We start from the raw sequence: 108202 nt of genomic DNA on the forward strand, positions 1-108202 counted from the left end.
CTTTCTCGGCGAGTACTTGAAAAAAAGACAATGAGTTACATATGTCTATAGCCTACACATTGCTTTACAAGGGTAGCATATACGAAAATAATTCAGGCATGATTGCTACACTAGTTTAATGCTGTTTTACCAACGGCTGCGATTTTTTGTGAAATGATCGACCGAAGACTTGCTCATGCAGTAAACCAGTTCCGACGCAGTGGCATATTTCTTGCTCGCTATGCTTGAAATATTGACGATACGGCCTGAAAAATTTGCAGAACGCACTTTTTGAAGAGCTCAATTTAAATATATGAAGTCAGTTTGGTATAAAAGGTAAGTTAGTGAGCGATGAACTTGTTCCTACCTTTTGTTTTTTCCAGATGTGGTAAAACAAATGGATTGAAGAAAAGGGGATCCCTTACATTTACGTTGTCGGTATCGTCAAAATCGTTAAAGGCAGCCTAACACATGGTTGATAAAGTAAAAAGAATGCATGCAGAAATTCGTATTAACTTAACTTTAGACTAAATACACGACCTTTATATTTGCAGTACAGTATCCTGCTCTACCGTTGCCGTAGCTTACAGTAAAGAGAAACCCACTGTACTACAACGCCATACTTGCTTCAGGTTACTGCCTGTTTGTAAATCAGTGTTGTTAAACAAGAATGTGAAAGTGTGAAAATGTGAATGTGCTGTTCTGATCCAACACTTTCACATTCTGTCACAATCTTTGCAAGACTCTGTTCGTCACGGTCCATACAAGTAGATACAAGACCACTCGCTGCACCTGTGTGATGCAAACTGGGCAGTGAATTACAAGTGAAATGCGAACTATTTCAGGTATTTCGAGTACTTCATATAAATTAATCATCTCACAGTCAAATTCGGCTTAATTGAATGCTTCTGATGCTCATTTTTATACACAGTGTAGTCGAAGTTATTGCAATACAATTTTAGTTCTGTACTGCGGTTTCAGTAACCGACTATACTGTAAGCTAACCTATCAATGTTTAAGGAGATAGAACCAACTATGCATGTATTTGCATTTGCCACGAAATTATTCCTATATTTAAGCAACTTTCACAATTTAAATTACTTGACTCGCAATGATTTCAAAAAAGTTTAACTTTCATTCTTTGAAAGCAAAACTTTCTTTGAAAAAGAATAAAAATTCGATAGTGAAGTTTGTTCGTTTTTATCCCTCTTCATATAAGAATTAGCTCACTCTTAAACCAAAACTTTTTAAACTTGATTTTCACTCGAGTAAGATCAAAAATAGGAGAAGTCCAATTTCTGCCCGATAGAAACCGTTGCTATATTTATTCTGTTTCATTAAAGGACTTATTAGTTAGTTATTCGATCGTTTATACATTTCTTTATACAAATCATATCTGTAAACGAACATTACTGCTATAACAATTATAGTCAAAATACGTGGACTGAAATGAGAACACGGCTACTTAAAATGATCAAGGCGCATTGTTACTTAGCTAAATTAAATACTTATGTAACCAAGATTTTCCTTGGGCCAGGAAACCTCCCGCTTTTACGGCTAGTCGGTTAGCCGGTTTCTGCTCTCCTATCTTATATCAGCATTCGTTTAATAAAAACAAACATCCTTTCTGTATTAAAAGCAAATTTAGATTGATTCAACCTTCGCCCAGCACTTCCTAGCCGAGCGCAACACACCACCAACACAGACTCCACCGTTGTCAGGCACTGAGAAAATAAACGCGGGACGCTAAATACCAATTAGGCCCTAGGGGTAGCGATGTAAGACGACACTAAAAGATGTGCACATAAGAATAGTTAAAATACGGCAGCACGTGAGCTAACATAAGAAAACCTGACGAGCATGCATACGAATGAGGCAATGCACAACGCGAATAAAAACAGAAGTTGACCAACACATTGGACTAAATTAACCTACAAGATTGGAGCGAACAAACCGTGTACAATGTGAACAATTGACTCCCTACTTGGGTAATTAAAATGCAGTCTATCTAAAACTGGTAACAACTCAAACTGTAAACAATTGAATTACAAATTAGGTGACGCGATATTAAAATATGTTGGTTCTAAAACGGGTGCGTAAAAATAATCCCGTGATACTTCTACACATAATGATTTTTCTCAATGCTCCTGAAAGTGGTCGATGTCACTCTTGCTTGCTTAAGACGAATGTTTGCGCATAATGTTTGCTTGAAACGACGAGCGTGTATGAAACGTTTACCATCTCATAGAGTAAAAGCGCTATTTCATTGCGGAAAGTTTCAAACAACAGTTATAATGGCGGAAAAACTTGACGATTATCTGTGGAACAAGGAGTTGAGTTTAGCAAAGGATTTAAGGAAATGTTGTGACGAGAAAGGTGCAGAAAAAGATATAAAAGAATCAGCTGAAATTCTTCATAAAGTAGGTTTAGTTTACAAAGAAAGAAGTGAGGAATATGAATGGAGGTTTACCTTCGCTATGGCTGTGTTAACTCTGATAGGAAAAGCGCCGTCACGAATCACTACCCTCATACGTAACGCGCTTCCAGCAATACTAACCAGCATACGATTCGCGCTTATTCGAAGCGCTGCTCTCATGAATGCGGCGATTGTGAGGAAACCTTCAAATGTTGACGTAACCAAAATTGATCTTGATAAAGTTCATCGTTATGTGCTTAAACTTGCTAAAGTACAACGTGATCACTTTGATATCGATGCTTATGTCGATGAAGTTGTTCATAAGAAAATTAAATCGATGAGAGAAGAAACTAAGTTGGCTCTGGATAAACTTAATCATATTCCGGATGATGTTTCATCAGAGAGAGCACATGAGTTAGAAATGGACAAAATAAACCGAGTTAAGACACTCCAAGATAATATCGCAGCAAAATACACTGATATCATGAAGTCTATATCAGATAAGTGTATCGAAGTAATGGGAGAGCCCCCGTGTCGATACTGTGTAGCCGGAATGGGATCTTTAGCTCGTACAGAAATTACTCCATATTCAGATTTCGAACACGTTATTTTGCTCGATGATGAATTGTTGCAGAATCACGATGAAAACAGCGATCAATATCAATCCGCGTTGGAATACTTTCGATGGTTTTCGATTTTATTTCACGTAATTATATTAAGATTGGGAGAAACAATTATACCAGCAGTGTCTGTTCCATCCTTAAATAACAATCAAATCAAAGAACACAACTGGTTTTATGACGCGCATACACCGAGCGGTATCTCATTTGATGGAATGGTTTTGCATGCTTGTAAGTTTCCACTTGGTCGACAGGAAAAGACCAAGAACAAACCATGGAAAACTGAACTTATTCAACCTGTTACGAAGATGGTGAAATATTTGGATGCAGATGTTGATTTAAAGAACGGATATCACTTGGGAGACATTTTAACTAAAACAAGTTTTGTTTCTGGTTTCAAGTCAATTTATGATATATTTTCACGACGAGTAACCGACCAAATACAATCCTTGTCGATGCCCAGACAACATGAGTTGATATTAAAACAACTTGAAGAAGATCTTAATAATTTTGATGTGGGCAAACTATTGGTGCAGTTTAATGTCGCGATGTCATTCAACATCAAACGTGTTGTTTATCGAAGTTCAACTTTATTCATTGCTGCTCTCGGTCGATTGAACTCGATTTATCAGTCGCCATGTTCATGTTATGACGTCATAGACAAGTTGACAGAAAAACAAAAATTTGATTCGGAAATTGCTCATAAATTGGCCTATTCAATATCCATTGCATGTGAAGTTCGACTCAAAATTTATTGTTTGAAGAGAAAACAAGACGACATATCCCATAAACCGTTGTATTATAACATCACAGACAGCTTTCTACCTGACCTTGTTGCAGCTGTTGGAGAGAAATCTATCATCGATTATTTCAAAATAACTTGGAGTTTACAAACAATGATTCGTCGAAACAATTACAACCTTATGGAGAAAGATACTGATACCAACATAATGATTTTATTCCAGATGGGAATGTTTGAAAAAGTAGTTGAGGAATGGAACGATAATAAAGATGTTAGTACCGTTTGTAAATTGATTGTTGTTGATGCTTTAAGAATAATCTCCAGACTTGATGCTGCAATATCACTTGGAAAATCTCTTTTAACTCAACCACTTCCCGTAAATGTAACAATTCATGTTTTATTCGATATAACTATTAGTTTGGTAGAATTAGGTCGCAGAGATGATGGCGTTTGCAAAAGACTGAAAAATATTTTAGACAGTTTATCACCAAATGATTTGAATGATGTAGATGGATGGCTTGGTAAAGAAGCTTATGGTCGTTACTTACTTTTTGTTGAAAATGATCATGAAAAAGCTTTGGGCGTATTCATCAAGCTCCATGGCTCGTTGTTAAAAAGCAGGCAGGAAATTGATGGCGATGACATGGAGAAAGAAATCTGCATAAAAAGTTTTCGTTCCAAAAACTTCCATCAGATTGCATTTTGTTTGCATTTCAATGGAAACAATAAACAAGCAATTAAAAAATTAAAGGAAGCTTGGAAGCTTGAATCCGTGGAAATTGGATTAGTTCAAGAAGCAAATTTACTTTTAGGAGTTTGTTATTACGCTGACCAACTGTATAAGAAGGCAATGAAGGAGTTCGAGAGAGCATTATTACTTCATAAACGATATCCTTGCCAATGGATGGAACAGAGATTACCAAAAGTCAACATGGCAGTGGAGTGTTGTAAGGCAAAATTAAATGAACAAGATGCACTTTTATTATTTTCTACTAATGCTGAATATAGACAATTTGCTGCAACTTTATGTAATTGTCGTATTTTCTTCTAATTTGCTTTTATAATGGCTTAGAAAATATTTTCGAAATTAGAAGGTAAATTGAATTTTGTTGTGATACAAAGTATATAATTGTTCATAACAAGCAAAAGGTAAACTACAGTTCACAAATGGCTGAAGCAAACGTACGCTACTATAATGCAAAGTTTGTAAATTATTTTTAAATGCACCCAGAATTGTGCCATCTAACAGGAATGAAATTTTTTTGCATTGGTCCATATTTATCGTATTTGTGATGTAATATCCAGAACGGAATAATATGAGAAATGGTAAAATGATGTTACTTGTTATGGATTACAAGTGTCTTGTGTGCGTATGTCATTTTTGTTGATGCTTTCATTCTCTATCTATACAGAATGTCAGCGCTCACATTATTCCCCATTTTGCTGCATCATTTGTATTCTCAATGATTCTGGGAACCGGTATATATCTAAACAAATTGAATCAATTTTTAACACATTTTATTTTTTAACAAATCTTTTTCTGTTTATATACTTCATCCTTAAAAAGCAAACATTTCTAAATTAAAGAAACTACAATTTAATTTGTATAACTTGCTGTTGAAAAATGTGGCAAGAACGTTATAAATGCTGGTTTCTCTTATTTTGTTACTGGAGCAGAAAAGATAGGAAGGAGCATTAGTGAAGCTATTGCAAAATCAATCGCGCAACTAAAACTATATGTTGGTAATATAAGTCGACTTTATATTCATTAAACAAAATACTGCATATAAAGAGTTTAAGGTGGGGTAATGGGAATGCTATGAAGGTTTTCAAAAGTCCTTCAAAATGAATCACTTTTATTATAGTTTACAATATCACAACTACTTCACATCTAACTGGCTCTTTAGTACAGGCATAATCGAGCAGCACGCTATCCGATTTTTTCGCGGTAATAGCCGAGAAAAGGGATAACAATCAACGCAGTCGCGTAGGTAGCCAACCATTTTTCGCTCTCTCATCCAGGTGACAAATTCAACCAACTTTATATTCCTTACAACCCAGCGTTTATGAAGACGAATATATTCCGACGTTGGTTGGACGGCTGCATAAAAGTCGATGACGTGGCGGAGCGACGAGCAAAACTTGTTCCCCTGGACAAGAAGAACGTCATGGTTGATGATGTCATAGACGTAATCATGTTTTTGGCATCGGATAGTGCGAAAATGATCACGAGAACATGTTTATTCGTTGATGGTGCGGGACACTTGACAGGAGTCTGAATTCGTGGCTTGACCAATTATTTTTGTGTCTGTTGTCGCACGCCTAAAGTGCACACACCGAACAAACTCTCTGAAGTCACAGAATCATGGTGAATTTAATACAGTAGTGAATTATAATAATATTATGATTGGCGTATAAATTAAGCGATTGTGTGTTTCTTGCTACAAAAAGTGTCATTTCACATATGCGCATTATATGACGTATTTCGTGGCTATAAGATAATTTATCCAGCTCAACTATGACAGGTGTAGTGAAGTAGCCTACGTTTCAAGTGATTGTGATACTCTATCCAAACCGGATGCGCGACATTACTATTTTAACTAGGTGTGGCCGACACTGCACACACATTTTGAATCGTTAATTACTCGAAAACTATAGGTCGTAAACTGATCGGATTTTTACAGGTTGGTAGCAAAAACATCTGGCTTCCTGTATACATCATAATTTTAAAACTAAAGAAAGTGCATTTAGTGTAAATTAAGTACTTCTACAAGTGATACATTTCTAGAAGTATTTCTTGTTACGCCGCGGCCCCGCTGTGCAGAAAACCAGCTGACTGCGAGAAGAGAACACCAGAGAATAAATAGTTAGTTGAGTTAGTGGTGCGTGAATGAGTAAACGAAAACGATTCGCTTTAATGCGGAGAGCGAGCAAAATTATGAAAACATGACAATATTTCAAAAATTACAAAATCAAACTCTATAAAACAAGCATGGACAGATAGCTGAACAGTTTTTAGGAAAAGTCACCAAATTTCAAATTTCTACAGCAAACAGTGCAACTGTACGCCACGTTTTGCTGTGACTGTGTGCAGGGGAGGCCACACTTAGTGTAAATAGGGTTAAGTAGCATTTCTACCACAAATTTTAATGACGACTACGTTCGCTTCTTTACTTTTCTCTGTTGACGTAATCATGCCGTCAAAATTTCATTGGTTGGAAACAATGTCTTTCTATGACGCATCGCATTCGTGTCGATTTGTAATTGGTTATGACACATATAAAGTACGTCTTAACGACTGAAGTGGAAAAAATACTTTCTGTTTTGGAAGAAATTCGTGATTTGCTGTTTGTTTGGAAAACATCTAGAATTGATTTGGAATGAAATTCTTGTACTACGTAATCAAATTGTGGCTACATTAGGAATATACACATTTGGACTTTTATGAATGCTGGCTAGAAGAAACAAATAAGCGAAAGTATAAACAACGGAGTCAAAAAGTTAAATAAACAAAAGGAGTTCTCAAGGACAAATATAATCATTGGCTTTAGACAATTCCAATACATTTATATAACCCCCATCGCTATGGCATCCTTGAAGGAGAAATTAATTATTTCTTTAATATGTTTCTTTGAGCGGCATTTAAAATTGTTCTATTATGTTTCGTAAAACTTTATTTCATTTCTTTTGGTTTTCACCGGAATTCTTCGGACGAGGTATTCGCAGTGACGCAAGGATAGTGAAGCCCTAAAACGCAATCAAAAGTTAACAGTATTACTATATAACTATTATAGATATAACTATATCGATTATATAACTCATAAGCTATAACATCACAGTTAAAAGGAAAAATGTTTTCAGGAAATTTACCGTGGCTGTGACTTCCTGCAAATCCACCAGAGTGTTTGGACCGTTAGCTTTTTTGATCTGGCCTTTCTCGGACTCAGTCGATTTAATTTGATCGTCAGACTCGACTGTCATAGAATCATCGTCCTGTAGTGTATCTAGCAAGGCATCTATGATCGCTTCTTTCCTACTGGGATCTTTTTCCTTGAAAATTTGGATGTATTTGACTTCTTTATCAGTCTAATATCACAGCAAACACCAAAAAATACCGTTTAAGTAATAAAGCGCCAGACACCGCAGGTGAGTTGTAACTCAATGAAAATCTTTTAAACTCGCGACCAGTCTTTTACCGGCGCTTTGTTCGGAGTAAGTGATTGTCTGGTCTTATATCCACGGAAATTTGCTTGTATCAAGGTCGCGGCTTTCGCTGCGTCACAGTCGCCTGGAACAACGTCATAATGAGACAACGTGATAATGTTTGTGTTGTTGGAACGTTGGTGATGTTTGATGCTTGCCAAGCTTTGTGTTCTCCATATGAAAAATCTTTCAACGAATAAAAGCAGACGATTAATTATTCACATATCGTTACAAAGTTACTTTCCGCTCCTTGCTAAAAAGCGCGCATTTTCTGATGGATTTGATACTTCCATTTTGGGATTTATACAAACTTCCAAAAACTTGTGAACACAAAGGATTATTTGTAGCTGTAGATAGTTACTGTACTGCCTTATACCCATTAATGCCAGCTTTCGGGTTTGCATTATATACGCACAAACATGAACTTTCGTATATGGTTGGCTCATTATTACGTCATTTATATAAATTAATGCGTAGCAAATAACCGTAGTTTAGTTTATGTGTTTAAAGATCTTCTCTTTGAAAACAATCATCGTGCTTAGGGATCTTTATAGGAAATTCATTACAGTAAAAACACATCCATGACGATGTTTTAAACTTAAGTTTCGATCTTTCAACGCAAGCTCTGTTTATGCCCCTTCTTGTTCGGAATGACCTTAAGTCTTTTTATAGTGGGTAAAAAAAGTACAACAACAAGCACAGTCAGATTCTTAATTTTGTTTCGGTTAAAGTTATGCGGTTTCAGTAAAGTTTTTAACTGCGCCTATTCATAACAATCAAAATACACGATGCCGCAATAGGAATTTTTAACAGGTCAGCTCAAAATTTAGTTTTTCGCAAAGGCAATCAGTAACGGTACCAAAGTCCACTGTTCGGTGAAATCGCGATATTTGTGGATGTTGGACTGGAAAATATAATACGAGTGAGAAGGTGAGTCACAAAACATAAAATGTGAAAGAAAATTGATTAGTGAAGACAAAAACACAACAAACATAATTTTGTTAAAAATGAACTATATCGCTTCGTTGTGATGAATTACCTGGGTTAATAAAATCGAATTGTTGCAGTAATTTGTTAAATACCAACGTAAGCTACATTAAAGGCTTCTGTAACAAACTGCTACATGACATGCACACTGCTGGACAACAAACTGCTGTTTGGTTTAACGACTGCTGCAGTATTTTATTTCCTGGTTAATCATTTTCAACATTGTGTTTACTTATGATGAATAAACGCAACCAGAGCGCATATCTGAACAAGTTAACGCCATTTCGTATAAATGTTTCCAAATGAGAACAGTCATGTCAAATATCATGAAAGATTTTCTCTGGAACAAGGAATTGAGTTTAGCAAAAGATTTAAGGAAATGTTGCGACGAGAAAGGTAAAGAAAAAGATATAAAGGAATCGGCTAAAATTCTTCATCAACTAGGTTTAGTTTACAAAGAAAGAAGTGAGGAATTGCAATGGAGGTTTACTTTCGCCATGGCTGTGTTAACTCTGATAGGAAACTCGCCATCACGAATCACTGATCTCATACGTAACGCGCTTCCAGCAATACTAACCAGCATACGATTCGCGCTTATTCGAAGCGCTGCTCTCATGAATGCGGCGATTGTGAGGAAACCTTCAAATGCTGACGAAATCAAAAACAATCTTGATAAACTTCATCGTTATTTGCTTAAACTTGCTAAAGTACAACGTGATCACTTTAATGTTGATGCCTATGTCAATGAAGTCGTTCGTGAGAAAATTAAATTGATGAGAGAAGAAACTAAGTTGGCTCTGGATAAACTTAAACATATTCCGGATGATGTTTCATCAGAGAGAGCACATGAGTTAGAAATGGACAAAATAAACCGAATTAAGACACTCCAAGATAATATCGCAGCAAAATATACTGATATCATGAAGTCTGTATCAGATAAGTGTATAGAAATCATGGGAAAGCCCCCCTGTCGATACTGTGTAGCCGGAATGGGATCTTTAGCACGTAAAGAAATTACTCCATATTCAGATTTCGAACACGTTATTTTGCTCGATGATGAATTGTTGCAGAATCACGATGAAAACAGCGATCAATATCAATCTGCGTTGGAATACTTTCGATGGTTTTCCATTTTATTTCACGTAATTATATTAAGATTAGGTGAAACAATTATTCCAAGAGTGTCTGTTCCATCCTTAAATAACAATCAAATGAAGGAACACAACTGGTTTTATGACGCTCATACACCGAGTGGTATATCGTTTGATGGAATGGTTTTGCATGCTTGTAAGTTTCCAATTGGTCGACAGGAAAAGACCAAAAACAAACCGTGGACAACTGAACTTATTCAACCTGTTACGAAGATGGTGGAATATTTGGATGCAGATGTTGATTTAAAGAACGGATATCACTTGGGAGATATTTTAACTAAAACAAGTTTTGTTTCTGGTTTCCAGTCAATTTATGATAAATTTTCACAGCAAGTAAATGATCGAATACAATCCTTGTCGATGCCCACACAGCATGAGTTGATATTAAAACAACTTGAAGAAGATCTTAATAACTTTGATGTGGGTAAACTATTGGCGCATTTTATTCCCGCGATGTCATTCAACATCAAACGTGTTGTTTATCGAAGTTCAACTTTGTTCATTGCTGCTCTCGGTCGATTGAACTCGGTTCATCAGTCGCCTTGTTCATGTTATGACGTCATAGATAAGTTGACAGAGAAACAAAAATTTGATTCAGAAACTGCTCATAAATTGGCCTATTCAATATCCATTGCATGCGAAGTGCGACTCAAAATTTATTGTTTGAAGGGGAAACAAGACGACATGTCCCAGGAACCGTTGTATTTTGACATCACAGCTGACAGCTTACTACCTGACCTTGTTGCAGCTGTTGGTAAGAAATCTGTCGTCGATTATTTCAAAACAACTTGGAGTTTACAAAAAATGATTCTTCAAAAAAATTACAACCTTGTGGAGAGAAATACTGATACCAACATAATGATTTTATACCAGATGGGAATGTTTGAAAAAGTAGTTGAGGAATGGAACGATAATAAAGATGTTAGTATCGATTGTAAAGTGGTTGTTGTTGATGCTTTAAGATTCACCTCAAGTCATGAAGCTGCAATATCACTTGGCAAATCTCTTTTAATTCAACCACTTCCCGTAAATGTAACAATTTATTTATTATTCTATATAACTAATGGTTTGGTAGCATTAGGTCGCAGAGATGATGGAGTTTGCAAAAGACTAAAAAATATTTTAGACAGTTTATCACCAAATGGTTTGAATGATATGGATAGATGGCTTGGTCAAGAAACTTATGGCCTTTACTTACTTAGTGTTGATAATGATCATGAAAAAGCTTTGGGTCAATTCATCAAGCTCCATGGCTCGTTGTTAAAATGCACGCAGACCATTGATGGCGATGACATGAAGAAAAAAATTGGCTCAAAATACTTTTTTTTCAGAAACTTACATCACATTGCTATTTGTTTGCATTTCAATGGAAACAATAAAGAAGCAATTAAGAAATTAAAGGAAGCTTTCAAATCATTCAATCAACTTGGATCCGTGGAAATTGGATTAGTTCAAGAAGCAAATTTGCTTTTAGGAGTTTGTTATTACGCTGAGAAACTGTATAGGAAGGCAATAAAGGTAATTGAGAGAGCATTATTACTTCATAAACGATATCCTTGCCAATGGATGGAACAGAGATTACCATACGTCAACATGGCAGTGAAGTGTTGTAAGGCAAAGTTAAATGAACAAGATGCACTTTTATTGTTTTCTACTAATGCTGGATACAGACAGTTTGCTGCAGCTTTATGTGATTATCGTATTTTCTTCTAATTTGCTTTTATAATGGTTTAGAAAATATTTTCGAAATTAGAAGGTGCCGTTATTCTTAGCTTTATTTAACGTAAATCATTCATCTGAAATAATAGAATAATAGTAAAGCAATAATAAGAGAAAAGCAACAAAACCTCACAGCTCGAAAGATGTTCGTTTGACACAATACCAACAGTGAAGTAGTCGTGTCTACCAGTAAGAACTGCCCGAAACAGAAGCGAAACACACGAAGTAATTAAGATAAAACGGGGCGAATTAACTAAGGAATTTTCATTACAGAAGGTAAATTGAATTTTGTTGTGATACAAAGTATATAATTGTTCATAACAAGCAAAAGGTAAACTACAGTTTACAAATGGCTGAAGCAAACGTAAGCTATTATAATGCCATGTTTGTAAATTATTTTTAAATGTAATCAGAATTGTGTCATTATGTCATCGTATGTCATTTTTGTTGATGCTTTCATTCTCTATCTATACAGAATGTCAGTGCTCACATTATTTCCCATTTTGCTGCATCATTTGTATTCTCAATGATTCTGGGAACCGGTATATATCTAAACAAATTGAATCAATTTTTAACACATTTTATTTTTTAACAAATCTTTTTCTGTTTATATACTTCATCCTTAAAAAGCAAACATTTCTAAATTAAAGAAACTACAATTTAATTTGTATAACTTGCTGTTGAAAAATGTGGCAAGAACGTTATAAATGCTGGTTTCTGTTATTTTATTACTGGAGCAGAAAAGATAGGAAGGAGCATTAGTGAAGTAATCGGAAAAGCTATTGAAAAATTATTATTGAAGCTATTAGTGAAGCTATTGAAAAATCAATCGCGCAACTAAAACTATATGTTGGTAATATAAGTCGACTTTATATTCATTAAACAAAAAACTGCATATAAAGAGCTTAAGGTGGGGTAATGGGAATGCTATAAAGGTTTTCAAAAGTCCTTCAAAATGAATGACTTTTATTATAGTTTACAATATCACAACTACTTCACATCTAACTGGCTCTTTAGTACAGGCTTAATCGAGCAACACGCTATCCCATTTTTTTGCAGTAATAGCCGAGAAAGGGATAAGAATAAACGCAGTCACGTAGGTAGCCAACAGTTTTCGCTGTCTCATCCAGGCAAAAAATTCAACCAGCTTTATATTCCTTACAACCCAGCGTTAATGGAGACGAACATATTACAACGTTGGTTGGACGGCTGCATAAAAGTCGATGACGTGGCGGAGCGACGAGCAAAAGTTGTTCCCCTGGACAGGAAGAACGTCATGGTTGATGATGTCATAGACGCAATCATGTTTTTGGCATCGGATAGTGCGAAAATGATCACGAGAACATGTTTATTCGTTGATGGTGCGGGACACTTGACAGGAGTCTGAATTCGTGGCTTGACCAATTATTTTTGTGTCTGTTGTCGCACGCCTAAAGTGCACACACCGCACAAACTCTCTGAAGTCACAGAATCATGGTGAATTCAATACAGTAGTGAATTATAATAATATTATGATTGGCGTATAAATTAAGCGATTGTGTGTTTCTGGCTACAAAAAATGTCATTTAACATATGCGCATTATGACGTATTTCGTGGCTATTATAAGATAGTTTGTCCATCTCAGCAATGACGGGTGTAGTGAAGTAGCCTACGTTTCAAGTGATTGTGGTACCCTATCCAAACCGGGTGCGCGACATTACTATTTTAGCTAGGTGTGGCCGACATTGCACACACATTTTTAATCGTTAATTACTCGAAAACTATACGTCGTAAACCGATCAGATATTTACAGGTTAGTAGCAAAAACATCTGGCTTCCTGTATACATCATAATTGTGAAACTAAAGAAAGTGCATACTAGTGTACATTAAGTATTTCTACAAGTGATACAGTTCTTGTTACGCCGCGCCCCGCTGTGCGGAAAACCAGCTGACTGCGAGAAGAGAACACAAGAGAATAGTTAGTCGAGTTATTGGTGCGTGAATGAGCAAACGAAAACGACATACTTTCAAAATTTCGAAAATATGACAATACTTCAAAAATTATAAACTCCAACTTTATAAAACAAACATGGACAGATACCTGAACATTTTCAAGGAAAAGTCATCAAATTTCAAATTTCTACAGCAAATAATGCAACTGCACGCCACGTTTTGCTGTGACTGTGTGCAGGGGAGGCCACAACTAGTGTAAATAGGGTTAAGTAGCATTTCTACCACAAATAGTAATGATGACCACGTTTGCTTGTTTACTTTTCTCTGCTGACGTAATCTTGCCGTCAAAATTTCATTGGTTGGAAATAATATCTTCCTATGACGCATTGTATTCGTGTCGATTTGTAATTGGTTATGACTAGGGCCATTTTTATTTTGACCTAAAAAAAAAATTTTTTGACTTTATTTTTATCAAATTTTAACTTTATTTTGACCTAACGAAATTGCTTATTTGTAGAGGCCACAGTTCTTCCTCCAGTTACCCAAACATAATATTTTGTCGATTTCAGACCCAAACGTAATATTTTGTCGAAAAGTCAAGGTGTTATATTGATTATAAAAAGTGCGTCGTGTTCTTTGGCGATAGATTTAGGTACCTTGTTTTATTTTGTCCTTGTGAAAAGGGCACTTTGCCTCGATTTTCTCCGCATGGTAAATTCTAATAAACAGCAAATTAAACAGGGAATGCTTGTTGTTACTTCAATCCAGCTTGATGGTGTTTACTTTTCCTGTGGCCTTCAACAAAATACTTTTTATCGCACTTCACTATAACCTCGCAAAAATTGCACCTTAAATCACCCCCGGGAGTTGCAATTCATCAGAAAAATCTCGACAAATCTGTCTAACTTTTGCTGAAGACGATTTAGCTTGCTTAGGCATTTTTGTATTACAGAATGTCAGTAGGCTATTCCTAAAATTCAAACTGTTAATCTTCGAAAAGACCACGTTTATGAAGAGGAAGTGTTTTGTAAGAGTTATTTAAATACGTAACAATGAATAAACAATGGACAATTTGCGATAAAAGTTACTGCTGATCCAAGTGGGCATCGTGACTTATTTCCTGCTTTTATGGGTTAATATGGTTTAATTGTGTCGCAGTTCCTAATTTACAATGCTTCCACGAGGATTTTTACAAGAATTACTCTCAAGAAACACAAAAACTTTGTAAAAAGCCATATTTTGACAAATTTTGACTTTATTGAAAATTTTGACTTTATTGTAAATTTTGACTTTATTTTGACCTATTAACTTCTCAGAAACAATCCCCTAGGTGCTGAAAACAACTTTATTCTATGATTCGTGGTCAGACGAGGTCCTTAAAAATTTTTGACTTTATTGACTTTTGCGGGCCCTAGTTATGACACATATAAAATACGTCTTAATGACTGAAGTGCAAGAAATACTTTCTTCTTTGGAAGAAATTCGTGATTTGCTGTTAGTTTGGGAAAACATCTAGAATTGATTTGGAATGAAATTCTTGTACTACGTAATGAAATTGTGGCTAAATTAGGAATATAAGAATTTGGACTTTTATGAATGCTGGCTAGAAGAAACAAATAAGCGAAAGTATAAATAACGGATTCAAAAAGTTTAATAGACAAAAAGAGTTCTCAAGGACAAATATAACCACTGGCTATAGATAATACCGATACATTAATATAACCCGTCATCGCTATAGCATTGTTGAAGGGGAAATTATTTCTTTAACATGTTTCTTTGAGCGGCATTTAAAATTGTTCTATTATGTTTCGAAAAACTTTATTTCATTTCTTTTGGTTTTCACTGGAATTCTTCGGACGAGGTATTCGCAGTGACGCAAGGATAGTGAAGCCCTAAAACGCAATCAAAAGTTAACGGTATTACAGTCGATTTTAAAACTCATCCGTTATAACATCGTATGTAAATGGAAAAGTGTTTTCAGGGTATTTACCGTGGCTGTGACTTCCTGCAAATCCACCAGAGTGTTTGGACCGTTAGCTTTTTTGATCTGGCCTTTCTCGGACTCAGTCGATTTAATTTGATCGTCAGACTCGACGGTCATAGAATCATCGTCTTGTAGTGTATCTAGCAAGGCATCTATGATCGCTTCTTTCCTACTGGGATCTTTTTCCTTGAAAATTTGGATGTATTTGACTTCTTTATCAGTTTAATATCACAGCAAACACCGCAAAATACCGTTTAAGTGATAAAGCGCCAGACACCGCAGGTGAGTTGTAATTCATAGAAAATCTTTTAAACTCGCGACCAGTATTTTACCGGCGCTTTGTTCGGAGTAAGTGATTGTCTCGTCTTGTATCCACGGTAATTTGCTTGTATTAAGGTCGCGGCTTTCGCTGCGTCACGGTCGCCTGGATAAACGTCATAATGAGACAACGTGATAATGTTTGTGTTGTTGGAACGTTGGTGATGTTTTATGCTTGCCAAGCTTTGTGGTCTCCATATGAAAAATCTTTCAACGAATAAAAGCAGACGATTAATTATTCACATATCGTTACAGAATTACGTTCCGGTCCTTGCTAAAAAGCGTGCATTTTCTGATGGATTTGATATTTCAATTTTGGGATTTATACAAACTTCCAAAAACTTGTGAACACAAAGGATTATTTGTAGCTGTAGATAGTTACTGTACTGCCTTATACCCATTGCTGCTAGCTTTCGGGTTTGCATAAAATACACACAAACATGAACTTTCGTATATGGTTGGCTCATTCTTCCGTCATTTATATATATTAATGCGTAGCAAATAACCGTAGTTTAGTTTATGTGTTTAAAGATCTTCTCTTTAAAAACAATCATCGTGCTTAGGGATCTTTATAGGAAATTAATTACAGTAAAAACACATCCATGACGATGTTTTAAACTTCAACGTCTCGATTTTTCAACGCAAGCTCTGTTTATGCCCCTTCTTGTTCGGAATCACGTTAAGTCTTTTTATAGTGAGTAAAAAAAGCTCTAAATTAAATCAAAGTAGACTACAACAACAAGCACAGTCAGATTCTTAATTTTGTTTCTGTTAAAGTTATGCGCTTTCAGTAAAGTTTTTAACTGCGCCTATTCATAACAATCAAAATACACGATGACACAATAGGAATTTTTAACAGGTCCGCTCAACATTTAGTTCTGCGCAATTGCAATCAGTAACGGTACCAAAGTCCACTGTTCGGTGAAATCGCGATATTTGTGGATGTTGGATTAGCAAATATAATACGAGTAAGAAGGTAAGTCACGAAACATAAAATGTGAAAGAAAATTGGTTAGTGAAGATAAAAACACAACAAACATAATTTTGTTAAAAATGAACTAAATTGCTTCGTTGTGATGAATAACCTGGGTTAATAAAATCGATTCCTTGCAGTAATCTCTTAAATACCAACGTAAGCTACATTAAAGGCTTATGTAACAAACTGCTACATGACATGCACACGGCTTGACAACAAACTGCTGCGTGAATTAACGACTGCTGCAGCAATTTATTTCCTGGTTAATCATTTTTAACATTGTGTTTACTTATGCTAAATAAACGCAACCCGAGCGCATATCTGAACAAGTTAACGCCATTTCGTATCAAAGTTTCTTAATGACAACAGTCATGTCAAATATCATGAAAGATTTTCTCTGGAACAAGGAATTGAGTTTAGCAAAAGAAAATGTTGCAACGAGAAAGGTAAAGAAAATGATATAAAAGTATCAGCTAAAATTCTTCATCAACTAGGTTTAGTTTACAAAGAAAGAAGTGAGGAATTTCATTGGAGGTTTACTTTCGCCATGGCTGTGTTAACTCTGATAGGAAACGAGCCATTTCGAATCACTGATCTTATACGTAACGAGCTTCCCGCAATACTAACCAGCATACGATTCGCGCTTATTCGAAGCGCTGCTCTCATGAATGCGGCGATTGTGAGGAAACCTTCAAATCTTGATAAAATCAAAAACGATCTTTATAAACTTCATCGTTATGTGCTTAAACTTGCCCAAGTACAATGTGATCATTTTGATGTTGATGCTTATGTCAATGAAGTTGTTCGTGAGAAAATTAAGTCGGTGAGAGAAGAAACAAAGTTGGCTCTGGATAAACTTAATCATATTCCGGATGATGCTTCATCAGAGAGAGCACATGAGTTAGAAATGGACAAAATAAACCGAGTTAAGACACTCCAAGATAATATTGCAGCAAAATACACTGATATCATGAAGTCTGTATCAGACAAGTGTATGGAAATCATGGGAAAGCCCCCTTGTGGATACTGTGTAGCTGGAATGGGATCTTTAGCTCGTAAAGAAATTACTCCATATTCAGATTTCGAACACGTCATTTTGCTCGATGATGAATTGTTGCAGAATCACGATGAAAGCAGTGATCAATATCAATCTGCGTTGGAATACTTTCGATGGTTTTCGGTTTTTTTCACATAATTTTATTAAGATTAGGAGAAACAATTATTCCAGCAGTGTCTGTTCCATCTTTAAATAACAATCAAATTAAGGAACACAACTGGTTTTATGACGCTCATACACCGAGTGGTATTTCGTTAGATGGAATGGTTTTGCATGCTTGTAAGTTTCCAATTGGTCGACAGGAAAAGACCAAGAACAAACCATGGACAACTGAACTTATTAAACCTGTGACGAAGATGGTGGAATATTTGGATGCAGATGTTGATTTAAAGAACGGATATCACTTGGGAGACATTTTAACAAAAACAAGTTTTGTTTCTGGTTTCAAGTCAGTTTATGATAAGTTTTCACGACGAGTAAAGAAACAAATCCAATCCTTGTCGATGCCCAGACAATATCAATTGATATTAAAACAACTTGAAGAAGATCTTAATAATTTTGATGTGGGAAAACTATTGGTGCAGTTTAATCCCATAAAAACATTCAACATCAAACGTGTTGTTTATCGAAGTTCAACTTTATTCATTGCTGCTCTCGGTCGATTGAACTCGATTTATAAGTCGCCTTGTTCATGTTATGACATCATAGATAAGTTGACAGAAAAACAAAAATTTGATTCAGAAACTGCTCATAAATTGGCCTATTCAATATCCATTGCATGTGAAGTTCGTCTCAAAATTTATTGTTTGAAGGGGAAACAAGACGACATGACCCAGAAACCGTTGTATTTTAATATCACAGCCATCTTACTACCTGATCTTGTTGCAGCTGTTGGAGAGAAATCTGTCGTCGATTATTTCAAAACAACTTGGAGTTTACAAAAAATGATTCGTCAAAACAATTACAACCTTGTGGAGAGAAATACTGATACCAACATAATGATTTTATACCAGATGGGAATGTTTGAAAAAGTAGTTGAGGAATGGAACCATAATAAAGATGTTAGTATCGTTTGCAAAGTGTTTGTTGTTGATGCTTTAAGATTCACCTCCAGACTTGATGCTGCAATATCACTCGGCAAATCTCTTTTAATTCAACCAATTCCCGTAAATGTAACAATTCATGTTTTATTCGATATAACTATTACTTTGGTAGAATTAGGTCGCAGAGATGATGGAGTTTGCAAAACACCAAAGAATATTTTAGACAGTTTATCACCAAATGATTTGAATGATGTAGATGGATGGCTTGGTCAAGAAGCTTATGGCCGTTACTTACTTAATGTTGATAATAATCATGAAAAAGCTTTGGGCGTATTCATCAAGCTCCATGGCTCGTTGTTAAAAAGCACGCAAACCACTGATGGCGATGACATGGAGAAAGAACTCTTTACAAATTATTTGTTTTCCAAAAACTTACTTAACATTGCATTTTGTTTGCATTTCAATGGAAACAATAAACAAGCAATTAAAAAATTAAGGGAAGCTTGGAAGCTTGAATCCGTGGAAATTGGATCAGTTCAAGAAGCAAATTTACTTTTAGGAGTTTGTTATTACGCTGAGCAACTGTATAGGAAGGCAATGAAGGAGTTCGGGAGAGCATTATTACGTCATCAACGATATCCTTGCCAATGGATGGAACAGAGTACACCAAAAGTCAACATGGCAGTGAAGTGTTGTAAGGCAAAATTAAATGAACAAGATGCACTTTTATTATTTTCTACTGATGCTGGATACAGACAGTTTGCTGCAACTTTATGTAATTATCGTTTTTTCTTCTAATTTGCTTTTATAATGGCTTAGAAAATATTTTCGAAATTAGAAGGTAAATTGAATTTTGTTGTGATACAAAGTATATAATTGTTCATAACAAGCAAACGGTAAACTATAGTTTACAAATGGCTGAAGCAAACGTACGCTACTATAATGCTATGTTTGTAAATTATTTTTAAATGCAACCAGAATTGTGCCATCTAACAGGAATGAAATTTTTTTGCATTGGTCCATATTTATCTTATTTGTGATGTAATATCCAGAACGGAATAATATGAGAAATGGTAAAATGATGTTACTTGTTATGGATTACAAGTGTCTTGTGTGCGTATGTCATTTTTGTTGATGTTTTCATTCTCTATCTATACAGAATGTCAGTGCTCACATTATTTCCCATTTTGCTGCATCATTTGTATTCTCAATGATTCTGGGAACCGGTATAATTTATATCTAAACAAATTGAATCAATTTTTAACACATTTTATTTTTTAACAAATCTTTTTCTGTTTATATACTTCATCCTTAAAAAGCAACCATTTCTAAATTAAAGAAACTACAATTTAATTTGTATAACTTGCTGTTGAAAAATGTTGCAAGAACGTTATAAATGCTGGTTTCTCTTATTTTATTATTGGAGCAGAAAAGATATTAAGGAGCATTGGTGAAGCTATTGAAAAATCAATCGCGCAATTAAAACTATATGTTCGTAATATAAGTCGACTTTACATTCATTAAACAAAATACTGCATATAAAGAGCTTAAGCTTAAGGTAATGGGAATACTATAAAGCAGGGGTTCTTAAACTTTTTGGCACACGCCCCCCTTGACGGTACCTAAAAATTTCGCGCCCCCCTCATTGCAAAATAAAAAAGCATTAAACAAAACAACAATTTATTTTCAATTAACTTTCATTAATGAGAAGGATGTAGTTGTTTTTGGGAAACCAAACGATTAATTTGAGGCTTTGTGGAAGATAATGCACATCTTAGGTCGGCTGCACAGTCAAGTTTGTTCCAAGGTTTTGTCTTTATGTTCATGAAGATGACGCTGCAAACGATGGTTCCACGACAATTAAACGTGTGAAATTGACCGCGAACAAACTCACCGGGGACAACTGACCGTGACGTAAATTTACCTACAACCAACTGACCTCAAATCATATTATCACTTAAATCATATAATTTGAATAAAAAACAATGCTAATTTCTGTAAAAAATAAAAATAAAATGCGTAGCGGTTGATTTGTGTCGCCGGCCAATTTGTTGCCGGTCAGTTGACCACGACCAATTAATTATCGCCGGTGAATTTGTTCACGGTCCATTGACGTGATCCCAGTATTTTTATTATGTGTGGTCGGCTTCTTGTATACATCATAATTGTAAAACTAAAGAAAATGCATTTAATGTAAATTAAGTATTTCTACGAGTGATACATTTGTAAAAGTTTTTCTTGTTACCCCGCCCCCCGTTGTGAGAAAAACAGGTCACCGCAAAAAGAGAAGACAAGAGAACAGTTAGTCGAGCTAGGTGTGCATGATTGAGTAAACGAAAACGATACGCTTCAATGTGGAGAAACAGCAAATATTTTGACGTAACAATTGACGTATTTCGGAATCCAAATTTCAAAAATACAATTGCCATCGTGACACACTTTAAAATTTTAGTAAAAATGACCTTATAGTGAAAGTCAAGAAAGCATGTTTAGACATAGCTCATATACAGCTTGTCATCTCTCGCGCCCCCCTTACGAATGTTACACTCCCCCCAGTTTAAGAACCACTGCTATAAAGGTTTTCAAAAGTCCTTCAAAATGAATCAGTTTTATTATAGTTTACAATATCACAACTACTTCACATCTAACTGGCTCTTTAGTACAGGTTTAATCGAGCAACACGCTATCCCATTTTTTTGCAGTAATAGCCGAGAAAGGGATAAGAATAAACGCAGTCACGTAGGTAGCCAACAGTTTTCGCTGTCTCATCCAGGCGACAAATTCAACCAACTTTACATTTCTTACAACCCAGCGTTTATGGAGACGAACATATTACAACGTTGGTTGGACGGCTGCATAAAAGTCGATGACGTGGCGGAGCGACGAGCAAAAGTTGTTCCCTTGGACAGGAAGAACGCCTAAAATGCACACACCGAACAAACTCTCTGAAGTCACAGAATCATGGTGAATTTAATACAGTAGTGATTTATAATAATATTATGATTGGCGTATAAATTAAGCGATTGTGTGTTTCTGGCTACAAAAAGTGTCATTTAACATATGCACATTATATGACGTATTTCGTGGCTATAAAATAATTTATCCAGCTCAACTATGACAGGTGTAGTGAAGTAGCCTACGTTTCAAGTGATTGTGATACTCTATCCAAACCGGATGCGCGACATTACTATTTTAACTAGGTGTGGCCGACATTGCACACACATTTTTAATCGTTAATTACTCGAAAAACTATAGGTCGTAAACTGATCAGATTTTTAAATGTTAGTAGAAAAAACATCTGGCTTCCTGTATACATTATAATTGTAAAACTAAAGAAAATGCATTTAGTGTATATTAAGTATTTCTACAAGTGATACATTTCTTGAAGTTTTTCTTGTTACGCCGCGCCCCCGTTGTGGGGAAAACCAGTTGACTGCGAGAAGGGAACACAAGAGAATAAATAGTTAGTTGAGTTAGTAGTGCGTGAATGAGTAAACGAAAACGAATCGCTTCAATGCGGAGAGAGAGCATAATTATGAAAACATGACAATATTTCAAAAATTACAAAATCAAACTCTATAAAACAAACATGGACAGATAGCTCAACAGTTTTTAGGAAAAGTCACCAAATTTCAAATTTCTACAGCAAACAGTGCAACTGTACGCCACGTTTTGCTGTGACTGTGTGTAGTGGAGGCCACAACTAGTGTAAATAGGGTTAAGTAGCATTTTTACCACAAATAGTAATGATGACCACGTTTGCTTGTTTACTTTTCTCTACTGACGTAATCATGCCGTCAAAATTTAATTGGTTGGAAACAATATCTTCCTATGACGCATTGTATTCGTGTCGATTTGTAATTGGTTATGACACATATAAAGTACGTCTTAACACTGAAGTGGCAAAAATACTTTCTGTCTTGGAAGAAAATGGTGATTTCCTGTTAGTTTGGGAAAACATTTAGAAATGATTTGGAATGAAATTCTTGTACTACGTAATGAAATTGTGGTTACATTAGCAATATAAGAATTTGGACTTTCATGAATGCTGGCTAAAAGAAACAAATAAACGAAAGTATAAACAACGGAGTCAAAAAGTTTAATAGACAAAAAGAGTTCTCAAGGACAAATATAACCACTGGCTATAGATAATTCCGATACATTTATATAACCCGCCATCGCTATAGCATTGTTGAAGTGGAGATTATTTCTTTAACATGTTTCTTTGAGCGGCATTTAAAAATGTTCTATTATGTTTCGAAAAACTTTATTTCATTTCTTTTGGTTTTCACCGGAATTCTTCGGACGAGGTATTCGCAGTGACGCAAGGATAGTGAAGCCCTAAAACGCAATCAAAAGTTAACAGTAGTACAGTCGATTTTAAAACTCATCCGTTATAACGTCGTATGTAAATGGAAAAGTGTTTTCAAGGTATTTACCGTGGCTGTGACTTCCTGCAAATCCACCAGAGTGTTTGGACCGTTAGCTTTTTTGATCTGGCCTTTGTCGTACTTAGTCGATTTAATTTGATCGTCAGACTCGACTGTCATAGAATCATCGTCCTGTAGTGTATCTAGCAAGGCATCTATGATCGCTTCTTTCCTACTGGGATCGTTTTCCTTGAAAATTTGGATGTGTTTGACTTCTTTATCAGTCTAATATCACAGCAAACACCACAAAAGACAGTTTAAGTGATAAAGCGCCAGACACCGCAGGCGAGTTGTAACTCAAAGAAAATCTTTTAAACTCGCGACCAGTCTTTTACCGGCGCTTTGTTCGGAGTAAGTGATTGTCTCGTCTTGGATCCACGGAAATTTGCTTGTATTAAGGTCGCGGCTTTCGCTGCGTCACGGTCGCCTAATTTTGTTACCAATCGTGTTCCATTGATTTATTTTCAGAATGAGTGAGGGAATGGGTTTGTTGTCCTCCATCCAAGCGTTGCTCTCTCTTCCCGTTGTCTCCGGACACAAAATCCTCTTCCGATCGTGCAACAGTTTTCTGGAGGAGCTCATGAGCCAAAAGTCTGGAATCCTTCACCTCATGTCCAACTTGGACTCAATGATCCACTGCATCCACCATCTGATGAAATCTTCTCCGAGTCTCAATGTCGAGGATCCAGGAAGCGCAGGACATCTGGGAGTGAAGCTGGCGTTTCATATCCAGGCGATGCAGTCCATTGACCACATCTGCAGCCACTTGGAGTCCGATGCAGATGAAGAGGACATCGAGGAGGAATTGAGCCACTCTTTCAAGATGATCAACTCCCTCACATATCCAAGCTTTGGAAAAAATTTTGTATTTAGAATATTTGCCATGGAAGACAATCTCAGACCCATTTTAAGATGTCTCTGGTTTCCTCGAAAGCTCTCCGATCCAGATCCAGTTATTGAAGAAGAAAAAAATGAAGATAAAAAGCAGTCCATTGATCTTGATAAAGAAGATCCTGATGGTAACTAGAACTTTGTTTCATTGTTGTTTTTTTACTTTGTGAAACTTTGTACAATTATATTGTGTTGTGGACTGAGTATTGTGGGCTGTAGTTGTATACATGAAATTATTTTATGTTAGTGGTTGATGCCATAAGCGTATAAAATACTTTAATTGTTTTTCATGATAACTGCAATGTCAATGTATATTTACCTACTTAGGCATTCAGTTCAATGCTCGGTTTATTTTGCATAATGAAATAATTTTTCTCAGGATCAGATAGCAAGGAGGAAATAAAACCAGAGGCAATCCAGCATCGAACCGCTTTAAATAGCTACGCTGCGTCTGTACTTCAACTGGTACTAGAAAGATCTTCAGACGTTGGCTTTATCTACCGCTATAAAGCAGACATCTTTCGTTCTTGCATGTCCAAACTCCATGTTAATGCCAAATCCGACTTCATGAAGCTCTATCTCAAGCCTTTGGAGAAGGAGCTCACTGGAGAAAAGTCCGATATTGAGAAGCTGGTGAATCTAATCAGGGAGGAAGCAGCTCTTTTGGACTGGACAGCATTGGCTTTTCAGGGTCCGGGAATATGCACTTCACTTAAACTTCTAAGTCATTTATGTTTAAAAGGTAACTTGCAAATTGATTTTATTTTTCTAATATTGTCATACAACGACAGATTTGTTTTTTTCTGTAACCATTTCACAGCTTTTTCAAAATATGTCCTTTTAAATCTGCAGCCACTGTTAGCAATTGCATTTGTGAACTGAGCTTCCAAAGTTATAAAACAGCAGCATGTTCCATCAAGTTAACATATTTCCATTTTCATCCAGTTTTTTTGTTCTAGGTGGGTTGAAAGGAGCTGGAAAGGATCCTAATTCTCGTCTTGCAGTTATCGAACTCTTCTCTGTAGATGCTCTCAACATCTTGCTTTCACTCGCTGATCAGCTACATAAAGCTATTCATAACCACTGCCACGGCATTAGACCAATGGCCGCTTTTCTAACGCAATCGACTCACACGTTGGTGGTGTCTATTTCGCAAAACATTGCCGACTCGGTGCATAAAATGCTCTTGCAGCTTTTAGACTCATCTGTAGAAAGTAAAAATGTTAACGGAACTCAGGTTGTTAAATCGATGGTCGCTCTTTATTCAGATCTGTTCATCTTACTTCAACCGCTTGATGCTCCCATGTTGCACGAGCTCACGGAAAAATTTGTATCAATCATTTCACTCTTTTTTGCGCACGCGTCCTGCTCCGACCAAACAAATTCAATCGTTTCTGAGATAATACAGCTCGCCGAGAGTCAGTGCGATAAATTTGCTGCTACACTAACACTCCTTTCTCAATTACTGCCGATGCCATTACCATTTGTGTCCCCAAGGGAGCCACCCGATAGTGTCCGAGCCGCGGCTCTTGCTTCGTGTAAGTTGTGGTCTACGGCCATGACTCCCCACGTGGATCGACTCTGTTTCCTTATCTTCCCGTTGTCTTCATCGACCTGTCGCCCACTCATCAAAGTTTTAGTGGTTGTGATGCAACATGTGTTCGACCTTTCACCCTCGTTTGCATCGACTCTCTGCAGCAAATACATGGAGGAAATTTCTCCTTTGCTTGTGAGCACGGTTATTGGTAACGAGGACGACATGGAAATTATTCCTGATGATGACTCGGGAGAAAAAGAGCTGATGTTGTCGCCTGAACAGGTCACAATGATTCAGACATTCTCAGAGATCATGAGTCTTCCAGCTGCAAGAACTGCAGTTATCTGTCAAATGGTGACTGAAGAAGATGGTTTGCTGGATCTGTGGAATTACGCGTCTAATGCAGATACTCCTAAAGAGGACATCGCAGCGGTTTTGATCTTCACAACAATTCTTCTTGATACTGAATATGCTCTTCTACCAGTTGGTGAGGATCTACAGAGCCTGACAAATTGTTTGCCACCTTTGGAGTACATCAAATCTATCATATCATTCGCACTTGGTCATATGGCGAGCCCATTTCCTGTTGTGCAAAATCTAGTTTTTGTGGTTTTGGGATTGTTGCTTAAAATCAGGTTTGTAAACAAGTTCAATTACTAAGATATCTGTTTGGTCATAAAAGTTAACCTTGACCTATTTTGTTTCAGATATACTTTCCCCTACGTTCGTAACGCTTTGGTGAAAGGAGATGCCAAGTTATTGAACAGCTGCAAGCAAATGTTGGACAAATTTAATTCATCCGATAACCACTGCATCAATGCTGTGCTTAGTATGTTAGAATTTCTTGAAATCATTATTGATCCAGCTTGTCAGCAAGATGATGATAAATTTTGCCTCAACAAAGACGAGTTGTCTTGGTTCCTTGATTGGGATAAAGACAACACCCAACATCCTTTGCGTTTACTTGAGTCCAAACTTGCAATACTTTACCAGAAAGACGTTGATTTTTGTGACGAAGACATTGACTATGCTCTGGATAACCTAACAGCACTACGTCAAAGCTTGGATTGCTGCAACAAGATGGACGCCAAACCTCCACCCATTTTAAAGGAGACGGGACTCCCCAAGCCGCTCTCACTCGCGGACCAATTCTCTGAGAGACCAGTTTTTGTAATTGGTCAAGAAGACACTATGCTGTACACTTGGATGTCTTTAACCAATGTTTGTGCACCGTCTAGCTATCCAGATGCTGATGACGACCAACGCGTGGTGCAGTGCGACCTTATTGCGACTGCAGAGAAGTTCTGTCCCGGATATGACCTTCCAGAAGAACTAAACAAACTCGCCAATGCTGTCGAAGTCCAGCAAAGCACCGAATCAGCGGAAGCGATTGCGAAACGGAGACAAAAGATGGAGACCTATTCGGCACGTTTAGGGAAGTCGCTGACCTTCATGAAGAGATCTCACGGACTCCTGATGACGCAGCAGAAGGTCGGAAGAAGACGTGGCCGCGGACGTGGCAGCGCCACCAACCGGCCGTATGACTTATTCCGTCATCGAAAGCAAAACACGAGTCCTCCCCCGTCGATGCATGTTGATGACTTCGTAGCGGCTGACGAGGAGCAAGAAAAGGTTGAAGATGATCCTTCGATCTTCAAACCTCCTTCTATACCTGCTCCTGCTCAGGTCAATCGACGTCCTCAACTTCCATCATTCAAACAACGCGAGTTTACTCCGAGGGGACGAGGTGGGAGGGGTGGCAGAGGGGGCAGTTACAGACCTCGCGGTGGCTTTAACCATCAAGGTACCGGAGCCAACAACACTCCTTTAAACCGTTTTCGAGGAAAAATGTCCGGAAATGGAGGAAGAGGTCGTAACCAGGATCGCTACCAAGGAACATCCAGAATGACAAGTAGGCTCAGCTACTCACCCAGAGACGGATTTAAAACAAACAAGTCGGAGCAGGGCGGCTGGAGTGGCGGCTTCAATCGTGAATATCAAAGCGGGGGAAGCCCCTCGTTTCGTGGCCGTGGCGCGAAGGTTTCCAAAGGACGCGGGGGTTATTACTTCACATCTCCGGGCACCAAACAATGGACCCCGAACTCGTCGTTCCAAAGGAGGGGCAGGGGCTACAACAAGCAAAGAGGCAAACATATCCGGTCGTTCACCAGATGAAGCATATAAATGAACTAATCATGGTTGATAAAATTAAATTGATTTTGTAGCTGAAATGTGGTTGTGTTTTTAAAAAGTTTGACGCAATCAGGTTAAAGTCCCGCTAAACATGCAAGCGTTTTAAAAGAAGAAATATTTTACCCAACAAATAATTCATTTTATCAAAAATCGATGTTTTTAGACGATACCACACGACAAATCATGCTCATGGATACGATGCAGTTGTGACTAGAATGCTATATCATGGTAACTTTGTTCAGAAGTTTTGAAGCAATTGAACTGCTTTTCAGCAATTATTAGAACCCTTTGATTTATAAAATGCAGAAATACGCATAGTTGTACGAAGCTCTCCAAAATTACGTCATTATCTGCTTCATGCTTTATATTTGGGTCACCATTCAGTTCATCTAAGTTACTTGTTGGAGGCAAGCAAATAAGTTACGTTTATAAATCAAGCAAACACTTCCTCATTCCAGGATTACTGCTGACTTGCTATAGGATCGGGATAAAACGTCAAGGATCAGGAATGATCCACATCTGTTTCCAATCGCGCTTTCAGCTAAAGGCCTTAATTTGTTGTTAGACATTTCATGAAATAATAGTTTCAGTGATTGCATTGTACGAAAGGTAAGAGGTTATACAAGAAACAAAGCTCGCAGCCTCGCACCAATATCAGTAAACCACTGTATATTACAGCCAGCTCACTATACTTGACAAAATAAAAATATAATATGCATACTTCTGTTTCGCATAAATTCTATAACATGTTGAAAAACAATCCCATGCGTAGACAACCTAACAAAAGTCATATTAAATTACCGGATCAAGTTACAAAAATTTCGTGTAAGGTATCCACGCAACAACGTCAAAAGACTAAGCACAATTGTTACCATGACATTGTTCCATGACATTGTTACCATGACACAATTGTTACCAAACTTTGATCAACGGTGACACGATTACAGCCTGATTTCAATCAGCAGTTAATATGGCGGACGAATCTAACGGTTGTTATCTGTGGAACAAGGAATTGAGCTTAGCGAAAGATTTAAGGAAATGTTGCGACAAGAAAGGTAAAGAAAATGATACAAAAGTATCAGCTAAAATTCTTCATCAACTAGGTTTAGTTTACAAGGAAAGAAGTGAGGAATTTCAATGGAGGTTTACTTTCGCCATGGCTGTGTTAACTCTGATAGAAAACTCGCCATCACGAATCACTGATCTCATACGAAACGCGCTTCCAGCAATGCTAACCAGCATACGATTCGCGCTTATTCGAAGCGCTGCTCTCATGAATGCGGCGATTGTGAGGAAACCTTCAAATGTTGACGAAATCAAAAACGATCTTGATAAAGTTCATCGTTATGTGCTTAAACTTGCTAAAGTACAATGTGATCAGTTTGATGTTGATGCTTATGTCAATGAAGTTGTTCGTGAGAAAATTAAATTGATGAGAGAAGAAACTAAGTTGGCTCTGGATAAACTTAAACATATTCCGGATGATGTTTCACCAGAGAGAGCACATGAGTTAGAAATGGACAAAATAAACCGAGTTAAGACACTCCAAGATAATATCGCAGCAAAATACACTGATATTATGAAGTCTATATCAGACAAGTGTATACAAATCATGGGAAAGCCCCCGTGTCGATGCTGTGTAGCTGGAATGGGATCTTTGGCTCGTAAAGAAATTACTCCATATTCAGATTTCGAACATGTCATTTTGCTCGATGATGAATTGTTGCAGAATCACGATGAAAACAGCGATCAATATCAATCTGCTTTGGAATACTTTCGGTGGTTTTCCGTTTTATTTCACATGATTATATTAAGATTAGGAGAAACAATTATTCCAGCAGTTTCTGTTCCATCTTTAAATAACAACCAAATAAAGGAACATAACTGGTTTTATGACGCTCATACACCGCGTGGTATATCGTTTGATGGAATGGTTTTGCATGCTTGTAAGTTTCCACTTGGTCGACAGGAAAAGACCGAGAACAAACCATGGACAGCTGAACTTATTAAACCTGTGACGAAGATGGTGGAATATTTGGATGCAGATGTTGATTTAAAGAACGGATATCACTTGGGAGACATTTTAACTAAAACAAGTTTTGTTTCTGGTTTCAAGTCAATTTATGATCAATTTTCACAACAAGTAACCGATCAAATACAATCTTCGTCGATGCCCAGACAATATCAGTTGATATTAAAACAACTTGAAGAAGATCTTAATAATTTCAATGTGAGCAAATGTTTGATAAGTTTGAATTACAGGAAGCCTTTTAACATAAAACGTGTTGTTTATCGAAGTTCAACTTTGTTCATTGCTGCTATCGGTCGATTGAACTCGATTTATCAGTCGCCGTGTTCAAGTTATGACATCATAGATAAGTTGACAGAGAAACAGAAAATTAATTCAGAAACTGCTCATAAATTGGCCTATTCAATATCCATTGCATGTGAAGTGCGACTCAAAATTTATTGTTTGAAGAAAAAACAAGACGACATGTCTCAAAATCCGTTGTATTTTAACTCCACACATAATTATATACCTGGCCTTGTTGCAGCTGTTGGAGAGAAATCTATCATCGATTATTTCAAAGTAACTTGGATTTTACCAACAATAATTTTTCGAGACAATTACAACCTGAGGGAGAGAGATACTGTCAGCAAAATAACGATTTTATTCCGGATAGGAATGTTTGAAAAAGTAGTTGAGGAATGGAACCATAATAAAGATGTTAGTATCGTTTGCAAAGTGTTTGTTGTTGGAGCTTTAAGATTCACCTCCAGACATCAAGCTGCAATATCACTTGGCAAATCTCTTTTAATTCAACCAATTTCCGAAGATGCAACAATTCATGTTTTATATTATGTGACCAACAGTTTGGTAGCATTAGGTCGCAGACATGATGGAATTTGTAAAAAACTGAAAAATATTTTAGACAGTTTATCACCAAATGATTTGAATGATATGGATAGATGGCATGGTAAAGAAGTTTATGGCCGTTATTTACTTTTTGTTGAAAATGATTATGAAAAAGCTTTGGGTGTATTCATCAAGCTCCATGGCTCGTTGTTAAAATGCACGCAGACCATGGATGGCGATGACACGGAGAAAGAAATCGGCTTAAAATATTTTCTTTCGAGAAACTTGCTTCAGATTGCATTTTGTTTGCATTTCAACGGAAACAATAAACAAGCAATTAAGAAATTAAAGGAAGCTTCCAAAATTTTCAATCAAATTGAATCCTTTAATGTTGAATCAATTCAAGAAGCAAAATTACTTTTAGGAGTTTGTTATTACGCTGAGAAACTGCATAAGAAGGCAATTAAGGTATTTGAGAGAGCATTGTTACTTCATAAACGATATCCTTGCCAATGGATGGAACAGAGATTACCAAAAGTCAACATGGCAGTGGAGTGTTGTAAGGCAATGTTAAATGAACAAGATGCACTTTGATTGTTTTCTACTGATGCTGGATACAGACAGTTTGCTGCAGCTTTGTGTGATTTTGTTATTTTTTTGTAATTTGCTTTTATAATGTTTTAGAAAACATTTTCGAAATTAGAAAGCAAATTCAATATTTCCTGTGATGCATGCATTACATACAATATATAATACTTTATAACAAACACATGGTATAGCTTAAAGGTTACAAATAGAGCTCTCCAACAGAAATGAAAGCTTTTGTCATTGTTTCAGTTTTGTCTTATCTTTGATGTAATGTCTAGAATGTTTATTGAGATCAGTGATCTAACTCGTGGTAAATCCCTACCTTTGTATTAGATTACTTTGCTTAGATTTGGTGAGTCGTGACACAGTTTGCTATCATGTGCTTGTTATCGCCTTTTATATCATATCTAGTCGCGTATCAGCCATCCCAGCCAATTTAGCGTATGTATTGCAATTTTTAGCCTGACTCGTTTCACGGATTGTTTGCAAGCAGGATGATAAGTTAATTGCCAGTAAACCTATTTCATTGTTTATATCTGTTAATTACGTAATAGAGACGTAGTATTAGTAGTATACCAATATTGCCGTTTATTATTGCTATTGTGTGCAGACTCACAGGATAATAATCATTACCTTACTTTGGCCTTGTTTGTACTTTCAGATTATAGGTAATATTATACCATGGCCTCTGTACTTATAGAAATCACGCACACGCATGCTCGCTCACAGATTTGTCGTTATTCGTAGCGTTTCTGTCCATCTGTTTGTCATTCTGTTCGAGTGATCATTGATCTCCAGTCGCTCAATATAAACACTTTAAAGATATCCGTTTTCTCATATCCCGGATATGGGAACTTCAGGCCTTGCATGGCCTGAAGGACAGCCCTTAAGTGGTCAGCATCTATAAATTTGCCGATTAAACGTTACCTACTATCTTTAAAAAATTTTTCAAGACATTTTAGATTTAACTTATCTTGTGCTACTTCTATACTTAAACCTTTAAAAGCAACCATTTCTGAATTAACGAAGCTACAACAAAATTTGTTGAAATTGTTGTTATAAAAATGATTTTAAAAGACCGCTGTAAATGCCGGTTTCACTTATCCACGGTTATTCTGTCATAGGCCTGTACTCGTTTACGTAAGTAACGATCAAGATTTCAAAGATTTTCTTACAATATAAGACACCGCAAATTATATAAAAAGTAACCATTTCACCTAAAGTATTAGATCTCGTAGCTCGTTGTTACACATGCGCGGATAGGTTGGGAGAATGTGTATACAAAATATCAATTGTAGTTATAGTTAAGGTTTAAATTTGGATTAAGATTAGAAGTTAACATTAAGTTAGGTCTAGGTTGCTATGTTATAACATCGAAGCTAGGTGACCAACAAATCTGTGACAAATAGCTTTAAAAATACGAAGTTTCCGATGAAATAGTGACAATCATTTTTAATACCTAAACTTTACAGTAATAATATTTGCGGTGTTGGAATGTCTGTGATTTATTTATGTTTATCAGCTCTGTGGTCTTTTACCTAAAAGGTCTTTGGACGACTTAAACCAGGCGATAATTCATAGATCGCTACAGAGTTACTTTCCGGCCATTGATACAACGCGTGTATTTTGTTGATGGATTTGATATTTCCATTTTGTTTTCTTTATTCAAACTTGGCAAAAATGGTTAACACTAAGCTGTGCCAGTACAGCTGTGAATTGTCATTGCTCTACACCCCTTGCTGCTAGCTTTCGAGTTTGCTTCAAATATACACAAATGCGAAACTACGTGTATTGTAGGCGTCATGAATATACAAATGGATACCGATAAGCTATATAAACTAGCTTTTGAACTGCGTTGAAAAATGTCATGTTTGGACTGTTTTTAGAGGGCTAATTACAAAATCAACACATCCAGGACGATATTTCAAACTTCAGTGTCGTTGGTGCTGCTTCCTGCTCTTTGTATTGTCCTTTGTTGTTCGGAATCACGTTAATTCTATTGTAGGAAGTAAACAAAAAGTTCTAAATTATACCGGGTACGACAATAAGCACAACCAGGTTCTTAATTTGTTTCCATTAAATTATATCTATGTGCTTGTAGCAACAAGCGTGCTGTGTTCTTTTTACGCTATGTGAGTTATTCCAGATAGACTTCATATTGCTTACAAGCAAATTGTTTATATATAACGTCCAAACGTATAAAGATAAATAGATAAATGCATTTACCTGAAATATCTACAACAAACTATACAGTTAGGACACTGCAAATAAGTTCTACACCATGTTACAGCAACCACAGAAATGTGTGTGTAAAAATAATTGGTCAACCTTCGAAATCAGATTTCTGTCAAGTGTCGCGCACCATCGACGAATAAACAAATTCCCGTGATCATTTTCGCACGATCTGACGCCAAAAACATGATTGCGTCTATGACATCATCAGCCATGACGTTCTTCCTGCTCAGGGGAACAAGTTTTGTTCCTCGTTCCGCCAGGTCATCAATTTTTTCGCCGCCTTCAAACCAACTTTGTAATATGTTCGTCTTCATAAACGCTGGGTTGTAAGGAATATAAAGTTGGTTGAATTTGTCGCCTGGATGAGAGAGCGAAAACTGTTGGCTACTTACTGGACTGCGTTTATAATTATTACTTTCTCGGCGAATACTGAAAAAACTGACAAAATTTACATATGTTTATAGCCTACACATAACTTTACAAAGGTAGCATATAAGCAAATAATTCAGGCATGATTGCCACTCTAGGTTAATGCTCTTTTACCAACGGCTGCGATTTTTGTGAAATGATCAACCGCAGACTTGCTCATGCAATAAATAAGTTCCGACGTGTTGACATATGTCTTGCTCGCTCTGCTTCAAATATTTCCACTCGTCTACAACGTGCGATACTGTACCACTGCTGCTGCCCAAGACTCCAGTAACTCGTATGACGTAATAAAATCCTAGACTAAGTCAATCCAACTTTTTGTATATCAACCTCAAGCTTTTTAAAACGATCTGATTACAATCTAAATAAACTTCTTACGATTTCTATGGGCGTGTTCAAGCATATCAGTAACTAGAAAGATGTTAAGGTGGAAGAACTCTTTTATGGTTTTCTGTATTATCTGTTCCATATCTTCATTCTTGGTAAGGTCGGCGACATTGGCAAAAACCTGTTATTTCAAATAATCGCTGTTTATATATATTTTTTATTGGAACGCTAAATCTTAATTTGCAATATGTGTGACTTCAATATTGGACAAACATTTAATGTAAAGTGGTGATTGTTGTCGTGATGTTGCAAACTCTAACGCAAGTGATTCACACCGATTGAGGTTTGAAAATTATTTCCATTTAACTCAACTTAAGAACTTTATATTCAGTGGTTTGTGTTATGAATATAAAGTCGGCTTGTATTACCGACATATAGTTTTAGTTACGTGGTTGCTTTTTCGATACCTTCATTAATGCTCCTTCCTATCTTTTCTGATCCAACACTTTCACATTTTGTCACAGTCTTTGAAAGATTCTGTTCGTCATGGGCCATACAGGTAAATAGACTCCACTCGCTGCACCTGCGTGATGCAAAAAGGGCAGTGAAATACAAGTGAAGTGCGAACTATTTGAGGTATTTCGAGTACTTCATACAAATTTATTATCTCACTGTCAAATTAGGTTTAATTGAATGCTTCTGCTGCTCATTTATATACACGGGGTATTCCAAGTTATTGCAATACAATTTTAGTTCTATATTGCTGTTTTAGTACCCGACTATACTGTAAATTAACCTACCAACGTGTAAGAAGATAAAACCTACTATGCATGTATTTGAATTTGCCAAGAAATTATTCCTATAATTAAGCAAATTTCACAATTGAAATTATTTGACTCGCAATGATTTCAACAAATTTTAACTTTTATTCTGTATAAGCAAAGCTTTCTATGAAAAAGACTAAAAATTCTATAGAGAAGTTTGTTCGTTTTTATCGCTTTTCCTATAAGAGTTAGGTCCTTTAAAACCAAAACTTTTTAAACTGGATTTTCACTCGAGTAAGATAAAAAAAGAGAAATCAAATTTTTGCCTACTAAAAACCGTTTCTATATTTATTCTGTTTCATTAAAGGACTTATTAGTTAGTTATTCGATCGTTTATACCTTTCTTCATACAAACCTTATCTGTAAACGAACACTACTGCTACAACATTTATAGTCAAAATACGTGGACTGAAATGAGAACACTACTACTTAAAATGATCAAGGCGCATTGTTGCTTAGCTAATACCAAAGGCAAATAATGATTTCTCTCATCCCTCCTGAAAATGGTCAATTTGTCTTTTGCTTGCTTAAGGAGTAGGCTATGACGTGTGCGCATAATGTTTGCTTGAAACGACGAGCGTATGAAACGTTTACCATCTCATACAGTACAAGCGCTATTTCATTTCGGAAAGTTTCAAACAACAGTTAAGATGGTGGACAAAATTGACAATTATCTGTCGAAAAAGGAATTGAGTTTAGCAGAAGAATTAAGAAAATGTTGCGACGAGAAAGGTAAAGAAAATGAAATAAAGGAATCAGCTAAAATTCTTCATCAACTAGGTTTAGTTTACAAAGAAAGAAGTGAGGAATATGAATGGAGGTTTACTTTCGCCATGGCTGTGTTAACTCTGATAGCAAACGCGCCGTCACGAATCACTGCTCTCATACTTAACGCGATTCCAGCAATATTAACCAGCATACGATTCGCGGTTATTCGAAGCGCTGCTCTCATGAATGCGGCGATTGTGAGGAAACCTTCAAATGTTCACGAAATCAAAATCGATCTTGATAAACTTCATCGTTATGTGCTTAAACTTGCTAAAGTACAATGTGATCAGTTTGATGTTGATTCTTTTGTCAATGAAGTTGTTCGTAAGAAAATTAAATCGATGAGAGAAGAAACAAAGTTGGTTCTGGATAAACTTAGACATATTCCGGATGATGTTTCATCAGAGAGAGCACATGAGTTAGAAATGGACAAAATAAACCGAGTTAAGACACTCCAAGATAATATCGCAGCGAAATATACTGATATCATGAAGTCTATATCAGACAGGTGTATAGAAATCAAGGGAAAGCCCCCGTGTAGATACTGTGTAGCCGGAATGGGATCTTTAGCTCGTAAAGAAATTACTCCATATTCAGATTTCGAACACGTTATTTTGCTCGATGATGAATTGTTGCAGAATAACGATGAAAACAGCTATCAATATCAATCTGCATTGGAATACTTTCGATGGTTTTCGGTTTTATTTCACGTAATTATATTAAGATTAGGAGAAACAATTATACCAGCAGTGTCTGTTCCATCTTTAAATAACAGTCAAATCAAAGAACACAGCTGGTTTTATGACGCTCATACACCGAGTGGTATATCGTTTGATGGAATGGTTTTGCATGCTTGTAAGTTTCCACTTGGTCGACAGGAAAAGACCGAGAACAAACCATGGACAACTGAATTTATTAAACCTGTAACAAAGATGGTGGAATATTTGGATGCAGATGTTGATTTTAAGAATGGATATCACTTGGCAGACATTTTAACTAAAACAAGTTTTGTTTCTGGTTTCAAGTCAATCTATGATAAATTTTTACAACAAGTAACCGATCAAATGCAATCCTTGTTGATGCCCAGACAACATCAGTTGATATTAAAACAACTTGAAGAAGATCTTAATAATTTTGATGTGAGCAAACTATTGGTGCGTTTTAATCGTGCGATGTCATTCAACATCAAACGTGTTGTTTATCGAAGTTCAACTTTATTCATTGCTGCTCTCGGTCGATTGAACTCGATTTATCAGTCGCCTTGTTCATGTTATGACGTCATAGACAAGTTGACAGAGAAACAAAAATTGAATTCAGAAACCGCTCATAAACTGGCCTATTCAATATCCATTGCATGTGAAGTGCGACTCAAAATTTATTGTTTGAAGAAGAAACAAGACGACATTTCCCAGAATTCTTTTTATTATAACAGGATAGACAGTTTTATACCTGACCTTGTTGCAGCTGTTGGAGAGAAGTCAATCATCGATTATTTCAAAATAACTTGGAGTTTACAAACAATGATTGGTCGAAACAATTACAACATGGTGGATATAGGTACTGATACCAACATAATGATTTTATACCAGATGGGAATGTTTGAAAAAGTAGTTGAGGAATGGAACGATAGCAAATATGTTAGTATCGTTTGTAAAGTGTTTGTTGTTGATGCTTTAAGATTAACCTCCAGACATGAAGCTGCAATATCACTTGGAAAACCTCTTTTAGTTCAACCACTTCCCGTAAATGTAACGATTCATGTATTATACTATATAACTAGTAGTCTGGTAGCATTAGGTCGCAGAGATGATGGAGTTTGCAGAAAACTGAAAAATATTTTAGACAGCTTAGCATCAAATGTTTTGAATGATGTAGATAGATGGTTTGTTCAAGAATCTTATGGCCGGTACTTACTTAATGTCGATAATGATCATGAAAAAGCTTTGGGTTTATTCATCAAGCTCCATGGCTCGTTGTTAAAAATCAAGCAGACCATTGATGGCGATGACATCAAGAAAAAAATTGGCTCAAAATACTTTTTTTTCAGAAACTTGAATCACATTGCATTTTGTTTGCATTTCAATGGAAACAATAAACAAGCAATTAAGAAATTAAAGGAAACTTTAAAAATTTTCAAGCAATTTGAATCCGTGGAAATTGGATTAGTTCAAGAAGCTAATTTACTTTTAGGAGTTTGTTATTACGCTGAGAAACTGTATAGGAAGGCAATAAAGGTATTCGAGAGAGCATTATTACTTCATAAACAATGTCCTTGCCAATGGATGGAACAGAATTTACCAAAAGTCAACAGGGCAGTGGAGTGTTGTAAGGCAATGTTAAGTGAACAAGATGCACTTTTATTGTTTTCTATTAATCCTGTATATAGACAGTTTGCTGCAGATTTATGTGATGTTCGTATTTTTTTCTGATTTGCTTCAATAATGGTTTAGAAAACATTTTCCAAATTAGAAAGTAAATTCAACTTTGTTGTGATACAAAGTATGTAATTGTTCATAACAAGCAAACGGTAAACTACAAATGTACAAATGGCTGAAGCAAACGTACGCTATTACATGATATGTTTGTAAATTATTTTTAAATGCAACCAGAATTGAGCTGCTGGTGACAGGAATGAAAGCTTTTGGTATTGGTTCGGTTTTGTCTTATTTGTGATGTAATATCCGGAATGGAGTAATATGAGAAATGATAAAATGTTACTTGTTATGGATTGCAAGTGTCTGGGGTTCCAATGTGATTCTTATTGCTTTTTTCATTCTGTATCTACAGGTATACATTATGTAAAGTCCAAAAATGCATTGTTGTATATTAAACTTATATGATTTAAGTGATAATGGTTTATATGATTTTGTGTCACCCAAAACTCCAAATCTCTTTGTCATTGTGTGTCTAGACTTGTGGTAAATTCCTTACCTTTGTATTAGATTACTTTGCTTCGATTTGGTGAGCCGTGACATAGTTTGCTACCATGTGCTTGTTATCGCCTTTTATATCATATCTAGTCGCATATCAGCCATCCCAGTTAATTTAGCATATGCGTTGCAATTGTTAACCTGACTCGTTTAACGGATTGTTTACAAGCAGCATGATATATTAGTTGCCAGTAAACCTGATTTAATTGATTTATTTATTGTCATTGATTTCCAGTCGTACAGTATAAAGACTTTCAAGAAATCCGTTTTGCATTTCCAACAACCAGGATATGGGAACTTCAGGCCTTTGCTGGGCTGAAGGACACCCCTTAAGTGGTCAGCATTCATAAATTTTCCGATTACATGTTACCTAGCATTTTTCAGTTATTTTTCAAAACTTTGTATTTTTAACATATCTTTTCCTGCTTTTATACTTCAACCTTTAAAAGCAACCATTTCTGAATTAACGAAACTACAACAAAATTTGTTGAAATTGTTGTTATAAAATTGATGTCGGTATAAATGCTGATTTTACTTATTTCCACTCATTCTATTATTATAGGCTTGTACTCGTTCACGTTGCTAACGATCAAGGTTTCAAAGGTTTCTTCACGATACAAAGAAAAGAAAACTTTATAGAAGGCAACCATTTCAGCTGAAGTATTAGATCTCGTTGCTGGCTGTTAAACATGCGCGGTTAGGTTGGGAGAATGGATACGAAAATTATTGCTTTTGGTTTTAGTTAAGATTTGTTTGGATTCAGATTAGAAGTTAAATTTAAGTTAAGTCTACTTTACTATTTAAGGACATCGAAACTAGGCTCCTTACCCATTGCTGCTAGCTTTCGGGCTTGCTTAAAACATACACAAACACGAAACTACGTGTATTGTAGGCTCATTCTTACGTCATGTATATACAAAAGGATACCGATAACGATAAGCTTATATAACCTAGCTTCTGAACTGCGATGAAAAATATCATGTTTGAGCTCTTTATAAGAGGCTAACTAAAATTGTTACCGGCATTTTCTTATGCTGGTTCGAATAGACCTGCAGTTAAACTGTAGAATTGTATTTGATAAAATAAAGGGTAAAAACAGGCACGTCTGCTCACAGCTCAGGCAATGGTAAAAAACTGACACGTTCGCCAACTAGCAAGGCGCAATTACAAACATCAGCGCATCCGGCCGAAGGCAGAAACGCAAGGCACAAACACGTCAACCGAGCACAAAACACGTAACACAATATCAACACATCCAGGACGATATTTCAATCTTTAGTGCCGTTTGTGCTGCTTCCTGCTCTTTGTATTGTCCTTTGTTGTTCGGAATCACGTTAATTCTATTGTATGAAGTAAACAAAAAGCTCTAAATTATACCAGATACGACAATAAGCACAACCAGGTTCTTAATTTTGTTTCTATTAAATTATATCTATTTACGTAAGGCAACAACCGTGCGGTGTTCTTTTTACGTTATGAGTGTTATTCCAAATAGACTTCATATTGCTTACAAGCAAATTGTTTTAAACAAAATTTCCAAACGTTTAAAGATAAATAGATAAATTAATTTACCTGAAATATCTACAACAAACTATACAGTTAGGACACTGAACATACACCATGCTACACCAATCACAAAAATATGTGTGTAAAAATAATTGGTCAAGCTTCGAAATCAGACTCCTGTCAAGTGTCGCACACCATCGACGAATAAACATGTTCTTGTGATCATTTTTTGCACGATCCGATGCAAAAAACATAATTGCGTCTATGACATCATCAACCATGACGTTCTTCCTGCCCAGGGGAACTTTTGCTCGTCGTTCCGGCACGTCATCAACTTTTTCGCCGCCGTGCAACCAACTTTGTAATATGTACGTCTTCATATACGCTGGGTTGTAAGGAATATAAAGTTGGTTGAATTTGTCACCAGGATGAGACAGCGAAAAATGTTGGCTACTTACTGGACTGCGTTAATTCTCATCCCTTTCTCGGCAAGTACTGGAAAAACTGACAATAAGTTACACTTTTCTATAGCCTACACATTGCTTTACAAGGGTAGCATATAAGCAAATAACTCAGGCATGATTGCCACTCTAGGTTAATACTATTTTACCACCGGCTGCGATTTATGTGAAATGATCAACCGAAGACTTGCTCATGCAATAAATCAGTTCCGACGCGTTGACATATTTCTCCCTCGCTATGCTTCAAATATTTCCACTTGTCTACAACGTGCGATACTGTTCTACTGCTGCCGCCCAAGACTCCAGTAACTCGCATGACGTAATAAAATCCAAGGCGAAATCAATCCAACTTTCTGTATATCAACCTAAAGCTTTTTTAATCGATCTCATTACAATCTAAATAAACTTCTTACGACTTCTATGGGCGTGTTCAAGTATATCAGTAACTAGAAAGATGTTAAGGTGGGAGAACTCTTTTATGGCTTTCTGTATTATCTCTTCCATATCTTCATTCTTGGTAAGGTCGGCGACATTGGCAAAAAACCTGTTATTTCAAATAACAGCTGTTAACATTTTTCTTCTACTGCAACGCTAAATGTTTATTGCAATATGTGTGACTTCAATATTGGACAAACAATTAATGTGAAGTGGCGCCTGATTGTCGAGATATTGCAAACTATAACGCAAGGGATTCATATCGATGGACGTTTTTAAAATAATTTCCATTTAACTCAACTTAAGATCTCTATATGCAGTTGTTTATGTTATGAATATAAAATTGACTTATTTTACCGACATATAGTTTTAGTTATGCGATTGCTTTTTCGATAGCTTCACTAATGCTCCTTCTTACCTTTTCTGATCCAACACTTTCACATTTTGTCACAGTCTTTGCAAGATTCTCTTCGTCACGGTCCACTAAGCTCAAACGTTCTCCATACTTCGCAAAAGCTTTGGCAGCTTCGTCTCCAAGGCCACTTGCTGCACCTGCATGATGCAAAATGGGCTGCGAAAGGCAAACTATTTGAAGTATTGCTAGTACTTGATATAAATTTATCATCTCACAGTCAAATTAGGTTCAATTATATGCTTCAGATGCTCATTTTTATAAACAGTGTAGTCCAAGTTTTTGTAATACGACTTTTAGCTCTGTATTGCGGTTTTAGTAGGTCTTAGGTCTAGTAGGTAGTAGGTCTTAGGTTTAGCAGGTTTTAGGTCTTTTAGGTATTGCGGTTTTAGTACCCGATTATACTGTAAGCTAACTTATCAACGTGTAAGAAGATAAAACCTACTATGCATGTATTTCCATTTGCCAAGACATTATTCCTATAGTTACGCAAATTTCAAAATTCAAATTATTTGACTCGCAATGATTTCAACAAAGTTTAGCTTTCATTCTTTGAAAGCAAAACTTTCTATCAAAAAGAAAAAAAATTATTTGTGAAGTTTCTTCGTTTTTATCGCTCTTCATATAAGAATTAGCTCACTCTTAAACAAAATTTTTTTATACTTTATTTTCACTCAAGCAAGATAAGAAATGGGAGAAGTCAAATTTCTGCCCGATAAAAATCCGTTGCAATATTTATTATGTTCACTTAAAGAACTTATTAATTTGTTATTTGATTTTTTGTACAATTCTTTATAGAAACCATATCTATATACGAACACTACTGCTATAACATTTATAGTCAAAATACGTGGACTGAAATGATAACACGGCTACTTGAAATGATAACGGCGCGTTTTTACTTAGCTAAACAACATACTTATACAAATAATGATTTCTTTCATCGCTCCTGAAAGTGGTCGATGTCACTCTTGCTTGCTTAAGGCGTATGTTTGCGCATAATGTTTTCTTAAAACGACGAGTGTATGTGTATGAAACGTTTACCATCTTATGCAGTACAAGCGCTATTTCATTTCGGAAACTTTCAAACAACAGTTATAATGGCGGACAAACTTGACGATTATCTGTGGAACAAGGAATTCAGTTTAGCAGAAGATTTAACAAAATATTGTGACGACAAAGGTAAAGAAAATGATATTAAGGAATCAGCTAAAATTCTTCATCAACTAGGTTTAGTTTACAAAGAAAGAAGTGAGGAATTTCAATGGAGGTTTACTTTCGCTATGGCTGTGTTAACTCTGATAGGAAACGCGCCGTCACAAATCACAGAACTCATACGCAATGAGCTTCCAGCAATGCTAACCAGCATACGATTCGCGCTTATTCGAAGCGCTGCTCTCATGAATGCGGCGATTGTGAGGAAACCTCCAAATAATAACGAAATCAAAAACGATCTTGATAAACTTCATCGTTATGTGCTTAAACTTGCTAAAGTACAACGTGATCAGTTTGATGTTGATGCTTATGTCAATGAAGTTGTTCGTGAGAAAATTAAATCGATGAGAGAAGAAACGAAGTTAGCTCTGGATAAACTTAAACATATTCCGGATGATGTTTCATCAGAGAGAGCGCATGAGTTAGAAATGGACAAAATAAACCGAGTTAAGATACTCCAAGATAATATCGCAGCAAAATACACTGATATAATGAAGTCTGTATCAGACCAATGTATAGAAATCATGGGAAAGCCCCCGTGTCGATACTGTGTAGCCGGAATGGGATCTTTAGCTCGTAAAGAAATTACTCCATATTCAGATTTCGAACACGTTATTTTGCTCGATGATGAATTGCTGCAGAATCACGATGAAAACAGCGATCAATATCAATCTGCGTTGGAATACTTTCGATGGTTTTCGGTTTTATTTCACGTGATTATATTAAGATTGGGAGAAACAATTATTCCAGCAGTGTCTGTTCCATCCTTAAATAACAGTCAAATCAAAGAACACAACTGGTTTTATGACGCTCATACACCGAGCGGTATATCGTTTGATGGAATGGTTTTGCATGCTTGTAAATTTCCACTTGGTCGACAGGAAAAGACCAAGAACAAACCATGGACAACTGAACTTATTAAACCTGTGACGAAGATGGTGAAATATTTGGATGCAGATGTTGATTTTAAGAATGGATATCACTTGGGAAACATTTTAACTAAAACAAGTTTTGTTTCTGGTTTCAAGTCAATTTATGATAAATTTTCACAACAAGTATCCGATCAAATACAATCCTTGTCGATGCCCAGACAATATCAGTCGATATTAAAACAACTTGAAGAAGATCTTAATAATTTTGATGTTGACAAACTATTGATGAGTTTTCATCCGTGGACGTCATTCAACATCAAACGTGTTGTTTATCGAAGTTCCACTTTGTTCATTGCTGCTCTCGGTCGATTGAACTCGATTTATCAGTCGCCTTGTTCATGTTATGACATCATAGACAAGTTGACAGAGAAACACAAATTTGATTCAGAAACTGCTCATAAATTAGCTTATTCAATATCCATTGCATGTGAAGTTCGACTCAAAATTTATAGTTTGAAGAGGAAACAAGACGACATGTCCCAGAATTCTTTATATTACAACATGACAGACAGATTTTTACCTGACCTTGTTGCAGTTGTTGGAGAGAAATCAATTATTATCGATTATTTCAAAATAACTTGGAGTTTACAAACAATGATTTGTCGAAACAATTACAACCTTGTGGAGAGAGATACTGATACCAACATAATGATTTTATTCCAGTTGGGAATGTATGAAAAAGTAGTTGAGGAATGGAACGATAATATAGATATTAGTATAACTTGTAAAGTGTTTGTTGTTGAAGCCTTTAGTTCCACCTCAAGATATGAAGCAGCAATATTACTTGGCAAATCTCTTTTAACTCAACCACTTTCCAAAAGGGCAAACGTTCTCGTACTATTTGCCATAACTACTTGTTTGGAAGCATTAGGTCGCAGAGATGATGGAGTTTGCAAAAAACTAAAAAGTATATTAGACAGTTTATCCCCAAATGATTTGAATGATGTAGATGGATGGGTTACTCAAGAAGCTTATGGCCGTTATTTACTTAGTGTTGATAATGATCTTAAAAAAGCTTTAGGTGTATTCATCAAGCTCCACGGCTCGTTATTAAACATCATGGAGATCACTGATGACGACGACACGGAAAAAAAATCTTTCCAAAGTGTTTATTTTCCAGAAACTTGCATGAAATCGCAATTTGTTTGCATTTCAATGGAAACAATAAACAAGCAATTAAGAAATTAAAGGAAGCTTTTAAAATTTTCAAACAATCTGAATCCGTGGATGTTGAATCAGTTCAAGAAGCAAATTTTCTTTTCGGAGTTTGTTATTACGCTGAGAATTTGTATAAGAAGGCCTTAATGGTATTCGAGAGAACATTATTACTTCATAAACGATATCCTTGCAAACAGATGGAACAGAAATTACCAAAAGTCAACATGGCAGTAGAATGTTGTAAGGCAATGTTAAATGAAAAAGATGCACTTTTATTGTTTTCTGCTAATGCTGGATATACGCAATTTGCTGCAGCTTTATGCGATTTTGGAATTTTTTTCTAATTTGCTTTTATAATGGTTTATAAAACATTTTCGAAAATAGAATACAAATTGAACATTTCCTGTGATGCATGAATTACATACAATATATAATAGTTTATCACAAACACATGGTATAGCTTAAAGATAACAAATAGAGCTCTCCAACAGAAATGAAAGCTTTCGGCATTGTTTCAGTTTTATCTTATTTTTGATGTAATATCTGGAATGTTTATAGAGGTCAGTGGTGTAACTCGTAGTAAATCCCTTATCTTTGTATTAAATTATTTTGCTTAGATTTAGTGAGCCGTGACATAGTTTGCTACCATGTACTTGTTATCGTCCAGGTCCTTTATGTCATAACCAGTCGCGTATAAGCCATCCCAGCCAATTTAGCATATGTATTGCAATTGTTAACCTGACTTGTTTAACGGATTGTTTGCACGCAGGATGATAAGTTAGTTGCCACTAAACCTATTGTTTATTGTTTATATCAGTTAATTACGTAATAGAGATGTAGTATTAGTAGTACACCAGTATTGCCGTTTATTATTGCTATTGTGTGCAGACTCACAGGGTAGTGATCATTTCCTTAATTTGGGCTTATTTGTACTTTCAGATTATAAGTAATATTACCATGGCTTCTGTACTTATAGAAATCACGCACACGCATACAACCTCACAGATTTGTCGTCATGCGTAGCTGTTCTGTCCGTCTGTTCGAGTGATTATTGATTTTCAGCCGTACAATATAAACACTTTAAAGAAATCTGTTTTGCATTTCTAATACCCAGGATAGGGGGAATTCAGGCCTTGCATGGCCTGAATTCCCCCTTAGATCAGGGATGTTCAACCTTTTATTATAGGTGGCCGCATTGTCACTTGAAATAATTCAATGGGCTGCCGAACCTATTAATTTCAAGAAAAATGGGTACATAAAGAAACAATTAAAAACAATTAATTTCATCTTTGAAAATAGGAACAAAAAACATACACAAAGTTCAACTTCCACTAGGCTACCCAAGTATTAAAGGCGTGCTTTAGTTCTTCGAGTTTTATAGGTATATATACTATAAGTTAACCTATCAATGTGCCAAGAAATTATTCCTACAGTATAGTTAAGCAAATTTCACGATTTGAATTATTTGACTCGCAACGATTTCAACAAAGTTTAACTTTCATTCTGTATAAGCAAAACTTTCTATGAAAAAGACTAAAAATTCTATAGTGAAGTTTGTTCGTTTTTATCGCTCTTCATATAAGAACTAGCTCACTCTTAAACCAAAACTTCTTAAACTTGATTTTCACTCGAGTAAGATAAAAAATAAGAGAAGTCAAATTTCTACCTGATAAAAACCGTTGCTATATTTATTCTGTTTCCTTAAAAGACTTATTAGTTAGTTATTCGATGGTTTATACATATTTTTATACAAACCATATCTGTAAACGAACACTACTGCTATAACATTTATAGTCAAAATACGTGGACTGAAATGAGAACACGGCTACTTAAAATGATCAAGGCGTATTTTTACTTGGCTAAATTAAATACTTATACAATTAATGATTTCTCTCATAGCTCCTGAAAGTGGTCGATGTCACTCTTGCTTGCTTAACCATATTTACACTAATTGTGGCTTCTCCTGCACACAGTCACAGCAAACCGTGGCGTACAGTTGCATTGTTTGCTGTAGAGTGTAGAAACTTGAAATTCGGTGAGTTTTCCTAAAAAATGTTCAGCTATCTGTCCATGTTTGTTTTATAAAGTTGAATTTTGTAATTTTTGAGATATTGTTATATTTTCATAATTTTGCTCTATAACAAATTAAAGCGATATTACTTGTGTAAAGTATTACACAACAACCATATTCGCCATAAAGACCGCGTACATTGTTGCAATATGAGCGAGGACGATTGATGGTTGATGACTTGTTTTGCTTTTGCTTCGATGGTATGAGGTCTCATTTCTCAAACGGCGTGACTATGCTGTTTAGTTTCTTAAATTCTGTCTATGCATATTACCAAATGATAAAGTTCCATTTTATTTATTATATTATCAGACACAAAGGCTTTCACCTTCTCGCAAAGCTTACTGAATGTTACATTGCGAAAAAATGGGGTAAAAAAGCAAGGTTGCAAATATTACAACAGTATTTATATGTGGCACACCAGTTCAAGCGAGGTAATTTATCTGACGTCATCAAGGAGAATTACAACCCGGTCAACAACTGAATCACAAGATCCCAAAATAAAATTTCAGCATTTTCAAAACAACACATGACTCGTGACGAAACCGTCACAGCTCTCTCTCCGCATTGAAGCGTATGGTTTTCATTTTCTCATTTACGCACCACTAACTCGACTGACTACTGTATTCTCTTGTGTTCTCTTCTCGGGGTGAGCTGGTTTTCCGCACAGCGGCGGCGCGGCGTAACAAGAAAATGTCTAGGAATGTATCACTTGTAGAAATACTTAATTTGCACTAAATGCACTTTATTTAGTTTTACAATTATGATGTATACAGGAAGCCAGATGTTTTTGCTACTAACCTATAAAAATCCGATCAGTTAACGAAGTATAGTTTTCGAGTAATTAACGATTGAAAATGTGTTTACAGTGTCGGCCACACCTAGTTAAAATAGTAATGTCGCGCACCCGATTTGGATAGGGTTAAGGCGTATGTTTGTGAATAATGTTTGCTTGAAACGACGAGCGTGTATGAAACGTTTACCATCTCATACAGTACAAGCTCTATTTCATTTCGGAAAGGTTCAACCAACAGTTATAATGGCGGACAAACTTGACGATTATCTGTCGAACAAGGAATTGAGTTTAGCAGAAGATTTAAGGAAATGTTGTGACGGGAAAGGTGCAGAAAAAAATATAAAAGAATCAGCTGATATATTGCATAAACTAGGTTTAGTTTACAAAGAAAGAAGTGAGGAATGTGAATGGAGGTTTACTTTCGCCATGGCTGTGTTAACTCTGATAGGAAACGCGCCGTCACGAATCACTGGTCTCATACGTAACGCGCTTCCAGCAATACTAACCAGCATACGATTCGCGCTTATTCGAAGCGCTGCTCTCATGAATGCGGCGATTGTGAGGAAACCTCCAAATAATAGCGTAATCAAAAACGATCTTGATAAACTTCATCGTTATGTGCTTAAACTTGCTAAAGTACAACGTGATCAGTTTGATGTTGGTGCTTATGTCGATGAAGTTGTTCGTGAGAAAATTGAATCGATGAGAGAAGAAACGAAGTTGGCTCTGGATAAACTTAAACATATTCCGGATGATGTTTCATTAGAGAGAGCACATGAGTTAGAAATGGACAAAATAAACCGAGTGAAAACACTCCAAGATAATATCGCTGCAAAATACACTGATGTCATGAAGTCTGTATCAAACAAGTGTATAGAAATCATGGGAAAGCCCCCATGTCAATACTGTGTAGCCGGAATGGGATCTTTAGCTCGTAAGGAAATTACTCCATATTCAGATTTCGAACATGTCATTTTGCTCGATGATGAATTGTTGCAGAATCACGATGAAAACAGCGATCAATATCAATCTGCGTTGGAATACTTTCGATGGTTTTCGATTTTATTTCACGTAATTATATTAAGATTAGGAGAAACAATTATTCCAGCAGTGTCTGTTCCATCTTTAAATCACAATCAAATCAAGGAACACAACTGGTTTTATGACGCTCATACACCGAGTGGTATATCGTTTGATGGAATGGTTTTGCATGCTTGTAAGTTTCCACTTGGTCGACAGGAAAAGACCAAGAACAAACCATGGACAACTGAACTTATTAAACCTGTTACAAAGATGGTGGAATATTTGGATTCAGATGTTGATTTAAAGAATGGATATCACTTGGGAGATATTTTAACTAAAACAAGTTTTGTTTCTGGTTTCAAGTCAATTTATGATAAATTTTCACAACAAGTAACCGATCAAATACAATCTTTGTGGACGCCCAGACAACATCAGTTGATGTTAAAACAACTTGAAGAAGATCTTAATAACTTTGATGTGGGCAAACTATTGGCGCATTTTAATCTCGCGTCATTCAACATCAAACGTGTTGTTTATCGAAGTTCAACTTTATTTATTGCTTTTCTTGGTCGATTGAACTCGATTTATCAGTCGCCATGTTCATGTTATGACATCATAGACAAGTTGACAGAAAAACAAAAATTTGATTCAGAAACTGCTCATAAATTGGCCTATTCAATATCCATTGCATGTGAAGTTCGACTCAAAATTTATTGTTTGAAGAGGAAACAAGAGGACATGTCCCAGGAACCGTTGTAATTTAACTTCACAGACAGCAATATACCTGACCTTGTTGCAGCTGTTGGAGAGAAATCAATAATCGATTATTTCAAAATAACTTGGTGTTTACAAACAATGATTCGTCGAAACAATTACAACCTTGTGGAGATAGATACCGGTACCAACATAATGATTTTATTCCAGATGGGAATGTATGAAAAAGTAGTTGAGGAATGGAACGATAATAAAGATGTTAGTATCATTTGTAAAATGTTTGTTGTTGCTGCTTTAAAATTCACCTCCAGACATGAAGATGCAATATCACTTGGCAAATCTCTTTTAATTCAACCAATTCCCGTAAATGTAACAATTCATGTATTATTCGATATAACTATTAGTTTGGAAGCATTAGGTCGCAGAGATGATGGCGTTCGCAAAAGACTGAAAAATATTTTAGACAGTTTATCACCAAATGATTTGAATGATGTAGGTGGATGGTTTGCTCAAGAAGCTTATGGCCGTTACTTACTTAATGTTGAAATTGTTTATGAAAAAGCTTTGGGCGAATTCATCAAGCTCCATGGCTCGTTGTTAAAAACCACAAAGACCATTGATGGCGATGACATGGAGAAAGAAATCGGCTCAAAATATTTGTTTTCCAGAAACTTGCGTCACATTGCATTTTGTTTGCATTTGAATGGAAATAATAAGCAAGCAATTAAGAAATTAAAGGAAGCTTTCAAAATTTTCAATCAACTTGGATCCGTGGAAGTTAGATTAGTTCAAGAAGCAAATTTACTTTTAGGACTTTGTTATTACGCTGAGAAACTGTATAGGAAGGCAATAAAGGAACTTGAGAGAGCATTATTATTTCATAAACAATATCCTTGCCAATGGATGGAACAGAGATTACCAAAAGTCAACATGGCAGTGGAGTGTTGTGAGACAATGTTAAATGAACAAGATGCACTTTTATTGTTTTCTACTGATGCTGGATGTAGACAATTTGCTGCAGCTTTATGTGATTTTGGTATTTTCTTCTAATTTGCTTTTATAATGGTTTAGAAAATATTTTCGAAATTAGAAAGCAAATTTAACTTTGTAGTGATACAAATCATGTGATTTGTTCATAACAAACAAAAAGTAAACTATAGTTTACAAATGGCTGAAGCAAACGCATGTTACTATAATGCTATGTTTGTAAATTGTTTTTAAATGCAAGCAGAATTGTGTCATCTAACAGGAATGAAAGCTTTTGGCATTGGTCCACTTTTATCTTATTTGTGATGTAATATCCAGAACGGAATAATATGAGAAATGGTAAAATGATGTTACTTGTTATGGATTACAAGTGTCTTGTGTGCGTATGTCATTTTTGTTGTTGCTTTCATTCTGTATCTATACAGTCAGTGCTGACATTATTCCCCATTTTGTTGCATCATTTGTATTCTCAATGATCCTGGGAACCGGTATATATCTAAAAAAATTGAATCAATTTTTAACACATTTTATTTTTTATCAAATCTTTTTTTGTTTATATACTTCATCCTTAAAAAGCAACCATTTCTAAATTAACCAAACTACAATTTAATTTGTATAACTTGCTGTTGAAAAATGTTGCAAGAACGTTATAAATGCTGGTTTCTCTTATTCTATTACTGGAGCAGAAAAGATAGGAAGGAGCATTGCTGTTGAAAAATGTTGCAAGAACGTTATAAATGCTGGTTTCTCTTATTTTATTACTGGAGCACAAAAGATAGGAAGGAGCATTAGTGAAGCTATTGATAAATCAATCGCGCAACGAAAACTATATGTTGGTAGTATAAGCCGACTTTATATTCATTAAACAAAAAACTGCATATAAAGAGCTTAAGGTGGGTAATGGGAATGTTATAAAGGTTTTCAGAAGTCCTTCAAAATGAATCACTTTTATTATAGTTCACAATACCACAACTACTTCAAATCTAACTTGGTCTTTAGTACAGGCTTAATCGAGCAGCACGCTATCCCATTTTTTCGCGGTAATAGCCGAGAAAAGGGATAACAATAAACGCAGTCGCGTAGGTAGCCAACATTTTTCGCTCTCTCATCCAGGCGACAAATTCAACCAACTTTATATTCCTTACAACCCAGCGTTTATGAAGACGAACATATTCCGACGTTGGTTGGACGGATGCGTAAAAGTCGATGAAGTGGCGGAGCGACGAGCAAAACTTGTTCCCCTGGACAGGAAAAACGTCATGGTTGATGATGTCATAGACGCAATTATATTTTTGGCATCGGATAGTGCGAAAATGATCACAAGAACATGTTTATTCGTCGATTATGCGCGACACTTGACAAGAGTCTGAATTCGTGGCTTGACCAATTATTTTTGTGTCTATTGTCGCATGCCTAAAGTGCACACACCGCACAAACTCTCTGAAGTCACAGAATCATGGTGATTTTAATACAGTAGTGAATTATAATAATATTATGATTGGCGTACAAATTAAGCGATTGTGTGTTTCTGGCTACAAAAAGTGTCATTTAACATATGCGCATTATGACGTATTTTGTGGCTATAAGATACTTTGTCCAGCTCAATTATGACGGGTGTAGTGAAGTAGCCTACGTTTCAAGTGATTGTGATACTCTATCCAAACCGGGTGCGCGACATTACTATTTTAACTAGGTGTGGCCGACATTGCACACACATTTTTAATCGTTAATTACTCGAAAAACTATAGGTCGTAAACTGATCAGATTTTTAAAGGTTAGTAGCAAAAACATCTGGCTTCCTGTATACATCATAATTGTAAAACTAAAGAAAATGCATTTAGTGTATATTAAGTATTTCTACAAGTGATACATTTCTTGAAGTTTTTCTTGTTACGCCGCGCCCCCGTTGTGGGGAAAACCAGTTGACCGCAAGAAGAGAACACAAGAGAACAGTTAGTCGAGTTCGTGGTGCGTGAATGAGAAAACGAAAACGATACGCTTCAATGCGGAGAGAGAGCAAAATTATGAAAATATGCCAATTCTTCAAAAATTACAAAATTCAACTTTATAAAACAAAGATGGACAGATACCTGAACATTTTTAAGGAAAAGTCATCAAATTTCAAATTTCTACAGCAAACAATCCAACTGCACGCCACGTTTTGCTGTGACTGTGTGCAGGGGAGGCCACAACTAGTGTAAATAGGGTTAAGTAGCATTTTTACCACAAATTTTAATGATGACCACGTTTGCTTGTTTACTTTTCTCTGCTGACGTAATCATGCCGTCAAAATTTCATTGGCTGGAAATAATATCTTTCTATGACGCATTGTATTCGTGTCGATTTGTAATTGGTTATGAGTTATGACACATATAAAATACGTCTTAATGACTGAAGTGCCAGAAACACTTTCTTCTTTGGAAGAAATTCGTGATTTGCTGTTTGTTTGGAAATCATGTAGAAATGATTTGGAATGAATTTTTGTACTACGTAATGAAATTGTGGCTACATCAGCAATATAAGAATTTGGACTTTTATGAATGCTGGTGAGAAGAAACAAATAAACGAAAGTATAAACAACGGATTCAAAAAGTTAAATAGACAAAAAGAGTTCTCAAGGAAAAATATAACCACTGGCTATAGATAATACCGATACATTAATATAACCCGTCATAGCTATAGCATTGTTGAAGTGGAGATTATTTCTTTAACATGTTTCTTTGAGCGGGATCTAAAAATGTTCTATTATATGTTTCGTAAAACTTTCTTTCATTTCTTTTTGTTTTCACCGGAATTCCTCGGACGAGGTATTCGCAGTGACGCAAGGATGGTGAAGCCCTAAAACGCAATCAAAAGTTAACGGTATTACAGTCGATTTTAAAACTCATCCGTTATAACATCGTATGTAAATGGAAAAGCGTTTTCAGGGTATTTACCGTGGCTGTGACTTCCTGCAAATCCACCAGAGTGGTTGGGCCGCTATCTTTTTTGATCTGGCCTTTCTCGGACTCAGTCGATTTAATTTGATCGTCAGACTCGACTGTCATAGAATCATCGTCTTGTAGTGTATCTAGCAAGGCATCTATGATCGCTTCTTTCCTACTGGGATCGTTTTCCTTGAAAATTTGGATGTATTTGACTTCTTTATCAGTCTAATATCGCAGCAAACACCACAAAACACGGTTTAAGTAATAAAGCGCCAGACACCGCAGGCGAGTTGTAACTCAAAGAAAACTTTTTAAACACGCGACCAGTATTTTACCGGTGCTTTGTTCGGAGTAAGTGATTGTCTGGTCTTGTATCCACGGAAATTTGCTTGTATTAAGGTCGCAGCTTTGGCTGCGTCACAGTCGCCTGGAACAACGTCATAATGAGACAACGTGATAATGTTTGTGGTGTTGGAACGTTGGTGATGTTTTATGCTTGCCAAGCTTTGTGGTCTCCATATGAAAAATCTTTCAACGAATAAAAGCAGACGATTAATTATTCACATATCGTTACAGAGTTACGTTCCGGTCCTTGCTAAAAAGCGCGCATTTTCTGATGTATTTGATACTTCCCTTTTGGGATTTATACAAACTTCCAAAAACTTGTGAACACAAAGGATTATTTGTAGCTGTAGATAGTTACTGTACTGCCTTGTACCCATTGCTGCTAGCTTTCAGGTTTGCATAAAATACACACAAACATGAACTTTCGTATATGGTTGGCTCATTATTACGTCATTTATATAAATTAATGTGTAGCGAATAACCGTAGTTTAGTTTATGTGTTTAAAGATCTTCTCTTTGAAAACAATCATCGTGCTTAGGGATCTTTATAGGAAATTAATTACAGTAAAAACACATCCATGACGATGTTTTAAACTTAAGTCTCGATCTTTCAACGCAAGCTCTTTTTATGCCCCTTCTTGTTCGGAATCACCTTAAGTCTTTTTATAGTGGGTAAAAAAGTACAACAACAAGCACCATCAGATTCTTAATTTTATTTCTGTTAAAGTTATGCGGTTTCAGTAAAGTTTTTAACTGCGCCTATTCATAACAATCAAAATAGACGATGCCGCAATATGAATTTTTAACAGGTCAGCTCAATATTTAGTTTTGTGCAATTGCAATCAGTAACGGTACCAAAGTCCACTGTCGGGTGACATCGCGATATTTGTGGATGTTGGATTAGCAAATATAATACGAGTAAGAAGGTGATGACGAAACATAAAATGTGAAAGAAAATTGATTAGTGACGACAAAATCACAAACAACATAATTTTGTTCAAAACAAACTAAATTACTTCGTTGTGATGAATAACCTGGGTTAATAAAATCGAATCGTTGCAGTAATTTCTTAAATACCAAAGTAAGATACGTTAAAGGCTTCTGTAACAAACTGCTACATGACATGCGCACGACTTGACAACAAACCGCTGTTTGGTTTAACGACTGCTGCAGCATTTTATTTCCTGGTTAATCATTTTCAACATTGTGTTTACTTATGATGAATAAACGCCACCCGAGCGCATATCTGAACAAGTCAACACCATTTCGTATCAAGGTTTCTAAGAGACAATTAACAGTCATGTCAAATATCGTGAAAGATTTTCTCTGGAACAAGGAATTAAGTTTAGCAAAAGATTTAAGAAAATGTTGCAACGAGAAAGGTAACGAAAATGATAAAAAAGTATCAGCTAAAACTCTTCATCAACTAGGTTTAGTTTACAAAGAAAGAAGCGAACACTTCCAATGGAGATTTACTTTCGCCATGGCTGTGTTAACTCTGATACGAAACTCGCCATCACGAATCACTACTCTCATACGTAACGCGCTTCCAGCAATACTAACCAACATACGATTCGCGATTATTCGAAGCGCTGCTCTCATGAATGCGGCGATTGTGAGGAAACCTTCAAATGTTGACAAAATCAAAAACGATCTTGATAAACTTCATCGTTATGTGCTTAAACTAGCTAAAACACAACGTGATCAGTTTGATGTTGATGCTTATGTCAATGAAGTTGTTTGTGAGAAAATTAAATCGATGAGAGAAGAAACGAAGTTGGCTCTGGATAAACTTAATCATATTCCAAATGATGCTTCATCAGAGAGATCACATGAGTTAGAAATGGACAAAATAAACCGAGTTAAGACACTCCAAGATAAAATCGCAGCAAAATATACTGATATCATGAAGTCCGTATCAGACAAGTGTATAGAAGTCATGGGAAAGCCCCCGTGTCGATACTGTCTAGCTGGAATGGGATCTTTAGCTCGTAAGGAAATTACTCCATATTCAGATTTCGAACATGTCATTTTGCTCGATGATGAATTGTTGCAGAATCACGATGAAAACAGCGATCAATATCAATCTGCGTTGGAATACTTTCGATGGTTTTCGATTTTATTTCACATGATTATATTAAGATTAGGAGAAACAATTATTCCAGCAGTGTCTGTTCCATCTTTAAATCACAACCAAATCGAGGAACACAACTGGTTTTATGACGCGCATACGCCGAGTGGTATATTGTTTGATGGAATGGTTTTGCATGCTTGTAAGTTTCCACTTGGCCGACAGGAAAAGACCAAGAACAAACCATGGACAACTGAACTTATTAAACCTGTGACAAAGATGGTGGAATATTTGGATGCAGATGTTGATTTAAAGAATGGATATCATTTGGGAGACATTTTAACTAAAACAAGTTTTGTTTCTGGTTTCAAGTCAATTTATGATAAATTTTCACAACGCGTGACCGATCAAATGCAATCCTTGTTGATGCCCGGACAATATCAGTCGATATTAAAACAACTTGAAGAAGATCTTAATAACTTTGATGTGGGCAAACTATTGGCGCATTTTAATGCCGCGATGTCATTCAACATCAAACGTGTTGTTTATCGAAGTTCAACTTTATTCATTGCTGCTCTCGGTCGATTGAACTCGGTTCATCAGTCGCCTTGTTCATGTTATGACGTCATAGATAAGTTGACAGAGAAACAAAAATTTGATTCAGAAACTGCTCATAAATTGGCCTATTCAATATCCATTGCATGTGAAGTGCGACTCAAAATTTATTGTTTCAAGAGAAAACAAGACGACATATCCCTAATGTCTTTATGTTATAACACGATAGACAGTTTTCTACCTGACCTTGTTGCAACTGTTGGAGAGAAATCAATTATCGATTATTTCAAAATAACTTGGAGTTTACAAACAATGATTCGTCATAGCAATTACAACCTGGTGGAGATAGATACTGATACCAACATAATGATTTTATACCGGATGGGAATGTTTGAAAAAGTAGTTGAGGAATGGAACGATAATAAAAATGTTAGTATCGCTTGTAAAGTGTTTGTTGTTGATGCTTTAAATTTGACCTCCAGATATGAAGAAACATTAAATCTTGGCAAATCTCTTTCAACTCAAACACTTTGCATAAGGGAAAAGGTTTTCGTACTATATGTCTTAACTACTTGTTTGGTAGCATTAGGTCGCAGAGATGATGAAGTTTGCAAGACAGTAAAAAATATTTTAGACAGTTTATTACCAAATGATTCGAATGATGTAGATGTATGGCTTGGTAAAGAAGCTTATGGCCGTTACTTACTTTTTGTTGAAAATGTTCATGAAAAAGCTTTGGTCGTATTCATCAAGCTCCATGGCTTATTTTTAAAAACCACGCAGACCATTGATGGCGATGACATGGACAAAGAATTCTGCTTAAAATATTTGTTTTCCAAAAACTTGCTTCACATTGCATTTTGTTTGCATTTCAATGGAAACAATAAACAAGCAATTAAGAAATTAAAGGAAGCTTCTAAAATTTTCAATCAATTTGAATCCGTGGAAATTGTATCAGTTCAAGAAGCAAATTTGCTTTTAGGAGTTTGTTATTACGCTGAGAAACTGTATAGGAAAGCAATAATGGTAATTGAGAGAGCATTATTACTTCATAAACAATATCCTTGCCAATGGATGGAACAGAGGTTACCAAAAGTGAACATGGCAGTAGAGTGTTGTAAGGCAATGTTAAATGAAAAAGATGCACTTTTATTGTTTTCTACTAATGCTGGATATAGACAGTTTGCTGCAGATTTATGTGATGTTCGTATTATTTTCTAATTTGCTTCAATAATAATTTACAAAATATTTTCGAAATTACAAAGTAAATTCAATTTTGTTGTGATACAAAGCATGTAATTGTTTATAACAAGCAAACAATAGACTACAGTTTACAAAGGCTGAAGCAAACGTATGTTACTATAATGCTATGTTTGTAAATTATTTTTAAAGGCAATCAGAATTGTGCCATCTAACAGAAATGAAAGCTTTTATCATTGGTTCAGTTTTGTCTTATTTGTGATGTAATATCCGGAATGGAGTAATATGAGAAATGATAAAATGTTACTTGTTATGGATTACAAGTGCCTTGGGTTACAATGTGATTCTTATTGCTCTTTTCATTCTGTATCTACAGGTATACATTATGTAAAGTCCAAGTTAGCATTGTTGTATATTTAAGTTATATGATTTAAGTGATAATGGTTTATATGATTTTGTGTCACCCAAAACTCCAAATCTCTTTGTCATTGTGTGTCTAGACTCGCAGTAAATCCCTTACCTTTGTATTAGATTACTTTGCTTAGATGTAGTGAGCCGTGACATAGTTTGCTATCATGTGCTTGTTATCGCCCAAGTCCTTTACTTATATCATATCTAGTCACATATCAGCCATCCCAGCCTATTTAGCATATGCGTTGCAATTGCTAACCTTACTCGTTTAATGGATTGTTTGCACGCAGCATGATAAGTTAATTGCTCGTAAACCTGTTTTATTGTTTATATCTGTTAATTACGTAATAGAGACGTAGTATTAGTAGTACACCAGTATTGACGTTTATTATTGCTGTTGTACGCAGACTCACAAGGTAGTGATCATTTCCTTAATTTGGGCTTATTTGTACTTTCAGATTATAAGTAATGTTACACTGGCTTCCGTACTTATAGAAATCACGCACACGCATACACGCTCAGAAATTTGTCGTCATTCGTAGCTGTTCTGTCTGTCCGTTTGTTCGAGTGATCATTGATTTCCAGCCGTTCAATATAAAAACTTTAAAGAAATCTGTTTTGCATTTCTAATATACAGGATAGGGGGAATTCAGGCCTTGCATGGCCTGAAGGACACCCCTTAGGTGGTCCGCATCTATAAATTTGCCGATTGCACGTTACCTACCATTTTTGCTGTATCCTTTGTAATCTTAGTGTTTAAATTATTTTTGAGGGGTTTTCATTTTTAAATAAATCTTTTATTGCTTTTATATTTCAACCTTTAAAAGCAACCATTTCTGAACTAACGAAATTACAACAAAATTTGTTGAAATTGTTGTTATAAAATTGATGTTAAAAGGCCGGTATAAATGCCGGTTTTACTTATTTCCACTCATTTCAATACAGGCCTGTACTCGTTTACGTTGCTAACGATCAAGATTTCAAAGGTTTTTCACGATACAAGGAAAAGCAACTTTATAAAAAGTAACCATTTCACCTGAAGTATTAGATCTCGTTGCCCGTTGTTAAACATGCACGGTTAGGTTGGGAGAATGGATACGAAAAATTTTGATTTTAGTTATATTTAAGATTTAAATTTGGATTCAGATTAGAAGTTAAAGTTAAGTTAGGTTTAGGTTACTTTGTTATAACATCGAAACTAGGTTCTATACCCATTGCTGCTAGCTTTCGGGCTTGCTTAAAACATACACAAACGCGAAACTATGTGTATTGTAGGCTTATTCTTACGTCATGTATATACAAATGGATACCGATAAGCTTATATAGCCTAGCTTCTGAACTGCGTTGAAAAATGTCATGTTTGGACTGTTTTGAGAGGGCTAATTACAATCTCAACATATCCAGGACGATATTTCAAACTTCAGTGTCGTTTGTGCTGTTTCCTGCTCTTTGTATGGTCCTTTGTTGTTCGGAATCACGTTAATGCTCTTGCAGGAAGTAAACAAGTAGCTTTAAATTATACCAGATACGACAATAAGCACAACCAGGTTCTTAATTTTTTTTTAATTAAATTATATCTATGTGCTTGTAGCAACAAACGTGCTTAGATGTTTGATATTCCAAATAGACTTCATATTGCTTACAAGCAAATTGTTTATACAAAACGTATAAAGATAAATAGATAAATGCATTTACCTAAAATATCTACAACAAACCATACAGCTAGGACACTGCAAATAAGTTCTAAACCATGCTACGCCAATCAAAAAAACATGTGTTTAAAAATAATTGGTCAAGGTTTAAATTCAGACTCCTGTCAAGTGTCGCGCACCATCAACGAATAAACATGTTCCTGTGATCATCTTCGCACGATCCTATGCCAAAAACATAATTGCGTCTATGACATCATCAACCATGACGTTCTTCTTGCCCAGGGGAACAACTTTTGCTCGTCGTTCCGCCACGTCATCGATTCTTTCGCCGCCGTCCAACCAACGTCGTAATATGTTCGTCTTCATAAACTCTGGGTTGTAAGGAATATAAAGTTGGTTGAATTTGTCACCAGGATGAGAGAGCGAATATTGTTGGATACTTACTGGGCTGCGTTAATTCTTATCTCTTTCTCGGCGAGTACTGGAAAAACTGATAATAAATTACAAATGTTTATAGCCTACACATAGCTTTACAAGGGTGGCATATAAACAAAAAATTCAGGCATGATTGCTACTCTAGGTTAATGCTATTTTACCAACGGCTGCGATTTTTGTGAAATGATCAACCGAAGACTTGCTCATGCAATAAACCAACTCCGACGCGGCGGCATATTTCTCACTCGCTATGCTTCAAATATTGACGATACTGCTTGAAATATTTTGCGAAACGAACTTTTTGAAGAGCACAATTTAAATATATGAAGTCAGTTTGGTAGAAAAATTAAGTTAGTGAGCGATGAACCTGTTCCTACCTTTGGTTTTTTTCCAGATGTGGTAAAGCAAATTGATTGAAGAAAAGGGGCGCCCTTATATTTACGTTGTGGGTATCGTCAAAATCTTTAAAGGCAGCTTAACACATGGTTGATAAAGTAAAAAGGTTGCATGAAGAATCTCGTATTAACTTAACCTTAGACTAAATACGCGACCTTTATATTTGCAATACAGCGTTACCTGCTTTACCGTTGCCGTAGCATGCAATAAAGAGAAACCTACTGTACTACAACGCCACACTTGCTTCAGGTTACTGCCTGTTTGTAAATCAGTGTTGAAGATTAAATAAACAATTAGTAAAAACCTTGGAGATTTTGATTGTTGAAACAGATTTTATTCGGCTGCAATTATTTTCACTCGTCTACACGAAGGCGATGGTTCAACAGCCACGTGCTATACTGTTCCACTGCTGCTGTCCAAGACTCCAAGAACTCGTATATGGTTGCAATCAGTAACGGTACCAAATTCCACTGTCGGGTAAAATCGCGATATTTGTGGATGTTGGATTAGTAAATATAATACGAGTAAGAAGGTAAGTCACGAAACATAAAATGTAAAAGAAAATTGATTAGTGAAGACAAAAACACAACAAACATAATGTTGTTAAAAATGAATTAAATTTCTTCGTTGTGATGAAAAACCTGGGTTAATAAAATCGAATCGTTGCAATAATTTGTTAAATACCAAAGTAAGCTACGTTAAAGGCTTCTGTAACAAACTGCTACATGACATGCACACGACTTTGCAACAAACCGCTGTTTGGTTTAAAGACTGATCCAGCATTTTATTTCCTGGTTAATCATTTTCAACATTGTGTTTACTTATGATGAATAAACGCCACCCGAGCGCATATCTAAACAAGTTAACGCCATTTCGTATCACGGTTTCCAAATGACAACAGTCATGTCAAATATCATGAAAGATTTTCTCTGGGACAAGGAATTGAGTTTAGCAAAAGATTTAAGGAAATGTTGCGACGAGAAAGGTAAAGAAAATTATATAAAGGAATCAGCTAAAATTCTTCATCAACTAGGTTTAGTTTACAAAGAAAGAAGTGAGGAATATGAATGAAGGTTTACTTTCGCCATGGCTGTGTTAACTCTGATAGCAAACGCGCCATCTCAAATCACTGCTTTCATACGTAACGAGCTTCCAGCAATATTAACCAGCATACGATTCGCAGTTATTCGAAGCGCTGCTCTCATGAATGCGGCGGTTGTGAGGAAACCTTCAAATGTTGACGAAATCAAAAACGATCTTGATAAACTTCATCGTTATGTGCTTAAACTTGCTAAAGTACAACATGATCAGTTTGATGTTGATGCTTATGTCGATGAAGTTATTCGTGAGAAAATTAAACCAATGAGAGAAGAAACAAAGTTGGCTCTGGATAAACTTAAACATATTCCAGATGATGTTTCATCAGAGAGAGCACATGAGTTAGAAATGGACAAAATAAACCGAGTGAAAACACTCCAAGATAATATCGCAGCGAAATATACTGATATCATGAAGTCTATATCAGACAAGTGTATAGAAATCATGGGAAAGCCCCCCTGTCGATACTGTGTAGCCGGAATGGGATCTTTAGGTCGTAAAGAAAACAGAAAACAGCGATGGAATATGCGATGAAAACAGCGATCAATATCAATCCGCGTTGGAATACTTTCGATGGTTTTCCATTTTATTAGGAGAAACAATTATTCCAGCAGTGTCTGTTCCATCTTTAAATAACAATCAAATTAAGGAAAACAACTGGTTTTATGACGCTCATACACCGAGTGGTATTTCGTTTGATGGAATGGTTTTGCATGCTTGTAAATTTCCACTTGGTCGACAGGAAAAGACCAAGAACAAACCATGGACTACTGAACTTATTAAACCTGTGACAAAGATGGTGGAATATTTGGATGCAGATGTTGATTTTAAGAACGGATATCACTTGGGAGACATTTTAACTAAAACAAGTTTTGTTTCTGGTTTCAAGTCAGTTTATGATAAATTTTCACAACGAGTAAAGAAACAAATCCAATCCTTGTCGATGCCCAGACAATATCAGTTGATATTAAAACAACTTGAAGAAGACCTTAATAATTTTGATGTGGGAAAACTATTGTTGCATTTTAATCCCGCGATGTCTTTCAACATCAAACGTGTTGTTTATCGAAGTTCAACTTTGTTCATTTCTGCTCTCGGTCGATTGAACTCGATTCATCAGTCGCCATGTTTATGTTATGACATCATAGATAAGTTGACAGAGAAACAAAAATTTGATTCAGAAACTGCTCATACTGTAAATTGGCCTATTCAATATCCATTGCATGTGAAGTTCGACTCAAAATTTATTGTTTGAAGAGAAAACAAGACGAAATGTCCCAGAAACTGTTGTATTTTAACATCACAGCCATCTTACTACCTGATCTTGTTGCAGCTGTTGGAGAGAAATCTGTCGTCGATTATTTCAAAATAACTTGGAGTTTATAAACAATGATTCGTCGAAACAATTACAACATGGTGGAGAGAGATACTGATACCAACATAATTATTTTATACCGGATAGGAATGTTCGAAAAAGTAGTTGAGGAATGGAACGATAATAAATATGTTAGTATCGTTAATAAAGTGTTTGTTGTTGAAGCTTTAAAATTCATCTCCAGACATGAAGATGCAATATCACTTGGCAAATCTCTTTTAACTCAACCACTTTCCGTACATGCAACAATTCATGTATTATTCCATATAACTAATAGTTTGGTAGCATTAGATCGCAGAGATGATGGCGTTTGCAAAATACTGAAAAATATTTTAGAAAATTTATCACCAAATGATTTGAATGATGTAGATGGATGGTTTGTTCAACAAGCTTATGGACGTTACTTACTTAATGTCGATAATGATCATGAAAAAGCTTTGGGTGAATTCATCAAACTCCACGGCTTGTTGTCAAAACGCACGCAGACCATCGCTGGCGATGAAATCAAGAAAAAAATTGGCTCAAAACACTTTTTTTTTAGAAACTTGAACCACATTGCTATTTGTTTGCATTTGAATGGAAACAATAAACAAGCATTTAAGAAACTAAAGAAAGCTTTAAAAATTTTCAAGCAATTTGAATCCGTGGAAATTGGATTAGTTCAAGAAAGAATTTACTTTTAGGAGTTTGTTATTACGCTGAGAAATTGTATAGGAAGGCAATAAAGGTATTCGAGAGAGCATTATTATTTCATCAACGATATCCTTGCCAATGGATGGAACAGAATTTACCAAAAGTCAACATGGCAGTGAAGTGTTGTAAAGCAAAGTTAAATGAAAAAGATGTACTTTTATTGTTTTCTACTGATGCTGGATACAGACAGTTTGCTGCAAGTTTGTTTCATTTTCGTATTTTTTTATGATTTACTTCAATAATGGTTTAGAAAACATTTTCGAAATTAGAAAGTAAATTCAACTTTTCCTGTTATGCATGTATTACATACAATATGTAATTGTTTGTACAATTTGTAAACAAACACAAACGCAAACACAGAACAAGGTGCACTTTTATTGTTTTCTACTGATGCTGGATACCGACGGTTTGCTGCTTTACGTCATTTTCATTTTTTTTCTGATTTGCTTCAATAATGGTTTAGAAAATATTTTCAAAATTTAAAAAGTAAATTCAATTTTGTTGTGATATAAATCATGTAATTTGTTCATAACAAGCAAACGGTAAACTACAGTTTACAAACGGCTGAAGCAAACGTACGCTATTATATGCTATGTTTGTAAATTATTTTTAAATGCAACCATAACTATGCTATCTAACAGGAATGAAAGCTTTTGGCATTGTTCCAGTTTTGTCTTATTTGTGATGTAATATGAGAAATGGAGTATTATAATAAATGATAAAATGTTACTTGTTATGGATTACAAGTGTCTTATGTTTGTTTGTGGTTTTTGTTGTTGTTTTCATTCTGTATCTGTACAGTATGTCAGTGCTCACATTATTCCCCATTTTGTTGCATGATTTGTATTTTCATTATTTCTGGGAACAATTTCTAAATTAACGAAACTACAAAAATATTTGTGTAACTCGCTTTTGAAAAATGTTGCAAAAACGTTATTAATGCTGGTTTCTCTGGTTTTATTACTGGATCAAAAAAAAGAAAGGAGCATTAGTGAAGCAATCGCGAAACTAAAACTATATGTTGGTAGTATAAGCCGACTTTATATTCAATAAACAAATACCAACAAATACAAAGAACTGCATATAAAGAACTTAAGTTGGGCTAAATGGGAATGTTATAAAGGTTTTCAAATTTCATTCAAAATGAATCACTTTTATTATAGGTTACAATATCACACAAACTTCACATCTAACTGGCTCGTTTGTTCCAGGCTTGTCGCGCAACACGCGATCACATTTTTTCGCGGTAACAGCCGACAAAAGGATAAGAATAAACGCAGTCCAGTAAGTAGCCAACATTTTTCGCTGTCTCATCCAGGCGACAAATTCAAGCAACTTTATATTCCTTACAACCCAGCGTTTATTAAGGCGAACATATTACGACATTGGTTGAATGACGGCTAAAAAGTCGATTAAATGGCGGAGGGACAAGCAAAAGTTCCCCTGGGCAGGAAGAACATCAAGGTTGATGATGTCATGGACGCAATCATGTTTTCGGCATCGGATCGTACGAAAATTATCACGGGAACTTGTTCATTGGTGGATGGCGCGCGACACTTGACAGGAATCTGAATTCGTGGCTTGACAAATTATTACGCTGATGTTTTTGTGTCTGTTATCTAACTAACTCAAAAATCTAACTCAATTCCGGGATCTCAGGAAAATAACCAAGATTTGTAAAACTCACAATGTCATAGAAAGCTTTAAATGGTGAAGTCGCGATGTCACGTGACTCATTGCAGGGTCAACTCGGTTTGTACAACTGTGCTAATTCACGCAAAAATACGACTTATACAGCAGCGCTTGTCTTCTTAGTTTCTTTGGAAAGACCGACAAACGCCCAGAGTGCACAGACTACACAAACTCTCTGAAGTTACAGCATCATGGTGATTTTAATAGTGAATAATAATAATATTACGATTGGCGTATAAGTTTATGGCAGATAAAAGTTTTGTTGCTTAATTACTTGTGTGAAGTATTACACAACAAACACATCTGTCATAATGACCGCGTACACTGGCGGCTATTGTTACTATATGAGCGAGGAAGACCGATGGTTGATGATTTGTTTTACTTCTGCTTCGATGATATGAGGTCTCATTTCTCAAACGGCGTGACTATGCTGTTTAGTTTCTTAAAATCTGTCTATGCATATTACTAAATTATAAAGTTCCCATTTTATTTATTATCAGACACGAAGGCTTTCACCTTCGGGCAAAGCTTACTGAATGTTACATTGCGCAGTAGTAACCAGTGAAATCGATCACGTAAAAAGGAAGGATTGCAAAGATTACATCGGTATATATATGGCACATCAGTTCAAGGGTTCCACGACATATGACCGCGGGAAAATGACCGCGAACAAACTCACCGGGGACAACTGAACGTGACGTAAATTGACCGCGAACAAACTGACTGTGATGTAAATTGACCGCGAACAAACAAACCAAGAACAGACTTACCGGAATAAAAATTGACCGGGAGGTAAATTAACCGTGCAAGTGCTGAATTATTGTGTTTAAGTTGATGGTAGTATATGATATGTAAAGTAAATATTTGTTTGTAACTATTGTCTTTGTTTTTAACAAAATTCTTTTTTATTTCAATACACATTGAAACATTTATTGAATTTAACAGAAATATTTCCGGAAATACGAGAAATACAAGTAACAACATTAAAAGACGTTCACTGCAAAACACATATGACACTACATAATAAGGGCACTAAAATTTACACAAATTGTTATTTGACAAATAAGGAAGTTTATTGCGCAAATTGTAGGTTGTGGGCGATGCCTCTGAGAAAATCTAATATGTCACGGTTTGCAAAATCTTCAACGATGGTTTGAAGTCGCGCATCCAGATCCTTGTATTTTCTCCTTTTGACAGGAGGCCGCCCTTGGGCACAGAGCTCCTCAATCTTGTTTTTGTTTATGTTCTGCAATTTCCTCAAAGCTTCTATAAATTTCCAAATGGTTGGGTGTTGCATTGATAACATCTTGTTTATTAGATTGTGGTGACCGTAGATTTGGTGACCGTAAGTAGTTTGGCCACTTGAACATGTCTCTCTTCTTGTAGGTGACTGTTTTCGTGCAACTCTTTCGTGACTAAGCCATCTACATTATGGAGACGTGCCTTACAATAAACGTGCCATTGTTACAACATGAGATAGGCTACAACGCATTGTTTCATAATCTCATCAAACAACTCGTCTAGACCGGGAAAATGCATGTAACAATAGGAAATCTATGAATAAAGGTGAAAAACCCGTAGAGTCACCCTACAAGGGGCCAAAAAACTCTACGAGTGGCAACCTTAACTGCAATACACATACTAAATTGGATAGTGACTAGATAGCGACTAGATAGTAAATTAGAATTTTGACCTTTTGACGGCCAATTTGTCGCTGGTTAATTTGATCGCCGGCCAATTTATCGACGGTTAATTTCATGGCCGGCCAATTTACGTCACGGTAAATTTGATCGCCGGCCAATTTGTTGCTGGTCAGTTGTCCACTACCAGTTGTCGCCGGTGAGTTTGTTCACGGTCATATGTCGTGATCCCCAGTTCAAGCGAGGTGTAATTTATCTGAACGTCATTAAGGAGAATTCAAGTCCGGTCAAAAATTGAGTTGCAAGATCCCAAAACAAAATTTCAGCATTTCCAAAACAAATCAATCCTCGTGACGTCACCGTCACAAGTTAAGCGATTGTGTGTTTCTGGCTTCAAAAAGTGTCATTTAAAATATGCGCATTATGACGTATTTCGTGGCTATAAGATAGTTTGTCCAGCTCAACTATGACAGGTGTATTGAAGTAGCCTACGTTTCAAGTGATTGTGGTACCCTATCCAAACCGGGTGCTATCCAAACCGGGTACATTACTATTTTAACTAGGTGTGGCCAACACTGCATGCACTTTTTCAATCGTTAATTAATCAAAAACTGTAGGTCGTAAACTGATCAGAATTTTACAGTTTAGTAGCAAAAACATCTGACTTCATGTATACATCATAATTGTAAAACTAAAGAAAGTGTATTTATTATAAATTAAGTATTTCTACAAGTGATAAATTTCTAAAAGTTTTTCTTGTTACGCCGCGCCCCGCTCTGCGGAAAACCAGCTGACCGCGAGAAGAGAACGGAGAACACAAGAGAACAGTTAGCCGAGTTAGTAGGGCGTGAATAAGTAAACGAAAACGATAGGCTTCTATGCGGAGAGAGAGAGCAAAATTATGAAAATATGACAATATTTCAAAAATTACAAAATCAAACCCTATAAAACAAACATGGACAGATAACTGAACATTTTTTAGGAAAAGTCAACAAATTTCAAGTTTCCACAGCAAACAATCCAACTGCACGCCACGTTTTGCTGTGACTGTGTGCAGGGGAGGCCACAACTAGTGTAAATAGGGTTAAGTAGCATTTTTACCACAAATTTTAATGATGACCACGTTTGCTTGTTTACTTTTCTCTACTGACGTAATCTTGCCGTCAAAATTTCATTGGCTGGAAACAATATCTTTCTATGACGCATCGCATTCGTGTCGATTTGTAATTGGTTATGACACATATAAAGTAAGTCTTAACGACTGAAGTGGAAAAAATACTTTCTGTTTGAACTGAACAGACAGTTGTAAATATTCGTATTCTTTAATTGCACAGCTTTAAGAGACAAAAAACTAAACTAAGCTGCAACACAAAAAGGTAAAGTTAAACAAAAGCATAAAAGGAAAACTGGTAATCTTAAAATGGTGAATCGTAATCACACAACTGAAAAGAACTGAGGGACTGAACTGAGAACATAAATGGCGTGATTACGAGATATGCGACGAAGCTACAAGGGGCGTTGATTGATGACTGCGCGGGGCGTTGCATTAATCATTACATTCTCCCAGCCCAACAACGAAGCATAGCGTAAATAAATATAACATGCGAAATAAATAAATCAAATCGTGTCAACAATATCAACAATTGCACATGAGTACAACACATCAACAATAGCGTATGACAAATCTATGGTTCGGCAACATATCTGATTGGAGGCACTCCCTTATTGCTGCGGGCCGACCGACGAATCTCCGCTTCTGCCGGTTCGATTGCCATTTGCTCAGCTGAAGTTAAGGGCACTTCAGCGGATTGTTCAGGTTTGTTAGAAATGTTCTGAGTATCTTGGATTTGCGGTGTAGCAGTGACAGGTTGTTCTTTTTCAATCTCCTGCGGTCGACAAGGGGCTAGATCCTTCAACGAGACCGTTGATTCCCTTCCATCCTGATATCGGACACGTGCGTACGTTGGATTTGTGTTGACCAAATCAACTTCATCGACTAAAGGCTCATGTTTGCTTGAGCGGACGAATCGACGAAGGAATACTTTGCCTGGACCCACCAGCCACGACGGCAGAGCCGTGCCGTTTTCCGATCGTCGGTTAAAGGCGAAAAATCTTTCGTGCGGTGTAGCATTAGTTGAGGTGCATAGGAGCGAACGGATCGAGTGTAATGCACCGGGAAGCACTTGTTCCCATTCAGAAACATTCATCCCCCTTGACTTCAGGGCGAGTGTTACGGCTTTCCATATGATACCGTTGTACCGTTCAACTTGAGCATTTCCAGTGGGATGGTATGGAGTACAGCTGCTCGTTGCTATACCGAGGCCATGCAGATAGGATTGTAGTTCCTTTGACAAGAATGATGAACCTCGGTCTGAATGAATATAATTAGGTAAACCTACAAGTACGAATAAAAGTTTCAAACTTTCGACGACAGTTGATGAGTGCATGTTCGGACATGGTATTGCAAATGGAAACCTCGAGTATTCGTCAATGATTGTGAGTATGTACTTGTTTTTACCTTTAGATGGTAGAGGTCCTTTGAAATCGATACTAACACGTTCCATAGGCTTTGTTGCTTTGATAAGGTTCATTTGAGGCATTTTATAAAACTGGGGTTTACATTCTTGACAGACACGGCAGTTCAAGCACGCTTTGCGAACTTCTTCAGTGGAAAAAGGCAGGTTTTTTGTTCGAACGAAGTGCAGTAATCTTGTTACACCTGGGTGACACAGCATGTCATGAATGTCATTGATTTGACAATTTTGATTCACGGATGCACTGTACGCTCTGGTGAAGGAATCAGCGCCGACGTTTAGCTTACCTGGTCGGTAGTGAATGGTATAACTTAAGGACGCAAGTTCCATTCTCCAGGTTTGAATTTTGTTGTTTTTAATTTTTGTTCGGCGGCGATTGTCCAGCATGAACGCCACTGATCGTTGATCTGTTATGAGCTCGAAGTGTCGACGAAGGAGGAGATCTCTCCATTTTCTGGTGGCTTCGATAATTGCAGTCGCCTCTTTCTCTACTGCAGGATACAATAATTCCGCCCCATGGAGCATTCGAGAGAGGAAAGCAACGGGGCGACCACCTTGATTCAAGGTGGCAGAGACGGCGACATCAGATGCATCACATTCTACTACAAACGGCAATGTTTCATCAATTGACTGAAGGGATGCATTCATTAACTCGCCTTTAAGATTGCTGAATGCTTGACAAGCCTCGTCGTTTAAGGGAAAGGAGTCAGCTGTTGCTAGTGGTTTCACCTTGTCGGAAAATTTTGGAATCCACTTTGCGTAATATGCCAGCATTCCCAAGACTCGTTGTAATCCTTTTTTGTTTTGAGGAGGAGGAAACTCTTGAAGGGGTTTTAACCGTTCTGGGTCTGGCTGAATAAGTTTATGCTGGACTCTGTACCCTAAAACGTTGATGTGAGGAGCAGACTTGACGGTTTTGGTTTCATTAAACGATAAGTTTCGACGCTTGAAGGCCTTTAGAAACTTTTTTACGTTGAGATCGTGTTCATCTTGATTTCGGCCACAAACTGTTACGTCATCTTGATAAGCATAAACGTCTTTTAAGTTTTCCTCTTCAATGATGCGGTTAATAGCACGTTGAAAATTCATGCCACCGTTCGTGACTCCGAATGGGATGCGTTTGTACTGCCACAATCTACCGTTTGCTTCAAATGCAGTGTATTTACGGTCTGAAGAGAGAATAGGAATTTGATGGTAAGCAGATTTCAAGTCATATCGAGAGTAAGTGCTATACTCTGCAAGTTGATTTACCATCGCATCTATTCTGGGAAAAGGATATGCGTCTAATTCTGTATACAAATTGATCGTCTGCGAGTAATCAATGCACATACGTGTTTTCTCTCCAGTTCGTACAACAACAATTTGGGCACGCCAGGGTGAACGGCTGGTTTCGATAATGTCATCTTCGAGCAATTTCTTGATTTCGCCGGCAATGAAGTTTCTGTCTGCTTCGTTGTATTGCCGAGATTTCACAGCGATTGGCTTACAATTCCGAGGTAAGTTTGGAAATAGCGTTTCGGTTGGCACTAATGCAGCAGGGAGTGCACAAGAAGAAGATTTAGATATAACAAAATCTTCAAGACAGCCGTCATACTCAATTACAAGCCGTTTATGTTGCTTTTGAAAAGTTTGGCCAAGTATAATATCCGCACAGAGATGATCCATGACACCAAAGGTTACAGCAGTGTACGTTTGATTGTTAATTGCAACATCAGCAACGCAGAAGCCGCTTATCGTACAGGATAACTTCGATTGCGCCATTGATACTGTTTGCTGCGTTGGCGAAACGTCAAGGCATAGCGACTGTATAGTTTTGTTACTTATGTAATTGTCAGAGCTCCCAGAGTCCACCAGTGCACATAATTTTCTTCCGTTTATGCAAACTGATAACGTTGCAGCGGATAAGCTGTAAGGACACAATGCACATACCCGTAGATCTGGCGTTAAAGTTGCAGAAACTTGATGGCCTGTTTTAGATTTACAAACTTTCATAAAGTGTCCAAGCTTACCACACTTGTTGCATGATGAATTCCGGGCGGGACAATATTTTCTCTCGTGGTAGTTGTAACCGCAGAAGTAGCACTTCTTCCGATTCGACGTTGCAACAAAATTCTGAGAGTGCACCATGTTAGTGGCTGAAGTTTCTGAATTTTCTTTGGGGATCGTCACCAGGGGTTCGCACGTTTCCGCAGCAGCAATCGTTGTAGTTAGATTATAAGCCAGCGAGTTCCGATGAGCCGTATCCAGGGCATTTGCTTGGTCGAATGCTGTTTTGAGGTCAAGAGTACTGTTTTCCAGTAAACGTTGTCGTATAATGGGTGATAAAATTCCATTTATGAGGGCGTCTCTACATAGTTCTTTTCGATATTGTTCACCAGAAATGTCCTTACACTGACAGTTTTTGCTTAAGATTTGTAGAGCTTGCATGAACTCTTGTAAAGATTCGCCGTTTTGTTGTTTGCGGGTCGCCAATAAATGGCGAGCGAAAATCTCGTTTGGTTTTTTGACAAACAAGTCTTGAAGAATTTCGACAGCTGCTTCATACGTAGTGCAGTCTTCTATGAACTCAAAAATTTCTGCAGAAACAAAATTGGTCAATAAACGTAGTTTGTTAAATGCCGTGCTGTTCACTTGCGCTTCGTGTTCTATGGTATAGTTCTCAAATGTCTTTTTCCAATGTTTCCAAGATTTTGCAGCAGTGTCCGTGTTCACATCGATTTCTAGTCGAGAAGGCTTGAAAGCATTTATTGTAGACGACATTGATCTTTGTCTCTTAAATTGAACTGAACAGACAGTTGTAAATATTCGTATTCTTTAATTGCACAGCTTTAAGAGACAAAAAACTAAACTAAGCTGCAACACAAAAAGGTAAAGTTAAACAAAAGCATAAAAGGAAAACTGGTAATCTTAAAATGGTGAATCGTAATCACGCAACTGAAAAGAACTGAGGGACTGAACTGAGAACATAAATGGCGTGATTACGAGATATGCGACGAAGCTACAAGGGGCGTTGATTGATGACTGCGCGGGGCGTTGCATTAATCATTACATACTCGATACTCGAAAGAAATTCGTGATTTGCTGTTAGTTTGGGAAAACATTTAGAAATGATTTGGAATGAAATTCTTGTGCTACGTAATCAAATTGTGGCATACATTAGCAAGATAAGAATTTGGACTTTTATGGTGGAATATTTGGATGCAGATGTTGATTTAAAGAACGGATATCACTTGGGAGACATTTTAACAAAAACAAGTTTTGTTTCTGGTTTCAAGTCAATTTATGATAAATTTTCACAACGCGTAACCGATCAAATACAGTCTTTGTCGATGCCCAGACAACATCAGTTGATATTAAAACAACTTGAAGAAGATCTTAATAACTTTGATGTGGGCAAATATTTTTTAAGTTTTACTTTCAGAAGATCATTTAATATAAAACGTGTTGTTTATCGAAGTTCAACTTTATTCATTGCTGCTCTCGGTCGATTGAACTCAGTTTATCAGTCGCTATGTTCATGTTATGACGTCATAGACAAGTTGACAGAGAAACAAAAATTTAATTTAGAAACTGCTCATAAATTGGCCTATTCAATATCCATTGCATGTGAAGTTCGACTCAAAATTTATTGTTTGAAGAGAAAACAAGACGACATGTCCCAGAATTTTTTACATTTTAACATCACAGACAGCTATATACCTGAGCTTGTTGCTGCTGTTGGAGAGAAATCAATTATCGATTATTTCAAAATAACTTGGAGTTTACAAACAATGATTCGTCGAAGCAATTACAACCTGGTGGAGATAGATACTGGTACCAACATAATGATTTTATACCGGTTGGGAGTGTTTGAAAAAGTAGTTGAGGAATGGAACGATAATAAAGATGTTTGTGTCGATTATAAAGTGTTATGTGTGGATGCTTTAAGCTTCACCTCCAGACAGCATGAAGCTGCAATATCACTTGGCCAATCTCTTTTAAATCAACCACTTCCCGTAAATGTAAAAATTCTTGTATTATTCCATATAACTAACAGTTTGGTAGCATTAGATCGCAGAGATGATGGAGTTTGCAAAACAATATAAAATATTTTAGACAGTTTATCACCAAATGATTTGAATGATGTACATGGATGGCTTGGTAAAGAAGCTTATGGCCGTTACTTACTTTTTGTTGATAATGATCATGAAAAACCTTTGGGCGAATTCATCAAGTTTCATGGCTTGCTGTTAAAAACCATGCAAACCATTGATGGCGATGACACGGAGAAAGAAATCCTATCAAAACGTTTTCTTTCAAGGAACTTGTATTACATTGCATTATGTTTGCTTTTGAATGGAAACAATAAACAAGCAATTAAGAAATTAAACGAAGTTTTTCAAATTTTCAATCAACTTGCATCCGTAGAAATTGAATTAGATCAACTAGCTAATTTACTTTTAGGAGTTTGTTATTACGCTGAGAAACTGTATAGGAAGGCCTTGATGGTGTTTGACAGAACATTATTACTTCATAAACGATATCCCTACCAATGGATGGAACAGAGATTACCAAAAGTCAACATGGCAGTGGAGTGTTGTAAGACAAAGTTAAATGAACAAGATGCACTTTTATTGTTTTCTACTAATGCTGAATATAGACAATTTGCTGCAGATTTATGTGATGTTCGTATTTTTTCTGATTTGCTTCAATAATGGTTTAGCAAACATTTTCCAAATTAGAAAGCAAATTCAACTTTGTTGTGATACAAAGTATGTAATTGTTCATAACAAGCAAACGGTAAACTACAGTTTACAAATGGCTGAAGCAAACGTACGCTATTACATGATATGTTTGTAAATTATTTTTAAATGCAACCAGAATTGAGCTGCTGGTGACAGGAATGAAAGCTTTTGGTATTGGTTCAGTTTTGTCTTATTTGTGATGTAATATCCGGAATGGAGTAATATGAGAAATGATAAAATGTTACTTGTTATGGATTGCAAGTGTCTGGGGTTCCAATGTGATTCTTATTGCTCTTTTCATTCTGTATCTACAGGTATACATTATGTAAAGTCCAAAAATGCATTGTTGTATTTTAAACTTATATGATTTTAGTGATAATGGTTTATATGATTTTGTGTCGTCCAAAACTCCAAATCTCTTTGTCATTGTGTGTCTAGACTTGTGGTAAATCCCTTACCTTTGTATTAGATTACTTTGCTTCGATTTGGTGAGTCGTGACATAGTTTGCTACCATGTGCTTGTTATCGCCTTTTATATCATATCTAGTCGCATATCAGCCATCCCAGTCAATTTAGCATATGCGTTGCAATTGTTAACCTGACTCGTTTAACGGATTGTTTGCAAGCAGCATGATAAGTTAGTTGCCAGTAAACCTGTTTTAATTAATTTATTTATTGTCATTGATTTCCAGTCGTACAGTATAAAGACTTTCAAGAAATCCGTTTTGCATTTCCAATAACCAGGATATGGGAACTTCAGGCCTTTGCTGGGTCAGTGGTCAGCATTCATAAATTTTCCGATTACATGTTACCTAGCATTTTTCAATTATTTTTCAAAACTTTGTATTTTTAACATATCTTTTCCTGCTTTTATATTTCAACCTTTAAAAGCAACCATTTCTGAATTAACGAAACTACAACAAAACTTGTTGAAATTGTTGTTATAAAAAAGATGTTTAAACACCGGTATAAATGCTGATTTTACTTATTTCCACTCATTCTATTATTATAGGCTTGTACTCGTTCACGTTGCTAACGATCAAGGTTTCAAAGGTTTCTTCACGATAAAAAGAAAAGAAAACTTTATAGAAGGCAACCATTTCAGCTGAATTATTAAATCTTGTTGCCGGTTGTTAAACATGCGCGGTTAGGTTGGGAGAATGGATAAGAAAATTATTGCTTTTGGTTTTATTTAAGATTTGGTTTAAGATTTGTTTGGATTCAGATTAGAAGTTAAATTTAAGTTAAGTCTAGTTTACTATTTAAGGACATCGAAACTAGGCTCCTTACCCATTGCTGCTAGCTTTCGGGCTTGCTTAAATCATTATACACAAACACGAAACTACGTGTATTGTAGGCTTATATTTACGTCATGTATATACAAAAGGATACCGATAACGATAAGCTTATATAACCTAGCTTCTGAACTGCGATGAAAAATATCATGCTTGAGCTCTTTATAAGAGGTTAATTACAATATCAACACATCCAGGACGATATTTCAATCTTTAGCGTCGTTTGTGCTGCTTCCTGCTCTTTGCATGGTTCTTTGTTGTTCGGAATCACGTTAATTCTTTTGTAGGAAGTAAACAAAAAGCTCTAAATTATACTGGATACGACAATAAGCACAACCAGGTTCTTAATTTTGTTTCTATTAAATTATATCTATTTACGTAAGGTAACAAACGTGCGGTGTTCTTTTTACGTTATGAGTGTTATTCCAGATAGACTTCATACTGCTTACAAGCAAATTGTTTTTAAAAAACACAAAAATCTATAAAGATAAATAGATAAATGCATTTACTTGAAATATCTACAACAAACTATACAGTTAGGACACTGCAAATAAATTCTACACCATGCTACAGCAATCACAGAAACACGGGTGTAAAAATAATTGGTCAAGCTTCGAATTCAGATTCCTGTCAAATGTCGCACACCTTCGACGAACAAACATGTTCTCGTGATCATCTTCGCACGATCCGATGCCAAAAGCATAATTGCGTATATGACATCATCAACCATGAAATTTTTCCTGCCCAGGGAAACAACTTTTGCTCGTCGTTCCGCCACGTCATCAACTTTTTCGCCGCCGTCCAACTAACGTTGTAATATGTTCGTCTTCATAAACGATGGGTTGTAAGGAATATATAGTTGGTTGAATTTGTCACCAGGATAAGACAGCTAAAAATGTTGGCTACTTACTGAACTGCGTTTATTCTTATCCATTGTTTCGGCGAGTAGGCCTACTTGAAAGAAAGACAATAAGTTACATATGTCTATAAATTACACAAAACTTTACAAGGGTAGCATATAAGCAAATAATTCAACCATGCATGCTACTCTAGGTTAATGCTATTTTACCAACGGCTGCGATTTATGTGAAATGATCAACCAAAAAGTTGCTCATGCAATAAATCAGCTCCGACTCGTTGACATATTTCTCGCTCGCTATGCTTCAAACATTTCCACTCGTCTATAACGTGCGATGCTGAACCACTGCTGCTGTCCAAGACTCAAGTAACTGGTATGACGTAATAAAATCAAAGGCTAAGTCAATCCAACTTTCTGTATATCAACCTAAAGCTTTTTAAATCGGTCTAATTACAATCTAAATAAAATTCTTACGATTTCTATGGGCGTGTTCAAGCATATCTTGGAAATAATTAGAAGGATGTCACGATGGGAGAATTCTTTTATGGTTTTCTGTATTATCTCTTCCAAATCTTCATCCTTGATAATTTCGGCGACAATGACAAAAACCTGTTATTTCAAATAACAGTTGTTTACATTTTTCTTCTACTGGAACGCTAAATGTTTATTGCAATATGTGTGACTTCAATATTGGACAAACACTTAATGTGAAGTGGTGCCTGTTGTCGAGATATTGCAAACTATAACGCAAGGGATTCATACCGATGGACGTTTCAAAATAATTTCCATTTAACTCAACTTAAGATCTTTTTTATGCAGTTGTTTGTGTTATGAATAAGTTATAAAGGCAGCTTGTATTACCAACATATAACTTAGTTTTAGTTATGCGGTTGCTTTTTCGACAGCTTCACTAATGCTCATTCCTATCTTTACTGATCCAACGCCTTCACATTCTGTCACAGTCTTTGCAAGATTTTTCTCGAACCGGTCCACTAGGCTCAAACGTGCTCCATACTTCGCAAAAGCTTTTTGCAGCTCCGGCTCAAAGACCACTTGCTGCACCTGCGTGATGCAAAATGGCCATTGAAGCACAAATAAAATGCAAACTATTTGAGGTATTTCGAGTATTTGAATTAAATTAATCATATCACAGTTATATGAGGTTTATTGAATGCATCCGATGCTCATTTTTATACACAGAGCTGTTTAAATTATTACAATACGCCTTTTAGTTATGTATTTGCAGTTTTATTACCCGATTAAACTGTAGTTAACCTATCAACGTGTAAGACGATAAAACCAACTATGCATGTACAGTATTTGTATTTGCAAAGAAATTATTCCTATAGCTAAACAAATTTCTGCCTGATAAAAAACCGTTACTCACCGTTAACGTTTCCGTTATACCATTTATTATGTTCCATTAAAGGTCTTACTAGTTTGTTATTTTACCTTTTGAGCAATTCTTTACACAAACTACACCTATAAACAAACACTACCGCTATAACAATTGTGGTCAAAATATGTGGACTGAAATGAGATCACGGCTACTTGAAAAGATCAAGGCTATTGTATTGGTGTATTGTTACTCAGCTAATACAAAAGACTTATACCCAAGAGTGATTTAACTTATCGCTTCGGAAAGTGGTCGATTTCTGTCTTGCTTACTTAACGCGTATGTTTGCACTTAATGTTTGCTCGAGAAGACGAGCGTCTGAAACGTTTACCATCTCATACAGTACAAGCGCTATTTCATTTCGGAAAGTTTCAAACAACAGTTATAATGGTGAACAAAATTGACGATTATCTGTGGAACAAGGAATTGAGTTTAGCTAAAGATTTAAAGAAATGTTGCAACGAGAAAGGTATAAAAGAATCAGCTAAAACTCTTCATCAACTAGGTTTAGTTTACAAAGAAAGAAGTGAGGAATATGAATGGAGGTTTACTTTTGCCATGGCTGTGTTAACTCTGATAGAAAACGCGCCGTCACGAATCACTGCTCTCATACGTAACGCGCTTCCAGCAATATTAACCAGCATACGATTCGCGCTTATTCGAAGCGCTGCTCTCATGAATGCGGCGATTGTGAGGGAACCTTTAAATGTTGACGTAATCAAAAACGATCTTGATAAACTTCATCGTTATGTGCTTAAACTTGCTAAAGTACAACGTGATCAATTTGATGTTGATGCTTATGTCGATGAAGTTGTTCGTGAGAAAGTTAAATCGTTGAGAGAAGAAACGAAGTTGGCTCTGGATAAACTTAAACATATTCCAGATGATGTTTCATCAGAAAGAGCACATGAGTTAGAAATGGACAAAATAAACCGAGTTAAGACACTCCAAGATAATATCGCAGCAAAATACACTGATATTATGAAATCTGTATCAGAGAAGTGTATACAAATCATGGGAAAGCCCCCGTGTCGATACTGTGTAGCTGGAATGGGATCTTTAGCTCGTAAAGAAATTACTGCATATTCAGATTTCGAACACGTTATTTTGCTCGATGATGAATTGTTGCAGAATCACGGTGAAAACAGCGATCAATATCAATCTGCGTTGGAATACTTTCGATGGTTTTCCATTTTATTTCACGTGATTATAATAAGATTAGGAGAAACAATTTTACCAGCAGTGTCTGTTCCATCTTTAAATAACAATCAAATCAAGGAACACAACTGGTTTTATGACGCTCATACACCGAGCGGTATCTCATTTGATGGAATGGTTTTGCATGCTTGTAAATTTCCACTTGGTCGACAGGAAAAGACCAAGAACAAACCATGGACAACTGAACTTATTAAACCTGTGACAAAGATGGTGAAATATTTGGATGCAGATGTTGATTTAAAGAACGGATATCACTTGGGAGACATTTTAACAAAAACAAGTTTTGTTTCTGGTTTCAAATCAGTTTATGATAAATTTTCACAACAAGTAACCGATCAAATGCAATCCTTGTTGATGCCCAGACAACATCAGTTGATATTAAAACAACTTGAAGAAGATCTTAATAACTTTGATGTTGGCAAACTATTGATGACTTTTAATCTCGCATCATTCAACATCAAACGTGTTGTTTATCGAAGTTCAACTTTATTCATTGCTTATCTTGGTCGATTGAACTCGATTTATAAGTCACCATGTTCATGTTATGACGTCATAGACAAGTTGACAGAGAAACAAAAGTTTAATTCAGAAACTGCTCATAAATTGGCCTATTCAATATCCATTGCATGTGAAGTGCGACTCAAAATTTATTGTTTGAAGAGGAAACAAGACGACATATCCCTAAAGTCTTTATATTATAACACGATAGACAGTTTTATACCTGACCTTGTTGCAGCTGTTGGAGAGAAATCAATTATTGATTATTTCAAAATAACTTGGAGTTTACAAACAATGATTCGTCGAAACAATTACAACCTGGTGGAAATAGATACTGATACCACCATAATGATTTTATACCACATGGGAATGTATGAAAAAATAGTTGAGGAATGGAACCATAATAAAGATGTTAGTTTCATGAGTGAAATCTTGGTTGTTGAAGCTTTAAGTTTCACCTCCAGACATGAAGCTGCAATATCACTTGGCAAATCACTTTTAATTCAACCACTTCCCGTATCTGTAACAATTCTTGTATTATTCTTGATAACTAATTGTCTGGTAACATTAGGTCGCAGAGATGATGGAGTTTGCAAAAGACTGAAAAACATTTTAGACAGTTTATCACCAAATGATTTGAATGATGTAGATGGATGGCATGGTCAAGAAGCTTATGGCCGTTACTTACTTTATATTGATAATGATCATGAAAAAGCTTTGGTCGAATTCAGCAAGCTCCATGACTCGTTGTCAAAAACCGCGCAGACCATTGATGGCGATGACATGAAGAAAGAACACTTTTCAAAAGATTTTCTTTCCAGAAACTTGCATCACATTGCATGTTGTTTGCATTTGAATGGAAACAATGAACAAGCAATCAAGAAATTAAATGAAGCTTTTAAAATATTCAAGCAATTTGTATCGATGGATGTTCAATCACTTCAAGAAGCAAACTTGCTTTTAGGAGTTTGTTATTACGCTGAGAAACTGTATAAGAATGCCTCAATGGTATTCATGGGAGCATTATTCCGTCATAAAAAAAATCCTTGCCAATGGATAGAACAGAGATTACCAAAAGTCAACATGGCAGTGGAGTGTTGTAAGGCAATGTTAAATGAACAAGATGCACTTTTGTTGTTTTCTACTGATGCTGGATACAGACAGTTTGCTGAAGATTTCTGTGATTATCGTATGTTTTTCTAATTTACATATATAATGGTTTAGAAAACATTTTCGAAATTAGAAAGCAAATTCAACTTTGTTGCGATACAAATCATGTAATTTGTTCATAACAAGCAAACGGTAAACTACAGTTTACAAATGGCTGAAGCAAACGTAAGCTATTATAATGCCATGTTCGTAAATAATTTTTAAATACAACCAGAATTGTGCCATCTGACAGGAATGAAAGCTTTTGGCATTGTTCCAGTTTTGTCTTATTTGTGATGTAATATCAGGAACGTAGTAATATTAGAAATGATAAAATGTTACCTGTTATGAATTACGAGTGTCTTATGTACGTATGTGATTTTGATGTTTTCATTCTGTATCTATACAGTCAGTGCTCACATTATTCCCCTATTTGCTGCATCATTTGCATTCTCAAACATTCTGGGAACCTGTATATATCTAAAAACATTTGATTCAATTTTTAACTCTTTTTATTTTTTTAAGGAATCTATTTCTGTTTATATACTTCATCCTCAAAAAGCAACCATTTCTAAATTAACCAAACTACAATATTATTTGTGCAACTTGCTGTTGAAAAATGTTGCAAGAACGTCATAAATGCTGGTTTCTGTTATTTTATTACTGGAGCAGAAAAGATAGGAAGGAGCATTAGTGAAGCTGTGGAAAAAGCAATCGCTCAACCAAAACTATTTGTTGGTAATGGAAGCCGACTTTATATTCTTTAAAGTTTAAACAATACCAACAAATACGAACAACTGTATATAAAGAGTTCAAGTTGGGCTAAATAGGTATTTTAAAAAGGTTTTCAATAGTCCTTCAAAATGAATCACTCTTATTATAGTTTACAATATCACAACAACTTCACATCTAACTGGCTCTTTAGTTCAGGCTGATCGAGCAACACGCTATCACATTTTTTCACGTTAATAGCCGAGAAAGGGATAAGAATAAACGCAGTCCAGTAAGTAGCCAACATTTTTGCTGTCTCATCCTGTTGATAAATTCAACCAACTTTATATTCCTTACAACCCAGCGTTTATGAAGACGAACATATTAAGACGTTGGTTGGACGGCGGCGAAAAAGTCGATGAGGTTTTGGAGCGACAAGCAAAACTAGTTCCCCTGGGCAGGAAGAACGTCATGGTTGATGATGTCATAGACGCAATCATGTTTTTGGCATCGGATCGTGCAAAAAAATGATCACAAGAACATGTTTATTGGTAGATGGCGCGCGACACTTGACAGGAATCTGAATTCGTGGCTTGACCAAATATTTTTAAGCAGATGTTTTTGTGTCTGTTGTCGCATGCTTGGTGACTTTTTACAGTATCTGCAGATAGGCTTTTCGATTTTCCTGGTTTTCGCTAAACCGGAAAAAATCTAACTCAATTCCGGGATCTCAGGAAAATAACCTGGATTATTTTAAATACCCACAATGATATAAAAAGTTTTAATAGTGAAGTCACGATATCACGTGACTCATTGCAGGGTCATCTCGGTTTGTACAACTTTGATAATTAATTCACGCAAAAATACGACTTATTTGTACAAACCGACAAACGCCCAAACTGCACAAACTCTCTGATGTCACAGCATATTGGTGATTTTAATAGTGAATTATAATAATTTTTTGAATGGCGTATAAATTAAGCGATTGTGTGTTTCTGGCTACAAAAAGTGTCATTTAATATATGCGCATTATGACATATTTTGTGGCTATAAGATACTTTGTCCAGCTCAACTATATGACGGGTGTAGTGAAGTAGCCTACGTTTCAAGTGATTGTGACACTCTATCCAAACCGGGTGCGCGGCATTACTATTTTAGCTAGGTGTGGCCAACACTGCACACACATTTTCAAACGTTAATTAATCAAAAGCTGTAGGTCGTAAACCGATCAGATTTTTACAGGTTAGTAGCAAAAACATCTGGCTTCCTGTATACATCATAATTGTAAAACCAAAGAAAGTGAATTTAGTTTAAATTAAGTATTTCTACAAGTGATCCATTTCTAGAGGTGGTCGGACGATTCAACCCACGGACGATTCAACCCCGGACAATTCAACCCACGGACGATTCAACCCCGGACGATTCAACCCACGGACGATTCAACCCACGGACGATTCAACCCGCGGACGATTCAACCCGCGGACCTTTCAACCCACGGACGATTCAACCCACGGACCTTTCAACCCACGGACGATTCAACCCAGGACGATTCAACCCACGGACGATTCAACCCAGGACGATTCAAGCCAGGACGATTCAACCCACGGACGATTCAACCCATCGCGATACAACGGCTCGGTGCTCAAAACGCAGCAGTTGTTAATTTGGACCAACCACGAAGCAAATACACGCACCTGGCTCACAGACTTTCGGCAAAGGTTTCCAATTATGCAAATGAGCCAGATAAATTGATGTATCTGCGTGCAATCGCTCATATGAGCTAATTAATTACCGTTTGTAGTACCCTTTTCAGCTTTGTGTTTTATACGTGCTGTGTTTGTGTTCAGGTTCATGTTCTTAAGTTTGCCTGTAAATAAAACAACTTTCTTTGTAATTAATCGATGTATAAACAGGTATCTATAAAAATATCTGTAATTTGTGTACATGCAAAAAAATAAATACACACATTTACGTACGTGGGTCGAAAGCATTTTGTCTTTTCAAAAACTTCAAAAATGTTAACTTAATGCTAAAAGGAGAACATTTTATATAATAACCGATCTACACGGGTAAATACAAAAAATAATAGCAGGCGTAGACAGAAATGTATGCAAAGTATACTGTTTAGGGCAAAATAACAATATTCAAGGTTTTACTGGAAAGCAGAAAACAATAAGTTTTTTGATGTACAACCAATGCTAACAAGAAGTGGTAAAAGAAAAAAAAGGAAACACAAAAAGCTTTATATTAGCTTAGGCCTATATATTAGCTTTATTTAGCTTACATAATATTGGCTACAAAGTAACTTGGTGATAACCTAAGCCAATCGTCCGTGGGTTGAATCGTCCTGGGTTGAATCGTCCGTGGGTTGAATCGTCCGGGGTTGAATCGTCCGTGGGTTGAATCGACCTGGAACCATTTCTAGAAGTTTTTCTTGTTACGCCGCGCCCCCGTTGTGGGGAAAACCAGTTGACCGCAAGAAGAGAACACAAGAGAACAGTTAGTCGAGTTAGTATAGTGCCTGAATGAGTAAACGAAAACGATACGCTTCAATGCGGAGAGAGAGAGCAAAATTATGAAAATATGCCAATTCTTCAAAAATTACAAAATTCAACTTTATCAAACAAACATGGACAGATACCTGAACATTTTTAAGGAAAAGTCACCAAATTTCAAATTTCTACAGCAAATAATGCAACTGCACGCCACGTTTTGCTGTGACTTTGTGTAGTGGAGACCACAACTAGTGTAAATAGGGTTAAGTAACATTTTTACCACAAATAGTAATGATGACCACGTTTGTTTGTTTACTTTTCTCTACTGACGTAATCATGCCGTCAGAATTACATTGGCTGGAAACAATATCTTTCTATGACGCAATGCATTCGTGTCGATTTGTAATTGGTTATGACACATATAAAGTACGTCTTAATGACCGAAGTGGAAAAAATACTTTCTGTTTTGGAAGAAATTCGTGATTTGCTGTTTGTTTGGAAATCATGTAGAAATGATTTGGAATGAATTTTTGTACTACGTAATCAAATTGTGGTTACATTAGGAATATAAAAATTTGGACTTTTATGAATGCTGGCTAAAAGAAACAAAAAACGAAAGTATAAACAACGGAGTCAAAAAGTTAAATAGACAAACGGAGTTTTTAATGGACAAATATAACTATTGGCTTTAGATAATTCCAATACATTAACATAACCCGTCATCGCTATAACATCTATTTATTTTATTATTTGAAATTATTTCTTCAACATGTTTCTTTGAGCGGCATTTAAAAATGTTCCATTGACCATTATGTTTCGTAAAACTTTATTTCATTTCTTTTGGTTTTCACCGGAATTTTTCGGACGAGGTATTCGCAGTGACGCAAGGATAGTGAAGCCCTAAAACGTAATCAAAAGTTAACGGTATTACAGTCGGTTTTAAAACTCATAAGCTATAACATCGTAGGTAAATTGAAAAACGTTTTCAGGGTATTTACCGTGGCTGTGACTTCCTGCAAATCCACCAGAGTGGTTGGACTGCTATCTTTTTTGATCTGGCCTTTCTCGGACTCAGTCGATTTAATTTGATCGTCAGACTCGACGGTCATAGAATCATCGTCCTGTAGTGTATCTAGCAAGGCATCTATGATCGCTTCTTTCCTACTGGGATCTTTTTCCTTGAAAATTTGGATGTATTTGACTTCTTTATCAGTCTAATATCACAGCAAACACCACAAAAGACGGTTTAAGACTTAAGTAATAAAGCGCCAGACACCGCAGGCGAGTTGTAACTCAAAGAAAATCTTTTAAACTCGCGACCAGTATTTTACCGGTGCTTTGTTCGGAGTAAGTGATTGTCTCGTCTTGTATCCACGGTAATTTGCTTGTATTAAGGTCGCGGCTTTCGCTGCGTCACGGTCGCCTGAAACAACAACGTCATAATGAGACAACGTGATGCTGCGATTTTCGCAGAGCAAAAGCGATTTCTTAAGCATAACAACTGGAAAGAATGCGAAAAAAACTAGAAAATTGTAGCGTTCAGCACTTTAAGCGCTATTGAGAGCGTAAAGTACCTGACCTTTATTTTACAAGCAAGGTTTTTAATCGTTTTTTTTAGACTCAATATAGCTCATATACGTTCGTCTGGGACGCATTTCCAAATTATGCCTATACTTTGGTATAATTGCTCTGTTTCAGTAAAGATGAACCCAAACATGCCTCAGTTGTGGACCAGAAACAGGTTAACCCGGACATAGGCTATACAAGCTACATGTAGCGCGTTGTCTTACTTGGGTCCACGGCAGGGGACGCTTCTTCTTCGTCCACATTGACGGGTTGGATCACTTCTTCCGTTACTTTTTGGTGCGCCGCAGAATTAACGATTTGCTTCTTGAGGTCAACCTTGTCCTCTGTATAGCAACATAGCAATGTTAATTAATCACGTTAAATCAAGCGGTTGTAGTTATATTTACGAAGGGGATAACACGATAGATTATGACGCGCTTCAGCAAGACAAATCCCCCGAAATGTTGTTTGTCTATATTTCAATTCATAAAACGGTTTTGATAAATTTTGTAAGAGATTTTACCCAAAATCACTAAAAGCTTACTATCGCGTCGTTCCAACAAGCGATTGAAGTGAGCTGCAGAAAATCGGAGAATATTTTTCGGTCTTTCCTTAAGGACTTTACTGGACAGATTTTGAAGAAGTTGCTTAAAACCCTCCGGCAGCTTCAGTATGTTTGCATTTAACCATAGTGACAATTCATCCTTATCTTGGCTGTGACAAAAACAAGATATTGTCACAGACAAGGTATTGTTACAAGGCCGATATTGTCATAGTGCAAGGTCCGATGGAAATATAGGCTACAGCAGGGCTTCCCAAACTGGGGGTCGCGTAACGAACTTCCGGGGTCGCAGAGCGTATACCAATTTTACACGAAGTACAAAATACAATCAAAACAAAATATCGTTCCAGCCTAATCAACATTGAAACCGCCTTGAGACCAGCATTAACAGATATTGAGCCACGGCTGGACTTGCTTTGTAGCAGAAAGCAGTCGCACCAATCACACTGAATAAATGTGCGAGCTTTTTTGTTTCCAGTAGCCTAGATATGTGTAAAGTATTAAGTAGGCTTTGAGTTCTGGTTTCTTGAATTCAGTCATTGCATCTCAATAAATGTCACTAATGACTAATCACTAATGTATATTTCGCACTGCTAATCAATTTAAGCGTGAAGGGTCATGGAAAACTTCAGAAGTTTGAAAGGGGTCGCGAGCAAAAAAGTTTGGGAACCCCTGGGCAACAGTACATTAATTCTTTTAATTTTAATTTTTTGAATTTTTATATTGTGTGGCTCGAGTTTTAAGCTGTAGGTCCACTGAACAGGAGTAAGCGTTGTTCATGCGTTGTCCAAAGACATTACACCACGCTAAAGCATAACGCTGCAGTACCATTGGTCTAGACCAGGGATGTCCAACCTTTTGTTATATTGGGCCGCATTGTCACTTCAAATAATTTAATTCAATGGGCCGCAGATCCTATTAAATTTACCTAAGTAATTGCTTGCTTTAATTCTTCGAGTATTATAGTTATATATAATTATGTTGCTCCCATACTAGGCCTATACTATTACTGCGCCCTAAAAGCTGACTGGTATATTTTAATTAGGCTAAGATTCATAGTTCAAAATACTACTTTTGGAGTGAAAATGACTAGCAGGCCGCCGGTTGGACATCCCTGGTCTAGGTATTGAACTTGATAATGAACTTTATTCCACCGTTTTCGATTTTATTCCTGGTGTTAATCCTTCATTAATTCGATCTCAATCCTTCGTTAAATTAGTATAGTCGCGTGATACAACGCCAGATGAAATTGCAGTAGGCGCAGCAGTCGTAATAATAAAATGTTTAAAATCGCTGATAAAGTATTAACAATTGAACTCACGAAGCGTTATTGTTCGATCGTGGTCGAGGTGGTATGTCAGGGTATTTTCCTCCTTGGTTAACGAATTGCTTGGACATGGTGCTGAATTTCGAGTAAGGTACCTGTAGGGTGATCAGCCAGCTCCTAAAAGATAAAATACTTTTATATTAATGACAAAATCATGCACGTCGCTTGTGGATGCCATTCCTGCGCGCAGGAATTTGTAGGCTACCGGTAGCAGCTAGGGTTTTTGTAGCCACTAAGAATCATAGGAGACGGAGCAACCATCTTAGGATGCCGAGTGACACGCTCCTCCGGGAAGTTTTGGGAATACAAGTTACAACGTCCAAGATGGCACAGAATCTATTAACTCTTGCTTTTGGCTCGAAAAGACTCACATTATGTCGTTGAAGTATTTTACTGAATTGAGCAATATTTTTGCACCAAATGAACTCAACAATTGCATTATCACCTAATGTATGACATAGGCTACGATATATAAGTACAGTATGACAGCTTGTGCTAATGTACCTGATATATTTAACCGTTAAAAGTATGGCAATGTCGTGAAAGTAAAAGACAACTCCCTACCTTACGTACCAGTTAGCGGATTTATTTGGTAAATATGTAGGTCAATGTTAGCGTTATTTTGCTTCTTGGTGGATTTTACCGATCCAAGTTTAGGCTACTTCCCGACATAAGGAGGTCAAATTCGGCTACTTTGTGGAAAATCTTCCACCTTCTTATCTTGCCATCTTTAAAATGCCATTGAAAGTTGTTTATCTCTCTCATCATTATTGAATTGTGACTAGTACAATGGTGATTGCTAGTCACAATGGCGACTAAATTACCTAACAAACTGCTCTAAGAGGTGTGTTTCAGCAGTTAGTTGTAAATCTACTGGTAAAGTGAATATAATTTAAAAATGGCTTTAAGTCGTCGAAGACTGACTTCCTGTGCTGCTGCCAAAACGAGTATTTCTCTGGGTCATTATCAGGTACTGTATGAAAAATAGTGATGTTTTATACTGAATGCGGAGTGGGTTTTTTATTTGTTTTCATTCAGGGGCCTAACTACTCAACGTACCATGAAGGTTTTGTGTTAGGCTGGCCAGCTGCACATAAAGTCAAAGCAACAAGATTCGAACATAATCCAGTTGCAGAGGTAAATAAGTACATACCCTACTTAATCGCACAAAGATAACCTTAAAAGCTACAAAAGGAATCAAAGTACCTTCTTCGAAAGTCTTCATTTTCAGATATTTCATAGAACCGAAGAGAAATATCCTGAAAGTTTAGTCCAAGCATCGTTTGGTAAGTTTTCCTCGGAGATGACGGCTTCGGTTTATAATCACCGCAGAAAAGAGTTGCAGAATATAATGGTAAGTTGTGTAAACAAGCTATCAAAAGCATTTGACCTAATTTTTTCAAAATGTGGCGTTTGAAGGCGCCATTTAAGTTATTATTTATTAGTTGACTTTCGATGAATGTATATTAAGCTAACGCTACAACTAGAGCTTTTTATTTTCGTAGGACTTCCACCTCAATAAGGGCTTTAGATTTGCCTCTCAGTCTGAGCAGAAATGCTTCACAGACACGTCACAAATGAAAACAGACTACGTTGATCATCAAAACTTCTTTCGTCAGTGGGTCGACATTGAAAATTGCAAAATGCCAGATTCGCTTCCAATGACCACAGCTTTGGTGTGCTACTATTAAATCGTTAATAGGCCTATATTATCGTTGCCACCAGGCATAATAATCATCATTATCATCACAACTGGTGAATACAAAACTTTATTTTCTGTAATTGCCCTGATGAGGTTAACCCGAATGGGTTAATGAAACGTCGGCAGACAATAACGCTCTGTATTGACCAGTTTTGCGTTATGCTTGATGATTATTATCAAAGTGTTCTTTAACAATGTATTATAGTATTACGTCATGCTGGATTGCCCTTATCACAGTTTGAAACACGTATTTAGATAAAAGATGACATGATAGGACAAACCGAAGCTGCATCTCAGTACCAATGGCCTAAACGAGACGAAGATGTAACCAAAGAGGACCTAATTTACCGAGTTCGTTTCCATAGAAGCTGAAATCATGACTCGGTTAACCCAGGCGCAAATATTTGTTATCTGAAAGTCACAACCAAAAATTTAACAATAAACCGGAAATCAATTAAGTTTCAAATACTGTACTGAGATGCGAAAAATCTTAATTATTATTTAATCTTAAAAATTAAAATCTTCTCGAGATAGATTTGTTGAGACAGTGTGTAGGATGTTTATAATATGTATATTGCACAAATGGAATAATTAGCCTTAGCACTTTACGCAACAGACAACATGAAGAAAAATGTCACCAATTTTGTAATGCACTGGATTTTATTGGTCGTTTAGCTGACGCACGAACTAATGTACCAAATACTATTTATAAAGGCATTGTACGAACTGCAGTTATGGAAAGATGTAGACCAGGGGTGTCCAACCTTTTTGGCCAAAGGGCCACATGCGATATACGAATGATTGCGCGGGCCACTTGAATGTTTACTGCTAATTTCTAATTAAAACCCTTGCACCAAAATTCTAATCTTAGAAATACGAATTATCCTCTTTTACAATTATAAGAACAATAAACATACCAAGACATAGCAAATTCAACAAAGTTTTTACTACACGTCGACATTTCAATGTAGGCTAAAGTTTGGCACTGTTTATCTCAAACAAGTTTGGAAATATTCGGTGAGATGGACGATGTAGCAATGCGAAGCGAGTTTTCCATATGGCTGTCAGAAATTAGTAAACAATCAATAAATGCCAATTTTTGGAATGTAAGTTCGCCATAAATTACGTAGGCGATTCAGTTGATAAAAATATAAGTCATTTCGAAAAATACCGTGCGGGCCACTCAGAACCTTCCCGTGGGCCACGGATTGGACACCCCTGATGTAGACCAATAACAACGCCCGTCGACGGTTTTGCAACCACGTCAAATAACAAGTCTCTTTTGTTTAAGCTTAAGAAAAATTTTTAGACCTGACTCCGCCTTAGGATAAAATAGTTTTGCATGATACTGTGTAGGCTATTAACTACAAAATCAACAAATTTCTAACTGTGGCCCTAAGCACGTTTCGAAACCATGACGCTTACAAAAATAGAATGCTCGATTTAAAGACACAAAGCGTACGAAATGTTTTTGCCATTGGCAAAAATATCCTAGATTATAGAATTAGGCCACGTACAAACAGCGACATGTTGCAACGCAAGTCGCCTATTGTAAAACAGTGATTCCATATGTATTTTTGGGAGAAGGTCTATAAGGGCTAGACTAGGCTATACGGTTGAAGTGTAGTTGAAAGAGCTGCTGGTATGTTTATTGCTTATATAAGTTTAAACAAAATTTCTATAACGTTTAACTGTATTCATGTTCGGCCTAGGCTATAGGGCTGGATGACGGGGAAAATTTATGTGGTTAATAGCCTAAAAGCTTTTAGGCCCATAGCGACTAGCCTATAAACATTGAATTAACCAAAACTGTCATTTGCTGAAAACATACATGTATGATAAACTATGATACAAACTAGGAAAAAAATTAGGGCAAAATTATTGGTAATAATCAATTGACTAAAGGAAATGCATAATGTTGCCAATACTGTTCAACATGCTTAAGAATAAATAAGTAGCTTTGCCTGCAATTAACAATGTGACCTGACAGTTAGCAACTTTGGAAGCTAAAGGTTAATGCCATCCGATTAATGGCAAAAGAAAATCGGCTAAATTTCCAGCTCTAATTCATGCAGAAGGCCTAGGCCTATATATCTTGATTTATCCAGTTTTATAGAATCTAGTCAATCTGCTATCCACCCAGACTGGAATCTAAGGCCTTTCCGCCGAAGATCTTATGACAGAAAACTAAATGCAATTTTTACGACCGGAAGATTTTTGTGTGTTTAAATTTTTGATGTACATAGCCTAGGCTACATATTTTTAAGTGAACAATGTTTTTGAAGGCTGCCACTATTTCATTGGTATAAGCTATTTTTCTCAGTTGCTTGTAAACCTAACTTAGATGTTTTAACTTAGCAACAACCTAAATCTACCTTCTAATCTAAATTTAACTCCAATAAAACCTCAAATAGCTGGAATCAACTGTTTGCATAACCATTCTCCTAACCTAATCACCTATCTTTAAGAACAGGTTGCGTGACCTACATACAATGAAATATTTACTTTGTTTTTTAAATAAACTATTTTGATGCAATACTCTGTTGTTGTAAATTATTTTGACTGCTGGTGTAAATCTTCGGTGGACAAAGTTTCCTGATTCCACTCTGGCTCTTCATTCATTACATTTTAGGCTGCCACTATTTATTTCACTGGAAAAATCGCGCATTCAAAGCTTTTTCTCAGTTTCTAGTTAACCTAACTTAAATGTTATAGCATAGTAATCTAACTCCAACAAAAGCTAAAATAGCCAAAATCAACTTTTTGTGAACCACTACCAATTCTTACGTGACCTACTTTCGGTGAAATGGTCACTCATTATATTTTAGGTTGGTCTACAATTACTTAATTTTTTTCCATGTACAGCTTTAAATGGGTCAAAGGTAAGAGCATGTGATATTGCTGAAGACTACTGTCGTTGTACAATGACTGAAACCAAGCCATACAGTTCTCCAGCATGGAGCAGCCCTCAATACAGCAGACACACATGGCAACATGTTCATTACTTACACGATATGAAAAAGACAGTTCGATGTTTTTTCTGGAAAAATGCATTGAGACAAAGGCAAAGTGTCAGACTGCTGAAATGTTTCATGATCTTTGCTTTGATAACCACATGTGTTTTTAACGTAAAACTTGCAATTGATGCGAGGGAAAGATATGAGATGCACAAGGACTTATTTTTAAATGATCTCAATGAAAAAACTTTTGTGCTTTCATATGATGATGAATACGAAAATGATTATCATCAGACCAAAAAGAAAAGCTTTGAATTAGAGGTTTTGTCCAGCAAAAATTTAATGAAAATTAAAGTTGATGAAAAGACTGTGATCCAGCGTGATGATCGTGAAAACGATCGTGGCATTCACGTGATCGCAATTAATCAAGTGACAGGTGCTGTAATGGCAGTTCAGGTTTTCGATACTTATCTTGAAGGACAAGATAAGCTCTTAAGGTCATTTGTTAATTCAATTAATGACAATAACCGTATTCTTGTTATGGCCGTAAAGGACGAAGCCTCTCTTCATTTGGGCAAAGACACTCGACAATTTATAAAAGAAATGGGAAGTTCCCAAATTGAAAATCTTAAATGGAGAAGCATGTGGGCTATTATCACCAACAAAAATGGAAACGTCAAAATGGAAGAGTTAAAAACGAGTGAAGATTTGAAAGAGTGGGCAAGTCCTGTTCAGCTCAAAGTTACCATTGAATCGGTTTCTGCTACTGAAGGATTTGAAACTTGCAACTGGCCTACAAATGAGGAAAATTCACGTCGCAAGCATTTCTGTTCCAAGTACGATGGATATGGAGCCTTATGTCGCTGTATTCATCCAGATGAGTTAGATCTTGCTGTTAATTCTCTTCCGGACAATCTCGTTCACAATATACCGGTCGCTGTGATTGCTAGTAATCGCCCTCATTATCTGTATAGGATGCTGAGATCATTGCTCTTGGCTAGAGGAGCAAATCCAGCCATGGTAACCGTCTTTATTGATGGTTTTTATGAAGAAACAATGGAAGTTGCCAAGTTAATGAATGTCAAAGGAATTTATCACACTCCTTCTGGGGTGAAAAATGCTCGAATATCACAACATTATAGGTCTAGTTTGTCTGCTGTATTGACATTAAATCCCGATGCAAAGTACGCAATTATCCTTGAAGAAGATTTGGATGTCTCTCCAGACTTTTTCAGTTATTTTAGTCAGACTATTCATCTGATGGACCAAGATTCCTCTATTTACTGCATCTCTGCTTGGAATGACCAAGGATATGAACACTCAACTCATGATTCAAGTTTATTGTATCGAGTTGAAACTTTTCCAGGTCTTGGCTGGATGTTGCGACGATCGCTTTTTGAAGAAGAGTTAGAGGAGCAATGGCCTCCACCAGAAAAACAGTGGGATTGGGATATGTGGATGAGACAGCCTTTGATAAGAAAAGAGAGGGAATGTATTATCCCAGATGTCTCGCGTACTTTCCATTTTGGTTTATCTGGCATAAATATGAATAGTTATTTCCACAAGCTTTATTTTAGTCAACACAGACTGAATACCGAAGCCAGCGTTCAGCTAAAAGATGTAGATCTGATGACAAAAGATAATTACGAAAAACTTATGCACAAACTAATCCGAAGACTTGCTACTGCTGATCATACAAAATCACCATGTGACGATGATTTTATCAATAATGATAATGAACCTAACAGTGATGGGTTTGTTGTGTATATTAAAATGGATAATTCAGAACACCTTGAAAGTTTTATTCAGTTGTCAAAATGCTTGAAAATATGGGACTTGGATGTCCGTGATCTGCACAAAAATTCCTTTCGAACCTTTATCAAAAGAAAGCATGTTGTTTTTATTGGCTATCCTGCCTCACCCTACAGTATATACAAACCTGTTGATCTTGAACCCATTGCTCTGGATTGAGTGTTTAGCTTGACTGGACACTGTGCAGTTATTGAACTCGTATTGGTCTGCCGTATTGCACACGATAAGTATGCGATTGCCTGTCAATGAAATGTTTTGGTTTTAGTGCAATACTTCCATGTTGGTATTTGTGACAAACTTTTCTATACGCTATCATAAATCAATGTAGCTTCATCTCTTGGTACCATTAAGGAACTTATTTTTTGTTGACCTTAGCATCAGCTGTGCTTTTACTTTTGCATTGATATCGTTTATAATTGTATTTGCTTTTTACCTATGCTTACCACACATACGTATCTTTAAGAATAATTTTCCTTAAGATTTTTAATAGAATGATGTACTAGGTATTTCTTTACTCACTGTTGTTGAAGATTATGGCTTAGATTATTGCTATTTTTTATTGTCTTGCTATTGGTTGTGCTAGTTCTTGTGGTTATCATGAATTTGATATTGCAATAGTGTGACTGTTAAGGAAAAACGTTTTCGTGCCAACATTTAAAATTATTTTGTAATTTTTCGGAAACATTTTCTTTGAACACCATACGCCAGCATTGATGACTTATATTGCAGTGCATTATGATGCATTTTTAAAATATCATGCTTAACTGGCCAATTGTTTTCATTGGAAATTCAAGATAGTGAATAAAAGTGAGTAGCTATTTGCGATTTTTCGCTGTCATATAGGAATGAATGAAGATGAAAAAAAGACACGGACTAATTTACGTGAGAAATTTTTGAAGTCACTCATGCATGCAGTAGGTGTGTAGATTGCTGCTGTACTTGCAAACTGTTACTTAACAAAAGGTGAAATTGTCAAGTTAACCAAATTTATGATTTTTTGTTACAGATAAGCCTGTCACTCTAAGACTTTACGAGAAAACAGAAGTACAAGGAACATTTAAAGCCTGCGATTACACACCAGTGCAGATTCATGTAGCGGAAATGAACACTCCTAGCGGGCATAAAAAAGATTGCCTCCTAAGGGTCTCTGATATTATTTCATATTCTGTAGATCTTGATGACACCAAATGATTTTTTGCATGGCAAGACTCACTGTCAATAAGTTGTGTGGATTGGTCAGCGTTATACACTGAGCTGGTTTGTTTTGCATGACGTACACACGCACGAGTTGATTGATTCTATTACCGATTTATTTTGTAACAACGAACAAACTTATAAAATATCGTCAACCAAATTATGATCAGTGCTGCAATGATTGTCATAAGTGTCGTGCAAGTATTTGCTTATTGTGGTCTGGACACAATTTGGAGAAGCCTCATTCCACTTACACAAGCTGCGTACTATAGACCTCAGATGAATGTTTCGGCAGTTCATGCATTGCCTTTCAGCGAAGACAGTTGGAGTGATGCTGATCTTCATCCGTAGTCGATTATCTTCTCAAAAATGACATGAATGATCTTCCCGGTGTTGGATCAGATGCGGTTGACCCATCTCCATCACTTTTAACACTCATGTTACCGGAAGAGCTCCTCCTCAGTGGTGGAGGAGGTGGAAGGCTTTGCTTCCTGTCAAATGAGAGCTGAGTTTTGAGATGAGGAGAGGGTGCTCGCTTCTGGTTTGGTGCTGCATCGGAGGAGCTTGACATCCGAGGTGAGGGTGGAGGTTGTTTAATCGTAGGTGGGCATCGTAGACCAGTGTGGAGCGTGACCTGTGTTTAGGAGAGAAATCACCGATTCTATCCATCGCTCAGGTGGAGTACATTTTTGAAATGTCAGTTAAAGAATGGAATACAAATCGGATTATTATGAGGTTGAGGTTCTTATCATTTTTTATCATATTACCTGTACTTGTCTGTTAACACTAACTGCGGGATAGAAAACATTCATCTGCGACGAAGTTGATAATCCCAGTGACAAGGGCACTCCTAGTGGCTTCCCATCAATGAAAAAGTTGACGAGTCTTCTTGTCAGGTCCAGAAATACTCCGACTCGTGATCCGCATTTAACGTCAACTTCCGTTCTATGAAGAAAAAAGTAAACTTAACTTTGAGAATGGCACCGGGTTAACAGAAGATAAAACGCGGGAAAGAATTTGCATTTTGTCCTAAATATTTTATGCCAATGACTTAACCGTATTCAGCATTTCACGATTTACGTTCAAATTCACCTCTTAACATGTTGGTTGTTGTGAAGCAGCCATGCTCGCTCTTCATCGACGTACAGCGACCATCCGAGAGAATCTTTTCCCAACATTATGCTCTTATTCACGTTGCCAAGAGCGACTCCGAAGGCCGGATCTGGTTTTGCTTCGTATTGGTCGATAGAAAACTCCCAGTAGTGAATCCCCTAAATAGAGAACGAATTGAGTGTTGGCGCCAGTGTTTTATTTGCAGAATTATCTTCTTTGATTATTGATAATAACCTTACCTTTGAAAAACCAACACTTCCAATGACGACCCTACTGTCGTAACTGTCTGACGTCACAGAAGTGTTATTGTTAGATAATTTAATGTCTTCGTGTGTTTGTTTTGGATCAAGTTGAAAATGAGCAACTAAAAAATAAAAATTATTTCAAACAAAACTACACCCCCATAACATTGATGGTTGTGCTTGAAGTTTATCAGCTCTTCTTCAGCGAAACACGTCGCAAAAGTTTTAGCACATTCGTAGTTTACCTTCGGATGTTTGTAGTTGCAAGACATCGCTGTAAGGTCCCGCTCCCGATTTATTGAAAGCACGAACTCTTGCCCTGTACCGGCTGTTGAAATGCAACCCATCCACTGTGCACACACTCTCTTTACCACAATAGACCTCCTGGAAAACATTGACGTCACGTTAGCACTCGCTCGTTCATTTTATATTTCGTGATTGGTGGGGGCGTCAAGGCCAGTGCTAGGGAGAATTGCGCGTGAATGAACAGGCAAGAAAGTGACCGTCACTGTGTTTTCAATTTTGAGGTAAAAACAAGAAACGTCACTAATCACACAGCGGTAGATTTGCGCAAGCCACCGAAATAGTTCACGCCACAAAAATAATACATCAAAATGTGTCCGCCGTCGATTAGAAAAATATTTATGTACGTACAAACTACGTCGTAGTAAAAACTACGTTTGATTTTCCGCCGTATATTATAGCCTGGCACTCACCCTGAATGGTCCGTTGCTTCCGTTGTCCATTTCCAGCTTAAAGCCATCCACCGGCCGGGTGGTCGGCACTTTCCAGACCAGAGTTACCGTGTTATTTTGGCTTCCACATTCCTCAACTTTGATCGTAGGCTTGTCGGGAACTGAATAAAAACCTTGTAAGTCTCTTTAAAAAGGATTCTATTTACTAAATGCCAGCCAATGCTGGGCTATTGCGGGAATATTAAGGCATAGAAACCAATTAAAGACCTTTCATTTGCACGAAATCAAGTTTTTCGATCGCTAATGCGACATGCGACGTCTCGAGGTCAAGATCGAATTCGATTTTTGCCTTCGGGTGGAGGGCTCGTGAACTCCATTGCTTTTCGGAGCAGACCACCCGCTCAATGAGACTCTGGGAGATCTAAGAAGAGAAAAGATGTCAAACTCCAAGCCTGAGAATTTCTGGAGCACATTTCTGCGAGATCTAAAGATTAAACTTGTCCTTTACCTGTAAGAAAGCGGCGGCGTCATTATCCTTCATAACTTCAATGCAATATTCGAGTAGCCCGGTCGTCTGTTTCAACTTCAGAGTGCACTGCTGCAGCTGCTGACGTACCGTCTGTCACATAGACAGTATTTAAAAGGTGTTTTTGGTACTGAAAGGGTTTCTTAAAATTCTCCATCGGTATTCCAAAATTTATATGCTACAATTATAGTTCCACAACAAAAAACTAACAGTCATTGTCTTTAAAAGTTGCGCTCTCTTAAAATTTCTTACCGGTTATCGAAGTGAAACCTTATAATAAACCTTCACATAGACATCAAAAAATTGCTAATTGGCGCATTAAATCCAGGTACCGGACGCGAAAGAGAGCTAGAACTCCAGTAACATTTTGACTATACATTATACGGGGAGTCTGTGTGCAAATGATAAATGTTCCGTGACGTTAAAATAAGAAATAATTCCTGCGCTATAGGCGAAAACTAATGATTGATCAACTGGATTACGACTTAAGTTTTAGCCGCTTATCTCGCTTCATCGACCGCATCTTAAATTAATCTTGCAAGCTTCACGCTTTCTCATATTATAGAAAGGAATTCAAATCGATTGCGGGTTTCAGTCGGTCGAACGTGACCCACCAGTACTAAGCAGAAATCGGACTAAGAAAAATCGAACAATGCATTGTGTAATCAATCAAATTAATGGTTACAGAGAAAATTATAAAGGTAGTGCATTAAAACTTTCTACAAGCAAAGGTTTGGTTTTGAATATAACTCATAACAACGCGTTATTTTTCAAACTGCTTGATTCGATTTATAACTACAAACATAGCTTAACTTTGTAAGGTTTATGGAGTCTTGTAAAAGACCTGAAGATGATGGGTCTGTTTAGTGCCACCAGGATTTAAAACTCGTAGAGGAGCTTCTAGGACTTAAATAATTGCAGCACTTAAGCGTGAAAAAGATAAGAAGACTTATTCAGCTTGTGCCGTGCCTATAGCACGCATCCGTTTTGATAAAGGTTGAGATAAAGAAGTTTTTTACCACAACCACAGAACTTTCGCTCGCACACCATGCAAAGATATAGCTTATAATGCATGTAGAACTAATGTCCCAATTCTGATAGGCTTATGCTAGTAAACAATTAATATTTCCTTATTGTCTTTGTATTTAGTTGCACTTACCTTGGATTTCAGTTCTTTTTCCCGAGCGATTTTTCGAATAAATTCATCTCTTTTTCTCTCTACCGCCTCTATCAGATGATTGCATTGGGCTACCGTCGCCGCCTCGAGTTCAACGCTTGATCTCTGTTGGAAACGTGCCTCATACATTATACATGTCATAATCTATCAATTGGAACAAGGCGTAATGAAAGTTACGGTCAAGTCACGTTACGACATGCCTGATAAGATCTTCTTAAAACCAGGCTATCACACAATGATAGAGAAAAAGACTTTTACAACAGCCCGCTTTCACCATGGTCGGAGCTGAAGAGTTACAGCATACAAAGAATATTCACGGCATAAATTATTTATGGATTAATGTTACGGACCCTTTCACACTTCACACATTGCACGATGAGTCAACGATCAAAGCATGATTAAAAATTTGAAACCAAAAGCACAAAAAAGCTCGATCGTTCTTTAACATTAATTAACCAAACGGACGAACAGCTGATGATGTCAGAAAGTGGAAAGGCAGACTACATTCAATTGATTATTGTTGAATAAATAAGGACTGACAGCCATAAAACGACAAGATGATGACATATTAAGATCATTATCCGCAGGCGGATTATATCTGTGTTCCAAATCCGATCATACAGAATCAGAGGGATAATAACTCGTCGTGCGATGGCGCAGCGGAGTATCAAACCATTAAAATATCATAAAGTTGTTGGCCAGTTCAGACTAAAATGACTCGTTCCATAACTGTTTTTCTGTTCGTGAAAGAAAGCAAGCTTACGTCAATGTCTTCCTGCATCCCGCGAAGTTGCATGACCAGGTCCTTGGCTTGTCTTGCTTTGTTCGATAGTGCGCTCATCTTGTTGCTCAGGTCGCTCTGAAAAAAATAAGACGTATAAGGTCAACAACAAGTCACAACTTTTTTAGGCAAGGGTAGACATGACTTTTATTGCTTTCCCCATAAATCGCAACTGTTCAAAATCAACGACCTTTACAGCCCCCTTTACTAGTTGTATATTTTACCACCAAATTCGGCCGGGTATTTACGATACAGGATTGTTCGCAACGAGTACGTTGGTTGTTACGACCATAAATCAGTAAAATTAATTACGCTCGTTAACTCATATTCTCTTCTGCTAACAAGGCCGTTACGCTTGACGTGATGCGAGGTCAAAGGTCACTTTTCTACTTACAGTGATTGATCGATTCAAAACGACCCAATAACGCTCATTGTGACGACAGTCAGACCAGATTTTAAACCACATATATTGTAATTTCTGAAGGAATACGTTTTTTGACTAACACAGCTGCGTAAAGCCTACGAGCCACCGCATTATACAGTTTGAAGTTTAACTTAAGCAAACAAACCCCATTACATGCCGCTGTTTTGCAGCATTCGCCTTTGTTGGTTTAAACAACTTGAAAATAATTACACAGTAACAACTACAATGCGCTCAAGTAGCGCGAATGGGGCTTGATTCAATTCGTTGAATCACTTTTCGAGTTCGCTTTCGTTAGTCAACCAACAGACGTTTCGTGTAAAATTACCAGATTCCAGATAACTTATCCCGGTTTCCTATTACAACGACGATTGTTCGTTAGTTGATAACTATTGTTATTAACGAATTTTGATTGGTTAAAAATTACTATCAGCTCACGGGTTCGTTGCTAGCCATAATAGAATGAAAACAACAAACAGGTGAAATAGACATATTTTTATACATAAAAGCTTTGTTACGTCACACAAAATGACGCTTGCGGCAATCGTTTGTATTAACCAGACAATTTTAATTAAAATCGACAAACAAATTGCGCAATGACTGTATTCATAGGATCTCCGGTCGAAACCAATACTACTGTTGCTGGCTTTCTTTTGTAATAATTAAAGACATAATTACGTCATAATGAAGTGGCAAAAAAACCAATCCTGTCAATTGTTTAAAGACAATAGATGCCCAGGATGTCAGGGGTTAACTGTCGAGTTTTGCCCCAACACAGATCCTGCCCACACACACGGAAATCACTACAAAAGCAGAGATCACGACACAAACGGTAACCATTGTTTTGTCATAATCGCCGAACCTGTTTCCTATCGCCGTTTGTTTACATTCGGTCTAAGCTGAAATCATATTGTTTGTGAAAGCAAGGTTCTAGATAGCCAGGTGTAGCCGTGAAACAGTGAACTAAATTCAAAGACAGTTACTCCCCGAATAATTGGATTCTATCACAAATATAAATAAGATAATTGATAATTACATTCGTCACAGAAGATATAACATCGCTCATGGCGTAACAAAACAAACCACAGACTAACAGAATTAATACGACTACTGCTGTAAAACCGGAGTCAATTGTCTGAGTCATGTTGTTGTTCCTATTGACTGACTGCTTGGTAAAACAAACCACTCGGCCATAACAAACAAACAAACGCATATCCTTTGGTCATTGTGATATCATAAAGCGTAAATTTTACGACCAATAGAAGGACAGAAAATAAATTACAACATTAAACTAACATTATGACGTATTATCGCAGGCGAGAACATGACGAAGATTGTTGAAGGGTTGTTATTACAACGACGTGACGGGCGCGAAAAGTCTAATTACAGAGCACACTTGAAAAGCGATTGTTAGAGTATTATGACGTTTGAATGAGTAGAGTTTTGCCGAGTGAGTTGTTTCAGCAAATCACTAAAAAAATGTTCAATGACCTAAATGATAATTGGAAAATTTTGTGAAGCGTAGATGTGGCGTGGGTGCGTCGAAACGATTACACAATTATTACGTATGACAATTAGTCCGCCCAATTAATAAACGACATCCAGTGTGAGATTTATTAAGAAAAAGCTGCATTTTCAATGGCGCGTTGCAACGAATGTAAACTTTTTTACAATCACGTTTCGAAACGTTTGGTGCGCACCATTATTTTTCTGCAAACTGTTTCAGTGTTTCAACGGTTTTGGTGCTCGTGAAGTTTTGTCATGTTTTGCACAAACCTTTGGAAATTTTGGGTGATATAGATAATTGTGCTCCACCTGAAAGCCTGATTAGTCATGTGTCTTATGACGTAATAATCTCTCAATAGTCGATCCTGATATGGGCGTGCTTTTGTGTACTCGACTTCAATTTTCAATTAAGGAACCAACTACGACGTAGGATGACGAGTTTTGAAAGAGCAACATCGCTTTTAAACGGAGCAAACAGGACAAATTGCACCCAAGGGAATTACAGCGCATGAGGTTCAAGACCGTTGTTGTTTGTCCGTCTCAAAAATGACAACAAACAGTCGCACAACGGTCAATTCTCGATACGAAACCCTTCCAAGTCAAAAAAAAGTCACATTAAGTCATCAGCTAGTCGCAGTAGCAACTACTGCATCAGTTGCATTGTGGATTCGCTTTTTACTCAAACCCTTCTCACCGCTGTAACAGCCAGGAGTTAAACTTGTCCATCACCGTCCTACTGCATGACCGTCGCATATGTCGGCGATTACAGGGTTTAATCTTGTCTAATCTCGATGCCCGAAGCGGTTTCCGTCATTCCACGAATATCTTCAACTGATCGATGGAAATTGAAATGTAGCAAACGTCGTCGCGTGCAATTGTCGTCAATATTTGTACCGAGCAGCCCCCCCCCCACATTAAAATCGCGTTAGAGTCGTTGTCCGACTGGAAGAGACATCAATCAGCCAACATATGCTGCCCATTCGTTTGTCTGACTCCAAAACATTAAAACTGCTTTCTGTATGGTCAGGTGGGAATTCTATCGCTCATTTAGTCCAAATTAGCAAGTGATTGTGACGTAACACTGGAAATTAAAATCTGCTACTCAATGCCATGTGTTTGTTATGGAAATTCAAGCCTACTGATTGGTATTGGCTGTAGAGCGTGGGTCTTTGTGGTCTTAATGTAAAGGACCTTTCTTTTTTTACACCAGCAGTGAAACTACGCGCGAAACGTTTAACAAAGATATCCAAAAAAGGAATTGGATCTAACAATTTCATCGATAAAATGTTGACGTCACATCTATATCTCTATAATATTATGACGTCAAAATGTAAATGTTTGCGTTTATTCTCAACGCAGTTGCAGAATCTACAAGATTTGACAAACATTTTCGCGTGCTTCTAAGTTGTAATCAATCGCAGAGGGCAACGCATCAAGTCAACAGATGACACCGGGCTATGTTAAATTGACAAAATAACACCAACACGTTTCAGTCTCAAAATACACTATAACCGGAGTTATACGGGTTTAACCCGCTCATATCAACAGTGTTGGTCGTCTTCTAAATGCAAAATGCTTTTTAATGGCGCCAAGCCTTTGATACGATCTTTGAATCAATATGTACATTGGTTATTTATTCCACACCTGCAGACATATATCGTCTGTAACGTAGGTCGCTTACTTCAGCAGTCCTAGCTTAGGCTTATGCAATGAAATGGAAATGATATTTTTCCAGTCCCAGGCCCAACAGCCGCTTTTTCGAGAAATCAATTTAAAGTTTTTTGACAGTCGAAGCCTGGTCATTGGCTAGCACCTTATTATTATTTGCGCACGAAATCGCTAATTTCTTTATCGACTTTACTTGTGGATTAGTTGAACGTGATAAAAAGGGAACTGGGCTGACATAATGGACCCTTCTGCCAAACATTAAGGCGTCTTGGCTTAAAAGATAACCTCTGACCATCGTGGACCGCTCACTGGTCTTGTGTGAATAAACACTATCACCTGTGTAGGCTTTGTTGCGTTATAATTTAATGACGTGACACAGCAATACATAATGTCTGTTCAAAATAATCTTGAAAAGTAAATAAATTGTGACGTCACAATGGGAACAACTTACGGATTCGGGCACGTCAATCGCAACCGCTGATTAAAGCAACGTGCACAAACAGTAAAACTTTTACGCCTCGGTAAACATTAAAAACAGACTTTGTCACACTTGTGTAACCATAACAACCGTTTTTATCAAAAAAATACACGACGTCGTTTACTTTGATGAGACAACGTATGCATAGTAACTTTACAATTGATCTTAGGAAGCTATAAAATATTAAAACGGTCTCGGCTAACACGAAGTCGTTTCCTTTATTTTGTATAGTGGCTTATTTAGGCGAACATTAAGGAAATATTATGACTATAAACCCCGCACCTAACCCAACAAAACAAACGATAACATTACGTCATAAAAGCTATGCTGAACGGTCTGATTTCCGCGTCTTCAAAACCGTAGACACTATAATAATCAAGGCGGCCCTCAAAAGCAAAGTAAGCCGATGCAAGAACTGGATAAAATAAGACGAAGTGCGCCGTCAACGAAGTAATGATAGCCTGGGAAAGCCGGTAAAAGTTTGAGCGGCTTTGAATGCATTAATCTGGCGAAACGAATACGACTGGTATGCATTGACTTGCAACAAACTGTGGTTGTGTGAGCGCTCACGGTTTAAATACGAAGGAATTGCGTCTTTCATTGTGAAGAAATGTAAAACAACACTTTACAATAAAAATGGTCGTAATCTTTGTAAAGTACTGTATGTGAACAAAGTATTAAACTATTAATTTTTATTCTGATATATTTTTGCTTACCCATCAGCTACCTACAGCCATTTACCGGTGAAGTCGATTATTACCAACTTTTTAGGTCGCTGGAAGAGTTAGAGTTGCGACGAAAAAATAAATTTGTTGGTAAAAGGCGCAAAACTGTCGTACACCACAAAGCGCTCCTCATACGCGTTTGACAATCGATTCGATCGATGGAAGACTAAATTGAAGACGCTTTCGCACTTAATGAAGTGCCCGGACCCGCCGTTTCACTTGACAAGCATAAATTTCCAGAAGAAGCTTAAACCACAAGCGCTTGTCATTTATTAACACTTTCCACAGCTAAATAGCTACCAGCTGTTTGTGAGGCTGTTGTTTGGTTAAGTTGATACAAAGTGTGCCGATCCAGCGTCCTGGATTGCAGCGGTCAAATTCTGCTGACTTGTTTACCGGAGCGAAAGTAAAATTTATCGCGTACAATCGTAATTTTGTAAACAATAGCAAACCCCAACACAAAGGTGTATAACTTTGCAAAGCAGCAATAGAAAAGGGTTATTTCTGACGGAGTTGAAACGAAACTTTTGGGCGGTCGTCACCTGGTGCCTATATTTAGTGTGAAGCGCGATTGCATAGTTGTGGTATTAAACAACAGGGTCCACGAAATACAAAGACAGGTAAAGACAATACTGGCGACTTGGACCAGGCAAGTCACAATTATTTTAGAATAAATTTTGTCTCCGTAAAGGCAACCCGATAGCATTCTAAGAAAGGTTGGTAACTTTAACCAAGCCACAAATTACACAGACACTCGAGCGCGTCTGTATCGTCACAAAGCAACTATGTAACGTCAACAAAAAGCATTGTTTCGTGTCACAATCACTACTTTAACGCAAGGAATTTTGAAGGAAATTTAGAAATAAGGTTATTAAACCATGGCCACAGACCACAGGTTTCTGAAAGTAACTCAAACGCCTGCTTCGCTGGTAATTTGCATATGGATTATACTTTATACCCAAACCTTGTGCTAATGCCCCTAATCCGTAGTTTTCTTGTGTCAACGCTATCGTATTCGAGAGAATTTTGCTGTGGCTAAGGCGTGGACCAGCTGCCTAATCCCTGTATCGTAAGTCAGCAGATATTACTACCTTTGAAGTTCGCTAAGTTCGAATTCACACGTCACACACCCTATCATCACGTCAAACTCCAGAATTAATCCGTACCACTTTAGAATTGAAAATAAGAAGTCTTCGGCGAGTGTTCGAGTGCAGTAGAAAGTCAAAAAATTAAGTATACCCTACATATTACGACTAAGAATGAAACAATCGCTACCTTTTGTGTCTTGTAGAGGGCTCCAATCGCTTTGACGTCATGGTTCTTGTGACGTCCTTCTTCGTGACATTGGACGCAGAGTGAGACTCTGCAGCTACCACAGTGGAGACTCGTCTTCTCGGTCGGATGTTGGGAGCACGACTCCAGCTTCAAATAATTCTTGGTCGACGGTTTGTTCGGAAGAGGAGGAAACTTGTTCTTTCGGTAAACGTTCGGCTTGTCCTCGCTTGATGAATGACGTTTCTGTGACGTCACTAAGGGAGTGACATTGACGAGGCTGTGTTGAGCGAGTGGGCCTCGTGGGGGGTGACACCGATCGCGACACGCCGCGCAATAAAGCACTTGGCACTGGAGACACTGAACCGAAGCGGGCGTTGAAGAGTCTGACTCACACAGCTGGCACTTAGGAATGGCGTCCGGATTGCTTCCGGTTAACACTGGCGTGGTTTGTGCGATTTGTGGCGTACCTGCAACGTCGGGCGGGGCCGCGGTAATGTGGGCGCTAGACACGTGCGATTTCTCGTATCTGTCGACTATGCTTTTCATTAGGGTGTGTCGAGAAAGCCCAGCGACACCGCGGTCGTCCAGAAACAAAGTCCGGTGGCAGATGGGACAAGTTAAGCAGGAAACGGACTGGGGAAGGGCGGGCATATTCACACCGGTTGGTGTTGTGGCATTGACGCTCTGCTGGGGGGCGGTACCTGACCCACGTGATTGGAAGGAACTCACCAGTCGGGAAACATTGGAGCCTAAAACTGGTGGCGAAGACGACTCATTATGTACCGCTTCCGGCTTCTCACGGTCCCCAGTACTTCCGGACGAGCCGGCCGAATACCCGCTGTCGGAATCGCTCAACACAGCTTCGCTGATAACACTTGCTTTGTCGGCGTCGACGGACGGTTTGTAGTTTGTCTTGTCCACCTTGTACTGGGGTGGTACATCGCTGGACAGATTACGGTTCTGCAAAACAATAACAAAATTCCATCAGGTTTCATTTAATTACGTTACAACAGGTTTATTTAAATGCCTTCATCTAAAATTTACATGCGCCCATTTCCAGGGACATATGAAATATTAATTTATGGTGAACATCATCGGCGTATGACGCAATGCTTAGCGTGTACACAGCGACCTACCTTTAGTATCAGTGTCTCTGCACATTTAAAACAAACATTATGCGTACAAGGTAAAATCACTGGGTCATCAAACAATTGATGGCACACAGGACATTGCAATTCCTCTTCCATTATGACGTAATAATCATTGATAATTTGATCACAATACCATTACAACATAAAACTCAATTTACGCTGCTAAAAGTCAGAAAAACAATTACGTCACTGTAAATAGCTAATACTTCCTGACTTTCTTTGGTATAATCTGCCATTTGCGGATTGATTTCGTATATTACCGCTATAAAAAGCGCGTTTAGCGGGAATTTGAAACAACTTGAAAGAAAACTATTTTGAACTTATTAACGTAACCGTATCTATGATGCAATAATAACTATTGCTTCGTCATAAACTGGCAAAACCTCATAAAACGTAAAAGCGACAAACAAATTCTGTTCTCTGGACGCGAAATGTTTGTGTGCCGCCAATAACCAGTTTTCCGCGGCATCCAGTATGTCGTTTTTACTTACAACAAGCGCAAAGATATCTGTAATATATTCCGTATACCGCTGTTGTTAATACCTCCTGCAGTATCTACGCGCTATTACACACACGTCGGTTTATCAAGCGTCTGATTTCCCTGCTTTAGAAGCGACGCTGAGGCTAACTCGCGCTTACAAACTTACAAGTGCCCGAACAGCGTCTATTCAGCTGGGCGACGTGAAAGTGAGATATCGACAACTCTACGACTGGAAGGCGTCGTCAGTGCCTTTTTCTGTTTTGTGCTGTCTGGCTGACGAATCTTGGAAGGGAACTTTTCCTAATTGCTCCACTGCTATGCCCATTTGTACGTTTTATCACTTTATGGCTTGTTCGCCAGTTGTTTGAAATGCTAATTTGTCTGGTTCCATTTCGGGATAAGAAGCAAAATGCAGCTACATTCGGTGAATACTTGTTCATTTGAGTAAGTATACTCGTATGATAAAAGCACTTCAGGACTAGACAAGGTAGGTAATATGCGAATAAGATGCAAAATAATACAAGTGACACGCGCAGAAAAACTAAGGCTGTCGCGATTTCACGAGATCGTGCATTCGATGCAATTTTTCAAAGTTTTTTTTGTCAACCTACTGTAACTTAAATGTTACG

The 108202-nt window shown here is 36.8% G+C and overlaps 11 protein-coding genes, 3 long non-coding RNA genes and 1 pseudogene across 20 annotated transcripts; 9 read left to right on the plus strand and 6 right to left on the minus strand.

Moving 5' to 3' along the window:
• Positions 1-6639: 6639 nt before the first annotated feature.
• Positions 6640-7953, minus strand: LOC143446821 (uncharacterized). The gene is made up of 2 exons (XR_013113982.1): positions 7628-7953; positions 6640-7504 (listed from the first exon to the last, which is right to left on the minus strand). It is a non-coding gene; the product is annotated as an uncharacterized LOC143446821 (long non-coding RNA).
• Positions 7954-17557: 9604 nt separating this feature from the next.
• On the plus strand, positions 17558-21098 carry LOC143446324 (uncharacterized; annotated as a pseudogene).
• Positions 21099-24028: 2930 nt separating this feature from the next.
• On the plus strand, positions 24029-28218 carry LOC143444965 (protein virilizer homolog). The gene is made up of 4 exons (XM_076943757.1): positions 24029-24578; positions 24830-25192; positions 25410-26622; positions 26695-28218. Exons 1-4 carry the CDS (start codon positions 24029-24031, stop codon positions 28160-28162), a joined length of 3594 nt encoding a protein of 1197 aa, XP_076799872.1. The 3' UTR covers positions 28163-28218.
• Positions 28219-33396: 5178 nt separating this feature from the next.
• Positions 33397-34684, minus strand: LOC143446938 (uncharacterized). 2 transcript variants are annotated; one of them, XR_013113991.1, is made up of 3 exons: positions 34404-34684; positions 33954-34218; positions 33397-33621 (listed from the first exon to the last, which is right to left on the minus strand). It is a non-coding gene; the product is annotated as an uncharacterized LOC143446938 (long non-coding RNA). The 2 variants fall into 2 exon arrangements; XR_013113990.1 differs by having other exon boundaries at positions 33954-34684.
• A 1396-nt stretch (positions 34685-36080) lies between these two features.
• On the plus strand, positions 36081-39555 carry LOC143446298 (uncharacterized). Its single transcript, XM_076945883.1, has one exon. The coding sequence runs from the start codon at positions 36091-36093 to the stop codon at positions 38635-38637; it is 2547 nt and encodes an 848-aa protein (XP_076801998.1). The 5' UTR covers positions 36081-36090; the 3' UTR covers positions 38638-39555.
• Positions 39556-47827: 8272 nt separating this feature from the next.
• LOC143447182 (uncharacterized) lies at positions 47828-51514 on the plus strand. The gene has a single exon (XM_076947148.1). The coding sequence runs from the start codon at positions 48257-48259 to the stop codon at positions 49901-49903; it is 1647 nt and encodes a 548-aa protein (XP_076803263.1). The 5' UTR covers positions 47828-48256; the 3' UTR covers positions 49904-51514.
• A 1923-nt stretch (positions 51515-53437) lies between these two features.
• LOC143447035 (uncharacterized) lies at positions 53438-54432 on the minus strand. The gene is made up of 2 exons (XR_013114016.1): positions 53782-54432; positions 53438-53683 (listed from the first exon to the last, which is right to left on the minus strand). It is a non-coding gene; the product is annotated as an uncharacterized LOC143447035 (long non-coding RNA).
• Positions 54433-55076: 644 nt separating this feature from the next.
• Positions 55077-58813, plus strand: LOC143446234 (uncharacterized). Its single transcript, XM_076945780.1, has one exon. The coding sequence runs from the start codon at positions 55334-55336 to the stop codon at positions 57962-57964; it is 2631 nt and encodes an 876-aa protein (XP_076801895.1). The 5' UTR covers positions 55077-55333; the 3' UTR covers positions 57965-58813.
• Positions 58814-68787: 9974 nt separating this feature from the next.
• On the minus strand, positions 68788-72629 carry LOC143444966 (uncharacterized). The gene is made up of 2 exons (XM_076943758.1): positions 69854-72629; positions 68788-69706 (listed from the first exon to the last, which is right to left on the minus strand). Exons 1-2 carry the CDS (start codon positions 72627-72629, stop codon positions 69021-69023), a joined length of 3462 nt encoding a protein of 1153 aa, XP_076799873.1. The 3' UTR covers positions 68788-69020.
• A 5890-nt stretch (positions 72630-78519) lies between these two features.
• Positions 78520-83694, plus strand: LOC143447486 (uncharacterized). 2 transcript variants are annotated; one of them, XM_076947614.1, is made up of 3 exons: positions 78520-81746; positions 81934-82011; positions 82084-83694. In XM_076947614.1, exon 1 carries the CDS (start codon positions 78531-78533, stop codon positions 81060-81062), a length of 2532 nt encoding a protein of 843 aa, XP_076803729.1. In that variant the 5' UTR covers positions 78520-78530; the 3' UTR covers positions 81063-81746; positions 81934-82011; positions 82084-83694. The 2 variants fall into 2 exon arrangements, with proteins under 2 accessions (XP_076803729.1, XP_076803728.1); XM_076947613.1 differs by having other exon boundaries at positions 78520-82011.
• Positions 83695-84913: 1219 nt separating this feature from the next.
• On the minus strand, positions 84914-89129 carry LOC143447390 (uncharacterized). 4 transcript variants are annotated; one of them, XM_076947472.1, is made up of 8 exons: positions 88876-89121; positions 88234-88397; positions 87664-87786; positions 86325-86494; positions 86005-86124; positions 85546-85637; positions 85213-85428; positions 84914-85114 (listed from the first exon to the last, which is right to left on the minus strand). In XM_076947472.1, the coding sequence occupies exons 3-8, from the start codon at positions 87738-87740 to the stop codon at positions 85046-85048; spliced, it is 744 nt and encodes a 247-aa protein (XP_076803587.1). In that variant the 5' UTR covers positions 87741-87786; positions 88234-88397; positions 88876-89121; the 3' UTR covers positions 84914-85045. The 4 variants fall into 4 exon arrangements, with proteins under 4 accessions (XP_076803587.1, XP_076803584.1, XP_076803586.1 ...); XM_076947471.1 differs by having other exon boundaries at positions 84915-85114; positions 88243-88397; positions 88876-89077; XM_076947469.1 differs by lacking the exon at positions 88234-88397 and having other exon boundaries at positions 88876-89129.
• On the plus strand, positions 88491-89345 carry LOC143447391 (uncharacterized). The gene is made up of 4 exons (XM_076947473.1): positions 88491-88639; positions 88708-88806; positions 88912-89023; positions 89175-89345. The coding sequence occupies exons 1-3, from the start codon at positions 88568-88570 to the stop codon at positions 88930-88932; spliced, it is 192 nt and encodes a 63-aa protein (XP_076803588.1). The 5' UTR covers positions 88491-88567; the 3' UTR covers positions 88933-89023; positions 89175-89345.
• A 2820-nt stretch (positions 89346-92165) lies between these two features.
• Positions 92166-94963, plus strand: LOC143445527 (protein O-linked-mannose beta-1,2-N-acetylglucosaminyltransferase 1-like). The gene has a single exon (XM_076944685.1). The coding sequence runs from the start codon at positions 92296-92298 to the stop codon at positions 94297-94299; it is 2004 nt and encodes a 667-aa protein (XP_076800800.1). The 5' UTR covers positions 92166-92295; the 3' UTR covers positions 94300-94963.
• Positions 94899-95338, plus strand: LOC143445528 (gem-associated protein 7-like). Of its 2 annotated transcripts, none has more exons than XM_076944688.1 (2): positions 94899-95022; positions 95147-95338. In XM_076944688.1, exons 1-2 carry the CDS (start codon positions 94986-94988, stop codon positions 95329-95331), a joined length of 222 nt encoding a protein of 73 aa, XP_076800803.1. In that variant the 5' UTR covers positions 94899-94985; the 3' UTR covers positions 95332-95338. The 2 variants fall into 2 exon arrangements, with proteins under 2 accessions (XP_076800803.1, XP_076800801.1); XM_076944686.1 differs by having other exon boundaries at positions 94917-95058.
• Positions 95339-95432: 94 nt separating this feature from the next.
• LOC143445526 (E3 ubiquitin-protein ligase TRIM9-like) lies at positions 95433-107286 on the minus strand. Its single transcript, XM_076944684.1, has 12 exons — positions 107078-107286; positions 105942-106901; positions 99851-99946; positions 99070-99192; positions 97893-98003; positions 97652-97805; positions 97406-97545; positions 96935-97073; positions 96687-96811; positions 96427-96605; positions 96102-96279; positions 95433-95968 (listed from the first exon to the last, which is right to left on the minus strand). Exons 1-12 carry the CDS (start codon positions 107186-107188, stop codon positions 95690-95692), a joined length of 2595 nt encoding a protein of 864 aa, XP_076800799.1. The 5' UTR covers positions 107189-107286; the 3' UTR covers positions 95433-95689.
• Between the last annotated feature and the right edge of the window lie 916 nt (positions 107287-108202).

This window comes from Clavelina lepadiformis, chromosome 2, assembly GCF_947623445.1.
Source record: "Clavelina lepadiformis chromosome 2, kaClaLepa1.1, whole genome shotgun sequence".
Classification (NCBI taxonomy): domain Eukaryota; kingdom Metazoa; phylum Chordata; class Ascidiacea; order Aplousobranchia; family Clavelinidae; genus Clavelina; species Clavelina lepadiformis.

Bases quoted from the DNA above. Each gene is read 5' to 3' on its own strand.
- LOC143444965 (XM_076943757.1), top strand. From the start codon at position 24,029: ATGAGTGAGGGAATGGGTTTGTTGTCCTCCATCCAAGCGTTGCTCTCT. The intron at 24,579-24,829 runs GTAACTAGAACT...AATTTTTCTCAG, and splicing joins TGATAAAGAAGATCCTGATG to GATCAGATAGCAAGGAGGAA. The intron at 25,193-25,409 runs GTAACTTGCAAA...TTTTTGTTCTAG, and splicing joins AAGTCATTTATGTTTAAAAG to GTGGGTTGAAAGGAGCTGGA.
- LOC143446298 (XM_076945883.1), top strand. From the start codon at position 36,091: ATGGTGGACAAAATTGACAATTATCTGTCGAAAAAGGAATTGAGTTTA.
- LOC143447182 (XM_076947148.1), top strand. From the start codon at position 48,257: ATGTTTGTGAATAATGTTTGCTTGAAACGACGAGCGTGTATGAAACGT.
- LOC143446234 (XM_076945780.1), top strand. From the start codon at position 55,334: ATGATGAATAAACGCCACCCGAGCGCATATCTGAACAAGTCAACACCA.
- LOC143444966 (XM_076943758.1), bottom strand. From the start codon at position 72,629: ATGTCGTCTACAATAAATGCTTTCAAGCCTTCTCGACTAGAAATCGAT. The intron at 69,707-69,853 runs GTAAAAACAAGT...ATATTCATTCAG, and splicing joins AGGACCTCTACCATCTAAAG to ACCGAGGTTCATCATTCTTG.
- LOC143447486 (XM_076947613.1), top strand. From the start codon at position 78,531: ATGGTGAACAAAATTGACGATTATCTGTGGAACAAGGAATTGAGTTTA.
- LOC143447391 (XM_076947473.1), top strand. From the start codon at position 88,568: ATGGCTTTAAGTCGTCGAAGACTGACTTCCTGTGCTGCTGCCAAAACG. The intron at 88,640-88,707 runs GTACTGTATGAA...GTTTTCATTCAG, and splicing joins TTTCTCTGGGTCATTATCAG to GGGCCTAACTACTCAACGTA. The intron at 88,807-88,911 runs GTAAATAAGTAC...GATATTTCATAG, and splicing joins AACATAATCCAGTTGCAGAG to AACCGAAGAGAAATATCCTG.
- LOC143447390 (XM_076947469.1), bottom strand. From the start codon at position 89,054: ATGCTTTTGATAGCTTGTTTACACAACTTACCATTATATTCTGCAACT. The intron at 85,429-85,545 runs GTAAAATACTGG...CTGTGATATTAG, and splicing joins TTACTCCGAACAAAGCACCG to ACTGATAAAGAAGTCAAATA. The intron at 85,115-85,212 runs GTAAATACCCTG...ATTACGTTTTAG, and splicing joins TGCAGGAAGTCACAGCCACG to GGCTTCACTATCCTTGCGTC.
- LOC143445527 (XM_076944685.1), top strand. From the start codon at position 92,296: ATGACTGAAACCAAGCCATACAGTTCTCCAGCATGGAGCAGCCCTCAA.
- LOC143445528 (XM_076944686.1), top strand. From the start codon at position 94,986: ATGAATGAAGATGAAAAAAAGACACGGACTAATTTACGTGAGAAATTT. The intron at 95,059-95,146 runs GTGTGTAGATTG...TTTTTGTTACAG, and splicing joins GTCACTCATGCATGCAGTAG to ATAAGCCTGTCACTCTAAGA.
- LOC143445526 (XM_076944684.1), bottom strand. From the start codon at position 107,188: ATGGAAGAGGAATTGCAATGTCCTGTGTGCCATCAATTGTTTGATGAC. The intron at 98,004-99,069 runs GTAAGTGCAACT...TCTATGTGACAG, and splicing joins AAAAAGAACTGAAATCCAAG to ACGGTACGTCAGCAGCTGCA. The intron at 97,546-97,651 runs GTCTTTAATTGG...GTTTTTATTCAG, and splicing joins TGATTTCGTGCAAATGAAAG to TTCCCGACAAGCCTACGATC.